Source organism: Denticeps clupeoides, chromosome 6 (assembly GCF_900700375.1).
Source record: "Denticeps clupeoides chromosome 6, fDenClu1.1, whole genome shotgun sequence".
NCBI lineage: Eukaryota > Metazoa > Chordata > Actinopteri > Clupeiformes > Denticipitidae > Denticeps > Denticeps clupeoides.
In genome coordinates this window covers 21,517,901-21,645,343 of record NC_041712.1, presented here as the reverse complement: position 1 = coordinate 21,645,343, position 127,443 = coordinate 21,517,901, and the positions used below count along the sequence as shown (strand labels likewise).

Genomic DNA, 127,443 nt, shown 5'->3' with positions numbered 1-127,443 from the left:
ATGCACCAGACTGAATCCTTCAAAAAGCTGGTGAATCATCTATTTACATTTACATTTACAGCATTTATCAGACGCCCTTATCCAAAGCGACTTACAATCAGTAGTTACAGGGACAGTCCCCCCCTGGAGACACTCAGGGTTAAGTGTCTTGCTCAGGGACACAATGGTAGTAAGTGGGATTTGAACCTGGGTCTTCTGGTTCATGGGCGAGTGTGTTACCCACTAGGCTACTACCACCCACCCACCCAAAAAGACAGGGTTCAAGGATGACACACATCGCCCAACATACTACACGTCCTCAGATCTACTTACATCAGAGCTCCTTATTCTGCTTGACACTAAAAGGCCTTTGATCCTGTAAGGTGGAATAAATTTTTTTTTTGTATGCCTAATCATTTGGTCTTGGCCCAGGGATACATTCCCACTCACAAATAGCCACTCATATGGTTATATACTCGTATGCTTACATGTTTACATTATGCTTAATTTTTTTTCCTTGTCTTTCTGCCTTATCTACATACATATAAAGTGTCCAGGAGCATCAAGACTGCTGTTTTTGCATTATGGGATGCTTTGAGGACTTATCTGACAATGATTTCTAGGATCGAACCCGCAGATGGGATTTCAGTTGGTGAATGCGTGAATCCGCCAGAACACAAATCCTCTTATGGTGCACACTTGTTTAATATCTGGGTCATTATCAAAAAAATTGCCATTGAGGTGGTTTGGCCTGTATAATGAAAATAGAACACGTCACATGGCCAGCTGAACAACAATGAATTTATCTTTAAATAACAACAGCAATTGTCAGTTTTGCAAAGGAATTCACCTGAAATAACCTTTTATTAGAACACATTTTATATCAATGTATTAGTGTCTAATTAGACAGCATTTTTAACCTAATAAACCATTTCAGGTCACAAAAAGAAACAACACGAATACATAAATACTGATTGAATATATTAAAAACTGCCGCTAAGAACCATCTCATTTGCATCACAGCTCAAACACTGAGAGAGGGATAAAAAGGACATTTTAAAGCCTCTTTGCAAAAAAGTCCATCTGTATTTGTTAGCCTTCAAGTAGAACTGTTAGGTAAAATAAGACGGTTGCTTTGAAGATCAAAGGATTGAGTCGTTTGATGATTTTTTTTCTTCTAGTAATGTCACAGTTTTGAATGAGAGAAAAAAAGTGTTATATTTTGGATAACAAACCATATCATATTGTTCCTACAATAGGTTTTTCTAGCCATGTTCTCCATGGCTATTTCAGTGATAACAACCTTCTGAAGCAGCATGTGAAGATCAATGTGAAGGCTCCACCATTTGCAGCCCAGGAAATTCTCTTCCTTCACCTCGTCCATGACGGATCGACCTGATCTCCCAATATTTTGCAGACCATTGCATCCCATGATGCAATGGAGTTGCTCATTTAAACAAGGCATTTTCCATAGGCTAGATCATTTCATTTAACAACACTCAGAGCCTGCAGCCTTTGAAGAATGTGGTCTTTGAAGGCCACCCCATTGTAGACCACATCTTCTTAAGATCTGGCATCTGACCTGAGAGACACAGCAGGTGTCCATTTCTTCTAATCAGCACCCTGTCCCTTCAGAGGCAGCAAATAAGAATTTCTCACAACGGAGAGTTTCAAGAAACGATACACGCTAACAAGCTATGCAAAAACCACCAGCAAAACATACAAAATATCTCAACCAGTACATTCTGACTCAACGCTGCAATCACGAGGAATAATATAAGAGATAAGAAATGCATTTCTCGCTGGAGCCACGCTTAAACAGAAAGTGAAATGAAATGCAGGGTGATTAAATATGAATTTGGGGCCCGTCTAGCTCTGCTGGATGTCTTCACAGCTGCAAACTAGCGTCTGAGAATGTGCGGCAAGGGAGGGGAAATAAGAGAGTAGAAAATCTCTCCAGAAAAATACAGCCTGCAGGCAAAAGGGGATCCAAATGAGGCATGATTAAGCTGGAGGAAATGCAGGGACATTAAGAGCACAAAGCCGGGCCTCAGAGCACGAGCAGGGAAATGAGGGGCGCTGGTAGGAGGCCTGGAGAAGAAGATGTACTTGCATTATAAAGACCACACCGCAGCGGCCATCCGACTGATTCCTGGGGTATGACATGGAGATGGCAGATGGATAAGTGTGCCTTAAAAGCACATCCCCTGACGCGGGGGAGTGGTGGGTGTAGCGGGGGGCTTACATTTCTCATAACGGCCTCTATTCACTGGAATACCCTGTGTTGGTCCCGTGGGGCTGAAAACAAATGAAATTTTTATTTCTCTGCTCATGAACTCCTACCTTTTTCTGTCCACTTTTCACTGCTGGAAATTTCATTCTCCTTCCTTATTTGACTTAATCCTGTGACTTGAGGGAAATAACAAGTGTGGAACCATCTGAAAGTATAATTTAATAGACTTACTTGCCTGCTTGCTTGATAATGAATGCATTTATGTATATGTGTGCAAGTGTGTGTATGTAACCATTAAAATAGCAAGTCAAATATAAAGAAGATGAACATATGCATAGTTTGACTTCATACATGTCTCCATTATACTAGAGCACGTCATTTTGCTGGTGCCTTGGATGTGTGTGTACCAAATTCAAAGCTTTGTTCACTTCTCATGTGTAACAAACATATATAAAGTTCACGTTCACTTCTCTGTTTGGAAGAAAATTTGAGAACATTTGCAATAATGAGGATGAATAACAATAGCAATTAACTAAATAAGTCTTTGCAATAAATAAGTAAATGCAATCAGACTTTTTACACATGTTGGTTCACAGTAGAGATCCAGAGGGAACGTTCACTTTGCTGTCAGAATTCCATTACAGTTGCATAAGAAAAGCTTTTTACATCCGCTAATTAACTGTAATAACAGATCCCTGGATGCTGCCATCATATCTTTCAAATGGAATGGCAAATATTCAATGAGAAGTCACTGAATCACGGGACCTTCCTGGAACACACACAAAAACGTTCTTCTCTCTGTTTCTCATTATATCTCCCCTGTTCCCCCTCCGCAGCCCCTCAGGCAGCACATATGAAAAGTACACAAGTTTCCTTTCAGCGCCTCTACCTCAGCTCTGTAAACTCGCCCACAGACATGAAACGACTGTGACAGTGGAAAAAAAGAGAAAACATCCCCCATCACTCTAGACAACCTTGACAGTAGACCTTTGACCATCAAGCATGTTTTGGTGAAAACGCTGATTCTGATTTCTTCTTTCTTAATAAAAGCACCATGATTCATTCAGTCAGACAGACAAACAGACAGACCGGCTTAGATGGAGGGCGAGCAACGGAAAGAGTGTTATTCGCTAGCTACTGTCTAATGAAGTGTTCCTATAGCAGCATGTGAACAATCATATGAGTCTTCGCACTGTGCTCCTATCGCTATGGCAACTGCGGCTGTGTCACTCCGTGGATCCTGTGCTGCATCCAATCAGAATGGGCCCTCTGCAGAGAAAATTCTCACGAGAACCACTTATTCAAGACACCCTAAAGAAAGGACCCTAGCATGCATAACACATGACACACACTGAATGAAAGCTGGAGCACGTCAGTGAAAATTAGAGTGCAGAGATTACAGCGCCACATGCCATCTACAAATCAGTAGACCGGCAGACAAAGGACTTTTAGCATTGAAGATGATTCAGTTTGACCGGAGTCTCTCTCTCTTGCTGTAATTCATCCATTTCAGTCAGACTGACAAGGACGTGGATTTGTTTTCGAAAGCCCTAAAACAGGAAGAGCTGGCACAGTTTCGGCTGTCCTGGCAAGCAATGGATTCGCTCGGCGCCTGTTCTTGTAATTCCAGCAAACACATGGAAGCGAGTCAAATGCTCGATACTTTCAACCTCCCATTCAATGACACACAATGCCATCAGGGACGCTCCAGAGTAAGAAAGTGTATTGTGTGTCTGTGTCTGATCGAGCGTGGGCAGCTTTTATTTTCCTCACATAAAAAAAAAAATACATCCATTAAAGTGCACTGTACTTACTCATAAGTAATAATGGGTGCAGCCTGCTAGAGTCTTTGCAACAATAAAGCATGCCGGGCAAGCCACATTGAAGCAGCCTGAGTACATCTTCAGATAAAAAAAAAAACTTAAATACAATAACAAGATATTAACAATAATAACATGCATATTAACAGTTTTGTAAGAATGTTAAAAATACCAACTCCTGATTGGCATGCTATCTTCTCAGTTTGTTTATGTCACAACGTGGAATGAACCAGAATTTCTAGTAGACTGACATATGTATGACATTCATATGTATATCATATCTTTGCAGACCATGAGGGTCATTTTGTATAGCAGGCGGCTCCATCCAAAGCGCCCTAGAATCAGTAGTTAAGTCCTCTTGGAGACACTCAGAATTAAGTGTCTTGATCAGGCACACAAGGGTAGTAAGTGGGGTAGTCTACTACCACCCATACCATCCTTATATGACACTGAATTACGAGGCCCCTTAGAAATTTGAGTTAGTTTTTGTCTGTGTATTTAGGCCTATTTATTTATATTAGCCTCAGCATTTGACGGCATGCTTCAAAATAAGTACAGCTTTGGTGTTATTCACTGATGCCACGGTTGCACATGATGAGTATAATCAGGAGGTTAGACATGATGCTGCCGGTGAGCATGGAGGCACAATAATGTCCATGCTAACAGTGAGCTGAGCTTGTGGAGGAACATTAGAGGCTGATGTCCAGGTGGCTGATGGACAGCTCGCTGTGGGGTAATGACAGCCCGGCAGAGACAAGCCATAATGCAGGCCGACCGCCCCGTCACTGAGTGTCACAAGCTGTTCCACACGCCTCAGTCCTGTCGCCTGAGACACATCGGCGACAGGAAGGGAAGGAATGTCCTCCAAGTCCACTGGAGGTGCTAATGACGTCTGAACCACATGCATACAGCCAATGAGGTTATCTGGTTAAAAATGCAATGCTCACCTAACCAAAATGTAAAAAAAAAAAATGACTTCCATGCATCGAGACGTATTCTAAAATGTGCGGTTGCCTCAATTTAAAAAAAAAAAAAAAGCTTGTCACAGACTGTATGCCTGGGGCAACAGATATGGGTTGCATGGCTGTAAAAGGATTGGCTGACAATGGGGGGTGGCATGTAGTCCTGCAAAGCCACACGGGGCAAGAGACGAGGGCCAATTTACGGCCACACAGTTATTTCTTGAAGATCACACCAAACCTGTCATTATTACCAGTAATACACCTTTATAACACCTCGCAATTCACCCAAACTCCGGCTGCAGAGTGCAGATGCCGCTACACCACGATAATGAGCCAATTATAGGTAACATGCTCCAGAGTCTGTCTCTCTACTAAGAAAGATTTGAAATTATGAGAGAGACAGGAAAAAAGAGCAACGGGAATAGAGAGTGAGCGAGAGAGAGACTCATAAGCGATAATTGATGCAAGCAATTATGACTTTCATGTCAAAGCAAATTGGTCGGCATATCTAGGCTTGTACAGGATGCTGACCTTATTACTAGAAGCGCGTCAAAAAATAATCCTATCTTGCAGATGGGAGTTTAGATGCACGACACGCTTCAAACGGCTCTTAGAAAAACAGGCAAATAGAAAAAAACATCAGTGACTGGAAGATCCAGTTTCAAAAACAACATGGGAGAAGGAGGGGGGGGAAAATCTAGAAAAAACATGAACCCATCAGACAAAGGTTGAGGCCTCTCTAAATGGCCTTGCAAATGAAATAATAACAGTAATCTTTAAAAACAACATCTATATTATATGACATAAATCTGTTTCAATAGCAGCAATTACACAGTCTGGATTGTTTTACCACATGCAAGAAGGATTTTAAAAGCACAAAGCCCTGCATTACTCTAAAAGCCACTGGGCTGGAAATGGCTGTTCTTGCTGGAGTCTGTCCTGAGAGTCAGGGAGAAAAAAGCTTAAGAAAGGCATGAGTGCGCTCCCCACAGAAACCACCAAACAAGAACACGGAGGGGGCCCCAGGGCGTAACTAAGGACTAAATTTACGTCATTCATCAAATGCACATATTTTAATGCTCATAGCACTGCATGCAATGACCTTTGTTTTAACATACTGTGGAATAATTGCTTTGGAGACCACAAGGGGGTGACACAAAAACTATAGGCATTGTTTGCATAGTTTTCTTAGCTAACAAATATGACAAATATGAGTTAGAGTTCATCAATTCATGAGCCCAAACCTGATTTTTCTGACAATGCAAGAATGCATTGATCCTAAACCTACTGATTTGTATAATAAACTGCCTACTTTTTTTAATGGGTGCTGGGGGTGGGCAGTTAAAGACGATTGCCAATGACTTTACCTGCTGAAGCTCCGCCTATGTAGAATCTTTGGTGTTAGTGGGGCAGGTGGAGCGTCGCCCTGACACATTCAATTCTGATGCTGCAGTCTGCCAATAGGCTATAAATATTTCAGCAAGTGGTGGCCGAATGCTGAACAGTAAACTGAGGAACCGGGAGGTCTCTCTGTCCTGGTCTCCATAGAGACCCAACCCAATAGTAACATGACTAGTGCTACCGACAAGGCACTAGTCAGGGAACACACAAACACACACAGAGATTGGAGATTAGTGGTCAAATTCGGTGCTCCAAACATATTTATTGTTTATTTGGGAATTTATATTGTCATATAGAAGGAGAATTAATTTTCACCCCCTCTGTCCACATTTGTCATTGGGCTTATACAGCGACAGTATCAGCTTTGATTGGCATTTGCAGTATGTGAACACACACACACACACACACACACACACACATACAGCTTTAAAGAGAGTGAGAGAGAGAGAGAGAGAGAGAGAGAGAGAGAGGGGCACCTAACGTGCTGTTTACTCGAATCCTGAGCCCCGTAATTGCCAATTTATTTGATAGGCAGCCGGGTAATGATGGCATTTCACCCCTGCCGCAGAGACTAAACACATGTGCGTGATTCATCCCCCTCTCTCCTTCGCCACCCACTCAGCCTCGCCTCCTCCCCTCCTGCCTCTGCCCTGAGCTCACACACACTGCCTGGGGAGGGATATGGCCCCGGCGGCTTCAAACGGTCCCGGAAGGGGACCCGAGGCTTCAGAACAAATGCCGAAATCCTGCCAATTTAGCCGGGTACTGGGGGGACAGGGCGTATCCGACTGGGGCTGATGCACGATTTGTCAGCCTAATGAGGTGGCAGGGAAGGCAAGGAGAGATGGGGAAGCTGGAGAGAGAGAGAGGGGGGGGTAGAAGAGAGGAAAGGAGGGGTGACCTTTGGTGACCCTTGCTCTTGAGCAGGCCCACAGAGGGCAGGGTGGATGTTTATCTGTTTCATCTGCAATGGGGTCAAAGGGCATGGGGTGAGGGGAAGCCTTCAACAAACATCATTAATGCAAGGTTAGTGTCTAACGAACGGTCCGGATCACTCAACACCACCCTGCTCCACATTTACTTTGATGATCATGTAAGACGTGTGTGTGTGTAGCTCTACAGGCTGGTTTTACCATTTTGTAAAGCCTTTGAAAAGATTATTTCTGAATGCAATGACTTTGTAGCAACAAGATAGAAAAGACACTCAAATTCAGCATGAAGAAGACTACACAGGACTGTAGTATGTAGAAGTGTGCATGTGCAAGAGAAAATAATTTAAGACGTTTTAAGGCCTAAAATTTGAATGAATGGATTTTTAAAACTTTCAGAAGTTCTGCACATCCTCAGCAAGCAAGGTCAATTTCCTGTGAGATACTCATTAGATGAAAATGATGGTCTGTGATCCTGAAAGTGAACTGAAAGTTTATTCATGCTCCACCCCCTCCAATCTCATCCCGCTTTCCATCTCCACTAAAAAAGGGAACGCTGGCTCTCACCTCCCATGATGTGTGAAGTGGGTTTTCACGGCGAGGCAAGGGCGGGACTCATTGTGTCGCCCCCGAGGACCTGCGATGGGCCCACTTAAAGTGTTACTCTAAAGAGGCATGTCAGGAAAAAAAAAACAGGCTCCCGAAACAGGCAGCCTTTCAGCAGCTCCCCTCAGAGCCCCGAGGGCTGCTTCTGGAAACTTCTGTGGCAGATAAACTCAGTGATCTGCTTTTGCTGCTTTTGGCCCATGGGAATAAACAGAAAAAAATGAGGCCTTGGTGCAAAGTCTGAATTCCCCTGAAACATATAAACATTGGCTGGTCTACACACTAGGACAAGGACGAAAAACAATACAATACACCCTGCAATGCATGAATTTATTTTATGAATAATTTATTTAGTTGTAGTTATTAACCAGTGCTGACCAGAGGAGGATTGAGTTGAGCTGAGTCTCAAGGTATTTTCCAAGCTTCTCTGGGATTTTCTGTGCTACTGTCACGTTCAGGTGGCTCACTAGAGGCTCTGAGTGCATATCTCATTCACATTAGGTGCTTTGTGCCAATGTACACTGTAAAAAGCGCTTTTCAACTAAATTCTGATTGTGGTTTCTGAGCTGCTTATTATGCTCCTGATGATTTCGATATTTTTCATGTGTAGGTCCTGATCTGCATTGGAACGTTCCAGAAAATGGAAACACAGGTATTGGGTCCGTGAATAAACAGGCCTTGAATTTCTTACTGGAACATAATTCAATGTATCAGGAACCAGGCGCTGAGCGACTCGGCCAGGGTTGACTTTCTCTTTACCCGGGCCTATCTGCAGTGGTACACCTGCTCTGTGGGAACACACTGTTTATCTTGGACGTTTCCCCCTGTCTCCCTCCCTCCATCACTTTCGGTCTCTACGCCTCACAGCAGCGTGACAAGCACCAGCAGGTATCATTTCAATTTTTGATGTCAACATCAAATTACTTATTTCATTTCATGCCTGGCCAAGCATCCCACAGTTACACGCAGGAACCGTTTCGCCCCACTCGTTCCGCCATGTCTCTCTCGACGGCTTGCCGCGCCCTCCGACTGACAGTTCTAATTACGGCCAATATCCGATAGCTCCACTGTAGATTCTGAGCAGAAAACCACAAAAACTTCAAGAGCAGACCCAGCCTCATATCAGAAACCAAAGGTCCATGGACATGTGGCATTCAATAATTGTGGGCCAGCATGGGAACACATTACACAATAAATATAGTTAGAATGTATTTCATTTATACATATTTGTTTAACAGTGCCAATAAACTGCAAGTTGTGTGTTCTATGGGCAAGAAGTTCTGAAGCAAAAGGCAACACTATAGGCACTTACCAAGTGAGATATAAACTTGATCTAGATAGTTAAAGAAGCAATAATTGATTTTTCAGGCCCTGTAACTTCTGATCGATTCAACAGTCATTTCCCACCAGCTGAGTCCTGCTTTTACTCATGCAGTGAACAGAATGGCGTTGCATTCTGCATGTAATCTTGCCACATGCCAATCCGGTGACAGGTTATTCTTTTCTCTCCATGACTGGTTGTGGGATGCTGTGTGGAAATGCTTCAGGTACGTAAGCAAGAAAGGCAAAAAGAAATAAGCATACATCCCTGAATAATGGCTCACCCAAGGTTTACTTTATTATATTTCTCTTTTAATGAGAAAAAAAACGTGTAAGTGGGAATGTTATCATGCAGACAGCTGATACACTGATACTTCAGAATGCGTTCACCCACATCAGTCCTTTAAATTGACAAATTACTGAGGACGCAACGAATAGCCAATGACAGTGTAAATAAATATTGTTGTTAAGGTTGTTCTTAAATTTAAACTTACCTAAACCTCCATAATCTGATTTCATGAAAGTGAGGAAAAGCAGAAAGTGAAGTGCCAGCTGCATAATTTATTGGAACAATAAAGAGTCAGAGCGAATCAGCAAAAACATTATTTATCCCATTTTCTTGACTAATGTGGTTCTGCACATCGCTTGGTAATCCTCGCTAAATTAACGTATGACAGTCGGCATGATTGAGTGAAACACTAAAAAGATTCCCACCGAACGCTTCAGAGGGAAGATGAAGGGCTAATGAGCCTGTGCAGGTTTAGGATTGTTCTATTCTACCATTTAAAACCATTTTAAAACAAAACAAAATGTTTCATTGCAGATACGACCGTGCTTCAGAATTGGAATCATATAATAGAATTGTTAATAAACGGATGTGCCCTTTTTCATGATAATGGAACTGGGTCAGGCTAGTATACTGATTTAAAACATAATAATTTTATGGGCATTCATATCATTTGAATATTATGAGTATGCTAATGTGGCCTAAAGACCTAAATGGTTCTAATTTTTACATAAATCTGTGTTAGTCTGTGGTTAGTGTTATTACAATATATGAATTTGGCCATCATAAGCTAAAAGTGAAATCTTCCTGCATTTATCCCATCAGTGGGCAGCCATGAAAGGTACCTGGTAGCAGTGGCTGGACAAAGGGCGTTTGGTGGATTCGAACCTGTGACCTTACGATCACAAGTCTCCTTAACCGCTAGGCCACCGCTGATACCACAGCTCAAAACCTCCTTTTCATATTAACTGTATTAAATATGTGAAAATATTGTGGTATCATTCATTACCTGGCATGAAATCAAGGATTATTTGCTATTTATGGTGGGAACATGGATACTGAAGCAGCTGTTCAATGCAACGGAGGATAAGGGACACTCAGCAGAGGCTGGTTGGGGTTGTGAAGCCAAATGTGTGTCCATTTGTCGATATGAGCCATGGCGTAACAGACGTTGGCATACATTGTGTTTTTTTGCATGTGCTGGCAGAAGAATGGCTGGCGTTCGGTTGTGTAACTTACGTCCGTGAGTCTGTCTCTGGAGCTGCTCCTGACGGACGGCTTGACTCGCCGCCGCTCACACTCTCGCTGTCGCTGGCCTTGCAGTTGTTCTGTCCCGACTTCAGCTAAAAAAGAGAGCACACACACACCTGTCATGAGGGGGGCGAAGCATCTCTCAAAGGTTGGAGAAGCACTGTCATCACTGAGGAGTGCAGTTCTCCACACACACTCCAATTCTGGCGACAGGCATTGGGACGGAGTGACTTTATTACACTCCGATGTGACGGGACGTGAAATTCATCATTCAGAGATGATCTCACAGGAAGCGTTTATTTCTCCAAAATAAAAAGTGCAGGAACAGAACATCAAAAGGGACCCATTCTTCTCCAGGAGAATCTGCCAAGCCAAGCCGAGGGGAGCACACTGGGGCTCAGCAGGTGTCCGCTTCCCAGACGGAGGGGCTATAAAAGAGGAGCGGAGAGAAAGGACAAGGAGGATGTGCGATCCAGAAAAACATCTGAGCCTACTAAAGCCTCCCCAACAACCGGCGGCTGACTCCCAGAACCCTGGCAGCTGTCGTAAGGATCGGCAATTTATGTTCTGGGAGGCTTCCTCTGACGGGCCCGTTCCAGGTCGGCCCCCGCTGCCAAAGCCTCACAGGCTCCATTTCAAAGCACATAAAAATGTGGCTTTATGGTGAGGAATGGAGCGCGGCCGTAAACGGCTGGAATGGCACCTAATAGAAAAAGCAGAGTCCGCTGCCTAGCACCAGGGGCTAGTTTACTGCACCGGGGCCGGAGCCGACCCTATTTCACTCCGTCCCATGCCTGCTTTTCCTTCCCCACTCCATCACTTTCCCTGCCACTCACTGTATTTTGTCTTTCTCTTCGGGGACATAATTTTCTTTTTTAGCCCTGGCCTAATAAAATCGAGGAGTAGGAGGATGGAGTGAGGCAGATGGGGGGAAAGAAAAAAGACAGCGTGACATCATGACAGCGAGAGAGAATCCTCCCATCGACTGGTTCAGGAGGTTTAGGGGTGGGGGGGTGGACAAGCAGGGCCCTCGAGGAAGCCACGTAATTAAAATGAAACCATTCCCCTTTTCTGCAGCTATTAGCCATGTGAAAGGAAGCAGTCTCGCCGGGATCCATTCAGCCAACAAGAGAGACCGCGAGTTCGGCCAACATCCCGCCATGATAAGGGCTCAGACGGAGAACAATAGATAGAGACGCAAGGCGATACGGCAGGGAGAATGAGGGTGAAAAATTACAAAGAAATAACGCTGGACGTTTTTTCAGATTTCAGATCAGACCAATTCCTCCTGGAGAATATCTATGTTCTGCACACTGACATAATCAACACCTGCAACATTTCAAGGAAAGTGAATGAATGTGATTCCTGGATACACAGCATTTATAATACACAGCACTCAATGAAATGTGTCCTCTGCATTTAACCCACTGAGTGGACAGTACCTTGGGCCACCATTGCCCAAGTAGTGGCCTAGTGCGCAAGGAAGCACTGTTGTGCTGTGTTGTTTATCACAATGACAATCATCCCATTTTCAATCAAGGATACCTTGGTGTATTCAAACCAGCAACTGTTTGATCTTCCTTAATTGATAGGCCCCCCACTTCCCTTTTGGAGTGAAGAGGAAAGCCAGGCAAATACTTGTTCATTCATCAGCAATTCTCCATGGAAGCTAAATCTCTCTACTCTCTACTCTACTATACTGTCACAATGCTATAAATGTATAATAATATTGTCAACAATGTTGCATTAAAATTTGAAATGAGTTATCTGAAATGCATCATGGTCGATGGATTAAGTGTGTGTGTATATATCACACACACACATACACTTAATGTGTGTGTATATACACATACATACATACATACACACATGCACACACACACCACATATAAATTGTATTTTGGAGAGCGTAATCGATCAATCATGTTGCATTTCAGATGACTCCATTTCAGATTTTAGTTATGCAATAACAGATGAGAGGGAGTGCAACAATATTTATATATTGTAATTATAATGTCATTATAATAATGTTGTAATTATTACTGTGTATTTGGTCAGACTTGTCTATATACATAATTATTATCATTATGGGATTAATGGGGATACACATGAGGTTCCAACGTACATTTGGAAATTGAAATGCCTGACTAGAAGTAATTCTAGTTCATCTAGTTTGAAATATTGTTTAATATTTCTTAAGCCAGTCAGAGTACTATCTTTAGGGATGTAGATGTAGAATGGAGTTATTTATTTAGATTTTTATCACTTTGATTAATGAATGTATTAAGCCAAGGGAAGCGATGCCAGCGGCCACAATAAATTACCATCATCAAGAAGTTCAGCTGAGAATAAATCACAAGAGCAAAGCAGTCGGGTAAAATCTCCAAGTCCCTCTCGCGCGGCCTATCATTCAATCAGATCGCCGATCTTTCGTTGCGATCGGAATGTCTCACGTCGCTCCCGAATTCCCGCCAAGCCCCCTCCAACTCCCTACTTCCCTGCAGCACACGACGTGCGGTGCAAATGCAATAATGTGTTTAAGCGTGTGCACCTGTGTGTATGTGCACACGTGTTTACACATAATCATAATTACACTAACCACAATTAACGCTTTACCAGGCTGCAAGTCGCAGCACAAGGATAAGCCGCTTTAACGACCCCGGCAAACAAAGATCTGCCCAGCAGAGATGGCAAACAGATGGTTTTAATATTCCAGCGGCTAATTTCTCCACAATTAAAAACACAGCACGACATTAGCATCTAATGAAACATTTAAACTACCAAAAAGTGCATCTGCCATCAATTTCCACACAGTAAGGTCTTGTTTTCCCTCAATCTGTTCTGCGTTAAGGGAGAGTCACCCCCCCACTCCAGCCCCCGCTCTCCCCTCAGTCTGAATTTATTGAAGTATAGAATTAACAACTGCTTTCAATCAGCAGTCAGCATGGCTCCTTGGCAGCGACGGGTCCAGAAACCTCCGTACCATTAAAGATTAATTTATGCTGCCATTTCTTTGATGTGAAGCTGTACCACAGAAGGCCATTCGGTTCCTATTTTTTCCTCCTTTCCCCCTTTTATTTTTTCGCGTAAAAAAAAAGGTCAAACAAACACGTTTACACCGAGCACTTCAGCTAGCCAACTTCAAGAAAGCGCTCTTTAAAGGATGTTTTAACGATTTTTTACAATGCTGCAATCACAGAACACTTTTACAAACACCAGAGAGAAGATGCAGGAACGGCTCTCCAATGACGAGGCCGCAATGTCGCTTGGTGTCGCTGAGCGGAGTGTAAACTGCGCCCTAATTCACTGCGGCTCGTATCTCTGCGCGCACTCAGATTTACTGTTACTCAGGTGTGCACTACGCAATTACGCCACACAAAAGGCACTTTTACTGCCACTGTACCTCAAATGCGCGCCGCGCCCCCAGCGCTTCGTTCCAGGTTAGTGGCTGCGGCTTCAGCAGGAGCGAGCGTGCCTGAAGCGCTCGTCAATCTCCGCAAGCGTCTGCGTCAGCTCTCTGAATCGGTAAAGGCTAAGGTGGATATAGGCGAGGTCGTTGCAGAGGCATCGACACTCGGCGTCATTTATAGCGAGCGCTAAACGCTGCGGTGAGGCACGGTTTCAGCTCGGTTACCAAACTGCGGTGGAGGGAAAAACGCTGTTGGGATGCCCAAGCGGCGGCGATAACATGAAAAGTGTATTATTTAAAGCCCCCTCAGCAGTTGGCTTGTTGCAGAAATGGCGGACAGGCAGTCTGGGGGGACGTTCTCTGAGCATGTCTGGAGAAGGGTGGTGGTGGTGGGGGGGGGTTAGTGCCCTTTGAAGGTTTTATGGGATTATCGTTAACACGTGTACTCAATTATTTTCTGCCCACTTACTCAGAAGTGCTCGCCGGGCGTTATGGAAGAATTTTACAAGTCTATTGACCTATTCCCAGGGGCTAGGCAGAGCAATCAAAGACAAAAGCAAGGCCGCTAACGTTTTTACGTCCCACGCTGGCCCCTTTCACCTAAACTGTACGCTAACAATCTGGCCCTTAAAAAAAAAAAAAAAAAAACCCTGCCTGCGGGACTCTGTTGCTACTGGCTCCTGGTTTCCCTTAGTTACGCACAACAGCAGCTGTGAAGCACAGCGGCAATAAAAACCTGGAACAATTTAGCGTCTTTATTGTTCTGCTGTGGTGTTTCGGGCGCAGTCAACCTGTCCTCCAAGGATCCAGGAGAGGAGGAGAAGAATCCCGCAAGGGCTGCAATGAAAAAGAATCTCATTTGCCTAAAATCGCTTATAAATTTTTAATTTGCTTTAACAAGTAAATTAACAAGTCCCTCTTTCAGCGAAGTTTTATGGCCGCTTGCCACCGAGGGACTACCATGAAAGTTTTATAGTTAATCCACTCGCTCGCTGGGCCGCTTATAATAAATTGTCTGCTTCCTGCCGCACTGTCAAATCCCAGCGTTTCCAGCGACTACTCTTTTAAATTTCTCCTCTCCGCCACCTTCACAGCTCGGCCGCTTTTTCTGCATAATGACTATTAAAATGCCGGAGCAAGGACCGGTTTAAAAAAGCCGGAATAATCCTGTTACCTGTGTGACCAAAGGAATCAGCGGCTTAATACAGTCGCCGTGCGGCTTTGGGATCTGCAGCGAGTGCGAGTTCTGGCTGTGGACGCTGTACGATCTGGAGCAATCAACCACAACATTAAAACCCACTAATGAGGATTAAAAATGGTCAGGCATATGAACCTGAGCAACTTTGACCTGATTTGTGATGCTAGTTGACTGGGTCAGAGAACCTCCAAAATGGCAAGTCGTTTGGGGTGTTAGTAGGGTGGTAGTAGCCTGGTGGGTAAAACACTCGCCTATGAACCAGCAGTTACTGCCCACTTACTACCATTGTGTCCCTGAGCATGACACATGACCCTAAGTTGCTCCGATAAGTCGCGCTGGATGCTGTAAATGTAAATGGGTGTTGGGGTGATAGGTTGACTGATGCTTGTGAAAGGTGATCATCATCATATCAGGCTGTGTAGATACAGACCAGTCCGAGCAGTCATTCTTGACATCCACTTTAAAATGGGAATTAGAAATGGAGTAATTAAAGAGGGTGGCCCGGACCGATGTCGGAAGGATGGGTGTGTGTGCATTATTTGCCCTGGCAGGTGATGGCAGCAAGACACATTATTGGTATGTGTGTTCGTGGGGGGCAGTGTGTTGCTCTGGGAAAAACACCTGAGGGCCACCCTTGGATCCAGACTTCATTTAGATGTTACAATGTCCCATACCACCTACTAATACACTATTGAAGGCAACCTACACCCCTTCATGGAAACTGTATTGCCTGATGACATCTGTGCCCCACTGCAATTTTTTTTTATAATTATGGTTATGATTAATTATGGTTACTGGTACTGGAGCCCAGTGGTCAGGACAGTATCGGCTGTAATGTGTATGGAGTGGTTAAAGTACGTCAGGCTCTTTGTAACATGAATGACGTGTGACAGGAGAGCGCAGGAGTCGTCACAAGAGCTACGCTGATGCAGAGAGTCCCCCGTCATCGTGTTGGACAGCCCCTGTGTCGCACGACCAACTCCTGCTGGCCCTGCCGTGACCCTGTATATGCCTGTGAGGGTCCTAACCACCACAGACAGGCAGCCAGTGTTATGCCCGATGGAAACTAACAGCCTGTCAGAAGGAATCAGACATGGGGTCGAGCGCGAGGGCTTGAATGTGTATTTTTATTGTTTAATGTAATGTCGGGCAGCGCTTAGCATTAAGATGCTGACAATGTTTATGCTTCAAGGATCTTTAGCCATAAAAGCTGAGAACTGAGGACCTCCCTTCCCCATTTCCTCTGTCTTGCTTCATGTGCACTCCTTTTGACAAGTGTACTCACCCCCCCAAAAAAAGTCCGCCAGTGACAGCGTCACTTAAATGTCACCCACGGTTTTGGCGGAAAAATATGGCAGCTTTCATCAGTGTCTCTTGCACACGTCCCCACCCCCCCTCGAGGTCCTGCCATCGCCATGGAAACACTCCATTTCACTCACCTCTCTGCAGCCATTAAGCTCAAGTGACAGCAAGACCTCTAATGACCTTGTCAGACAATGGCGTCGTGGTGGCGCGAAAAAAAAACAACAACAGTGGCCCGGCACACCCAACCCCCACCGACTCAAACCCGAGTCACAGATTAAAGGACATTATTATGTGGCAGAATCACAAAGCAACAGAGACACCGAGAGCTCTCAACACCACCCCCCCTGGGGCGAATGAACCCTGCACATTGGATGAATAGAGTAGAGGAATGGGTGGGACGTGGGGGGGTGGGGTTAAAAACACAGGCTGGCGTGCTGTCAGAAGCCTTTTCGCTCGCGCAGAGAGCATCGTTTACTCAACAGCCGCCACAAAGGCCCAGCCTGGGGCCACGGCTCCACTGAGATACAGCCCTCTGATATACGATGACATTACAGACAAATCAATATGCTTTTAACATCCATTCTCCCTCCCCTGCTCGGCCCCTGCTACCTACCCGCCGCCCCGCAGCCAGCCCAAGCCCCCCATGTGCTTTTTTACAAATGGCTCTGTAACAGTCCGCTCCAGGATCGTGACGTACGTGGACGATTCCCAGATTTAATAATGAAGTGCGCTGTTGGGCGGCGGGGGGTACGGGTGGCGGCGGCGGCGGGGTCTCAATGAGTGACTGGAGACCGTGGGCCTCTCTGATCACATCACAACACCTCGTTATGCTGCCCAGCATGGCAATAAAAGCCAATACGCACGTCCAGCCTGCAAAATAGCCAACACACACATGCACAAAACGAGCACATTAGCAGCGCTGGCAACGCAGCAGGGTTGTGGAGGCCGAGCGCCACTTTTCCGTCACGCGGCAGCTGGGCAGTGGGTTGGCCGCTGGAACGCAGAGCACGCAGGGTCCCCAGCGCTCATCGCCATATAACTATTCATCAAGAGAAATTTGTGTGCAATTAATTATATTATTCCCAGGACCCGGCCCCCTCCCCCCAAAAAAACCCCGTGGCAGCCACAGAGTCGGCTTTCAGAGCTCGCCATCTTACTAAACCCCCGACACTGTGCCAAGTCACATTTCGCCGCTCTCCAATCGGCCTGGAGAGAATAAGATAGAGCTAGATCGAGGGAGCGGGAATGAGAGGGAGAGAGAGACAACAGTAGAGGGGGAACAGGGAGGAGGGGGAGAAAAAAAAAAAAAAGCACTCCCATCTCGGTTTGCAGGGGCTATCATTTCTCTTTTTTATTGCCATTTATTTTCCTCTAGGAATTCACTGCCAGTATATTGGCAGGCCTTCCAGTAGATGGAGGCAATGAAATTTAGCGCGGACACTTAACACCGGGTCAAGCCTTGTGCGCGGCTTATGTGTGGCGGTAATATGATAAACAAACGCTTCCAGTTTGGAAAAGAGGCTTTTTATGTTACAGGAATGGAGTGTCGGGGCCGAACCGCTCAGAAAGAGAGGGTGTGGGGTGTCTGATATAGAGACACAGGGATACGTATATATATGTATATATGTGTATATTATTTCTCTTTGCTGGAAATGGCAGAGCTGAGGGCAAGTTAAATAGGTCACATCTCTACCATTACTGCAGGGCTCAGGACACAGAGAAACACAACTGTGTGTGTGACAGAACAGTTAATAGCAAGTTAATATAAAAAATTATTCATACTTTATTAATTGATATTGCAGTATTGTTGTAGCGTGTTTCAAATCACAACCTTGGTTTTCTGAAATTAACGTGGTTTCTTTGGTCACTGCCAAGGATGGAACAAGCCAAAAACAACTTTTCTATGGTTATTGTATTTCTGAACATTTATGATGGTCAACATCTGCCATTAACAAATATGCATGCATTTTAAACAGTTTGAAGTGTAAATAAAAAGATAAGTACCAAATCTAATGTACTAGGTTTTTTTGCAATTCAACATCATATAAAATTAAAAAAAAAAAAAAAAAACAAAATTAAGTATGGTAAAAATTAAGTATAAAAAAAAAAGAGTTTGTTGTACAGCAGATGGACGGCAGAGCAGGAAAAGATAGAAAAGATCTATTCATTGCACGCCTACGGGGCTGATATGTTGGCACTGGATTGAGGAAGCTCTGCTTCCAAGGAATGATGTTAAATTTGCATTGGAGTAGAGGAATGACATGACAACTGCTGGACCAGATCCAGCGGTGTCACATTCCGTGGCTCTTAATGGTTTTTCTTCCGTCCCTCCATACTGCAGGTAGGGGTGGGAGTGATATTGGATTTCACCAACATTTCCACATGAAACATATCAACTATTAATAATGTCTAATTAGGTGAGAACTGGAGTCAAATGGAATTCAATTATCACAGCACAGCAAAATTTGTGATTGATTTGTTTAATGTGCTTTTTTCAATTACATAAAGCTGTTGCAGTAACCTACTAATTACTATAGTTACCCCGTGCGCTCCAAATTGCAAGGATTATTTAAGTCAGTTGCACAACAAATGTACTCGTTTACTTGTAATGCCCTGTTCTGTAATGCTCAGAACTTCTCTCCAACCGGTTTAAACAGAGCCTCTAATCCTATTCACAAAATACCAGGTGCTTCTTTGGTAATGAGAAGCGTCTCTTCTTCTCAGATTGGCTTGATCCAGAGTGTCCTTCTGGGGCAGAATGACAGCGAGCCAGGGCCAGGGAATAATACTGTTGTCTGCATTAGTTAAATTAGCATTGAGCTCATTCGGTAAGTGTGCAGAGAGGTAAATGTGACCACGTAGTGCCAAGGCAGCAGGGAACTGGGCATGGCTCCCAGGGGCATTAAGAGCGAGGGAAAGGCCCCGAGGAACAGGATGTGTGTGTGTGTGCTGCATGACCTGTTTTGGCTGGCTCCCTATTCCATGTCCCCCACTGGCCCCCAGTGGTGGAGCAGATTAGACTGGCTGGAAGGCTCCAACTGCGAGGTCTAAGGTTGCCATTTGGCTGCCCAGCAGCTCACCTGTCTGGGGCTAATCTTACTTGTGAAACGTTCCTAATTTACCCGCCTCTTCGAAACCTCGCATCTTCAATTAGTCTGCCATGAGAATCACACGAGACAAAAGCTTTGCTGAGGCTTTGCTATGTGTGGGCTGTGCGCTGGAATAGGCTTAGTGCATTTTAAGAAGGATTATTTACCATACACATCACTCCGTGCTTTGCGAGCAGCCAGCCGCACATTAAAATGGCTGGTGGAGCCTAATGGCAAAAACAGGCGCCGTCCTTCAAAAGGCCTCGAGATTTTACTAGTGGGAATGCTGCTGACATCTGACCCCTCCCGACTCCTACCATTCCTGGCAATAACAGGCCTATCAGGGATCACCCACTTCGGGTCACGAAAACCACACGTACTTCAATGAACCCAAGCTATAACTCATTTATAACTAAATAAATGAGTTATATATATAACTCATTTATAACTAAACTTAACCCATTAAGTTTTAAAATAAATATTAATTCTATTTCTCCACAACACAAGTGTTCTAGCTGCTTTTAAAACAACGCATCATGAATTATCCTTTAAAAATTTTTGTCAATCCAGTATTACTGGCAACAAAATACAGGTCAATTTAACGAGTTCACACAATTGGAAATTTTGTCTACTGTCCCACTAGAGGTAGCCAGAGAACTACAGTTTGAGAACCAAAGCTTTAAGTGACATATGGTATCTCCAGATTACGAGCAATTTAAAAAAACGTTACGTGTTACATAGGAAGTACATAGTATACATAGAATATGGAACATCATTCTAAGGAACAAATTCCCAGCTCCTGTAAGGACATGTGATGGAGGACGCAAGCCATTTTCAGTACGTAAAGGCTTTCATGATTTACACACTGCCGAAAACGGCGCTCTGCACCTGCAGCACGGCGGCCCAGGGGAGCAACTCCTCACCTGTGACCACCGCAACATACAGCCCACAGGGGAGCGGTTACATTTCAGCTCAGCCACTCGGCGCCGCTTTAAAACGCGCTCGCAGCTCCCGTATATACATATGGTGTTGAAATCGAAGTTGTACGTAGCGGGCCTTTTTCTTCGCATTTGCCTCTGTCGGCAGGGGAGGTGCGTCGGCCCTCGGCCCTCGCCAGTATTTGTGTTGCACTCCGGGCTTCCCCTCGCCAGTAATAGACTTCCTTCAAACCATAAATCACTTCGGCTGGGGACTGATTTTTCTTTTTTTTGTGTTCTTTCCTTTTGTCTGCCTTGTTTTGATCAGCGTGCCGCATGTTGGCCGGTTCGCTCTCTTTTGTACGTGCTCATGAGCGTAAGTGCGCTAAATACATCAAGACAATTCTACCGGCCCTCTCCCTTCCCTCAGCCTTTTCCTGCATTTCTGCACTCTTTTCTCTCTTTTACAGGCTCTCGGGCCACAAATGTCAACCACAGGAAGGCAATTATGAGAGTAAAATTACTTCCTTGCTGTTATCAATCCACTCTCCGGGTCGAGGGAACGGTTAAAAGCCACCATGTAATGGGCCACAGTTAGAGTTTTCTCCTGGGCCCCGGCCAAGCCTGCTAACCTTGCTATTAAAGGGCCCGACAAGCTTTGTCAATGCAATCTGCTGAATGCCTTGAGTGACACGCGATCGATATTCTCCACTCTCCCGGGTCATCGGCAGTGACAGAGGCCTAAGTAATAATACAGCCCTGTCTGCCTGCTCTGACTTAAACGCTTCCCCTGCCACAATATTTCTTTTTTGTCTCAGGGCTCGGCAGCTAAATTTTCTCACTGATCGAAAGGGGAAAGATGGGCAGGGGAGGGGGGTGTGGGGGCGCGTCTGAGGAATTGCTGTGCGCCTCGATTGATGCTGCTGGGAGCAGGGGAGAGTCGGGGGGGGCGGCTGGGGTGGGCTTGGCGCGGGGAGGTGCTGGTAGGCAGTGGAACAGAGACTCAGATAAATGGAAAATGACTGGCTGCAGAGTTGTAATCTGCCAGCGTCGAGCCCCCTGTAGCAACAAGCCAAATGAAAAAGCGCGCTGACAGGCCACTGAAATGGAGGGCCTGCAGTAGATTGTGGGGAGGAAGGGAGGGTAGGAGACAGGCAGGGAGGGAGGAAGGGAGAGCCAGAGAGATTGGGAAGAGAAATGTATGTTTGTTCTCGTGCAAGAAGGTGTCAAGGAGTGGGGAGAAAAATGTGGCACGCAGTCACAAGCCGTAAATAACGCATGAGCATTAATGCACTATAAAGCACAGTTACATGCACGCTACTGTAAACACACACACAAATATTCTTGCTCACATACAAGATTGCACACACACACATGCAGAAATAAATGTGTGCGCGTAGACCACACAGGTTCACCTCACATGAAGTGACATTCTGCATTATTTCAATTATGCTAATTTCATTACAGAGGCTCAAAATAAACCAGAACATAACTGACATGAAAGTAACTGATCCAAATTGGCGTGGATATCTCCACACCCTGCAAGAGCGTCACAATTGTGCAAACACACATACACACACACATGCTGCAGCTGTCCTGTCTGCTACCAGCAGGTGGATCACATTCTGGCACCAAAATCCGACACAAGAGCTCCACCTACTGCAAGTGTCTCTCTCACGCCCCAAACCCACCCAGAGCCACACTCACGCACTCACGTATCAGGCCTCACACAGCCTCCACAGACCCCAAACAGTGGGGAGATTTCACACACCTTTTCTCCTCCATTCTGTTTTTGGGTTCAGTGTGTCTGGATCACACAGCATGTGAGAAGGATGAGTGTATTAACACAGCCGATATAAATAATAAAACCCCTTAAAAGGTTATTTATGGCTGTTGCACTAATAAAGACTTGTTGAAAATTTTGAATGATTATCCACTATGAAATAGATAATCTCTGTTCCTCAGCAAAGTAAACAATGTAATGAAATGGAATGAGATGTGAGACTCCTCTCAGCCAATCAAATTCATTTACCTACACACACACACACACACACAAATATTTTTTTAAAAGTGGAAAAGCAATAGGAAAATGATTCTGCTGGAGCAGAGCGAACTCCTCACACGTCACCATCAGCAGCTTCCCGCAGTAGTGGGGAGGGTCGTGTCTGAAAAACAATATAATTTCCCGCCACGCGGTGAACTCGCCGCTCTTTTAAATAAAGAACTCCAGTTCCTCTGCTTTGCTTCATCGACAATCTCATAATCCCTGGTGCAGGTCTGCTGCCTGGCTCCGCCGAAGACTAATGGTGAGCGTTTATTCACTTCATTTGCACGACATGTGATGTAAAGGGGGAATGTGTCCTGAGGAGAGCTTCAGATTTTCTCTACATTACCCCTACACATATAAAAACAATATACAGGAAATCAGTACATTTCAATAACAATTGAGACATTTACATGTATTATTATTTGTGATATATTATGTAATTGCATTTGAAAGTCCCTTTTGTTAGAGATGATTTATATTTAGGATCATCCTGTCACTCAGGTAGACTGCCATGACAATAAAATATTTATCTAGCTTTATCTAGCCCTGTTTCTTCCTTAGACATACACACACAGAAACACACACACACCTAATGAAACCATGTTGCCCGAAATTACTCAATCGGATAAAAGTTCTGATTCCTACAGCTCAGTAACCCCTCAGTGCTTGGCATTGTGGGAGCGCTGCAGCAAACGCATGGCAGCGAGGGCAAAGCCAATCTCTCGCCCCACGTTTTCCATCCATCTCTTATTTCTCGGCCCCGTGGTGCCCCATCCAACCATGTTGGAGAAAGCCATCTCCGTCCCAGCATGCCATCTACTCCCAACTTTCCCACCTGCAGCCCTCACTTCCTGCACCCCCCGCTGGGCTATTGAGGAAATCACGACTGATGGCCAATCATTTGTCTCCGTTGTGTGCCCTGCCCCTTCTCGTCAGAACAGACAGTGTGATGCAAGACGGGGGAGCAGTTCCCCCTGCAAACACAGCAAATGATTTCTGTTACCCTACATGCAGCAATTTGCTGAGAAGGAGAAAGAAAGAGAGAAGAGAGAGCGAGAGAGATGAATAAAGTATCAACTGAAAGACCTGCCTGTTACGGATGGCTGTCTGCTTGTGGCTGCCCTGTTTGCTCAAGTTGAACTGCGGGCATTTCCGCGGCCACCACCACCACCACCTCTACTTCTACTAATAGTACTACTACTGACCTAAGACATGAAGGTGAATATGCTGCATGAAGATATGTTATTGTAACAGCATATTAATACATTTCACGTGTTAATTTATTTATATTGTATTAATTGAATTCCCTGACAAGTATATTTACACAAGTAATGTGCGGTTTTTGTTTAAGTTACACAACATGCCAGTGCTGTAGCAGAAAGTATTGATACTGACCTGGCATTTGGTTGGTTGAGTGGAATCCTGGCACTGACAGTGACCTCTCACAATCATCATTAAGCTGTCACATGTCCAGCTGCAACTGAATGGCATTGCGTACGAACAGGTGGATCAGAGGTTAAATGTTTAATTGTGGATTATAAATCTAAAGATAAACGTATAGTCCTTATAGTCCCAACAGTCATAGATAAGTAACAAAGGGTACATTTTGGTTTAAGAACAAAACTGGATACTGGACGTGGGATATATAGGGGAATACAGGATTCTGGAACATGGGGGGGGATACTCCTATTGACAATAACAATGTTCTCTGTTTACAGGTTACTGAAATGAATAATTTTTTTGATGATTTGTACACAGCCATAATTGAAAATATTTTTCTGTTCACCACCTGTTCTCTTACGACCAACAGCAACACCTCTGAGAGTGCAAACCTGCTCATACTGGCATTCACACACACACACACACACACACACAGGAAGGCGTTTATGGCCTATCGAAGCTCAATCGCAGCTAATGGGAACTGGGCGTCGATTCTCCACATCTGCAGGCCTCTCTCAACATTGATAAGATTAGCGCTGCCTGTTTATACAAGCAAGGAAATGACAAACTTGTTTGGCTATGAGGCTACGTACACACACAGTCACCTCCATGTGTAGGATGTGTGTGTGTGCCTCTTAGTCACGTCAACACGTTGTAAGACGGCGACAGATAACGGCGTGATGTCGGGGGTCCGTCTGTGTCCACGGCGGCCGGGCTCATCTCGAAGATAACAAATGTGGGGGGGCAAATGTGACTGCGAACATCCACCCACTGGAGGAAAAACACACAGCCGCACGGGGTAAAGGATGTAGCTTTATATGGTTTGGGGGAAAAAAAAACGTTATTCCCCCCACTGATTGTGAACGCTGACTTCAAGCCCGCCGAACTCCGAGCCTTTTACCAAACTTGCGGATTACAGAGGGAGCCACACACTGGCACACCCGTACATGCAAACACACTCCTGCACGAACGTAATAAAAACAAGAGAGACAGACAGAAAGCAAAAAAAAAAAAAAAACATACGAGTCTGAAGCGAGGCTTTCACTCTGGGAACGCGAAAAGACAATTGTTTTTTATGAATTATGGAGGAGTGTGCAGAATGCAAATGAGACGAATGCACCGCTCTCTGCTTATTTTAAACCCATCGAACGAGCAAGACGGGAAAAAAAATAAATCAGAGGAAGGCAGAAGAAGAAACTTGAAAGGGGCCGAGGTGTGCTGAGGGACGACGCTTTTTACTGTCTCACATCCCAGGCCCTCGGGAGCAGATAGCGAGAAGTGCTACAAATGCTAACACAGGCGAGGACTTTTTAAAAGTGAAGGACACACACACACACACACACACACACACACAGAGGCTCTGAGCATGCCAAGGTAAATAATTCAACGTACCACATACACACACAAAGAGAGATGGAGGGAGAGAGCACACACACACACATGCTAACAGGCTAATATGCTAACATGAAACAAAAAAGAAACATAGAGAATTATTTTACTTTCTGGCCACACACACACACACAGACACACAAAGAGAGAGGGGAAAAGAGAAACACAGACACAGATAGAAGGACAACCAGAGAGGGGGAAGAAGAGACAGAGACACACACATGCTAATGTGCTAACGTGAAAAAAAAAAAAAAAGAATGTCTTTGCAGACAGAAAGATATTGACGCACCTTATTTTTACACACATACACACGTTAACCCACCCCACTTTCTCTGACAGCATTGAGGAGGAGGCTGTTACCTCCTGGCTGACCTGCAGGTGGTGCTACATGACTACACTTGAAGAGAAGTGGACTGGGACGTGGAGGACAATCCGGGTGGCACGGAGGACGGGAAAGGTGGCGTCAGTGCCCGTGTGGCAGTGTGTCTGACAGAGACTCGCTTTACTGGGATAGAGTATACTTACAACAAAACACACAGCAGAACCATAGGTGCTCTTTCTATGCACACAAAACAGGTTTATTTCCCTCCTCCTACTATCCCATTACTCCGATGGCAGAAACATACATATTTTTCTGAAGATCAGTATGCAGGTCCAACAAAATCTGAATATAAGTGTAAATGTGTGTCAACTCTGTAACTGTTATGTCAGTAATATATCTATGCATTTACAAGGAAAACAAAATGTATTATGTATCTGCTTACTACAAAATAATTGGAGCATTTGTGAATTATTCATTGGGTTTGTGTGCTAAAAAAAGATCATAAACGCAATGGCAGATAGCTTGCTGTTTCAGAAAAAAAAAGGCTTAACCGCACTGATCTTACTCCAAAAAGAAAACTTATGCAGCCATAATCACATCTAATAAAGCCTCACACAAACAAACTTAATACTATATCAATCCACCATCACCACAACAAGGCACTGGTGCACTTGTAAATCCAAAACCAAAAAAACTGTAAAATGGTTCTCCATCTTGCTCCTCAACTAACCGTTCTGGCCCCTGGTCAATTAGAGTACAACATATAACCTCTAGAACCAGTGGTTCTTTAACCTTTCACAGTACCACCACCTTTCCAAGTACAACTACTTGGACTGGCATTAACATGCAGTAGAGTAGGCTTATTTAGGCTACTTGTACTATTTACAAATATACAAATAACCTCTGGACTCCAGCATAACACTAGATTGAGTCCAAGTACCACAGTTTAAGAACCAAGTGCCAGTATTTCAGATTACAGTTTTAGTTAAGACAGCGAGAGGCGGTGTACAAAGTTGAAGATGAAAGATAGAAAAAAAAAAGATTTAAGATAGTGGTTATTAAGAACAAAAGCTGCGCAGTGGTCTGGAGGTAAAATAAAAACATGCACACTGAGAAAGGCTGTAACATAATGACAGCAGTTGAATCAACCAAGCGCCTTTGTTTTGCAGGAGAGCAATGCACATTACCAACATGTTGATGCTTAAGAATATGGGTGACTGCCAGCTCCAGCTATTCCACCTGACTACAATATGTCCATGTTTAACTTGAGGCTATTGAAGCTACTGGAGATTCCAATTTGGCTTACTAGTAAGAGAAATCGGTGTAATATTTATGGATTCATATTTATTCAGATGGCCATTTTATTCATCATGGAGCCACAAGGGGTTATAATCTATAGAGCACATGACCAGTCATCTGCATTTTATATAAAAAAATATATGAAATATATATATTTGGCCAAATTTCCTCCCATATTTGAAGATTGACTTCTTTCTAAAAACATATGGTGGATTATCACAGCAAACTGGTTTCACAGGAAACAAGGTAATACACCAGATAGTTATTTCAACATTGAGGCAGATACTACATCATCTTAAGCTTTAGTGAATCTGACATTAATTTGTTTTCTCGCATGAGCAAATTGACCAGACGGAAAGTCAATGAAAGATTCAGTGTGTTCAGTACACACGGTTTTCTGATCAATGTAAAAAATGTACATTAACTGATTTAATCCTGTAGTGATGACCTTGCTTTGAAATGCCAATATTCCTGATATGGCTATGGTGTTTTCAACCAGTATGTTAAATGCTCTACAAATTCAGAAAAAGGAAAAAAAATCAATAGGTCTATGTCTATGCCAATAGGTCTATGTGGTTGTTAAAAAAAGTGATATTTCATTTATCCTGCTCCATTCCCAATCACACAGATGCCTTGCTCTCTTTGCTCTCAGAAAAGTATCAGTGATTAAACCCATGTGATTAATTATGTTGTAATCGAATCAATCCTAATTACCAGCAGGGGGACCGTTGCCACTCACCAGAGGCCAGTGCAAGTGCAGGCACATTACGGCCACAGACAAATTACGACATTCAGCATCACCCACCAGCCCGATCGATACTGCTGCACAGAGAGGCAGACAAAAGCAGACAAACCAACCTGCCACACAGAGAGGTTCTTGCTAATATGTATTTAAAACATTGAAGACTTTGCAAACATTTGAAACACGCTTATCTCTCGCGATGTAAATTTTTTACAAATTTCAAAGAAATTCTAAAGTAAATTATTATCATAACCAGACATTCAAAGTTCAGTTTATATATGTTATACTGAATAGTGCATCAGGCTTAATTAGAATATTTATACAATGCACCACATTTTAACACTTACCACTGGCTATCATATGTTAAACTAACCAGCACTCTTAGTAGCTTTTAGACCAGTGACATTATTGTCCCGTGCATTACATCTCGTGCATCACACCCTCTTGGTCATTTTAGTTGCATATATTGGTAATGCATGAACATTATTTCATTGAAGTGTTGCACAGTTTTGACACCCATTATACATTGAAATATTTGGTGCAATAGTTTTGTCTCAATGCTTATAAAGTCTACAGTTACTGTGGAAGTTGGTTTTAGTTTTCTGTGTCCCGTGCATCACATGGCAAGTTTTCAAACTGCTTGTATGGTTTTTGTCATAACTTTATATTGAAATAAGTAGTAAGGCACGGCAGGTACTACATACATGTCACACTGCTCCCTGGGCGCCTGTCATGGCTGCCCGCTTCTCATTGATGGATTAGAAGCAGAGGACACATTTCGTTGTGTGCACCATGTGCTGTGCAATGTACACAATGACAATCACTTCACTTTCTTTTGTGTTATCAAAATGTCTTGTGCATCACGTAGAGAATCGTCCTATAGCATCTATTTAATTATTTCATTACAGCACGCAGAAATATCAGGAAAGGGTTCAAAAGTTACAACAGGAAGAATATGGAAGGTTAAATCAGCAGTTATTTTTTTGCATTTACATTCACAGCATTTGACAGACACTCTTAACCAGAACAACTTAGTTGGTGAGATTTGGTTGGTGTTTAAATTCAGCAAATAATGGACATGGAATTTCTGCCACTATCAACACATAAACAAAATGCTTTAAATGCAAGCCTTACTGATCGACAGTCAGACCCTGGCAATAAGCCTGCTTACATAATCACGGAATACAGTATACATTCCCTCAAACGCAATCTCAGTGAGACGCTGAGCATTCACTTCATTACACACACAGACACCAGGGTTGAGCCAGTGGGCAGAAGGTCCAGCTCCACCTCCCTGCTCATGTCTTATGCATGAGAACATGCAAACATGTTGGCATGCGCATACATTAATGATCAGTGGAGAACGGAGGTCCTGGTGCATCGCTCATTAATAAAACATGGAGCTCTGATAACGGCTGACAGAACCTTCCCACTGCGGTTTTTACGCACATATGCCCATCAGCATCCTTACTTTAAAGCATATAACGTGTCCAAGGGACACATTAACCTCCATGTTCTAATAATGTTGCTGAGGCTTTAAAAAGCCTGTTTATACCAGATGGGATTTTTACTCTAAATCCACTTTACTATGGTGTTAAATTAAGATAATGAACCGAGTACAGGAGAAATAAGAAACGATTAGGAGAAGATGAAAGAAAAAGGATGTAGATACATACAAGTGAAAGATAAAAAGACTAAAGAGGGCTGAATAGTGACAGCTCCGCCTTGTCACATCCCCTCTCCAAGGAGCTCGACTCGCCCCGGCGGCCTGTCATTCAACCCTCTGCCCACATGACAGCTTCTCCCATTTGCTGTCGTGTTGCCGCAGTGATGAGGTGACCTTTCATCGCCTCAGCAGCTGCCACCCTTCTTCCTCTCGTCAAGCAAGGAGACTGAATGCAAGGGGGGGAGCAAGAGTGGAAAAATTGGCTTTCCCCAAGGGATGGCTTCTCTGGTGGTTTGGCGGCGTTAATCAGATCTTATTAGCCGTTCTGGCCCCTGTCATGTTGGACAGAACCACTGACAAGACACAATGAAGTGACTGGACAATTAGCATCGTTATGGCTTTACACTGGTCACTGTCATAGAGATCATGCAGAACAAGAAAGAGAGAAAGAAAATCTGTATGTTTCAGCCATAGTGAGGCAGTGGTGGCCTAGCAGAAGCAAACTGAAGGGTTGCAGGTTCAAATCCCTTTCCACCAAGGTGTCACTGAGGTCCCCTTGAACAAGTTACTGTCCCCACACACTGCTCCCTGGGTGCCTTTCATGGCTGCCCACTGCTCACTATGGATGTTGAGTTAAATGCACCTTGCTCTGTGCAATGACAAAAACTATCAATTTTATTGAATGGCAAGTCCCAAACAGACTTGTAACGTAACCATCTCAGGCGGTGGAGTCAAGATTGTAGTGTGAGATTGTAGTGGAATATGAGAGACCCTTTATTTTATTTCCTCTTCTATTATTTACTATTCATGAATCATGATTTCAATTTCTATATGCGCAACAATTTCCAAGTAAAATTCATTGTGGACTTGAACTCCTGGTAAGGCCCGTTTTGGAGATTATTCACACTGGCTAAATGCTATCAAATCAATCTCAAACAGGAAAACTCCACAGACTGACTATTTTTCAACCCAAAGAAGGAGCATTTCTAAACCACTAAAACTGATGGAAGTGGTCCACCTTGACAAACACAAAAAAATAAGTAAACAAACCAAATCCAAACATCTCCACACTCCCTTGATAGGTTAGGAAGAGTTTTAGATGTACAAGATGCACATACACACACACACACACTCACACACACACAGAAATAAGAAATCTGGCAGCTGGAAGCCAGCAAGGCATCACAGCACATGGATGGACCACTTTCCTCGTTCCAAGAGAGAAAAAAAAGGAGAGGAAATCTGTTTCCTGTCATCTCCCATCTTGTCAGTCTCTGCTCAGACATCTTGCATCCTCTCCACCAGCTGTTTTAGCTCTGCGATGACAGATGGCACACTCACTTTGATATCAGCTCTCCCTCGCTCGCTCTGCCCAACACTCTGCCTTTCTCTCCCTCTCACAACTTAAAAAAAAAAAAAGTTTCATCATATCGCGAAGGTCCACTTGACCTTGGATTTGGACATGGAAGATGATGCAAGTAAAACCAAGGGCTAAAATAATCTAAAAAAAATATCCAGAGGTGAAATCTCCATCTTTTGCACAAACCAGTCCCAAAGGTCCCAAATGTGTTCATTGTCAAATCATTGCATATTATACTACATACAGTGTCTAGACATTCATATTTACAAGGACAGCACTTGGCGAAGCTGAAGAGCTGCAAGTACTGATCATCATTAAAATAAATAAGGCATGCTTGCAAAAATATTGTAGAACCCACAACACAAATAAATAAATAAAAACTCTAGATATAGATGGAAAAAGAATCACAAAAACACTTTTTTAAATTTAATTTGTAATATTTTTTTAATTGTTTCATTATTTTATTAATAAGGCCAAATACTCTGTTGTATCCTATAATATACTATAATGGTCTTGTTTTATATATATATGTAGATAATCATTTATAATTGATATATTCCATAATCCTTGTGTCAGGACTAGGTGATATAGCTGAAAAATGTATTTATGTATTTAGGTTTATATAATTAACTTTAACTTGAAAATACTCACTGTATTCAGCATTATACTAAGAATCAACACTATATGGTGCTTCCTTGAACATGCAAATGAGTGATCATTCGAGTAGAATAACTTGGACTATATGGATTTATACGTGGAATATCGACTATATCATTGGCCCTTGTGGATTCCAAATGTTATTCTTTCACAATGTATTAAACACAACTTAGAGCACAGATATCATGATAAAATGTGCATATTACAAACAAATGAAAAAAAACAATATAATGAAATGAATATTTTCCTTATTAAATACGTTCCTTTCCTATAACATTTTTGGCAATTCATGAAAAAAGTAGCACCACCACCCTTGTTGTCTAGACAGTTACAGAGTCTGACTAAAAGCCATTGTTCTCTCTGTCCTTCACTGTGATCTCAGAGGACATGTGACCCTCATACACACAGAGCCGTGACATTCCCACCACTCGCTGCCAGCCAGACGGCCAGGTGACTGGCATGCTGTACACACACATGTACAGACAAAACACACATTTCTTTCAAGGACCACGATTGGTACAATCACATGGTTGGTCAGAAGGTAGTGAATCTACAACATTTTGTACCCCAGCAACACACACACGCACAGAAGCAAGGAATTCTTGTTATCACTGTTCCCGTGTAATGAGTTCAGAGAGTTTTTCTTGTGAAAAGTCTTTTTCTGTCAATATCGCTCCATCTTGCTGCTCTCAGGCACTTTATTCTGACTGTAACTGCAGAAGCCACTTAAACGTTTAATATCAGATTTTCATGGGTTGAAAGTGTCTCGTTGCCGAGAAACCCCTGAATAAAGGCATTGTTCACACACACACACACACACACACACACACACACACACACACACACACACACACACACAAACAAATGCAGAGTGTAGCAGAGCAAAGATGAAGAATGAAAGCAATGGTAAAACGACTGTGAGTCTGGATTGTCAGCAGTCTGGAAAATGCTCACAGCACTACTGATCCTGCCACTTTTGTTCCACCCCAGTGTTCCTCATCTCAATTTTCACCATCCAAGTCCCTTCCTGAAACCTACACCTTCACGTTTTTCAGTAAAAACACAAGTTGAGACCAATCATTGTACAACCACCACATAGTAATCAACACCAGTTCGAAGGTAGAACAAACCAATTCAACCTCACGGGACATCATTGAGCAGAGGGCGAGCAACCTTTATAACCTACACAATCTGTAACCAGTCCTCTCTGGACCAGAGCAAGGTTCACAAACTCTATTGTACATTAGACATATTCATTACAAACATTTTTACAACTGTACACTTATACATATTACAATACGGCATTGTATCTAGTGCATCTATATATTAAAATAACATTATTAACATATATGCATGTAAAATTTTGCTGACAACTACAGTGATTTGGCCACAAATTGGCTGATGACGAATGACCTTTATGACCCTTAACCAGTGCCAATATCATGCTGACGATAAGCCATTTCAATATTCAGTAAATGAGAATGCAGGATAGAGGATCTAAGACTGGCACTAACTTTTGACTGTAAACCTGATGTATTGACCATGTAAGTGAACGCACAGTCAAAAATTGGCCTTTTCTGAGGCAGGTTACATCACCTTCTGTGCGGGCAGAGCATGACTGCATTTCCTCACTCTGGACGTTCTTTTAAACATCTGGAGCTCAGGGATTTGTCCGTAATCCCCTTTCTGTGCTGCTGAGTACAACGTAGGAGTTGCTCCACATGTCTGAATCATGACTCCCTCTCTCACTGAAAAGCACGGAGATTTATGTCGACAGTCAGGGTCAGGAGTTCTCTAAGCCTCTTAGCACTTCAGCATTTAAGGCATAAATAAATGAAACTGGTTTGGGTTGAGTGTCTCTTTGGTGAAAGGAGAAGACAGAGCCGCTCTTACTCCTTTCGCTTTCATCCGGCGAGGCTTTGTGCAAAGTGTACGTGCAAGTCTAACCCTTTTTCCTCCAAGTAAACGTCATTCTGGGATCAAAGAGGCACTTACAAACAGATAATCAGCTAAAATCACAGGTATTCTAAAAGCTCAGACGTTCAACACAGAGAGAGAATTGTGGCAGAAGTTGGTGAATGACGCATTGTAGTTCACTTTCATGGGGCAAATATTATCATGTAATCGATCGTGCACCGAAGGTGACACTGTACAGTCTTACAGAAGACTGATGTCACATCTTATCTCAATGTGCATTAACACAATTTCACCAAAGACAATTTACATGAAGTAAAATAATAAGAAAAAAGGGACAGAGGCAAATTCTATTATGGTGTCAGCATCAAGTATCACTAAACAAAGCCTATTTCACAACCATTGTGCTCTGCAAAAACTATTATTGCAGACTACATTGAATGGAAGGTCAATGAATTAATAGGAACATGCACATATTATAATATTATAATATTTTATGGCAGCCAGGCTATATGATGATACATTCGTTTGAATAACCAGCGAGTAAGAGTGTGAGATTATGGATTATGGACTGTGCCGCTCTACGTCACAGAACGGAGGTGTAGATACTGCACTTACATAAGAATATTTCCTAATGTCCTGAGTAACAGCCTAGAACAAGCAGGGAGGGCTTCCTCTGGCCCACCCACTGCATCCCAAAAACACACACACACTTACACTACGGCACTGTGCTCTAAGTACAGGGAACAAGTACGAAGTGTGTAATCACCCGCATTATAACTGAAGCATCAGCACGACGTCTCAGCTAATTTAGCGTGGCAGCGCTGAACACACCCACACACACTCAGCGGGGAGAAAAGGAGGCGAGAGGAGATCCCACAGCAGCGCGCAGATTAACTCTCATCTCCTCTGATTTCAGAGAACCAGGAGGACAAAGCCGAGGTATTTCAGAAACATAAAAGTAAAAGAGATAACGAGAAACATTTAGCGGTGGTCTTTCCTAGATAACACAACCGAGAGCGAAACATGCACTAACACACACACACACGTCTTTAATTACACTGAACCATATTCTTTAAAAGCATCATTTAAACATAACCTACACATAAAGCATACACAAACTGTACACATGGATTTGGAAATATGTCTATGCCATATAACCTACACAACACACACACACGTCTTTAATTAGACTGTACCATAGACATAACCTAGATTTGCTGTATTTGCTGTAATAAAATGAATTCAAGCATTCAAAACATTGTCATGCCCACTTAGAGCAAATACTAGATAAAAATGAACTAATATAACTAATATTAATCTCACAAAGCACCAGCCCTTCACATCTCTTTCCCTAAATGTGAATGCATTGGCCAATCAGTTGAGTTTGTGAGAGGTCTCAGAATAACTTCATAATGCAGAAATTATTAACAAAGTAACTACACATAATACCGATGGTACGCCAACATCAATTTTCACAGTCGTCGAGAATCCCCACAATGGAACTCCGTATATAAGCGTTTTTTTTAAGCCTCCTTCATCACATGGTACAATATCGCTGCCAGTAGCTCACAGCTCCATTTTGCAGAATGAGACATAATCAGAGTGAGACTGTGTGTGTGTGTGTGTGTGTGTGTGTGTGTGTGTGTGTGTGTGTAACCTAAGATCACTTGCCAGAAGCACGGCGTGTTATCTGTACATCCACCAGTACATCTACCCGAAACACACACCACAGACTGTGTGGCAGAGGCTGTGTCAGTCTACACTAAAACTTTAAACACACACACAGAGGGAGAAAGTAGGTCTTTGGTTTAATCACACACCTCAGTGGTCTAAGATGTCACTCGAGTGACGAGCCACAGACGACTGTGGTTTTATCAACGCCGCCCGCCTGTATCTAAAGTCATCAGAACACAACAAGGAGTACCGCCTGCAAACTAACACACACCTCCCAATCTAAGATATTCGAAAGATATCCAGATTTTTTAACTTCTTTGTCTATCCTGCTAAATGCAGATTATTCGAATCAGTGCCACCGGAACCGGATTAATGAAAATAATCAGAACTCATCTCACACTTTGTTCCAGCTTTTCATGTATTTATTGAGACCTTATCTCACTTGTGAGGCCTTTGATTCCTAAGAGGAGGATCAATAATATATGCAAAGCTTAAAATCGCTGGCGTGATGCATGTAACATTTATGAACTCTTTACACATGCACTGGCAATAAAAAAAAAATCCTCAATCTGTCAATACACGATTGTCAGCAGTATCATCAGATCAATGGCAATGGGTTCTTATTACGTTGCCAGCCTCTGAACTCAGAAGACCAGGAGGGGGGAAAAGCGCAGCGATTTATCGACTTACCTTCTCGTTATATTTGAACTTGACATAGAACCAGCTTGACTTGATCATCCTGCCGGCCTCCGTGGCCCTGGGTGACCGGCGCTGGGGCTGGGTGTCAGCGAGGGCCGTCGCTCACAGAGGCGTCAGGAGGCAGGAAGGGGAATAAATGTCTCCGGAGTCGAGCGGCTCGGCAGCCGCTCTGTTAAGCCTGGGGACCGCTAATGCTGCGCTGGCGCTCGACTCCTCCCCACGCTCCCTCCCTCGCTGTGCCGCCCTCTCTCTTCCTCTCCCTCTCAGTCACTCTGGCAGGATGTCAGCAATGCTCCAGAGGACCGCCAGCCTCCTCTCCCCCGGTCTCTCCATCATTCCCCATCTTCCCCCCCCCCTTTTTTTTTTTTACTTAAGCTACCCTCTCCTCTCTATCTTCCCATTTCGTTATCCATTTTCTCCCCGCGCCATAATCTCTCTGTCCATCTCGTCCTGTCTGGTGCTGCCGGTGCTCTAATGAATAATGAAAAACAGACTCATTTCCCGCCGGCCTGCATGTCCACCTGACCGAGCAGAACCCCGACGCACACACACAGCCCACAGCAGATCATCTTAAAAGCAGGGTTGTTTTTAACACAGTGCCCAAAATCCATGATAAACTGCAAACCTCTGACCTGAGTGATTATATACATAACCACAGTAACCTGCTGGCACAGCATTTCCTCACCATTAACAAACAAAAGATGTGATATGGACATTCAGATAAGTAGGACGCACTTTTCATAATGTTTTGTAAAGAAGTGACCTGACAATGAATATCCATTGAGCTCCAAATCCACACTTTACTGCAATCTATACTGCAAAACAACCGATGAAGTGTGATGACAACACACCTGGGATGCGCTTTACCCGCAAACCCCATGTAACCCATGAGTAGTTATGTACAAACATACAGCTACATCCCACGTTGTCACCTTAAGAAGCAAATGGACAGAGCGGTCAACCCACCCAGCCCTGAACTGTAGTGAACTATAGTGACACCACAGGGTGCCCATAACATAGCTGCTTGTTGAAATTTGAATGACAAAATGGCACAAATGTTCGACATTTTAACAATATCTGAGTAATGAACATCCTTTTGTGAGGATTTGAATCTCAGAGAGTAATAACTGGAAAACTGCATATATGGGCCACTGGGCTCACACAGCAGGTGCTGGTGCACGTGATTAGTGGGTCCTGATCACACTCAGCCGATGCTAATGAGGCACAAGTGATTACAACCTATTATAAGAGTACATGCAGCAAGCATTAATGTGGACATTGATGCTTCCTTAATGTACCTGACCTGCACCTACAGGCCTGTTTTTGTTCTACTTCTGTTTCCTTTTCTGTTTAAAATAAATGGCCTTTACGACAATGATGAGCTTCTGTGCCTCCTTCCCCATCACACCCGGAGTCCAGACAATATGACTCCAATTTACATATTACTGCCAATTTCAAGTATATTGACTCCCGCTAACAGTGACCATTAAGGTATTTATGCTGATATACTTCTATAATACTAATGTTGTTATACTTCTCTGTTTTATATGAGTGTGTGTGTGTGTGTGTAAATACTGTTGTTAGTGGCAAAAATTGGGTGCTCACTTGTTCCACACAGACACAAACATTAAAACTGTGTGTGTATATAATGATGTCATCTGTGTGTGGTGTGAACACATGCCAAATGCAACAAACCACATCATCCCCACAAAGGCTGTCCAAATTTGGCGAGGCCACAAGACCAGAGCGCCTTGTGCTTCCAGTGCACCGTTTATCACAGTGACAGCAAGACCAGCGACTGTAACGCTACCGTAACATCGTATTCACACACCTCGGCCTCCCTTCTCGCCGTCCGGCAATTCCCATTCTAACCTTCTGTGCTTCCAATCTGGCACACGCTTCATTAGGTTGTTAATGAGTGCCTGGATCAGTTGATAACGATCCCCCTAATTAAGCAAAGGCTGCATAGGCACATTGTGACGGGGGGAGTAGGGGGCAAACAGGCCGGAGAAAACCTGGAAGTTGAACAGCTGCTGAGGGTGAGATGGAGTTTCTTCTCGTCCTGTTCACTTCAGTCTGTAACATGTAGGCTTCACACGCGCTGAAAAGGTTGCAGGCCCTTAACGTAACGTGACGGAACGTAACAGAGCCGTAACAAGACCAGATACATATTATTTGATGTTAATAATGCAATTTATAACTATGTAACAACAGCAGCATGTTTCTGTCACTAAGCAGCATGTGCAGATGTAAAATGCTGAGGAGTTCTGCATACACCACTGCTTGGAGGAGGAGCATTAATGTGTCTTCAGCAGAGTGAGCGATGAATCCGTGCAAAGTTCCAAGGCGTGTCGCTCGTTCTCACAGCTCCGCCTTCTTCCACATCTCTGTTGGAACTCACCCCCCTGTGAGGACACGTTAAACCTTGTGTGGCGGGGTGAAAGGCGAGGACAGAAAAGTCCTGCTCTCTCCCTCCCACACACACACACACACACACACACACACACACACCCTGCTACAACTTTATTCCAATCACAGCAAACCAAAAAAGGAAGTAATGTTAAATAAATAGATATATAAATAGGCACACAGCCTCCATTAAAGAGCCTCACTACAGAATGGTGAAAAATGGCCACTGCAGGCAGCGGCCGGGAGAATTAGGGAGAAAAGTAGCCTTGTGGAAAACTGTCTCCACCCCCATCGCAGGTGAGCGATGGTCTGCTGCGGTAACCATCTCAAGCGTTTTACATCCCGCATCAGCCAATTAGGCCCAGCGTGGGCCGAGGCAACGGCGTTGGCGCAGAGTGAACGGAAGGTCGAGGGGCGGGGGTCTTTTCTTGACGGAGTGCTGCTGCCATCAGGGCGTCAGCTGGCCCGCTGTGGGCACGTTTGGGATAAAACGCCGCTGCAGGCGTCAGGCGACACGCGTGCACAAACACACACGCACCGTGTGAGTCTGAGGCTTAATCCCCAGAGCCAATGGAGCGAAGGCAATATGGTGAGGACACGCCTCCATCTCCGGCGCCGCGGGGCCTCCTGCAGATCTGGCCCGGGGGCATGGTGGATGTGTGGCTCGCTTGATGCTCCGCGGGGGTGGTGGTGGTGGTGCTGGGAGGGTTAACCGAGCGTGATTTCTTTTCACCTGAGGCCGACGCCCTGAGCACGCCAACAGGACGACAGGCCGGCTGCTGCACACACTCCAGATGTTCTAGAGCCCCGGAGCTACAGAAAGCAAGCTAGCGTCCAATTTTCCACTAAAGAAAAAACTTTCCTAAACGCTTTTAGTAGTTCCTTTAATCTTTTAAGCTCTTGTGGGAAGGGGGGAGTCAGGTCTTCACACAGCACAGAACTTATATAATCAAATGAATAGCAGAAGTGCAAAAGCACAAAAAAAAACTACCTCAAAGGAGGGAAAGATTTCAGAAACACACAGGTGACCTTGGTTTCCAACTCCCCCCTGTTATAGCAGCTCGTGAAGACAAGCTACATGACCGGAAGAAAGATCAGCATCTCCAGGTGCATGATGGGAAGATGGAATGCTTTGCCCTCCTTGGCAGACCTCTCTAATGCTCCAGCACGCACAGAGAGGGCAGCTGTTTCTCTCTCTCTCTCTCGTTTGCTTCCACGTCCTCATTCGGTCCCTGGCGGTGAAGTGGATGAACTTCCTGTGACATGGCCAGTAAATGGGTCAAGATTGGCAGATTCCCACGCAAAATGCTGCCATTAATGTAGCTCATTTTCAGCTCACTGATAAAATACAGCTAGAAAGCGCACACACACACACACACACAAACTCATTTACAAACTATACACACTTTACATACACTGATACCAGCTGCAATGAAATCAAATACAAATAAATGAAAGTTAATTCACCACCTCCCATAAACATAAGATCACAATCAGGCACACGCAGGTAGACCCGCACACTATTAAATGGAGTCAGCCTCCTAATATGGTAAGATTAGTGTAACTGACTGTGTTGGCAGTAGGGCTGCCACAAATGATGACTGTGATAGTCGACTGGTAGCCGGTTATTAGTCTACTAATCAGGTCATGCACCGACATGCACTGCTGCTCTTATACAACCATCATTATCTCACAACAATTCTTTAACTGTAGCATAAAGTGCAACATTCTGGTAACTGTTCAAATCTGCTGTTTATGATTTCGAGTAAATGTACAATATACTCCCATATACTCCTGCAATACTATTGTAGCTAAGTCTGTGCTGAAAATAGGTGACGTAATCGGAACTAGTCAACCACTGAACTAACCACTGAACTAATATTCATTCCATCAGATTCTTCACCACATCAGGATCTTGCTATTTACCTGGACAACTCGCAGCTCTCTCCTTCTGCAACAGCCCGCAACCTTGGAGTAACAATAGACAACCAACTCTCCTTCTCAACTCACATCAGCAATCTTTCCCGCTCATGTAGATTCCTTCTCTACAATATCAGACGAATCCGCCCTTATCTGTCAACCCAGGCCACCCAACTACTGGTTCAGTCCCTAGTAATCTCACGACTGGACTACTATAACTCCCTTCTAGCTGGTCTACCACTATGTACCACCCGACCTCTACAACTCATACAAAATGCAGCAGCACGACTGATCTTCAACCTTCCCAAATTCTCCCACACCACCCCTCTGCTACGTTCCCTCCACTGGCTCCCAGTAGCTGCACGCATCAGGTTCAAAATACTGATGCTGGCCTACAAAGCCAAACATGGACCAGCACCATCCTACCTCACAGCCCTCATTACACCTCGCACTGCACCTCGTATACTCCGAGCCTCCAGTACTGCTCGCCTGGTCCCTCCATCTCTGAAGGTAAAAGGAAAACATTCATCTAGACTCTTCTCCGTCTTGGCCCCTCGGTGGTTGAATGAACTTCCCCTCGAGGTCAGAACAGCTCAGTCACTGAGCACCTTCAAACGACAGCTCAAGACCTTCCTCTTTAAAGAATATTTAGATTAAATTGTAATTTTCTTGTTGTCAAACTTTGTGTACAGAATCTACAACAGAGTGAATTAAATAGATGTATTCATAGTTGGGGTCCTAGTGAACCGGAATTGATCTCTTCATCGATGGTAACTTGAAAGCACGTTGTAAGTCGCTCTGGATAAGGGCGTCTGCCAAATGCCATAAATGTAAATGTAACCAGTTGTGGTAGCCCTAGTTGGAAGTAAATGCTAACATGAGGCATTTCCCACAAACATGTGAAAGTGGAGTGATACACAGCAAGCACAGCACACGGTGACACAACATGTGTCCTCTGCATTTAACCATCACCCTTAGTGAGTAGTTGGCAGCCATGAAAGGTGCTCTGGGAACAGTGTGTGGGGACCTCAGTGGCATCTTTAGCTATAGATGATATATAAAATTGTCCCCTCCATGTGCACAAAAATCATGTCTCTTTGTGTTGGTATCCCTCCGTCTATGTGTGTGTCTTTCGGGGTGGTGGTCACATGTTCTACTACCATTGCGTCCCTAAGCAAGACACTAAACCCTGAATGTCTCCAGGGGGAACTGTCCCTGTTACTACTGATTGTAAGGTGCGCTGAATAAGGGCATCTGATAAATGCTGTAAAAGTAAATGTCTTTGTCTCTATGTACAAGTATAACAGTGGACAATGTTAGTGAGCCTAACTAAATACTGAAAATGTTTCATCAGATGGTGGATGGTAGTGTGTCGGTATGTGTGTGTGCACGTGTGAGCAGACAACAGTGTGTTACAGTCCCCTTGCATGTTCTCTCAACAGTTTCTCACTCACATCCACACACACAGACACACACACTTGTACACAACACTGCCCACGAGCCCCCATGACTCATACGTGAGCCAACTGAGTTGATCTCTGCAAATTAATTTCACTTTTTTTTTATATCATGCCACACAAATGATAGTGGCAGAATTGAAAAGAATATTTTCTGTCATCTTTATTGAGTTGGCTGAGCTGGCAGCAGATACAGTTAAGTGATGCGAAAAGACAGAACAATGCCTGCCTGTGCATTTCATCACCATTTAGTTGAGTTAAATCAGCATTTTCAACAGACAGAGACAAAGATATCTGTACAAATCTGTAAAAGTAAAAGGCAGTGCTAAATAGTAATTTAATTCACTTATCAATTCATTCACTCGTTTTTGACTTCATTGTTGTACATGTTACCTGAAGAGCACTAATTTAAACAATAACCATAATAATACAACAAAGCTATTACAAATATTACTATATATATATGTGTGTGTGTGTGTATATATATATGTTTTTTTTTTTTACAGCATTTATCAGATGCCCTTATCCAGAGCGACTTACAATCAATAGTTATAGGGACAGTCCCCCTGGAGACACTCAGGGTTAAGTGTCTTGCTCAGGGAAACAATGGTAGTAAGTGGGATTTGAACCTGGGTCTTCTGGTTCATAGGCGAGTGTGTTAACCATTAGGCTACTACCATCCTATTTACATAAATAAAGTGTCAATGAAGAGTATAGAAAAACTAAATGTCTATTGATAAAGTACTAAACAAATGAACTCTGATCAATTTTTTGGAAATCAGGAAATCAGTCTTTATGATTTGGACAGAGCAGAAACCACAAATATGCCCCAATGCCCCATACTAACACAGAGGAAAAATAGAGAGACTGGCCTAAATATGAAAAGTGACAGGCCCAGGGCCTGGTGTGCAACTCAGAAAGCAGCGGGAAAGGCTGGAGAAAAAAAGACGGAGGAAGAGGGAGAAGGAGAGGGAAAGGGAAAGAGAGGATAATTCCATGTTACAATGACTTTCAGATGCTGGGGATGAAGCCAGCCCTCCACCCCCTCCAGCCTCCAACACTCTGTCTCTCCTTCACCCTTGTGAGCTTCGCACGCACACCCCCTTAACCCCACACCAACCCAGCTGCATTGCCTTTACAAAGGGAGAGATCAAATGAAAGGGAGGAAAGAGAGATAAATGCAGCATAATTGCACCCAGATGAGGGGGCACAAGAATGAAGTGGGCTGGAGGGGGAGGCAAACCAAGCAACGCTGCTCTTCACAAAATAGTCTACCACCATCACAGCACTAAGGTAGTCGTCCAAACCATTAAACAACTTGTAAACCACCATCACAGCACTCTATACACTCATCTTAACCATTGCACAACTAATATACAACCGTTATAGCTTTATATACACACACACACACACACCAGAATTATGCAACAAGCATACGATCATGATGGCACTATAAACACTTATCCCCACATTACACAACTAGTAGACAATCATAATGACACTATAGACACTCATCTCCATATTACACAAATTGTACATGATCATGATGACGCTATAAACACTTATCCCCACATTACACAACTAGTAGACGGTCATAATGACACTATAGACACTCATCTCCATATTACACAAATTGTACACGATCATGATGACGCTATAAACACTTATCCCCACATTACACAACTAGGGTGGTAGTAGCCTAGAGGGTAACACACTCACCTATGAACCAGAAGACCAAGTTTCAAATCCCACTTATTACCATTGTGTCCCTGAGAAAGACACTTAACCCTGAGTGTCTCCAGGGGGGACTATCCCTGTAACTACTGATTGTAAGTCACTCTGGATAAGAGCGTCTTATAAATGCTGTAAATGTATACGGTCATAATGACACTATAGACACTCATCTCAATATTACACAACTGCAACATGATCATGATGACACTATAAACACTTATCACCACATTTGAATGGAATTAAATACACTCAACATTACATCACACAACTAATAATGGGCAGTGATGGCCTAGCGGGCAAATTGTGTGCTTCACAATGATAATCACTTCACTTTCACAAATATCCAACCATCACAATGCTCATCTTAGCACCATATACTGTTGCTCCCCAATAAAGGTCAATGTTCAGTGGGTCAGGGGGAACACTCCTGTTGATGAGAGTCAGGGGAGAATGCAGGTTTTTGATGTTGACCTCCTGGGCACTCATCTGATTACAAGCCGTTAAAGTGCTGACCACACATGAACAAGCATGGCTGTGATTTATTCACCCAGCAGCGCAACACAAGGGCTTCAACGTAAACAGCGGTCGAGCCTACATACTGTTACAGAAAAGAGCTCTCAGCAAAAACACGACCAAATGAGTGCACTTACACAAGATATAATAACAAAGCTGAACTTCACTGGCATTGGAGAAAGGGAAGAGAAATACATTTAAGAGCTGAAGTACAACGTGGCAATGGCTGACACATGAAAAAGAGGCATATACAAAACACACCAAGGGAAAATGTGTGTATATAAGAGATAAAAGGCAGAAAAGAGAGATATGGGAGGGTAAGCACCACAAAGAATAAAATCTGTCCTGATGAGAGCACAGTCGTGCATTTAATATCAGCACCAGCCCCCCACTACACCTCGAGACACAAACAAAGCACAACAAAATATTACCTTATTAAAATCAGACATTTAAATAAATCATTATGAATGACAATGAGCCAGTTTATGGCCAAATAAGGCTGATAATGGTTAGAGTGGCCAAAAGATAATACAGCTTCATATTCAGGATATGAATAGTTGTGTGGGGGTAGATGGGTACGTGTGTGTTTCAGTCTGGGTCTGCTCAATAAGGGCACATCTGTCATGTCTGCACCGGCTCTGCCCCCCAGGACATGCTCTCCCTCTCTTACATTTCCGGGTTGTGGGCTCCTCATCATGCTCTCTCCCCAGGTTCCATGGGCAAGGATAGTGATCCTTCCAGGTGTAACGAGCATAAGGTGCGGTCATTTTGTCTTATCCTCTACCTTATATAAGCTCTGTGTGATCCAGAGTCTACAGAGCAGATATCCAGCACGAATCCTGAGTGCGTCCTGTATGTGTGTATGTGTCCCCATCAACATACTGGTACATGCTGTGAAGGGCTGTTACTGATTCTGAGGCAGCAATGGGGGAGTTGTGACACATGCTGAAGGGAGTGGAGGTAATCGCCAACCACCAAAATCTTGAGTATATTCAACAGGCAAATATCTGAATCCAAATCAGGCGAGGTGGTCTTTGTTCTTCTCCCAGTTCCATTTTAAAATTACATACTGGCCCAGTAAGCTAAAAGTGAGCGAATGTGCTCTCTTGGCAGTGTTCTGCAAGCGAGTCTGTCAAAGAGCCTGAGTCCTTTTTGCCCCCCTCCATGATTGTGACTTCTGTCACATGGGACCTCGACGAGGAGATCGCTCCCACATCACGCCAGCTACCGGGCGCCCGGGAATTTGCAGGACGAGAAGAGTGGTGGCCAGAAAGTACTGGTGGCTTTCTTTACAGAAATATGTACAGACGAGTGTCTCCTCATGTACTGTCTGCACCACCTTGTTTATTCCCCTGTCCTTTGTACAAATAAACGTCCTTTTTGCTGCATCCGTGGCATCCTTCGTTTTCTCCTCCCTCTGGCTTCAGTGACAACATCACTTTACTTTCCTGGGAAATTTTTGCAATCTGCTGAGCAAAACTGTCGAATTGAAGAAGCCAATAAATTAACTCTCACACACATATATATGAATATGAAACACAAAAACAATACTAATAACATTGCCCTAAAAGCAGGAATGTGCCAAACGGGAGAGTCAGAGAGCCAGCGACAGCCCGCCTCCAACACCAGACTGCAGTGACCCAGTCCTCATCCGTTCTTCAGGCTGAGATTATGGAATACGAATGCGTCGGCTGACTGTGCGCCAATCCTACGCCGTCCAAGGCTCGCAGCAAAGAAAGAGGACATTTTGTTCAGACTCAGCTAAAGTGGTCAGGTATTCATAAGCCATGAAAAAAATTTATTGTAAGTTTTTACATCCAAAGCCTACAATTCTCCACGCAGCCTGGGCTAAAGCAAACCCAATAAACTGCCTTGCTTTTAATTATTCATGGGTTCTAAATGGCACTGAATTGGCACAGGAGGTGAGAGGAAAATGACTGTGATTTAAAACACACTCGACAGCCACGCTAGCATAATACCAATTCCCAAAGGTGCAGCAATTTCATTCATGGCTCCAGGTCTATTCAAATTCTGCTAAATGGCCATTCCAAACATTATATGTACCGTAAAAAAAAAACAAACAAACAAAAATATTCTTAATACCTAACAATGAACAAATATTTCATTTCTTATTTTTCAGTATAACGTGTGTATGATTAATAGGCCGAATGCAACACCCAAAAATGTCATACAAGAGTCAAAATTGGGTTGTGCTGGAACAATGGCATAACATTTAAGAGCAAACAAATCACAATTACAGTGCAGGAAGGACATAACTGGAACCTCTGCCAAACTGAATGACATGGATGATAAGGTAGCATGAAGCAGTTAGGCTGCAGTTTTAACTGAGAGTGAAATGAGTGCAATTATCCCATTTCCAGGCGGCTGGGGATAAAAAGCTGTTGTGGTGTCTGCCAGCAGTGATACACATCCCTCTGAACCTTTTCCCCACACAATAGGTGGGGGGTGAAGAATCCATGGGCAGGGTCAACAACAATTACATGAATCCACGGCAACCACAGTTAGCAGCAGAATGAAGAAGAACTGGGTCTCCATGCCATCAGAATTATTGATCGCAACCTGTGAACTACACGCGTTGCAGCGACAGGGTGAATGCATCAAGGAGGGTGGAAGCTACATAAGCCGTCAGGTTCACCTGAATCTGATGAGCCATGGTGATTTCACCAGACACAAAGTGGCCTTTCTACTGCACTTTATTTGATTTATAACACACCCAGCTTCAGCACAAAAACAACAGCTTTAGCTAATACACTTCCAGTCCAAAGATTTATTCTCATAGGTTCCATTTAACAGTGTAACTATACAAAGTATGCAGCAAAGAACAACACAGAACAAATAGAACAATTGTAGAGCTATTATGAACAATAGAAAGTAGCATTAATGAACAATATTTTGTTGTCCACATAACCCTTGCTATTTACTATTACTACACTTCTTGTTACTGCCCAGAACATACTACGTGTTTTACTGTCTATTATTTGAGTCTATCAGCACAAATATTATCTTCCCATTGTATGTTATTTATGGTTATGTGTATTATGGATCTCACCAATGACAAATGCAACTTTTTATTTATTTCAGTCTGATCCATTTGGATAATCAGGAAAATGTACTTTTTGTCGAAAATAGAATAGGTAAATTTCTCAGAAAATCATAACAATCACCTATAAACCTGGAAAACAGACATAAGATCCTTCCTAAATGCAACACACAGTAACAGTTTGAGATTTGCTGAGAATGTTTTCCTCCTCCAGCACATGTGGCCCTCGATCAGGCAGATGGTGTCAGACACAACAGCTCACCCTCTCTCCGTCTCTATCTTTCTCCTCCCTCTAAGCACAAGTGCACTCCCACAGTCAGAGAGTCTAGTGTGTGATAACAGGCACGGGGGGATTCCGCTCCTCTGTGAAGCCAGAAAAAATGGCCGATAACATGAGCGAACAAAGTTCGTTAAGCTCGTGAATCAGGCCTACGGTGCAGAGCATAGTGACGAGACAATGGACGAGAGCATATGAGAATAAAGGGAAAAAACCCACCATGATGAGGTGACTGCGATGTTTGAAAGACCTTGACAGGTTGGTCATGGACAGCAGACAAAACAGGACTCAACAAACAAAGAGGCCGGGGCATCTTGTGTTCAGTTGTCAGAGCTGCGCAACAAAACACTTGTTTAAAAAGGCACTCAGAAATGTCTTCCATTCCTTAATATGCAGCCTTCCAAACAAGTCATGGGCCCGCAGGTAGCCTTCGACAGATGAATGGCAGAAAAGCATGACAGACGGAGGCAGCCAGACGTGCTCAGCAGTGAAGGAGCGCCAGCAGCTCTCTTTGTTTGGTGCTCTTCACAGCATTCTTCCTGACAGGCACCAGGGGGTGCCAACACACCACCGAAGGTGCGAGCAACAATAAAATGGCAGGCGTCCCAGTAAAACCATGTGCCTACTTTACATCAGTTGTCGCCAAAATGGTTCTTCCAGGACATTGCCCTATATTTGAGAAAAATTCAACTATGAGGAATTTCCCAATCCACTTGTGTGTGTGTGTGTGTGTGTGTGTGTGTGTGTGTTTTAGCCAGGGGGTTAAAATTATACAGGAGAAAAGGTTTATTACGGGTAAGTAGCCTGGTTAAACAGGCCATAGGTTGTTAAAAAATGCCAAGCTTTTTTTTGTATATGACATCTGTAGGGACTGATAGGGTCAAAGGTAAAAACGTCCCAAGGAATCTTAGAATTTACCTTAGGTGCTGAATCTTAGAATTGATCCAGGTGAGACAACTTAGGAAATATGTATCATTCTATATAGTATATAATAAAGTAAAAAATCTTTAAACAATATAACAGGTGCATTTCTCTTTGGTAGAGCAACAGTATGTTTATTACCAATTTTAATATCGCTGTCACAGTATAGTAATATAGTAATAATATATAGAATTTCACCTGGGTTGATTTCATTAAAAGAAAGCTCATGTGACACTCCTTACACCATCTCTGAATTTACTGCCAGAGTCTGCTGGCTGTTTCATTCAAAAGAATGACCAGATCATGTCCCCGTTACTCCCTATCTGAGCCTCCTTCCCACCTTGTCCTCTGTTACATTTTTAAATATGCATTATGGCAAGCATTAGTCAAAAGAATTAATCGTGACAAATAGTACTTTTTTAGTACTTATTTATAAGCAAAAAGGGTGATCAATCTGTAACTGTTTGACAGCCCATCTGTCAATGTAAATGGTGGTACAGTCTTCATGATAAAGGAGCAGCTGCAGTGAACTCAGTTAGACCTTGGCCTTATTGATTATCTGTTATTTTGCTCTGCTTGCTTTATCACGCTTGACTCTTACGACTCACGGTAGATTCTCCTGCTACAGACGGTAGTTGCATATTGTACAACACGAGTCAACGGATCTATGAGATCTATGACAGAGAACAAGGCTTGAGAACAAACTGATGGACAGATCAGGGCCAGGGCTCCAGGTGGAGGAGACAGGGAGCAGCGAGCAGCTCCACCCCAACCTGAAGAGATCAGAACGTGGCACCAGCACCGACAGGGCAGATCTGTCACCTATTCACCCTGACAGCACCCTCCAGGGAGGGAAGGAAAAGGGGGTCAAGGGTGATCGAAAGAAAGACAGGAAGAGGAATAAACTGTCCTTCCAAAGGGCAACTGGAGCCCAGCATCCACCTGCCATCTGTGATGGCATTTGCTCGCAGTCGGTGTAGCGAGGAAATCGACAAACATGGCCAGCACTGTGTTTTAAAGAGAAAGAACAGGACCAAATTCATATTTCACAAGGCCAGGACGGAGCTCCATGCTCCGGGCCGATCTCCCACAGCCGCTCCTGTCCTCAGCGCAGGCTGGAAATTTATGGCTCCATGTAAGGACTGCAGAATGGTTATGAAATGTCCCCATCTGTTCCTGCCATAAAACACTCACTCCCCCGCTGCACTCCTCTGTGTATTACCACTTCTTTATTGCATCTCAAAATTTATTAGCAGCCGGGTTGTTTTAGGATTTTCAGCCACCTACCATCTTTTCTCCTCTTTTCTGGAATACTCGGAATATTTCATTCTATCACACATAACTCTCTCCCCAGCTCCTGAAAGAGAGTGGGGACGCATTTGATCAGTATTACGTTTGTAGGTGAGATATGGACCTTTAGCTCAATCTTACACCGCCACTCCCTTCAACACCAAACACAAGGCAGTCAGGGTTGGTTAAACACATGTGGGTACGCCACAGCGGGACACACACAAACACTGTAGGGATAATATATACACTACATTATACAGGCTATAAGTACACACTTTTGTAGCTACTCTGTGTAACAAGATATTATGTCTTTGTCCATACCCCTAAACCTAACTATACTACACCCCTTCCCAAGGCAAATGATTTGGATCTTCTTGATTTGTTAAAATACAAAAAGAGGACTAAAACGTTTTGTGTTGGTTCATGTAAGGACACCTCAGACGAAGGCGCACACAAAGAATGACATTTGGCAAAATAAAAGAACAGTCTATATTTCAGGTGGTCAAAAAGTGAATATGTGACTAACAAACAGTGTTAGAGAAATAGGGGGTGATGCTCCTGCTCTGGGAACTGTTTTTCTCATCTTGTCTCCACTGATTACCTGACTGTGTCCACCAGTTGTCCCCTGTGTAGAAGCCTGCCTCATGTGTCTCATCACAACTCCCAATGCTGAATGCCCTTTGTGCTCCCACGTGAGGGTATGTTTGAGTGTTTATGGTGAACTCAGCTCTCATTTCTAAATGAATGTGCCAGCCCAAGTCTTGTTTCACCATTACGCTGCATCTATGACCACAATGTTACTGAGAAGACCCTCCTTTGAAGAACTGAGCATGGCATTTAATGTACACCGGTTCTATAACAACGTTCTATGTAATCCTCCTGCTGCGGGCCAGACCACATACCAGCCAAAAATATGATGAGAGCGGCTGTTCGCCGCCAGCCTCTCTGCCACCTGATAATGACTGAGAAGAAGAATGGAAAAACCTGGCTGTGTCCAGATGTGCAAAGCTGGTGGGAGAGGGCACTCCCACTGCAATAACTCACATCTGTAATTACAGACAAGAGGAGCTAATGAATGGTGTGGCCATGGTTATTGGGCTTCTGATGCACATTATGATGCAGAGGTGATAATACAATGAGCATCATGACAATATAACACATACCAATGCAAAACAACAATCACAGGCAAAATATAAATCGACTGTGACCTTTTAAGTTCTTTTTATATTTTGAAATGTTACACATTTGCATATAACATTTAGAACATTAAAAATGAAAATACTCTAAGATTTCATGAAAATTCTGTTTTCACAAATTGTCTGTGTTCATGTTTTACCTTTCGCTCACAACAAAACTTTAATGTGCCGGACACATGAACCAGAACCCCCATGTTCAAATTCCACTAACATTGTGGGACTAATAAATGCCATAAATGTAAACGTAAAAATACAAAAAATACAAATACAAAAAATGGAATTAGCTCAAAAAAGAAACACACCAGTTAGCCATGGAATGACACGCCCGTCGCCACTGTCGCCCCCAGTGGCTACATCCGCCTATACTCCTCCCCACCAAGCCATTAAATTTACATTTACATTTAAATTTACAGCATTTATCAGACGCCCTTATCCAGAGCGACTTACAATCAGTAGTTACAGGGACAGTCCCCCCTGGAGCTATTTAGGGTTAAGTGTCTTGCTCAGGGACACAATGGTAGTAAGTGGGATTTGAACCTGGGTCTTCTGGTTCATAGGCGAGTGTCTTACCCACTAGGCTACTACCATTTAGTGGCGCTAATGCTCTCCACTCACCATTAAAGCTGGCCTAATCAGAATTCAGAGACAAATCAAAAAGACATGGAACAGTGCACCAGTTCAGTCCAGTCCACTGTTCACGCCCAGTACACTTTCTCCCAAGTGGCAAACTGGCACCTGCAACATTTCATTATGAGGCGTTCCAAAAGCAAGACTTTAAAACTGTGGAACTTGTGGAAAAAATCTAGGGCTGAAAATACGGCCACTTGCCACTGTACCAGCGTGGGACCAGAACGTGAGTGCGTGTTCGAAGAAATGAGAAACCCCAGTGCGATTGGACTGGTTTAATATGCGAACGAGAGCTGGCATGAGCCGCAACACCACACGGATGTTGTCGTTCACATTCTAGGTTGAATTGGGGAAAGAGATGAGAGGTGATAACATTTACATTTACATTTACAGTATTTATCAGACGCCCTTATCCAGAGCGACTTACAATCAGTAGTTACAGGGACAGTCCCCCCCAGAGCAATTTAGGGTTAAGTGTCTTGCTCAGGGACACAATGGTAGTAAGTGGGGTTTGAACCTGGGTCTTCTGGTTCATAGGCGAGTGTGTTACCCACTAGGCTACTACCACCCTAGACGAGCAGGGGTCGAGGTGGAGAAGGAGCCGAGTCGATTATGCCAAATGAGCCAAAATGAAGTAAATTAAAAGTAAATTAAAGAGAAATTAATTCATTGTTGAATGCCAATCAATGACTGAGTGGCTGGCAGTGGCCATCTTGCCAATTTATAGGAGTCACGTAACCTCATCTCCATGTTTCTCCCGGTCACATGGATGGAATCATGTGACAACAATGGACCAAAAACAGCGATTAAAATATAGAAAGAGAAATACAGAAATAGAATCGGCTCTATTGTTTAAAAAGAAATGTTGAATTTGGAATAATCAGGGTGTCTGTTCATGTGGGCATTTTACATTTAGAGTAATAAAGCTGCAGTAATTATTGTTGCTGTTGTTGTTATTTGGTCTAATAATGAAAATAAACCAATCTGTTTCTAGCTACAGGTCTTTCTGCATGCACAGAAATCATCCAAAGAAACAGAAACCCTCTCTCTGACAAAATGTGAAATCTTCAAAGATTATGCCAAATGAGCCAAAATGAAGTAAATAGAAAGGAAATTAATAAATACAAAGAAATTAATTCATTGTTCAATATTAAACAAAAACCCAGAAAACAACAATGCCCAATTTCACCTGAACAGCTTCGGCACATTAGTTTACCTGTACGGTGCTAATTAACACACACACCATGATCAATGTGCATGCTGTATCTCATGTGAATTATTACAATAATCATTCTTACACCCTGTTCTCTCAGGCCTTCAGACCAGAAACTATTGTCTGTTCCTCGGTCACAGTACAAGCACAGAGGCGGCATGGCGTTTGCAGTGGCCGCCCCATGTCAATCAGTGTCAGACATGCTCCGTCAATCACCGTGTTTAAATCTTTTTGAACCCAGTGTGACGTGGTTCTTATACGGTGTTCTTAGGGGCAGTGGTGGCCTAGCGGTTAAGGAAGCGGCCCTGTAATCAGAAGGTTGCCGGTTTGATTCCCGATCCGCCAAGGTGCCACTGAGGTGCCACTGAGCAAAACACCGTCCCCACACACTGCTCCCCGGGCGCCTTTCATGGCTGCCCACTGCTCACTCAAATTTCACTGTGTGCATCGTGTGCCGTGTATCACATGTGACAATCACTTCACTTTTTTTTTTTTTTTATTCTGTGTTTTATGTGGTTCCTTAGGCAGTCCTTTCTCTTAAATGGGCAGTTCCTTTCTCTTAAATGTTTTCTGTTTTATTCAACCCCTTGTTTAATTGAAATTGCTGTCCGTTTCTTCTTATTTTATTTTATTTCATTATATTATGTTTTCCTTGTTTTTAATGAACTTTTTCCATGTCTGTCCTGTTCCTGGTAATGTAACTTATTTTTTGTTTTAATGTACAGCACTTTGGTCAGCTCCACAGCTCCTGTTGTGTTAAAGTGCTTTATAAATAAATATGGTGTAGTATGGTATGGTATTTCCAAAGTGAAATATGGCCAGCACTGGGTTTATGAGAAAGAACATATTTCCCTTCATGGGACCCTCATTAATAAGATTTAATGAAAAGTGAAGCATCTGAAAATGCACGCGTGCGAACTACAAGACTCATAAATTACAGTTCATTAAGCACTTATCTGCGAGACAGTGTTTACAATGCAAGGTCCTAATTAAAAACTAAAGCGAGACATGCAGTTCTTCAGCCGCACTGTTCCCAATACAATTATGTCCACAGACAGAAGGTGTAATGGGGAATTCATAACCACCAGCAGCATCGAGAGAAACCACCAGTCTGTTGAAATCGCTGGTTCACATCTTCCAGGACTAATATTTAGAAGAGATGGTAAAGTAAAAAAAAGTCCAGATTTTCCTCTACCGCAGACTGTTTCTGCCACAACAATGAAGCACTTAAGCATGATGATAGCCTTGACGTCCCGGCTTCCGCGGCTGAGCTGGAGGAACGTCTCTCTTGCAGCCTCTGCATCAGTACTGAATGGCACCACAGGTTACTACGCTGCACCTGGTTTATTCAGCAGGGGGGAGGTGTCGTGTTTTATAAAAAACTATTAAAAACAATCTCATCCTAGTGCCCATTAGTGTGAGTTTGTCCCCACATACACTGAGATTCCATTAGAGGCTGTGAGGCCCCATGTGTAGCATGAAGATGAAGCGGAAGAGCAGAGAGCGCAGCAGGAGATCCAGATTCAGAGAGCGGCGTCTGCCAAATCCACATTCCACAACCGAGAACACAGGAGCGAAGCAGAGCAGAGTGCAGAGTAGACATGGGGGCTTCGCTGTCAGTCACTGGGGGGAAAAAAAAAAGGGAGGGGGTGGATTCCTCTCGGCCTGTAAAGACGGGAAGATTTGAGCAGACGCATGAGGAGCCCTGCCAAGGCATCTGAAGATCTCAAAAGACCTGTGGCCTGAGAACGTTCGCAGGCTCACCACAAACCTACAGCCTCCGCACACAGAGCGGAATCACATCGACCCAGAGTATCCCGACAACAGCCAAACACAAAGCCCACAAACACGGAGCAATGGCCAAATGGCACCACAGCGCTACTGATTTTACACCAGACTACAGCCACACATGCAGACCTAATAAGAGATTCATCAATTATTGATGTATTACCTGATTAGACCAGTTATCAATAATCTCCAATTAGGCCATGATGTGAGCCGAGAGTCTGCAGCAGCAGCAGCGCAGTCTCATGGGTGTTCCCGTCAGATAATATTGTGTGATATGCGACACGAAAATAAAATGAGTTCCTGTTACCCATAAAAAATTGAATTCAATGTTATTGATTGATAATTTGTCCCACACTAAAGCAGACTACATGTCAATATGAGCTATAGGCTATGGCTATTCTCCCAGGCGAGACCCTGAACAACTATTGATTCTGTTTGGCCACAAATTATACACATAGCAGATAAATATTTAAATACGCATTTCAAGTTTATGATCGCAAAAAAATTGTAGCTCCCAAAACATGACTCCCAAATGTAGAATTGATTTTGTCAAACATGTAACTTTAAGGTATCTTAAGTGAGTCTTAATTGTTTTAATTTTCCAATTCTTGTTGCAATTTTCCAATTCTTTATGAGTATGGATGGTTGATTTCAATTTTTGCCGAAACTGCTATGTAACATTGTATTGCTGTGGTATTAGGCTCAGGTCTAAGAAGATAATCTTCAAGCTGGATCTCTCACAAGCTTCCTTTCACACATTTCAACACTGCTCATGCCAAGAGATAATCATTCTAGCAAAATATGATGCTTTGTGACTATTTTCTCTTCACTATTTTAAACTTTTAGCATTACATCACTTTCTTGGGAATTTTTGTGTCTCTGTATCTTAGTTTTGATTTGGGTCTGCATGTGGCATTGGGCAGTATTGCGTTGAAATCGTAAATATGTCAGACTGATCTGTCTGATAGTTAAAGATGGGTAATTCCCAAGTTGATATATATGTGTGTGTGTGTGTGTGTGTGTGTGTGTGTGTGTATATATATATATATATATATATATATATATGGCTATAAATGTGAATAATATGTAATTACTCTGAAATTTAGACCTATTTCAGCTGATAAAGGCTGACAATAATTAGAGTTTTGGTTCAAATATGATCGGTATTGAACATATTATATTCACAAGACCATCTGTTGAGAAATAACAAAAAAAAAAAAAAACATATCAACTGTAATCCTAAAATCTGTGTTAACAGAAGGCAAGTAAGCCATGGTTTACAGATGACTTCAAAAGATCGCAAACGACATGAATTCGCAGTGGGGTTTTTCATGTAACAGGTTGTAATCATCAAATGTGTGTGTCTGGGCCCTGCGTGTGTATGTGCGTGTGTGTGGCTGCTAAAAGCTGAGATTAAAGGTAAGCACCTGTAGAAAAGTGCTGGTGACAGACAGGCTCTTTAGTGGTGAGTGAGGGACCATTAGTGTGGGCAGATTGAGTGTGTGGCGGCGATGCGTTGGCAGGGCGCAGTAAAGCTGGTGGCGAGACGGGCTGGGCGGGCGAGGCCGTAACTCTCGCATCCGGTGGTTAACGAGCTGCTCTGAGCGGCTGGAGCTGCCCGGTCTTGATAGGCCACGGCATGTAAATGCTGACAGAGTACAAATCGGCTGCCATTAAAGAGCCTCACTGCTGAGGAACCTTCGGCTCCCCTTACAGAAAAAAAAGGACACAAAAATGACATTTCAGAGAATCAGTCGGCACTGAAGGGACGTTGAGGGGAAAGGGAGTGGAATTAAGAGTGATTTAAGAAGACAATGTGGCCTAGACTTGTCACACAGCATCAGGGCTGTAGAGGGAGGCAGGATGGGATGGGAGCGAAAGAGACGCTACGGTTACTAGGAAGTCCATTTTTTTTTTCAAACAATAATGATGCATCCGTTCAACCCAGCAGCACCATAGACTGTATCTGTTGTACATAAAGTAGAACGGTTGGAATGGTTGATAGTGGCTGTATAATGTTAGGACCACCATAACAACATTCCACTCTGGATACACTCTGGAAAGATTCTCTCAACTCTTTGCCAAAACAGATGCATGCAAATGCATGACATCGTTAATTGAGTGTGAATAATAAGTGCCTGTGTTTGGGGGGGCACAATTATCACACATTTGCAGCATATTTAACACCATAGTCCTATATGGACTGTGCCATAAACATTGTATGCATAACTAACATCAAAGAGCTTTCTATGACTCGCCATGCAGTATCCCCACACACAGTTTATAACCAGCTACTTATTTATTTTACATGTTTGGTTATAAAAATCTATGTGTAAAGACAATGTGCCACTATTAGTGATTGCCTATTAGTGATGGGCATTAATGATGTCAAAGTGATACTATAATAACTCCCAATGTTGGGCAAACGCGTGAAGAAAAGAACACTTCTGCAAGGCAACGATGAAAAGTGGCGGCTCGCATTTGTCTCGATTATAAAGCCAGAGTTCAGCATGTGGAGTTTCTCGTCTGAAAGCATTCCTTATCACACTGCTTTTGTGCTGCGATACGCCTGCAGCTCTCTAAAAGCTCTGAGTCGGCTCTTCTCCCCTGAGTGGACAATACCTCTGCAGACCATGCACAGGTCAGATCCACTTTGCACAAAATCGAAGGCTTCTCAGTGCTTGAACGCAGAGCTGTGCAGTGCATCCAGAGGGAAACTGTGTAGATATACTGTCCACAGACAAATGAACAGGACAAGGTGAGGCAGACAGCACAGTGCTCTTTCAGAAAACACCATTAACTGATGAATGTAACCGCACATGGAGCACATTACATGTGCAAACTGCACAAAACAGGCTTCTTAGTTATTTTAAGGTGGGAAAATGTTGCACTGCTGGAAAATGTTGCACTTCAAGGTCAAACTGAGCCAGAAAAAAGGCAGACTGCTTTCTTCATAAGATATTAACGCTTCAATAAATAAGTAATTAGCATCATTCATATTAACGTTTGAAAATTATTTAAATGAGACTAAATGAAAATGAGTGCTTTCCTATTCATTCCCAGTATATACAACTTATTTGTATGTTCAGAATCATGTTCCAAGGCTCAATCTAGTGGTGCTTCCTTATATGACTGTGGATGTTCAGGGATTTTGTTCTTTTTACTTTTTTATTTATATCTGGAAAATGCTAATTCACCAAAATGCTAAGAATCATATGTGATTATTTTCTGATTAATTATATATTGCCCTTTCTGAGCAGTTTGTTTTTCCACAAATTTCAGATCTTTCTGTGTTTGTGAGAACATTTCACCTTCACTGTTAAATGATGGCTCCTCATCCATCTACATACTCACCCTGTGGCTCTTTCCTACAAATAAATCATGCACTGCTGTGGATATCCCCTCAGGCTAACGGAGGGTCCTCCAAGGGTCCTCAAGCTGTCTTAGGTAAACACCACTTAGTTTTTGACTGGTCAACAAGCTGCAGGAGGTCAGTGATGAGGTCTCACACACACACACCTGTCCTCACGTAGACTTCTCACCACCGACCTAGCAGCGCTACAGGCGCAACAGCACTCTGACATGACCACCTGGTCACCGTCTGCTCATGAAACACAAGATATAGGTCAGGGTCGGCAGCACACACTCATCATCGAAAAGCATGCTTTAACAGACAGACACGCAGTTTAAACTGAGTGCGGGTGGGGATTTTACTGATGACTATCGAATGCAGGCTAACCCAGGTCTCTGGCTGTTTGAGAAAAGCTTAGTGCTGTATGATGTAGCCGTCAATGGGGGTTTGCTTTTGGCATCGGCTAGGGCTGCAGGTCACACTAGACCCACATATACACACACACACTCACATTCACACACAACTAATGAAATTTTGTAATAAATAGGCATTATTAAGTCTGCGGTGTGGTACCATGAGGTGACACCTGACGTTTTTACTGAACTGATGTTTTCACCCACGCTGAAATCATAATGATTAGTGCCCAAACCTTTCACTAACAATGTCACACATTTTCACTAGTATTCCACCACCCACCGCCATTCAGGACAGAAAATACAAAGGAATCCGTAACAAGTGCAAGTAGGAATAATACCAACAGGTTAGGCCTTACAGTGAAGGGTTGTGCAATATTATTTGATTTTTCATGGTACTAGAGCATGAATAAATAATAAAGGTAAAACTGTATAATAACAATATTAATTGAGAGGGAGTACAATACAGCGAGTTGCTGTATACAAGGCCAACCACAGTAAGTGGCAAGTTCCCACAGTATAGCACACATAGTGACATTGCGACATTGCAGGAGTCTATAAGAAATCATGCTCAGTCATTTCCTGCTTGAATATTTTCTACTATTTGATTTTGTACGTGCAAGCATGGACACGTGTGTTTACGTACGTGCGTGTATGTGTGCTCATGCATATGACTGATAGCCAGAGTATTAGAAGTGACACCTCGGTGTCAATGTGCCATAAATACTCATTAGTAAATACTCATTACAGCAAGGCAAGAGTTCAACCCCCCCCACCAACCCAACTACTGCCACCCACCCTGCGTCAAGCCCTCGCAAGACAAGAGCAGCAGTAACAGCGGCGCACTCTAATCTAATTAGAGATAATAAAACAGCAGAGGAAAAGGCAACATGCGCGCCAGCATTCATCACTTCTAATGACACCATTAATCAGGAGTGATGCAGCTAATCCAAGAGGAAAGCATGTGTGCTCTCCAATGCAACAAGGACATTTATTACACACACACACACACACACACACACACACACACACACACACACACACGTTCAGAACCCCCCTGTCTTAAATATGCTGTAATTGTAAGAGGAACAGTAAGTTGCTAAAAACCTGTGTTAATTACCTGCTCAGATTAAATGGATGAGTGGATGTTACGCAGCCAAGTCTGAGGAACAACCATCATCAGCAATTAGGGAATTCAATTTACCATCTTTAAGTAGACTCTGATGGTTTAGTTTCCTTTAACGGGAGATTGTGTGGCAGATGAAAATGAAGAGGGGTGATTTGTGTCCATTTACCACAAACACAAATGCACACACATGGGTGCCAATTCACCATAAACGCTCAATAAACACAATCAAGGTCACACTCCTTCATTTCAACAGGGTGGGGTTGGTAATGGAAAGTTCATTATTGATTATTTCTACATAAACATCACCAATAAAGCTTTATTAACCGAGAACCATCTCAGCAAAATGTGATTTCCAATATGCTGCTCAGGCTGCTTTCAAATATGTATGGATTTGTTCCTGCTTTTATTTTCCCCATCAGATAACATTTTGTGACCTAATGAAGATACAATTAGTTATCAAGAAAAAAGAATTCATCATATTGATTATATGCCTAAACATTTTATGCAGTATACAGAAAATATTCCTGAAATTCATATCTACAAGCGTAGATTATTATTATCATTCAGTGGGTCTGAAACAACACCGTGTGCTGTGCTGCAGTGTATCACAATGACAATCACTTTACTTTCACTCTTGGGCAGATGAACACACAGGACACGAAAAGAATCCTCTTCTATAGGTTGATTTACCATTCAAGAGAATAACGCAGGTTTAAGATGGTTACCAAAGAGTAATGATTGTAAATATTGTAGCAAACATTGCTTATAATGAATATCTACATATCTACAACTTTAATGACAGAGTGTCAAAATTGTAGTCGCTCCGGATAAGGGCATCTGCCAAATGCCTTAAATGTAAATTTAATTTATGGGGTTCCATGATACGGTAAATTGTAGCAGAAGAACGACGCATTCTAATTGCTACGTGTGTGACGTAGATGAAAATACTGAATAGCGCATCTTGGACTGACGTCATCTGCATGTTCCTCCCACTCATTTGCATGAATCCCCTTCAGCACAAGCTCATTAACCTCCAACATGCCTCCTTGCAACCTTGCAGCACAACGTTTCACACGGCAACAGTATTTCATCACAACGATAGCATCTGAGGTGCACACTGAAGTGGCGAATGAGAACAGGCGGGCCTTACCGCTCTATGTTTCTTCTGCAGGTGCTTCTTCTTGTTGCTTTCCGTGTGGGCGAGGTGTGGCCGGTTCTCCTGGTCTGAGTGCTGCTGGTTGTTATGGTGATTGAAGCGCTCCTTCCGCGGATCCAGGCTGAAGCCATTCGGAACGCGGCCGGACTTCTTTTTCTTCAGCGGCCCGGCCTTGCCGTCCCTGCGCTCGTGGGGTTTCAGCGCCATATCCTTCTGCAGCAAGAACCAGAGAGAGAAAGTGTCGTTACCTTCTTATGCAGTGAACTAATTATTTCAGCAGGGTAGGTAAAATTCACCTAATGCACTCCAAAAGCACCTCAAACGACTTCAGGCAAAGGTCAGAGCTTGAGATAACTGAGTCATCTACAGTCAAAATCAAGCAGCCACACATTCTGAAGGTCAAGGAAAGGTAGCGACAATTTTCATATTATTCACCCAATTAGCCACCTCCAGTTCCTGCATGTCACCATTTAACTAAGACCAAGACATACAACTTCAATTTGACTGCCTTCGTGCTACTTAAAAATCTTCACACAACAAGTTTACTTAATCTTCACCACCATAGAGCAGCAATTCAACGTCATTTAAAGGCTGCTGCTGAATTTGCAATGATGAAATGTGTCATTTTAGCAATATACTACACCGAGAATTGGGAGGTGAAGGTAGGCCAATTAATGTTATTCTCAGATGTACATTTCAAAGGGTTTCAGGGAACAGCTATGAAAATTTTAATTACTTTCTACAAAGGACCAAGAACCCCCCCTCAACACTCACACAAAAATTAGGCAAGATTTCAGACATTTAATATAGATTTCAGCTATATAAGGAACAAAGATCAAAAAAGGCACTCATGCATAGAATTAACACAATTTCAATAGAATCCCAAATGACTGCTCTTTCAGATCAAGTTTTTCCAACAATGACTTTTTTCTATATGCTATATGTTAAGCAGACATATCAAGTCATTGATAGTTACTTTTTTAGCTGAAGTGATTGATCCTGATCGGTCGGAATTTTTGCCTAAATCAGTTCCTGCATCACAGGACTGTTCCACTAATTAAATTGGCTCCTAACATATGCAATCATATTTATTCACAATCATATTTATTGCTCCAAATTTGACAATGCTAAATTTTGCATAGTATGGTGGGCAAAAGAGGCATGGCATCCAATGATCCAGATGGAGAGAGAGAGCGAGAGAGAGAGAGAATGATTCTATTGTCCACTGCATACAAGGGGCTCTATGAACGCCATCTGATTTGTGCGGCTACGGCCACAGGCTTCTGCAGTGGAGAGATCTGACCTATTTTCTCCCCACGAAAGACCACTGTACACTCGTGCCAGCAGAGCAGAAATGATAACCCCCTTCATCCCCGTCTCCACCCACCTCTGGCATTTATTCCATTTTATTCTCTAATTTCTTTTTATAATAAGACTTCACATTATGCAAGAGATGTGGATATAAAATGACCAGTGCAGGTGCTATGATGGGTGAGAAAATGCATTGCTGCTGTTTCATGTCACAGTGAGGGGGCTTTGGCAAGTCACTCAAGTCACTGGTGGTCGCTTCATACCCATCCATTTGCTAAGAGTTTGCTTCTGCTTGTAGGAAAACAGACAGATGTTGTTTTCCACATTTGTTTTCCACTTTTGTCTCCTCCTCCAATTCAAAAACAAATACATTATACTAAAAAGTCCATTACAAGACACAGTCACCTGAAAATAAAAAAAGGTTACGACAGGCTGTGCACATTCTGCTGTTATTAGCCGGACATCAGTCACACTTGTGCACAAAGAAGGAGACAGTCAGATCCCATTCTCCTCGGGGAGGGAATATATCATGTTCTAATTACATCATAAATCAGATTACATGCTCGAGAGACATGACACACCAAAAATAGATTTTTTTATTAGATGTACTCAGCCTAGAGAGTCTTTAAAATTAGAATCAGTCCACAAGCAGGATTGGCAGATCAGTATGGATTATGGACAGTACTTTTAATAAAGTCCCACATGAGGAGGGAGTCTGTCTGCTTGTAGTACTGGGCTTGTGTGTGTGTGTGTATGTATGTGGTAGTGGGTAACACACTCGCCTATGAACCAGAAGACCCAGGTTCAAAACCCACTTACTGCCATTGTGTCCCTGTGCAAGACACTAAACCCTGAGTGTCTCCAAGGGGTGGACTGTCCCTGTAACTACTGATTGTAAGTTACTCTGGACAAGGGCATCTGATAAATGGCGTAAAATGTATGTAGGTTTGATTCAGATGATGCAGCAAAAAAATCCTGTGAACTTTCATGTCAAATGATGCTGGGGGCATTTAAATATTTCCATCTGGTCTGTGTGTCTGGATAGAATTCATACAGATGCAGGCAGTATGTCTCCTTTTGAAATTGATCCGAATCGGCCCTACAACTCCTTCACTGTCTGGATTGTAAAGATGGTCTCTGTCAGATCCACAAAGGAAGCAAACAAAACACAGCTGCGTTAAATGCATTCACATACATAATACATACTTTGAGGAAAGTTATTCGAAAGTGCCGATTTCATCAAATATTCTGCAAAATGGTCAGTATTTTCAAGAACACAAATGAAATTCAGTTTTTTTTTTTACCTTTTTTAAAGTTTTATATGCCTCGGTTGGATATAACAGTACATTTGAGGACTGTTCATTTAAACTCCTACAAGATCAAAGAGCGGGGACTTTTTCAAACTTAAAAAAGCGTTGACTTGAGATGAAACCAAGACGAGTGTGTGTTTCATTAGAGTAACCCTGCGTCTCAGTTCCCATTGGAACATCATCAAGACTATTTTTTGCTTCTTATTCATTCTTTTCGGGGTCTTTGTTCTCTCTTTGTTCATGTGTTCAGACGGGGTTTTTGTCTTCGGCGCGATCAGTCTGAGCTCGGCTTGGCAGACCACATCTGAAGACGCCGTTCTCGTTCTGTACGGCTGACTGAAGTCCCTCTCTCATTTCTCTGCTTTTACGCTCTAATGAGCAACACCTTTCCGCCGTCTCTTCCCACCTCCTGGCATCTCCAAAAGCTCCCAATCCCACCGCGTATTCCAGTATCCGATCAACTTCTCGCACCATTCTGAAAGAATTAATTACGCCACGCCAACGGAGACGGGGGTGGGTGTGAGCACAGAAACGCGCATGGCAAGGACCAATCTGTCAGAGGGGAGAAGGGAAAGAAACCAACACACTTGTCCAAAGTGAAAACAATTATGGTTTATTCTGCACCACAAGTCCTCCAATCACTAGAGAGTTCTGGCAGAGATCAGGGGCTGGGAACTCTGCCATGTAAAAGCGTCGTAAACACAGGATTACTGCAGTCATACCACATGCTGCCATCCTTCGTTCTCTCTTTTCTAGTCTAGAGCTATGCTCAATATGTCATTCTGAGGTGTGTGTGTGAGGGTGTATTTATGTATATAGTGACTGACTATAAACTGACCTATACTGACCTGCACTGACCTATTCTGTATTATATATAATACAGAATGTCGTTATAGTTCTGTGATGTTGTGGCTTGTCCAGACTGTCTGTCAAAAAGAAAAAGACATTCATGAATTATAAGCTGCATTTTGTTTACTTGCTGTGTGGGTGCATCGTCTGAATCATATTAAAATTAACTTACTAAGAAAATAAGTAACCTGCACTAAATATTATTGCTGCAGGTTGCTTTATTTAATGATGACAACATAATCTCCTTGTCTAAGACTTTTCCTCACACTATGCAGGCTTTTTGACAGCCTAAATAAACTAATTATACAAGCACTTTTGCACATGGAAACCAGGCACACAACAAAGAGCAAAATGACTTTAGTATTAATATTTATTTTATATGCTATATCTTTCACCACTATACTACAGATTTGTATGCCTGTCTGCTTTCAAAGAGCACAAGTCCACTTATGTGACCATAGTCCTCTAATGAAACTCTGGTTTCTCCAACTGGTTCTTGTGTGGCTGCACAGTCACTCTGAATATGAACTTCTCCCCGATGCAGTGTGGACTAGAAGAGGTTATAGCAGAGTTTAAAGGGCACCGCGGTAAAGTCAAAATGCATCTGCAGAGCTGGCAGTGATGTCACTGCCATGCTGTATGGAATATAAAAACTGGCAACATCTGGAGCCGCAGGGGGGCCTTGTTAAAAGCCGCTCCCCCAAGGTGCATTACAAGTGCTTACGAGAGCCTTCAGAAGACAAGATGAAGATCAAGATCCTAATTAAACTTTCATATGGCAATTTATTCATCTTTCATGTCTGCTGCATATCTACTACAAAGAGAGGAGAAAAATCTAACATGACTGGAAGGAAGGAGGACATACAGGTTTTATTTGTGCTTTTTTTTTGGGAGGTTGACAGGATTATACTATATGCTACAATACTATTATACTATATTATACTATTATGACAGATGTCATAATTATTTGTAATCTAAAATGTTACAACACATCATTTAAGTTTTAATTATAGCTCATTTTTTTCCCCAGTGAATACATATTTATACCTTCTTCCTCTCGTGAAACCTGTTTCACTAATTCTCATTCCCTCTCATGTCACCATAAAAGCTTATTGCATTTAATGGGACACAATGGAGCGCAAAAAAACAGATACGATGTATAATTAGCCAGTTCGTTAATGACAAATAAATCGTCTTCCATGCTCCACAATGCCTGATTCAGTTGAAGAACTTGGAGGATGTTTTAAATGAGGGGGAAATAAAAAAACTGTCAAGGACCGAGTTTGGAGACACCTGATCGACAGGATGGACTCAACTGCTAGACCTTCCCTTCTCACCCCCTCCTCAAATCCTGTACAGCAAGGGATGGTATCTGAAGTAGGAGCTGGTGGGGAGCTGACATGTTTAATAAGCTGCCTGCTACTGGATAGATCTGTTGAAGATCTATCCAGCATCGGGAAACAGGCACGGTTGTTCTTCTTATCAGCAATCCTGATGCTGATTCCATCAAATGTAAACCTCCTCCGTTTGGCCTGCCGTGTCATGTGGAGAAATGCACTTAAAGGGATACATGAGGCAAACAAAAAAAAAAAGCAAGAGCAAACAAATTCGCCCCCATTTAATTCATACTGTATTGACAAGCCGATGGTAAACAGCGGTGACGGGTCCGTAAGGGAGTCTCCAGCTCTCCGACTCGGAGCGTACTCAAGACGCCCTCATGAATAAAACATTCCAGAACACTTTGCAGTGATGGGTAGGGACAGGTCGTGGTGCATCAAGCTGCTTTTCTACTTTTTAAAGATGCTAATTATGTTGTAAGGGGAGAGAACAAAGCAAGAACAAGGTGGGAATTTATCTCACAGCCTTTCAGCTCTGCATCAAACAAGCAGCGCTGCCCTCCAACAGAAAAGTGCCAAGGCCACGGCCAGCCAACCTCAGGGACAATTACACATCTATTCATTAAAAACATAATAATGTTGCATTTACTCCATTTCAGCTTTTAAAAATCGTAGCAGTGGGAGGAGATATAGTGGGAATTCAAAATTTATGATCTTTGAAGTTTCTCAAAACTACTAACAAAGACAGTTTGTTTAGTTGCATGATAGTTCATTAAAGATATTAGCCTTGTTTGAAAATGGACCAAGGGTCACCGTTCATACAAATTTCATACAAACTCACTTCTGTTGTCAGTATCATGTCCATTCTGTGGACCATATTTGTTTTGAAAATTCATTTGAATAAACACCCATAATTCAAATCAAGCCACAGGCTACAAGCAACATTAATATAAAAAAATAAATATTTTTGCAATGAGATAAAGCTGCAAGTCAACAATACACGTCCCACCATCCTATTGCTGGGCATGTCACACCAACCTAATCAATCACTTCATGACCATTTTTTTATTTGATTTATACATGCAAATAGGCTTGTGGATGTGATTAATTGTCACATATGACACACCACAGCACAGCACCCATTGCACTTAAGCCTCTGCATTTAACCCATCCCCTGAGAGAGCAGTGGCCAGCCAGCAAAGACACGCAGGGAGCAGTGTGTGAGGACATTACCTTGATCAAGGGGACCTCGGTGTCATCTTGGCGTTCGAGATTTGAACCTGCAACCTTTCGATAACGGGTGAGCTTCCTTTTGCCCTAGATCGCAACTTAAACCAAAGAAATTGATTTGAACCCAGGATCTCTCACACCATAAGCAAGAATCATACCCCTAGATCAGGGGTCAGCAACCTTTAACACTCAAAGAGCAATTTGGACCCTGTTTCCACAAAAGAGAAAGTACCGGGAAATTCTTATTAACATGTAAAACGAAGATAACACGGCATATATTACTTTTACTTTTATGCTACATATAAAAAACAAGGTTAGTGTGTTGAGTGTAAAATTTTTAAGCAGTGAAAATATTTCACACAGATTGCAAGTGTGCAGATTGCGGATGGGTTGGGGGTGGTGAACGTTGCCTGAATGGCAGGAACATTTATTTTTAACCAGCTCAAATATGCGTGTAGAAGTTGATGTCGTGACGAATGTTTAATCACCCAGAAAAGGCTAAAAACCTGGCTGGACATGTTCAGGGAAAAGAGGAGATCTGGTCACCCTAACTTAGAGGCACTATGCTAACTTACTACACAACCTATTAACTTATTATGCAAATCATTAAACACTAAATATTGCAAACAACTGTTTACTCACCCCAAGCTGCATCCGATTTTGAAACACTGCTCTAGTTGAACAATCTAATCGATTAACAGAGCTGGTGGGGTGGTGGGTATATAGGCATATAGGGCATTTGTGACGCATATTTTTAGCAACAAAAAAGATCATAAAAATCTTCATATTTAGAAATACAAGTAAAAAAATTACATGGATAAAAATAAAATGATTCCACTTAAATTATTATTTATTTTCTAAAGCTGCAGGGAGCCACAGTGTGAAAGAGCCGCAGGGTGCTGACCCCTGCCCTAGACCAACGAGACCTGGACGAAAAAAAAATAAAAACCAAAGCTGGCATAATTTTCTCACCTCATTTATCAAATGCATACATCATTTCTGCATTTTTCATTATTATCTCATGATAGCGTTCTTAAAAGTTTTTAGTGATGGGGGGGGAAAAAAAGTCATTTTGAGTTGCTACATCCAAGTTAAAGGGATACATGTTGAATGCAGCATAATTCCAGGTCCCATGCAGAGTGGGAAGGTCAGATGTAAATGCAGGGACAGCCAAACATCTTGTCCTCGGATCAATCAAACTGACAGAAATAGAATGGACGGGGCCGCCTCTGCTCTCTAAGCCCCGCGCCTCCTTCCGCTTAAGTAATTGAGCTCAATTGATGGCAGATGGGCAAGAGAATGAGCCATTTGTAACTGCGGGCGAAAGTGGATCACACACTTAGGCCAAGGCTGCCGGGTCATGGTGACTCATTGTAAATCAGCTTTTTTTTCACCCCCCCGTGCACTACAAGCTGAAGGCTTCCTTTTAACTGCACTTTAATACACTTTACAGGATCAAACAAAAGCAGCGACTACTAACAGGTCCCTCCATAAAAGGGCTTTTGTAAAACACAAGGGCCAAGTGTTTTAATTACATTCACAGTGGAGAAAGAATTTAATTAGAATCCTGACAATTAACACAATTGTAATTGTCACATAATTTATTCAGATAAAGTGGCTTGGGTTGGGGAAAAATAGCCAATTATATATTTTTTCAGATAAGAAAAAACGTATACATGAAATGGCTCTTGAAAGCACTTGCTGCAGAAAATCGTTTCTGCTTCTTTAACAGGGAGAAGAGAAAAAAACAACTTGCCATGCTTTGCCACCGGAAGAGGCATTGCACAGCAATTAATACTAACGATTTGCTAACTGTGGACAGCGCAGACATGAACATCAAACTGTAGTCACACACAATCCAGAGGATTTATCTCATCCCAAGCAAACATAACAGAGTACAAGTGTGCAGAACACAGTCTGCAAATACACACAATGCACCCCAGATACAGAATCACGCAGAATCATGGATATTCATGGATATTTCTTTATAAAGGGATTAAGCTCAACTGCCCAGCCTTTTTTGTTATTATAATACTAAAATATATAAATATTTGTATAGTATTTAAAGTGCACAACTATAAAAAGCAATAAAAATGCATATCAGATGTCATGAACCATTCCATGCTGCGCTGCAGTCGTATGTCAGTTGGCTTTTAGGCTGACATCATCCGTCCCTGCTGGAACTCCTTCAGATTAAGGTTCGTTTTGAAAATTGAATGGATGCCTTCTCGGCGAGGTGCGACATTTCCAGCCTAAAACGGTCCGGAGGCTGTGTGGAGGAGGTTGGAGGTGTGTGCTCAGGCTCCATTAGCACTGTTACCTGAGCTCCCAGAGGAACGTGCCTGGCTACAGTCAGCCATCAGTCTTCTCAGCCGCCACATTCTTTCCCTCCATCTACATTTATGGCATTTATCAGACGCTTTTTTCCAGAGCGACTTACAATCAGTAGTTACAGGGACAGTCCCCCCCCTGGAGACACTCAGGGTTAAGTGTCTTGCTCAGGGACACAATGGTAGTAAGTTGGGTTTGAACCTGGGTCTTCTGGTTCATAGGAGAGAGTGTCACCCACTAGGCTACTACCACCACTACTAGGCTACTTCCACCATCTCTGCATGTCTGTTTCGTTTCCTCCTTTCCTGCATGGTTTTCTCATCCTCCCCAAAGAGAAATGGTGACACACGCTTCTCCTTAAAACACACCACACGCCTCTCAGTCATTTGTGCTCTTTTTGTGCGTATGTGTCTTTGAAAGGAAACCAAAGGGATAGAGACTCATTTTCTTTTTTCTCAGGACAGACGCAGAATTCGCTGGAAAATCAGGCTCCCCAGGGACCCAGGCAGAATAAGACGCATCACCGGGCTTCACTTTCTTCCTATTATTTCAGGAAGAAATATATTTCCAGAGCAAGGAAATATAAATCGAAGCCTTCCTATCCTGACAGGAAACACTTTGCTGAACCTGCTCTTTTGCACCGTCTGGCAGTTGCGGTGCGATTCTTCCCCCTCCTCCTCTTCTCGTCCTGCCTCTCTACACACTTAACTAGAGTGCCGGACCGCTGTAAGATGACCTCCGTGTGTTCAAACGGAGAGCTTTTACCCAGCCTCGCCAGTTCTTCGCCTGTCCCAACCAGCTGGACCTTCTCCACTGCAGGACCACCTTCAACACAGAACAAAACTAAAGTCATGTAGAAATGACATTCCTTCCCAGAAAAAGGTCTGAACTCAGCAGTTATCTATAGTGAGCGAGAGAGCGGGATATTTATTTTATTTGGATGCACTGGTGCCAAAAACACGCTAAAATATTCAGCATATTGATACCTCCTGAAAACGGTTCTTTTCCAGAGAAATGTACGCTGACCTGGTGTTACGGGTCGAAGAACAGGACAGTGACAGACCACAGAATGCAGCCTTTTCACACCACTAACACTGCATACGATGCAGCATAAAAGCCACGTCCATCACGTTGGAAAGTCGTGTAAAATGTAACACGTCTGGGATTCAGCGAAGAATCGAATGAAGTGAAGCAGTCGGGCGGCTGATGTTTCACGTCTGGCCGGGGCAGCGTGGGATTCGGAGGTGCCAATTTCAGTCTGCTGGAACAGCTCTGCCTATCCTGTCATCTGTTGAACATAAGTTCAGCGTTGACCCTTACATGAGTCAGAAAGATGAGAAATTAATGAGCTGTGAGAGAATAGAGGACCCTCTCTCCATGCCGGGTGTCTCCCCCCCGGACTCTGTGGCTTTGAGGAATGCTCAACAGAGCCGGTTGCCTAGCAACAGGGTGGAGAAACCTGATCATTAAGCATCGCTGATGAAGGCTAGCCATAATCCTGCCCCCAAAACCCCCAAAACTCCCACAAGCAAAATGTCAGTCAGTGCCGGTTACCGCAGACGGCACTGCGTTAAAATTGCGTCCTCGCATTAAAATTGCAACTGAACAAAAACCCTTACGCTGCTGCGGTTCCGGGGCAAGGGACACGAAGGTGGACTGAGTTCAATGCCTGAAAAACACCCACACATCCGACAAGAGTGTTTTAGGGTTGTTTTTTTTTCATCTTAGTGCTGGAGGTCTCCTGCTCATGTGACGCTTTAACCGAGGTGCATGTGACTTACAGATGGACGCACGTTTAGATCATCCGAAATGAGGGAGTTGCATGCGTCAGAGCTGTCAATCATCCGACTCCTCCTGTTTTAAACTCTGTTTATGGAAACACTGAAAAATCGAAAGCTCACGTTTTGTGTGACAAAAATAATCCCAGTTGTTCTTCCTTTTTTCATCTATTAATGCAAATCCTGAGGATGGATTTGACCTCACACCAGCGAGCAAGCGCTGTGCCGTCTGTGTGCCGTAAAAAGGGCGAGGTCACAGGAGAGCACTTACCGCAGTAATTACCAGAGATTACACAGCAGCTGCTGTTTCCATGACACAGCATGCCATTTGTGTTGTACCTGTAGATCAATCACACACACACACACACACACACACACAAAACAAAAAACACAAGCGCAGGATGCTGATCGGGCGACTCTGGCCCTCCTAGGAGCAGTGGTAGCCGAGCGGAGCTATTCTTAGCCAGCCGCACTCAGAAGCTACACGGAACCGCGAAGCCGGCGTCCCCCTGCGATGCTAATTAGAGAGCGAGAGCGATGGGACGATGGCACCTGAGCGCTAAAGGACACCACGCGTGATGCAAACGCTCAGCTATTAGATCAGGGTGTTAAAATTAATCTCACGATTGGTGCGTGCATCAATGCAGTGCAGAACATAATCGATCATATCATAATGACTTCTCGTGGAGTTTTAACAATTCTCGTTAAAAAGTAACACTGGTGGTGACTGCGATGGCCTGATCTGAGTACAGCGCCGCTCTGGGTAGGATTTCAGCCCCATTGACACGGACGTTTGAATTTAACGTCCTCTGAGCGGCATGCGCGTTTTCGCTGAGCTTTGTAGCTTTCAAACGTTCAATTAGCGTTTCACTGGCGCTTGCTGTTTAACACTCGTTGGGATTTTGGCAGAAACCGATGCCTGCAACATTATTTGATGCCATCCGAATGTTGGTGCTGAACGCTGTGTGGACGCTTTGATTTGCTCCAATAAGCAGAAAAACCGTTCAGTTCACCTCACACCACATTCACTCGCAAGACGTCCGTGTGAACGAGGCCGTACTGTCGACGTACTGTCATGTAATGGATGAGATGCATGGTGATGCATTGGTAATCGGTGCATTAATAATTGCAATCGAATTGGATCGGGAGACCAATGAAGGTTCACACCTCTAGCAGACTCCGGTTTAGCTCGACTGATGACGACGGGGCTTTTGCACAGCTGCTCAAGAGGACCTGAGGGAGAACGTGCAGGGGAGAAAACATGTCCGCCATCAAAAACGCGTGGTCGGCAATTACAAACATGTGCGAAATCTGCAGAAATGAGCACAGGTCAGTTTAAATCCCATAAAAACCCATAAGGCCATATGCCTGACCTATCTGTGCACACTGACAAATGGCTGGTGATGGTAAAAACCTTGGCTGAATTTCCCCAGCAGCTGCCGGGAGCCTGTGTGTTGTTTTTTTAAGCCATGCTATCGCTTCTAATTTGTCATTAGCCATGTTTGCTCTCCACACCATCGTCGTTGTATTTGTGTTGTGCGAAGGTTTGATTTATTTGCAGTGGCAGGTGTTTGTGTCAGTGTGTCGGAGAAATGTGACACGTTGCAGGCGGTGGTTCGCGGGCTGCAACGTGACAAGCGGATGCGGGCTGGAAGTGGCAATGATTTTAGCAGGACCAGCAGGGAGGACCATCATCAAATACGCAGCCGGTGACAAAAGAGACCTGCGGTTTCCAGCTCATGGTACAAAGAGACAACATGAAAGCATGTCCCTAAAACCCAGCCACGTGACAAACCGCAGCACATCATGTAATATGGGTGGTAGTAGCCTAGTGGGTAAGACACTTGCCTGTGAACCAGGAAACTCAGGTTCAAATCCCACTTACTACCATTGTGTCCCTGAGCAAGACACTTAACCTTAAGTTGCTTCAGGGAGACTGTGCCTGTAACTACTGATTGAAAGTCGCTCTGGATAAGGGTGTCTGATAAATGCTGTAAAAAATGTAAATAATATTAAAACATTTTATCATAACATGTCAGCCCATCCATTCATTTACACCAAATATAATGAACATAAAAAAAGTAATGAGGAATATTATGAATGGTAAAACATAAATGTAAATGATGATCCAGACCTCATCCCCAGTTCTGAATTTGGGCAGAGCGTCCTTTATAGCTTGATTAGAGTACGTAGAATGCAACAGTTCTTTATTATATAGTTGATTTTTATTTAACCTGACTTCTGTCCACCAAAAGTCTTACCATCTTTGAACATGGAAAACTCACTTCCTCCCTTCATGGAATTGAGACTCCCCCGTCACCGCACCAAACAAACAGTACACACACACATTCAGCATGCTGAGGATCTAATGAAACACTCGAATCCACCAACACGCAATCGATTCGGCTTTTTTCCCCACTTAGGGATCTCATACCATCACGCTGCTGCCTGCGGCGCCCCAACTACACACACCGGCACCGGGGAAGAGCAGACCGACATCAAACGCGCACTGACAGACCGGTAATGAACGATGAAGAGGTCAACATCCAAAGCCCGCTGTTCCACAGACCCAACCCAAACCCCCCCGTCAACTCCTCGCCTGCAGTACAGGCTGACGGCATCGTATCGGCGGGATCGCACCGGAGAAACAGCCCCCGGCTATAACACCTCAGAAACTGCACGTCTGTACAAAACTACGAATTTTCCCGAAGTTTCCGGTTAAACAAAAAAGCGATGCAGAGATTACGTATAACATTCAAAAACAACTAAACACACGAGACGTCTCTCTCGCCACTCACAGGACGTGCAACTTTTTTCCACGGAGGAGAAAAGTGAAAACAAGACAAAAACGAGTGAAGATGCGAGCCCCGTTCCGGCCAGAAATGAAAGGATGAGCCTCGACCCTTGGCAACGGATGTACACCGGCATTGTGTGTTGTGCAGATGACATTTTAATCCCGTGTTTCATACAATTTGTGTTATTAAAAGTCAGATAATAGCTGGTGTTCACTTCTTAAAGCTCTATACGGCTTAGCAAGCAGCATAATTACGATTAGGAGGAGTTGCTGAAGACATGTCACCACTGCACACTTTATACTGTAAATTGTTGTTTCTCATTGTTTTTTGTCCCTATCGGTGTTGGGAATAAGGAATTTTGCATGTAAAAGTGCATATTATTTCTTCTCATTGAAAGAATGAGCAGAGCGTCCACGCAGCCATTCAGCACCAGCGTTTGGACAGAGTAAAATCACCAAGCGACGTCATTAGAACATAACCGATTATGATCTGCACTAAATCGAGGCAGAATCGTCCATGTCTGCATTGCGATGCATCGATCATGAGATTCATTTCAACCCCAACAGGAGTCACATACCTGTGTTTTACCTGCATCTGTAGGACACAAGTAGTCCATCAACAGCAAACACAACCAACAAATACATTTATATGCACATGATAGTAAAATGTGAGGAATGGATGATGACCCCCGTGAAACAGATCATAAAACAACACGTAGGCAGAAAAAAAGAAACACACACACACACAACAGGGACATTTAATGCCGTAATTCTCTCAAAACCACCTGCTGTCCAGCAGGGGACAATTTTGGTCTGGACGTGCTAATTTGGAGACCTGAAATGAGTTAAAAGGATTCTCTTTATTCACTGCATGCGAACAAACACAATTCCAGTATTCAACCTGCTTCCTCCGCACTGTCGCAGTTAAGTGAAATTGACTATAATTAAAATTATTTTCATAGGAGTCATAATGTGCTATTATTTGGGGGGGTCTGTGAAATGTGTTAATTATCTTTGGGGTGGGGCATGAACCATCCCTCGCAGGGCGAGGGCACCAGCGGATTCTCTGTTATTACTGTCCATCTGGTGCCGAACGACGTGGACGCAAACAAGGAAGTGTGACTTATCTCCAATGATGGTGAGAAGGCGTACAGGAAGGAGGTCCAGAGACTGGTGGCATGGTGTGTGGAAAACAACTTGGTCCTTAACACCTCGAAAAACCAAGACGCTCATCCCGACAGCCCATCCACATAACGTAAAGCGTGTGGAGAGGGTGACCAGTTTTAAGTTCCTGGATGTGCATATCCAACACCTTGGCGGTAATAAAGAAGGCCCGACAGCTACTCCATTTTCTGAGGATCCTCAGGAGAGTTAACCCGAGGAAGGAGCTGCTCACAGTCTTCTACTGCTGCTCCACTGAGAGTGCTGACATATTGCATCTCTGTGTGGTACCCGAGCTACACGATGACAGGCAAGAAGTCACTACAGAAGGTCATCAACACCGCAGGGAAAATCATTGGTCACTCGCGTCCTTCCCTAAAGGACGTCTACAACACCCGCTGTCTCAAGAAGGCACGCAGCATCGCACAGAGACCGCACACACACAACAGAGGGTGTCTCAGATGCTGAACCCTGGTAGGACATTCAGGGCGCTGAGGTCAAGAACAATAGAATGAAGAACGGTTCCTACAACAAGGACAATAGCACTCATACACATAACCTGCAACATACACACTGCATCTACTCTGCTGCTTCTACACTACATTATACTACAATTCATACCAGTACAGTACCTCACTCAACTAACACATAACCTGCAACATACACACTGCATCTACTCTGCTGCTACTACACTACATTATACTACAATTCACACCAGTACGCCACCTCACTTAACTCACACATAACCTGCAACATACACACTGCATCTACTCTGCTGCTACTACATTATACTACAATTCATACCAGTACAGTACCTCACTCAACTAACACATAACCTGCAACATACACACTGCATCTACTCTGCTGCTACTACACTACATTATACTACAATTCACAATTCAGTACACTACCTGACTCAACTTTGACATTTTGCACACTTCTGTACAGATTTATACTTATTCTGTATTTATTTAGTGTTAAGTTTTAATCTTCTATGCGTTTGCACTGGGGGTGGTGGGCAGGACCTCAATTTCATTGTACTGTTGTACTGATAGTATGATTGTGCAATGACAATAAAGTCTTTCAACTTCAAACATTGTGTGTTTGTGTATCATGAGACAAACATAATGTGTGAGTGTGTGTGAGTGTGGTTGGCGGGGGGGTGAGGAGAGTTGTCGAGTCAAATGTTTTAATTCTTTATCTTCCACCAACCTCTGCAGGAGGTCAGTGTTTTTCTCAGACTGCATTTCCAATTAGGGCCAAGTCCGGTGTTATAGACCAGTGAATATAAAGAACGGTATTCTGGCCAACTTTTCTCATCTCCTCTGCATTACGCAGCGGGTCTCACCCTCTCCTGGGAGGAGAGGACTTAAGGGCATGTTGGAGTGATGGAGTGGGGTGGATTGCTGTTATTGAAGAGCCCCCATCCCTCTTCACAGATAAAGCCCACTACGTTTATGAGTTCAGGGGTTCTGAGCTTTTCTCAGGTAAGTCTCTTATCATCAGTATCATAAAATGCAAACAGTAATCCCTGCTTTTTACCAGCCGCTACGCAAATTCTCACCGATACGACAAAAATATTTCACTTTATGTGTAATGAAAATGTCTTAACTTTTAGAATTGAATAACAACAAATTTATGATATGAATTTATGATGTTGGTGTTTATATGATGTTTATATACTAAAACCTTTTTAATATCTTTCCACTATGATCACATTCCACTACGATGACATTCAAATGATTTATCCTGCCATAAAAAACAGAGTCGATCTGCACAACTCAATTCGTTTTTTCTCTTCAAAGAAATGAAATGAACAATTAGAGGCACGAGGCAGTAATCTGTCCAATCCCGAGGTAACAGAGGGCTGGGCAGGCAGCTGTAATCTGACCTGAGGGGATGAGGCATCGTCATGCTGAACTGAAAGCAGTTGATGTGTGCAAATGGTTCACAGAGACAGAGCATCCACACAAAATTCTAAATTCGGCCTGCTGCACATTCTGCTCCGGAACAGCCGAGATACCTGACAGCGCAAGTCACCTGTGTCAGGCGGCAGATAAATGATCTCAGACAACAAGAGCAGCACTTCTGAATCTGAGCAAATGAGCCCCTTTTCAATTAGCAGAACTAATGAAATAGTACAGACGAGGAAAATATCATTAAGCCTTGGCACGCGCTGCCCGCCCCCCTTTCTTTCCCTACATGGCAGACTTTTCCCTGCTCAGGCATGTTAATCAGCCAAATAAATTATTCTGATAGATTACACCGACTCAGACGTCTGTAATTCTCTATCTGTCCCATAAACACACACACATGCACTGGTTCGCTCCCAAGGCCCAGCCAAGCCAGGAGGAATTCCAGGAATCTCAAGAAATGCTTCATCCAGCTGCAGTCGGTCGGCAAAAAAACAAGGCAATAAAAAAGGCAGGCGAGAAAAAAGGCCGGGCAAAATACAGAAAGATAGAGAGACGGATAAGCAGTCCAACAAAGTGCGTACAATGTCTTGCGGCATGAGGCGATTTTTCATCACCTGCCCACAGGTCTGCTCTGAATTTAAAACCAAAAGTAATACAGAACACGATGCAGCGGCGAGAGTTATCACCTCGACTTCCATGCTCCTCCCTGCCAATAAACAGATTTATGTATGTACGTGAGTGTGTGTGCGTGTGTGTGTATGTGTGTGTATATATACAGTACAGGCCTTCTGATTCAATGTGTTTACTTTATTTTCATGACCATTTCCGTTGGTAGATTCTCACTGAAGGCATCAAAACTATGAATAAAACATGTGGAGTTATGTACTTAACAAACACACACACATACATACATACATAGAATGAATAGATAGAATGCTGGAATGTTTCAGAATAGCAGCAGAAGAGGAACACAGTGAGGCAGCTGGCGCCCATAAATCTGCCTACTTTTATTTCAGATTTAAAGGATCAAGCGCCTTTACCAAACAGCACATCATTTACTTGATTACTTCAAGCCCTGCGAAGAAACGCAAACAGGACGGAACCCCACACATGATACTTTCGCCATAAGGAATATTAATATTTATATTATACTCTCCATCCTGTGTGTACCGTGTACACTACAGGGCAGTGGTCAAGCCATTATTTGGGAATATTAATGCAATGTTTCTTTATCAATGAAAATGCAGCCATGACAAATCAAAATTTATACAATGTTAGGGGAAAAGGGGGAAAAACTAGGACAGTCAATCAATTGCAATTTTCAAAAAGAATTAACCGCACATTTAGCAAAGAACTCATCATAATTTAAAAAAAAAAAATTTTTAGAGTTTGGGAAAGAGAGAGTTTGAAAGAATCAATGGAGGCACTTCCCATCATTGTTACAGATCGTAACAGATTGTACTGCCATTCATGCCCGATATACATTTACATTTACATTTACAGCATTTACCAGACGCCCTTATCCAGAGCGACTTACAATCAGTAGTTACAGGGACAGTCTCCCTGGAACAACTTAGGGTTAAGTGTCTTGCTCAGGGACACAATGGTAGTAAGTTGGATTTGAACCTGGGTCTTCTGGTTCATAGGCGAGTGTGTTACCCACTAGGCTACTACCACCCTATATAATATAAAAAGTAAACTTTGTCATCTCAGCTGTACACATGTATTTAAAAGGCAGACATTCATAATACATCTATAAATAAGTACAACTACATATAAAGTACAAATACAAAAAAATCTAAACTAGAAATAGAGAATCATAACATTTAAAAATATTAGAGGTATTAAGCGGCCCCCTAATCAGAAGGTTGCCGGTTCAAATCCCGATCCGCCAAGGTGCCACTGAGGTGCCACTGCTTAATTTAATGCTTAATTTGCCGCTTAATTTAAAGGTATTAAAAGGGGCGGTGGTGGCTTAGCTGTTAACGAACCGGCAACCCGTAATCAGAAGGTTGCCGGTTCAAATCCCGATCCGCCATGGTGCCACTGAGCAAAGCACCGCCTCCACACACTGCTCCCCGGGCGCCTGTCATGGCTGCCCACTGCTCACCAAGGCTGCCCACTGCTCACCAAGGCCAAATACAGAGGACGCGTTTCATTGTGTGCACGTGTGCTGTGCTGCAGTGTTTCACAATGACAATCACTTCACTTTCACTTCACTTTCACTTTGAGGGGTAGGTGACAGCTAGATTGTAGTTGCTAATCTCAATGCACTTCCAGACATCATTTCAGCCAAAATACAAGTCACTTACAGAAGAGATATAAAAAAAAAGAGATGACAGACGTTTCATCAATTGGACCACGGTTCCATATGAGAGTGTGGCTGTCATTAGAGTGTCAGTCCAGTCCAGCGAGGTTTCTGTAAGGGTGTCAGGGTCGCTGACACGCACACATCCAGGCTGTGTGTGGAGTGTGAAAACGATTCATAACAGAGCGAGACACTCCAGGAAAATCCTCTGCTGGCACACCGCACTGTGACTAAAGTACGAGTGTGTCTCTCCTGAGACTCTGGTTTATTGAATAAATACGGTGATGTCTCACACACACACACACACACACACACACACACACGGTTGTGAATAAACAGAAGGCCTTCTGAAGTAGACAGGGCTCTCGGAGTCCCCTTTGACCTGAGCGGGTTCAGAGGTCAGCTCAATTCTGTGCACTTGCCAGACAAACCCAGTGATGCACAAAGGTGGGCCCTTCATCTGCCTTCGGTCTTAATTTAGTCGTTTGCGGAGGCAATTTTTGTCATTTTTGGAGCGCATTTCTCATGTTTAACACAAACCCACACAAACCAGATGTGTCAGCGCAATATTAATCCGAAACACCCACACCGGAGCAAAAAAAAAAATCAATACGATGGCAGGAGCCACGGTGTTTATGTCAGAGAGCCCTTCAGACCGCGTCCTCTGAGGCTGAATATAAATCACTAGACGGCAGGATGGCAGCGGCACCACGGTTTTTGGGCCTGTGTGTTCAAAACAAAGCCTCCAGTACTTTGTGCAAGAGTGTGCGAGAGTGTGTGTCTGTCTGTGTGTGTGTGTATATATAATAGACAGAGAGAGAGTCGGGTGGGGGAAATGTAAACACTGCAAAGAGCACTCAGGGTGACAGAGAGAGACAGAGAGAGAGAGAGAGAGAGAGAGAGAGAGAGAGAGAGTGACTTTGACTTATTCAATTTTCCACAGACAGTTCCGCTAGTAAAGAAAAGCCCCAGAAGACCTTCACGTCTGCCGGAGAAGCGGCGGTGGACAGAAGAGATAAACAGCGGACGAGGCGGCGAACAGCCACCAGCGTCACGGCCCGGACATTTAACACGGCAGGCGGAGACAACTAATCACCACAACTATACAGAGCTATTACACACAAAACAACCAGACACCCTGTCAATCAACTTCCAGACACAACAAACGGTACAATACACACACCCAGCAAAACCAGACACAACAAACCCCACAATACACACACCAGCAAAACCACACACAACAACCCCACGATACACACCCCAGCAAAACCAGACACACAAACCACACAATACACACACCCAGCAAAACCACACACAACAAACACCACGATACACACACCCAGCAAAACCAGACACAACAAACTACACAATACACACACCCAGCAAAACCACACACAACAAAACACACAATACACACACCCAGCAAAACCAGACACAACAAACTACATAATACACACACCCAGCAAAACCAGACACAACAAACCCCACGATACACACAACCAGCAAAACCAAACACAACAAACGGTACAACACACACACCCAGCAAAACCAGACACAACAACTACACAATACACACACCCAGCAAAACCACACACAACAAAACACACAATACACACACCCAGCAAAACCACACACAACAAAACACACAATACACACACCCAGCAAAACCAGACACAACAAACCCCACGATACACACAACCAGCAAAACCAGACACAACAAACGGTACAACACACACACCCAGCAAAACCAGACACAACAAACTACACAATACACACACCCAGCAAAACCACACACAACAAAACACACAATACACACACCCAGCAAAACCAGACACAACAAACTACATAATACACACACCCAGCAAAACCAGACACAACAAACCCCACAATACACACAACCAGCAAAACCAAACACAACAAACGGTACAACACACACACCCAGCAAAACCAGACACAACAAACTACACAATACACACACCCAGCAAAACCACACACAACAAAACACACAATACACACACCCAGCAAAACCACACACAACAAAACACACAATACACACACCCAGCAAAACCAGACACAACAAACTACATAATACACACACCCAGCAAAACCAGACACAACAAAACACACAATACCACACCAGCAAAACCAGACACAACAAACTACACAATACACACACCCAGCAAAACCAGACACAACAAACTACATAATACACACACCCAGCAAAACCAGACACAACAAACCCCACGATACACACAACCAGCAAAACCAAACACAACAAACGGTACAACACACACACCCAGCAAAACCAGACACAACAAACTACACAATACACACACCCAGCAAAACCACACACAACAAAACACACAATACACACACCCAGCAAAACCACACACAACAAAACACACAATACACACACCCAGCAAAACCAGACACAACAAACCCCACGATACACCAACAGCAAAACCACACACAACAAAGTAAACACCACACAACAAACCAGACACACAAACAACACCAATACACACACCCACGCAAAACCACACACAACAACACACAAAACAACCAGCAAAACCAGACAAACAAACACATAATACACACCACCCAGCAAAACCAGAACAACAAACCCACGATACACACAACCAGCAAAAACCAAACACAACAAACACAAAACCACACACCAGCAAAACCAGACACAAAAACTAAACACACAACACACCCAGCAAAACCACACACAACAAAAAACACACAATACACACACCCAGCAAAACCAACACAACAAAAACTACAATACACACCCAGCAAAACAGACACAACAACACATACACACACCAGCAAAACCAGCACACAACACTACCCAATACACACACCCAGCAAAACCACACACAACAAAATACCAACACACACCCAGCAAAACCACACACAACAAAACACACAATACACACACCCAGCAAAACCAGACACAACAAACTACATAATACACACACCCAGCAAAACCAGACACAACAAACCCCACGATACACACAACCAGCAAAACCAGACACAACAAACTACACAATACACACACCCAGCAAAACCAGACACAACAAACTACACAATACACACACCCAGCAAAACCACACACAACAAAACACACAATACACACACCCAGCAAAACCAGACACAACAAACCCCACGATACACACAACCAGCAAAACCACACACAACAAACTACATAATACACACACCCAGCAAAAACAGACACAACAAACTACATAATACACACAACCAGCAAAACCACACACAACAAAACACACCAATACACACACCAGCAAAACCAGACACAACAAACCCCACAATACACACAACCAGCAAAACCAGACACAACAAACTACACAATACACACACCCAGCAAAACCAGAGACAACAAACCCCAACGATACACACAACCAGCAAAACCAGACACAACAAACTACACGATACACACAACCAGCAAAACCAGACACAACAAACCCCACGATACACACAACCAGCAAAACCAGACACAACAAACTACACAATACACACACCCAGCAAAACCACACACAACAAACCACACAATACACACACCCAGCAAAACCAGAGACAACAAACTGCACAATATACACATCCAGCAAAACCAGACACAACAAACTACATAATACACACACCCAGCAAAACCAGACACAACAAACCGTGCAATACACACACCCAGCAAAACCAGAGACAACAAACTGTGCAATACACACACCCAGCAAAACCAGACACAACAAACTACACAATACACACACCCAGCAAAAACAGACACAACAAACTACATAATACACACAACCAGCAAAACCAGAGACAACAAACCGCACAATACACACAACCAGCAAAACCAGACACAACAAACCACACAATACACACACCTAGGAAAACAGAGCAGACACAACAAACTACACAATACACACACTCAGCAAAACCAGACACAATTCACACAACCGGCACAACCAGACACAACAAAATGTGCAATACACACACCCAGCAAAACCAGACACAACAAACTTCACAATACACACCCAGCTGTACAGCGCCATCTACAGGAGTGGAGTGTGTAGTCGGACGCTGATTCTCAGCTCTGCTGACCTCACTAAAGAAGACTTAATTTGTATACAAAAAATATTGATATTTTATGTCCCTGTATTGATACAATATAATCACGTAAAATATCGCGATATATTGCTGTATCGATATTTTCTAACACCCCTAATAATATGGCGGTAGTAGTAGCCTAGTTCTTAACACACCTGCCTATGAACCAGGGAAAGGACCAAAGGGAGGGACAGGCTGCTGGCCGTTTAGACAGCGCTTATACTGGACTCCCTGGACTCTGCTCAGCAGTTTCACTGGGTCAAATTTGTGTGTGTGTGTGTGTGTGTGTGTGTGTGTGTGTGTGTGTGTGTGTGTGTGTGTGTGTGTGTGTGTGTGTGTGCGTGTGTATGTGCGCGTGTGTGTATCTATTTCCACAGGTCAACAAACAGAAGCCTGTATCCTCTCAAGCAGCCAGTAAGTGCCAAACTTTTACTTGAGCCAAAAACTCAGTAAGACACACAAACACACTAATTTTCTACACATCTACACTAATTAAATTCTTAGCCAACATATTTACTCACTCACACACACACAGTATATTAAACACAGTAGATTAAAATCCTCAGGAGCTTGTTATTTCAGTACTTATAGCATTAATACTTAGAATGTGCTTAATTACATTTTAATACACTTTAACATATATGATGTATCATGTAATATACTGGCAGGAAAAGTGAATATGGAGGATAGGAGCATGAGAACTGTGGAGGCTCAGTGTAAATTCTTTGATGGAGGTGGCCATCAACTGATTGATGAGAGCCTGGGATTTCCCTGCAGTTACCCCCTTTCGATAAACCAGCATCCCAGAAGCCCTCACTCCAAACCCAAGCCCCCCGCCGGGGCACACAGACACCCAGGTTAAAGAGGGTCTTTGCCCTAAACTGATTACTACTTCAAGGGCATTTCCTGGAGGAGCTGAACTGCTCGACGTCCACCACGTATTCCTGCTGACTACAGCCTTTAGGTAAAGCAAAGGAATGGAAACAGATGAGAGGGTGGGAGGTATGGAGGCAGAAAGAACTGCACATAATTTAAGGGGGGGAAGGGGGGGAAGAAGAGAGATTACAAGAAAATATTTACGTGCAACATTCTGGATTCTGGATTTGTGTCACGACTGGGGGTCCTTAAGGGAAGGAAAGACTGACATTTGGGGTACTCGAGTCGACTTAAAATAAGGAATTGTTCTTATTTCACTGAAGGAGGTATTCATCAAACAGGCCCTGATTCTGGAGCAGACTCCTGTGTGTTGCAGGAACCACCTGCTCCCACCTTCTTACTGCGATCAGGGGGCAGTGGTGGCCTAGCAGTTAAAGAAGCGGCCCCTGTAATCAGAAGGTTGCCGGTTCGAATCCCGATCTGCCAAGGTGCCACTGAGCAAAGCACCGTCCCCACACACTGCTCCCCGGGCGCCTGTCATGGCTGCCCACTGCTCACTCAGGGTGATGGGTTAAATGCAGAGGACAAATTTCCCTGTGTGCACCGTGTGCTGTGCTGCTGTGTATCACATGTGACAATCACTTCACTTTAACTTTAATCAAACGCCCTGGTCATGTGACATTTTACAACGTAATTTGAGGAGCATGCATGCAGCTCTATATACTGCATCATCAGCAGGCCCCTGAGAAGGTTCCCAGGCTTTTCAAATGACACGCTTTATTGTCTGCCTGAGCATTGGGCCAAATATCCCTGCACTGTACAAAAAGCGGGTGGAAAAAGGCCCTAATCAGCTACTGTGCAGCGCGAATTTAACAAGTTTATGGATTGGAGACAGCCACGTTAAGCTTAGCTGACAGGCAAATAGAAAACTTAACAGAGGGAGAAATCAATCACCAGCTACAGCAGCCAAACAATACATCACTGATTTCACTCCGAGCAGACAGGGAGCGGAAAATAAATCACACAGAACAGAGCGGCCGAGCGAGAGACACCGAGAGAGAGAACAAACAGAGAGGGGCACACAAAAAGGAATAAAGAGTCGGGCAAAAGAAAGGAGAAAGGAGGGCTTGTCGTTATTTCATACCGATTATCTGCCATCGCTGCCACAGAGAGGGTGAAATATAGGTCGCCATATGGATGAGAAGTGTGTAGATGAAACGAGGACCTTAAAGGACGAGGAAGGGCAGCGAGCAAGGCAGCAAAGGCCCAGAAATCTCAAAAAATGTCTACAAAACCCAACACCCACTCTTTACTGGCTGAAATCAAGACATAATGATATTTACATATACTTGGGGAGGAGGGAGAATGGTGTGTAAGCATCAGGTATCCTCCTACTGCAATGCAATACAGAAAAAGACTGAAGAGCACAATTATGGCATTCTTTCACAATGAATGAAAATTAAAACAGCTAACAAATCAATGGTGAATGAAGAATACACAATGCCAATAACATTTTGTGGGCAAATTAGCTCTAAGGAGGAATTGATTATGTACAGAATAGATTGCATGAAGAGTTAGACAGCACAGTCCTCTAAGTCAGCGGATCTTTATCTTTTTTCCCTGAAACCTCGCCGCCTGCGTCCAAGACAAGTCAGGACCCCCCCAACCCCAGTTCCTTCCCCCATACACAAATCAAAAGAATAAAATTATTAATAACACATTTATATTTGCACAAAAATAAACAGCAGTTGTAAGTTTTTGTTCTTATTCTCCTTGTTTCATTCTACAGACTATATAGAGTCTAAAGTAGAGCTTGATAGAATTTAGCCCAACCCAAATTCAGAATTCACTTTTTGTTTACTGCACCATTTCCATAAAATCCATGACCCAGTGAGCCATTGCAACTGACCACTTTTTAAAAGCCTGGCTTTCTTTGCACACGTTAAGAGGGAAAGGCAATGTGGGGGTTTAAAACATAATCGGCAGAAGATTGACTCTGTTTCACCTCATCAGCATCCATTTTCGCATCTCTGCTGCGATAATTAAAAAAATGGTGGCCTTGAATTGCACCTCAAATTAACATTGCAAGGCATGCAAAACATCTTTACCAATAATCGAAGCAAATTTACAAACAGCGGTTCATACGTAAAGAATAGTTCAAATTTGCTCACCGATCATTTACCGCATGACTACCGACTATCAAGCTCGACCCAACCCACAATTTACAGCTCTTACAGTGGCTGAGCGCCTGAGGATAAAAACTGTTTTTGAGTCTGTTGGCCTTTGCCCTGAGGGCTCTGCAGAGTATTCTAGAGACCAGGGGGGAGAAAGGGGAGTCTCCAGGGTGTGAACAGTCTTTAATTATGCTAACTGTCTACTGCTGGAGTCTGTCTATGTAAATGTCTCTAAGTGGTGGTACTGTGGTCCCAATCACCCGCTTTGCTGCTCTCACCACCCGCTGCAGATTCTTCCGGACTTCACTGACTCTCAATGGTGGAGTTTCAGAAATCAGTCAGCAGAGTTTGGGGGAGGTGGGCCTGGGGTAATTTCCTGAGAAATTTTCTTGTGCCTTCCCCACCTGATGTAATATCTTGACCTCACCTGGTCTACCAACATAAGTAGACATATATCATTAAGTATTAATATGTTGATTATTGGTGTTATTAATATGTTTGTTCATATGTGACCATTAGGCACAGTTGATTTAGGCACAGTTGAATTGCTTTTGGAGACCATCAGTTGGCTTTGTAATTATACACTGTACTATACTATCGACAAAATTAATTGATTTCAGTCCAAAATTATTATAACCTACAAACTTATTATGTTACATGGCGAAGAAAAGGTCCAGACAGGCATAGGACAACAGAGAAAAAATTAAAGGCGTATATGGCCAGTGCTAAATCATTGTAATGGTAGTGTAAATATTTTAATTACTGTATGGATGTAATGTAAATTACTACATTTGTTTACCTTTTGATTGTATTTGTAAATTTTAATGTTAACCCTCACTGGTATATCAGCACCTGCGCTGCTGCCCGCATTATGAACTGGGTGTGGTTCAGGTTCATTTATTAGACAGGACTGTCACTCGACTTTTTTCTACCCACATTTCCTCTACATCATGCAGCTCAGTAGCTGTCAATTCATGTGTTGTATGTGAAACAGATAATAACAATAATTTAAAAAATGAAATTACGCAACGCCAATGAATGTAACTCGTTACACCTAAACACTGTATATGAGTGGATAGTTAAATGACAGATTCAGCATGCTGTTTAACAACACATCTGCTAATCTGAGCTACAACAGAATCACACAGAGCCCACCATGGCTCCTCTCCAACCCCTTGGAGACTAGAAGCATGCCAACGCCCGAGACAGGGCCCAAAGAAGATGGATGGGGCGATTGTCCGTTCCGCCCTCTTGCTGTTTGAAATGCGCCACTGGGGTTGGTGTGAGGGGGTGTGGACAGGCTGTCTCTCCTGACCGGTGCCTTGCTGGAGACCCCGAACTGCAGATTAATACAGGGATGTGTCATCGGTGCACCCCTCGCGCCCTGCTCTCCAAACACGGACCCAGGCTCATTAATCATATCTCTGCACTACTAATATTACAGAACTCAAAGGTTTGTGGGACAGGGGGGTGTGTTTGAAGGGTTAAGAGTGTCAAAATTGTTGGCCCGTCAACGTATGTTTTGTGATAAGTAATACCAATGTGAACAATTTGTTGAACTTGGTGATAAATCAGGATGCCTGTTTGAGGAGTAAACCCCTGTCTGCGGTTCCTGGCCAAATTTAAATCAAAGAGCTTATGCTCTCAGGATAAAAGCAACTGCTCTTCGCTCCCCTTTGTCAAAATGGCTGCACTCAATGCCGACGTAAACCCATGAATCTGGACAAAACAGAACATTTTTCTGGCCCAAAACCACAAACAGTGCCTTGGCCAAAGAAAACAAAAACATTTTCATGATGCGTGCCAAAGTAGCTAAGCGTAGCTAATACTACATCTCCGAACAGACTAAGTACCCATTTGGTGCAAACAATGAGAGCCAGAGTTCTGGAAGAAAGAGCACCGGGCCTGCAGACCACGCTTATACCATCAGACACAATCATCTAAAGCAGTGTGTGTGATAGGGAGAATTTTTTTCTGATGCACATTGTTACGTCCTTTAGGCCGTAGAATGGTTTGGGGTGCTCTGTGTTGTGCGTGTTCTCTTTTAGGCAGTCTGCTGGGGGAGGAGATTTGGACTACGGTTCCGCCCACCAAGTCCCTCGTCAACTGGCAGCCAATCAACGCACAGGACAGAGAACTACTTAAGGACCATTCCAGCCACCATTAGGGGCTCATTGTTGTGGAGCCGGAGGAGGAGGAAGCGAGAGGAGAGTTTTGGAGTTCGAGTTTTGGATTGTGGTAGAGTTGGAGAAGCGTTTGTTGTTGTGATAGAGTGATTAGTGTGGTTAGTTGTGGGGTTTTTTTTGTATTTGTATTGTCTCTCCTTTCATGGTGTGTTGTCCTCCTGTGGGTTGTTGTGATGTTGTTATATATATAGCACTTTTGGTTTGGTTTGTTCACCACTCACTGTAAATATAACACAGTATTTCACTTGGGCTTGGTGTCTGTGTCTTCCCACCGCACACATTCCCCTGACCCCTAGACAGGGACGTGACAACATGCAATCATTTTGACTTAAAAGTTGTTGTTTTTTTTCAACCAGCAAGGTTTTTTTTTTTACTGGGGAAAAAAAAGATAAGGTGTCATTAATCATACTCTTCTCAGTAATCAATAGAAAAGCCGATTTGATCCAAGTCAGGACTCTGGCTGGGTCACCAAAACGTTCACGTTTTGCTGATTTTGCTGTGCTTTGGGTCGTCCTGATGAAATGTCCCCTGGTGCCCTAGGCCAAGTTCCTCTGTAGACTGCATGATGTTGTTGAGAATCTTCATGTATTGCTCTTCTTTCATGGTTTCCTATGATTTAGGTTCCCTGGTCCACTGGCTGAAAAAACATCCACAGAGCATTAGGTTCCCACCACCATGTTTGACCGTGGGGATGTTGTTCTTAGGGTTGAAGGCTTCTCCTTTTTTGTGCCAAATGAAGGAAACATCATTGTGGCCAAACAATAAAATTTTTGTTTCATCTGATTTTAACACAGAAGACCAGAAGTGTTCTCGTTTGTAGAGTTTAGCATTTGCATATCTGAGGAAGTGGCGTCCTCCTTGGTCTGCGTCAGTGGAACCTAGCACTGTGCGGTGTCACCGCCAGTATGGCCTTGGTGGTGATCCTTGGATTCCTTTTCACCTCTCTCACTATCCTCCTGGCCAGCAGAGGTGTCACTTTTGGCTTCCAACCAGTGGCGCTGTAGCCACTGGAAATTGAAAACATTTAGATATGGCCTTGTAGCCCTTTCCTGATTTGTGAGCAGCCCAATGTGCAGCCGCACACTGAGCTCCTTAGCCCTGACTGTCCACAAACCAGCGGCAGAAAGCTGCTGTTTTTCACCTGTTAAGTTAATTGAGCTGTTCCCAATTAATCTGGGCAATTAGGATGCTTTAGAATTTGACTATTTGGAATGGTGTAGAACTTTGAATTTTCCCACAAACTGTCACAGTTTGTGAAGGATATGAATAGTTTTGGACTGACACTTTTTGCTCAAATGTAAATAAAAGCTGAGTTTTTTTTCCCCCCATTATGATGCCTCTTGTACGACGTCTTATTATCTTTTAGATGCCTGTGTAATTTCCGGTCAGAAAAAACTTGCTGGTTGAATAAAATATGCCAGGGGTATGAATAATTCTTGGCTTGACTGTATATATAAAGATATTAATCAATAGTAATAAATTGATATTCATTTGCTGCAGCTTCACACAGCTACTCCACCAACCAGCACCGGATAATTTTATTCACTACATATAAGGATGTTAAAATATTTACCATAGAAATGTACTGCAAAAGTTTTATTCATTTAAAACTGTATTTTTCTTTTCACAAATATTTTTTCCCCATGGTATCAAAATTGGTATGAGCCATGGAGTTTTTGATTCAAGATTCAAGATTGGTTTATTGTCAGTGCAACAGTATACACAGTATACCGAGTATTGAAATAATGTTTCTGTCACGATGGCTGGACATGGCGAGGAAGCAGGACGCATACGCACAACGTCACAGGACAGGATTTTAATACATAATAAACAGGACAGGGGGACCATCACCAAACAATGACCTGACGACGAACAGACACGAACAGGGCAGCTTCATACCATCATACACAGGTGATAACAATCAGGGAACATTACACAGGACGAACATGAAACTCCTGTCCCGGAGTAACCCCTGCCGGACCGGATCATGACAGGTTCACACAGACCCCCCATAGTGCAATCATGAAAGAAAGAAAAATATATACGCATATACACATATACACATTTGCCTGAGTTTCAAATTCTGTTGTCGTGACAACCCGACTCTCTAGATAGTTTGCTTTTGGTGTACATACTGCCTAAAGTCATATGATATATTTTAACTGAGGGTAAAGGAAAGTGTATTTTGGTGAAATTTGAGACACTGTATCACGAATGGCTTTGCTGCACCGGTGCTGTAATTCACAGAGCTCCTGAAAGCGACCCATTTTTTCACAAATGACTGAACAAGCAGTCTGATTTTTATATATGCCTTTGGCCATGGAAATGAAAAGCTGTCACAATACTTCTGGCAATATAGTGTATGACTCCTCCACTGATTCATTTCCCATTAGAAACAATGTTCGTTAAAGACGACTATCATAGAGGAATACAAAAAAACTGCATCAACTTCAGCTCAACATCAGCAAACCGTTCAAGGGGAACTGGTTTACAATACTGTAAACTAGGGCTGTGAGATCTTGAGATTTCATCATATACGTTTCCATATTAAAAAAGACTTTAAAAAAGTTTTTAGCTGATGTGAATGTTTAACTTGCAATATGCAAACTATGTCAGGTTTTAATGTCCAGAGAGCAATAGATGTAAAATGTAATTGAGAATTAGGTACCCTTGTCATCCAGTCAGTGGAACACTGATCACCGGCCACACCCCCTGGACTCATTGCTTCCAGAATCTTCCATTGTCACTCATGTCAGTTTGTGTTGAGCCTCCTCCCATAAACACAACTCAGTTTTAGTTATTAAATGCTCTATTCCAAAGGAAGTCAGACTTGCTTCAATATGTGATGTGGGAAATATTGATGAAAGATATATGCTGTAATTTTGGGGTGCATGTTAATGTTTGTGTTGTATCTGAAGAAAGTCCCTCAAAATGTTCTTGAGATATCAGGTTCACAAAAATCAGAAAGAAGTGAAAGTGAAGTGATTGCCATTGTGAAACACTGCAGCACAGCACACAGTGACACAACAAAATGTGTCCTCTGCTTTTAACCATCACCCTTGGTGAGCAGTGGGCATAAAAATGCTCTAAGAACATTAGAACTATGATGATAAATAATATAATATGGTATGTTCAAACCACTTCAGAGTTGGAAAAACTTGAAATCTACTAATAGCTTTAGTTGTTATGGAAACAAAATGATGCACTTTGCAAGTCAACGCGCCTGAAACAGATACTTTCTTGAATTGGTATGCAAAATGATTCCAACGAATGCAAGTAGACTGATGGTAAAATCTGCATGTAACTTGAGCCAGAGAGAGGGAGAAAGACCAATAGTGATGAACACTAGAGGGTCAGTGCTGATGATCTGATTGGCGGGCTGGCTCCGGAATCCCCGCTACTTGTGCAGGGCTTGTGAGGCTTGCAAGGGTGCAGGTATATCATTACCATCTCAGACAGATTACTGCCTTCAGCAGAACAAGGCACATGAGAGGCCGTCCCTCAGCCGATTGCGCGCGTCCAGTTTCTGCCCAAGATGCACTTCTTTATAATTAACAAACCCATCTGCTCAGAAACACCATTCATAAAAAAGGCACATTTTAAATAATATCTAAATAATAAATAATGTATAATAATATAATAATAATGTATAATAAAAAAAAACATATGTTCGGATTAGGTAGACTTGCCAAATAAATATTTGCGGGGATCATTGGCACAAATGGCAGTACAGCCCCACTGAAGGTCAGCACGCAGATGCCCATTTCGAGAGAAATAGTAACTTACCGTAAGATGACCCCTTCTACCCTTTAATGCAAACTTCCTTCCCGCTCCACCTTATGTGCTCCTCCATCCACTAAGGAGGTATTAATCCTATGTAATGGCAGCATGAAGTATCTACTGTAAATAGCCTGGATAAATCCTCGTATAACCGCCGTGACAGGGAGAGAGGAGCGCTATTTTATTCTCACCGGGTCCTCCTATCCAGCCTGGGCTGAGACAAATGTGGTAGAAGATACAATGCGAAGGGTTAAAGGATAAAGAATCTAGAGCACCTTCAAGTTTTTTTTTCACGGTGGTAGGGACAAGTAAAGCAGATGGCTCTGAAAACACTAGGGCTTTGACAGACTGACCGAAAAAGGACGGGCGTCCACCCGAATGGCCTGTCGTTTGACTCTCATACACCTACGACGATTTGCGGAACAAGAAAAAAGAGCATCAGCCCATATTTGCAATCAGAACATGTTTTTTGGCTCGTCTGAAGTCAGTTAAGTGCGCTGAGAACCCCTGACACACTGACCACAGAGTTCAAGTGAGCCACTTTCCTGCACAGTTCCATTAACTGCAGAGGGCTCTTACTAGCTCGCCCAAGAAGTGCTGACAACGACTGTTGTGTGCACTTAATCCGGACCACCCAGGCGAGAGCGCCGAAGCACACAGCGCTACGTGTGCACGCTGTTAGCAGTACGACGGAACAACCCTCCACTTGGCGCGCCACTCAGAAAACAATACAGATACATGAGCCCGGCTCTGGCTTACTTGGTGCAAAAGATAAGAAGTCACGGACATTAAAGGTTCCTAAACCTCAAGCAGTTGAACAGGCCAGGAACACACAAGTGCTACACACGTGGGATGTTAACGGCACTTGTGCTCACAATGGTTGACGTTTTAATCGACTCGAAACGTACGTTTTTCTTTTTGATTCTTTTTTCATTTCAGGTCTTCGGTTCCTCATTGCATCTGCGATACATTTACATTTACATTTACAGCATTTATCAGACGCCCTTATCCAGAGCGACTTACAATCAGTAGTTACAGGGGACAGTCTCCCTGGAGCAATTTAGGGTTAAGTGTCTTGCTCAGGGACACAATGGTAGTAAGTGGGATTTGAACCCGGGTCTTCTGGTTCATAGGCGAGTGTGTTACCCACTAGGCTACCACCACCACCACCACCCGCGATACTTCTAAGATAAAAAAAAAAGACACAGTTGGTACGGTAACGGTAATTCCACAGATAAAATTCCTTTTTATGCTTGTAAATGATTGGCACTTTAATGTATTTGATTGTCCAGGACACAGCTGAACACAAAGCACGTTGACCAGGGCGACAATTTGTTGTAAGTCACAAGGCCCATTCTGGATTTAATTTAGCCGATGGCATCAGTTTAAGAGGAATAATTTCTACTGAGAAAAGCTTTTCACAATCCACCAGCACGGGGAAATTTAATCACTGAGAGCAGTGCCGCATTTGTACACAAAACACACAACACACACAAGCACAATCTGCCAGAATGTTCGTACATCATAACGCCAACCGGTTCAAGATTATGAGCTGCTAACGATCACAGTAGCGATTAAATCTGTATTCCCCTACTGGCTCACAGTGGTGCAGTTTGGATGGGAGTTAATCGTTATTTAAGTGTTTTGAGGGTAATAGCACCATTAGTGGCAGCGCACGTGTAAACTCTGGTTATAAGCAGCATTCCCAATTCAAAATCCGCCGGCCTTCTTGGCCCCATCCGTTGCCACACCTACACACCAGGCAGCCAAACTCGGCAAACTTCCTGTCACTAGAAAGAGCCACCAAACACCACCAGAGCAGCTCCATCATGATCTATCTTCAAAAAAACTGAACCGTGAGTCTGCCAAAGTAACACAATGTCATGTAAAGGCTGAACTACGGCAGGAGCCAGTGTGGTAAGTAAATGCAGTGCAGTCAGCGTAGGCGTAATGCTGTTTTTTGGAGAGGTCCGGTGTTTGTCACGGTTACCACATGGCCGGTCCACAACTGTAATTTGACACTATAATGGAATAAAATGTCACTAAACCAAAACACCAAATGGGAGTCATTCCCATTTGAAAGCCAATGAATGAAATCGCTTAGGGAAAACCTATGTATAATTACCAACCATAATTAATGTTAGCTCCAAATTAAGAAAATGACCAATCAATTAAAATGCAGTCGTTTTTAAGTGGCACTGAACAATAATTAAGTGCCAAGAGAAAAAAGACATTTAATCACCATACAATGGATCAAAATCAGCGAAAGTTTGGAATCACCACACAGCAACGTGATAATATCTTACGACGACGTGGGAGGGCTGCACGATTTGGGGAAAAAGACATATTGCGATTATTGAGATCAATACCGCGATATGCGATTGCGATATGATAAAGGACACTTGCTTGTATATCAATGAAAAGTCACAAACTAATAGTGAAATGTTTAATTTCAAAGTGAAACATACAAACTACTTATAACAACCTGAAATGCCCAGTGCTTTCAAAATACAATATTCTACAAATATAAAATAATCACAAAAAAAATAAAATAATCACAAAAAACTCTTTACATTACTGTCGAACGACAAACCCTGGTAAGGCTAAACAACTGTTTTGATTATATTTGGCCATTATAAAATCCTGTATTATAGTTCTTATGTTTAACCAAAACGTTGTTTGGAGGCTGACTTGAACACAGGGATGCATAGCTTTGCTAGCTTAGCTAAGGTTAAGAGTTGTAAACTGAGGTGAATTTCTTTAGGAAACCTTCAAAGTTTGAAAAAAGTTAACTAAACAGCTAAGAACAGTCTAAATAGTTAATGCCTACGTTTAGCCAAAACGTTGTTTGGAGGCTGACTTGAACACAGGAATGCATAGCTTCGCTAGCTTAGCCTAGCTTAGCTAAGGTTAAGACTTATAAAACGGGATTTTATAATGGCCAAATATATTCAAAACAATTGTCCCGCTTTACCTATGAAATGTAATCCCCCGGGATCTGGTTTGGAGCGTACAGCGGTTTGTACAGCCCCAAGCAGCACAAGAGTGAGGCATTTTTTGCACTTCTCTCCATAGACATGTATATGCTTCACGTCACAACAGAGCCTATCGCAATATGGCGGCGACGTTGACGTACGATGCAGCTCGTCATGCGCCGTCTACCCATATGTCTCCGAATCGAAAGTCATGTGACCAAACATGTCACATCCGACTGAGATGTGAGACGTGAGACTTCAGTCAGCTCGCCAACTTTGAGAGAATGAGAATGGATCGGCAACATATCCGATCCAATCCATGTACTAATCATTTAAATCGCATCTTTTTGCGTTCATGTAATCGCACAGACTGACATCGCGATTATGATTGCGATTAGATTAATAGTGCAGCACTTGTCTGTACGATGGCACAGGTATCCCTTGGATTTTGAGCCACAGTTTGTGGGTTTTTGGTACATTTTTTGTGCATAAAGAGAACAATGCGTGGGTAATTTTCTTGTCTTTTATCTGAAGTGCCATGATAAGTCTGCTCCAAAACATTTCGCGATAGACGGTTGTCATTTTGTTTTCGCTGAAGTTTTGTTTCTCCACTCCTCCACTAGTGCGTGCCGAGCCTGTTTTTTTTTCTGCGTCTGAGTACGAGTTGCACTTCAGGCTCAGCTTCTGTTGCAACAGTGCGAGAATTGGGCTGGTGGGTGGAGGCACAACGGTGAGCGAACGTCCAATCACTTCCAGGCATTTCTACACCAACCTCAAAACCATTCGCAAAACCCAAATCCCGCGGACCAAACGGTTCAGTATTTTACTGATGTAAACCGCCACTCTGTACTATTCAACGTGTTGACTTTGCAACTTTTAACAAGAAATGCAAATGGGGAAAAAGCTCACAGTTACATCCACTGAAGGCTCAGCAGAGATAAGAAGAGCGAAGGAATGCAGGTCCCACATTAGACGGGCCTGGGAACCAGAACCGCCCGCCCGCCCGCCGCTCGGCTGCTCTGCATGGTAAGTGCCTTGTTCGCGAGCAGCAGCGATTCCTCTGAAGGGAGTTTCTGTCCTCTCTCCGGGTCCCCGTGCAATTTAGGCGACATGAACTCTGAGAGTGGCTCTTCCCCCTGATGAGAAGATTACCATTTCATCCACTCAGCGGCTGAATGGCTCGCTCGGGGACAACGGGGCGGGGAGAGGGGGGGGGGAGGGATGGCGAGCGTCGGGCGCAGGGGGATGAAACAAAAACACGCTTTATCACAATCTTAGCCCTGAGCGAGCGACAACAAAAATGCAATCAGGCTTCTGTGTCGCCCTCCTGAGCTGGGCCACACAGGAAATACGGTTTTGCGCTCCAGATTCCGGAGGCTTGTTTTGTGTCGTCTGGACGGTGTAATCCGAAGCCGGCTGAATTAATTACACAGCTCTCGAGGACGTACACAGTCCTTCCCCACCACACGGTGACCTGCCCCCTCCTGCCTGCAAACGCAACCCCGCAATTCATACAAATTTTTTTCCCATCCAGGAGCTGGCCATCGCTAAACGTATTCAACGCTGCGTATATTCCCTCCGACAGAACACAGGGTCACCTTGTCCCCAGGCCAATGTATTGCAGTGGTGGCCTAGTGGTTAAGGAAGTAATCAGAAGGTGGCCGGTTTGAATCCCGACCCGCTAAGGTGCCACTGAGCAAAGCACCGTTCCCCTGGCGCCTGTCATGGCTGCCCACTGCTCACCAAAGGTGATGGTTAAAAGCAGAGGACACATTTCGGTGTGTCACCGTGTGCTGTGCTGCAGTGTATCACAATGACAATCACTTCACTTTCACTTCAGATCCAGCATTCACAAGAAAGAGACACAAGCTACAAGTGACCTTGACCTTTTGCCCACCTAAATCCAACCTGTTACTTTGTGAATCTTGAGACAAAATATAAATCTTAAATCTTAAGTCACAAGTAAATACACACAACAAAATCATTTTAATGTTCCACATTTAGAAAATATCACATTTAATAGAAAAATACCACCCCACTGCAGACAAATGGCCGGCCGTACACAGGCACTCCATCTCTCTCCCCGGCTCGCGCACATTCTGTCTTCTGAGTTATCGGGGCCACTCTTTCATCGATGTCAGGATATCATTTATCTTCTGATAAACCAGCGCCACGCTCTGTTTATTGCTAGTATTTTCTCCCCTCGACTCGCAAAAGAGCGCCGTCCAATTTGGGACCAGAATGGCGGCTGGGACAGCAAAAGCATTAAAAAGGACAGCGGCTGCAAGTATACACACACACACACACAGGTAAAAACAGAAAGAAATCTATGTGGAGCGATAGCTCTTACTCAGAGAAAAGGTTGAATTTTAAACAGGTGTGGAGAGGCCTTCCAAGGCTACAGAGAAAGCCGAGAAGATGAATTTCACGGAGTCCTACTTCATATTCCTTAGTGTCCCGCTACTGTCTCTACGCGTCTGTCGGAAGACCCTGGAAGACAGCGGTGGGAATATGGGAGAAGTCATGCGGGGGTCATGCGACAACTCAGGTTTTCCGCCAAACCTCGCGCTGCGATCCTCGTCCGTGACAGGAAGGACAATCTCGCGCCGGCCCTGCATGCTACATCCCCCCCAGATATTTAGAACACCAGAGGGTGGTTTGTTCCTGGGAACCGGTCCATTTAACTCAACTCCTCCCATCAACGGACACGTCCAATCATTTAATTTGTCACAATTTGGGGGACGTGGTTGCACTTGCTATTTTGATCCAAGTCTGAAGATCCGTGTCCTACATCCTCTGCGGACGGGCCTGGGTCCCTCTTCAGCAGGTGAAACGGCCAGGGACGGCTAGAACAGAAGAATCTGTCCTTCTCGCGGCAGCCATCGTCCTAACGGTGTGATGTTGCTTTCAAAACAACATCTGTCCTACAGGAATTTCATGCATGTTTTAAACCGGACCGTTACGGATACATCAACCATAATGACTCCTAAGTGGCACTCGAACAAGCAAAGCAGAGCGCTCAAACGTTCCAGCACTTCTGTTTTCCAACAGAATAATCGTAAAAACCTGGGAAAAGCGAGGAAAACTCAGTGCCAAAGCAAGCACACAAAAAGCGATTGTGAATGTACCCACGTGGACAAAATGGCTGAGGCGTGTGCCGTGGTGGGATGAAATAAATAAGAAAAATAAGTAACAAATATTCCACCATTCGGCGGAATGTGACCCTGCGTTTCCTCCGGTCGAGCTGCGTGCTAAACGCAGGCCTCGCTTTCGCACCCGGTGCACCGTATACCTCCCACTCGCTTTCTGGCGCAGGGTTCATGCAGCTCTACTCAGTGACTGAGAAAGACATGTACATATGGATTTATGCATGATTTACAAATTGACAATGAAAATATTCTTATGGCGTATTTGTTTAAGTAAAACGTTTTTAAAAGAAATGAATGAAGTAGGTAATTGCCATATAAGGAAGCAGCACTAGATGGCGATGCCTGAATATAGAGCAAGTTAATCTATAGAGCAAGTAAATCTTTTAATGTGCCAAGTAAATATATATTAGGGCTGTCAACAAAAAAAAAATTCATAATGATTCATCTCGAGACCAGTCTGTGACATGTATGTGAAAGTGATTTATGAATATTTCTGACAGCCCTAATTAGTACACATTAATACACATTAATAAACATATACACATTAGTATTTACATTTAGGGACTACAGTTCCTGAAGTCAGGATATCACATTGCTTTTTCAGATTTACAGTCCAGTGTTCACTTTAAGTGGGTAGAGCATCTGTCCATCATTCAAGCAAAACAAGAACAACAAATCGGTATTAAACATGGCTGAAGATACTTCTGGATTCTTCAAGGGTTGTCTGGCTTACCAAAAATATACTCAGATATGTGGGTTGTGGCACTGCAGCATGAATTATTCTGGCTGCAGAAGGATATGTAATCATGCATTCTGCTAAACCTAGACTCAAGAGTAGCGCATTTCAGCTGAAAGCGTCTGGACCCTGAGGAAAGAACGCTTTCATGAAATATATTTTCATTATTACCTCACCCCCCCCCCCCCCCCCCCCTCTCTCTCTCTCTATATATATATATATATATATATACACACACACACACACACACACACACACACACACACACACACACGTATGCTTACGGAAACTAAAAGCCTTTGCTATGTTCCATTCTACATTCCCTAAGGGCTTGTCTGGTTGGACAAATAGTGTCAATAATGTGACACTGTAGCAATTTTTTTTTCTTTTCTATCATTTTGACAAAAAAAATGGCATCAAACATGCACGCAAAATCTGCATGCCCAAAAGTGCACACAAACTGACCACAAGCTAAATTAATAAAGCACTAAATAGATACCCCCCAGGAAGTCTATAGTTCAGTTAATTGGCAAAATCCAATCAGAATTATAGCAGTCTGGGGTATTCGGCCCTCCAGGGACAGGTTTTCTGCAGCTTTTATGGCAAGACTTTCAATTAAGTGCAAATTATCACCTGGAGGGGATTATAAGGTGATTCAATTAACCCAGAGCCATTACTGCTGAAAACGGCCTGGTTTGGACATGTGTTCAATATTTTACATATTAAACTTGTTTGTTAGATCATTTACTGTATGAAAATCATATAGGCCATATGCAAATGATTGTATGCTACATGCTGCAAATGTGTCCATAACATCACCTTCTTCTGCCATTTTAGCCCATCAGTGTGTCTTTAAAACCATCTAACATCACATTGTCTGTTGAGCTTTAATAAAGTAGGGCCCTATGATTTCCGCAACATGGACGGAATTGCGGAATCCAACAACAAAAAATGGAATCCGCTATAAAACGTGGAATTGAGTATATTACGCATTTCTGGCTGCTGCAGCCCACTACACGTGTTTCCGGTTGAGACAGGACTTTCCTACTGACCAAGGAAATGTAAACCCATGGTCAGTGATGGCAAAGAGGCTGTCAGTGTCAAATCCGGACCATGAGCATGCGCACCCAAACGCAACATTGGCTCGCTGGAACACCGATGTCCTCAGAAAATGACAGAATTCAACTCTTAGTGCTAAGTTTAGAGCGGAAAAATACCCAAACTATTTTTTATGAAATGAAAGAAGTCTTTTGCAAGAACATATGTGACGATCACTTAGTCAGTAACTCATATCAGAAACAGAAAAAAGAAGCAAACGAGTCATGGAACAAATCAGCTGATTCAAACAAGGTTTTATTATCATGGTTCATTATGCAAGTGGACACAGCTTTTTTTTTTTGTATTCCAGGTCTCCCCAGTGTTTATTTATTTGATAAATTATGTTGAGGTCAAACATGAAATTTACATTATTATTTACATGTAAATGGTTTACAAAAGCAAACAGTAAATGCCCAAGCACTTTGTTGAACAGCGATTAAATGTGATTTGTCATATTGCAGGTTATTTTTTACCCACCCACTCCATAATCACATCAAAAATATGTTTCCATTAAAATGGAAAAAAACTGAATTTAGGGAAAAAATTAAACTTATTTCATAAGGTCTTAATAAAGTACCCAGTTAGTGGCATCCTTAATAAACGTTTTTTTTAAAGCTGCTTTTTACAACAGGATTGTTAAAAAAGCTCATGCCTAAATATCCTGCCAACACAGATCATCTCTATATGTCTATCTGTGAGTTTCAATTTCTGCAAATGAAAGCAACTGATCAGCACAAAAAAATAATTAAGTCAAACCAGTGTATCTCATATGTAAGAAGCTATCTCATCTCTTCCAACATATATAAAAAGCAGCATAAATCAAAGCAAACTTTTACACAAGGTCTAACTACATCTAACTATTGTTAGATGTAGTTAGACCTTGTGGATGTGTGAGGGGGAACTGAAATAGAAGAGTGGCAGCATGCGGCGATTTCCCGCTGATTACATCCGTTGAACAATTACCCCGATCCCCACATTTCATCAGCACAATAGATGAGCAGCGTTTAGTTAGCGTCGGCTGAGCGACGGCCCCCACAGCACGTCCCAGACCCGAATTATCTCCTGCTAATGACGGGGCTGGAGACTGGAAATGAGTTGATACCGAAAGCAATGGAGCACACAAATTAATTTGCCTCTCCGCTCGTTTTATAGAGCAAATTTTGACAGGGCGAGGCTGTTGAACGAGGTCTTCAAGCAGACAAGATTAAAAGCCGTGCTTGCACTACCTCTTACACAGAAGGGTTGGGAGGAATTCCAGAGTAAATATTTAGAGGAATAAAAAATTAAAAAGAAGCATCTGGGCCAGGATTGAAATGTTGTTCTTGATCAAAGACATTAGCTGAATTGAACAGAACTATTAGTTATTTGATCATTTTTGCAGACCTCAGGCCTGTCTAATCTCAGATAGGAAACCAGAAAATTCTAAACTGATTGTTATTAAAATCAACTTAATTATGCCCAAAAGGATCATGTAGGCTTGTGCAATATGGCATATAATTCATTTATTGCGGTATATATTTTGCGGTGTATAATTGTATCTGTAAATTTATACTGTTTTTGAAAAATGTGTCCATAGCAAAGGCACTGCAGCAGGAAGTTGTATTCTGATTCTGTTGATTCAGTTGATTCTGAGTCTGATAAACTTTTTACAAATACATCAACATATCAGGGCCTTATCAGGGCTCTTAGTTTTGTAAACTCAAAATTCTATAGAAATCGAACGAGAATTGCTGGTGTCTTCCTCTTGTAAGTTGCTTTGGATAAAAGCGTCTGCTAAATAAAGTAAAGTAAAGTAAAGTAACATATAGCATAACCGTATATCAGATAAAACAATATCTGTGGACTTTCTGTCACAGCCATAAGGCCAGTGAAACACCAAGTATTTGTATGATGTGAGTGATTATATAAAATCTTTAGTTTTTTCTGTATTCAACTATAGAGTTTACATTAAAAATATTGTCAGAAAATATTTAAATAACACTATGCTTGTTCATATTTTATCATGCAGTCCCTCCAGGATTCCAAGATTGGATTTAAGGATTACTAGTCATTTTGGAAAGTGAACTGCCGTGTGCTCTGTGCTCTCTGCCATTTTCCCAAACTAATTGCTTGTGCTGCAAGTAGGCGTGGTATCGCAATTCTGTCATTTTCGCGAAGAGCGGATATTTCTGAGGTAGTCTGGTATAATCAAAATCTCCCCTTGCCCAAATTTATTTTGCACACCATTTATACCATTTATACCCCACAGTACTAGGATCAGATTCAGATTTTATCACATACACCAACATAAATGCTGTTTGCAATGCCGACGTTAAAGCAGTACAAGAAAGAAAACAGTATATACCAAGAAAGTAGAAACAGTATGGCAACATACATGAATGTATGTCATGGATCATGGAAGATTTGCATTTAATGAGGAGCTGGGATTTCCCTGTACCCCAGCTATTGATATATTTGAACAAATATTTGAATATTTATTCATATATTTTTTGATAGATAATATGTGCACCTTCTGAAATAATATAGTGTAAATTCTGTATGTTTACATCTAGATTTTTCTATAGGATTTTATTTTGATTGGACTTTTAGCATTAATTCCAAGACAAACTGTCTCTAACGGAACATTTTTCTACATGATCAACATTCATTTAAATACCACTGACCACAGCCAGACACAAATGGTGAAACACTGCAGATCGGTTCACCAGCTGACTGAAACATGGCCCTGTTTCCAATTAGCCATGCGCTGATTGAGAACATAAGCCGCGCTCGAACCCAGCTAAAAAGCCTGCCCGAGCCTGAGACGCTCCGAATGACGCGATCCATCACGTCTGTCAAAACAGCTGAGCAAAGAGCACATGGAAACAACACATCATTAGAGGCGACAGGTACTTATTCACACATAACTCAGCCCTGAGCACGGCTCGCACTCTCCTATCGCGCGATGATTTAAGGGCTGTTTCCACACCAGGCATCAATATCAATTGCTGTAACCAACAACTGTGTTGAAAAGAACAACGAAAAAAAACATGCTGTATATTTAGCACATCACACCGTCATAAGGCTTTAACAACCTTGGTGTTTCAGATCACAAAAGGGTGATATCAATCCGTGTCCTTGTGAAATCTGAAATCATCAGAGTGTGATTTTCTGGCCCGACCTGGCACAAAGTCACGCGGTGAGGGTCGGATGAAGGCACCTGATGTTGCGTCTTTGATGCTATGATTCATTATGCATTTAAAAAGAAGAAGAAAAAAAACAAGAAAACCACACGTGTTTGCCTGCCTCCACTGTGTTGGCGCTAATGGTGGGATGAAAGGGACCATAAACAGCAGGAGACCAGGTGTAAACAGCAAAGGTGCTCTTGGCAAGTGTGCTCAGGACTGGATGGTTTGAAGTTTTCTGTCTGTAACAAGTTTGCAGTAATTGTGTCCTGCTTCAGCCTTACTGTCGTGGCAACAGACACGACCAGCAGTGTGAGCGTACAGAAACGGGCCAAAAATCACACATCCTCACTGTGAAGTGATGTAAAGCAGACATCAAAAGTCGAAAAATTGCCAGCAGTTCCAAACCACAAACACACACACACACAGTTCCTCTATGTACCAGTCTAAATCAGAATTACTCTGATTCTCTATGTTGTGTAAGCCTGAGAACAATTTCATTTTTGTTTCAAGATTCAAGATTGGATTATTGTCAGTATACAACAGTATTACCCCATAGTGCAATCATAAAAGAAAAAAATATATGTATATACACACTATACTATACTAAACTATACTAACTAAAACTAAAGCTTAAATACTGTACAGTATCTCTACGAGAGAAAAGTAATTAATGCATGAATGCATTAATAATCTGAACAATCTCTCTCATGAGCATCAAGAAACATTTTTAAATGACTCCGGCACTCGTGAATGAGACCTGGATTCAGTGAGTCAGATGAAGTAGTGTAAGTAGTGTAATATAAGGAAACACCACTAGATGAAGGAATCAGATTAAGAATAAGAAAATCATCTAGGCAGTTTAGCACACAGTAAGCCTACAGTATTCATATCACCCATTTGTAGTGTCTGAAACTGAACTACGAAGTGAATATAGCCAGTTCCCCCTCGGATTTTGCAATATTTGGGGGTCATTTTTGCGATCAAAAATGACAGACTTTGTAGCATGTCCTCTCAAAATTTGTGATAAATTTGGCAATTTGGTCAAGCGAGATGAGGTCTGTAGTGTCATATAAGGATACACCACTAGATGGAGCAATCAGATTGAGATTGAAAAAACAAATAGTCTATGTGATTTAGAACGGCAAGCCCACAAAATTTATCTCTCTGAAAGCAGCTAATTCAGCACATGAACTAAACTGGGCTGGTAGTAGCCTAGCGGGTAAAACACTCGCCTATGAACCAGAAGACCCAGATTCAAATCCCACTTACTACCATCGTGTCCCTGAGCAAGACACTTAACCCTAAGTTGCTCCAGGGGGGGACTGTCCCTGTAACTACTGATTGTAAGTCGCTCTGGATAAGGGCGTCTGATAAACGCTGTAAATGTAAAAGCGCACATATGACACCCTCGTGTTGGTGCCACGCGTGTTGGTACACATAGTAAACATGTTCAATACTTCAAAATTGTGAATAAGTGAGTTCATTTTTAATCATCGTTCTCCAACAAAACATTTAAAGGTGGCGAATATGAGGATTTGACAGGAGTCACTGCATGTTCCGTAAGAGAAATAAAACAGAAGGCCATTCCTGGAAGCTGTAAAAGAAACACACTCGCTCCCTCGCTCCCTCTCAGACACGTTCAGTGTTGCGCTAAGGCCTCTCCTCAGCGCACCATAAATCAATCTGCGGTGAGTGACTCTAATTAGGCACTCCCAAGCTTTCAGAGCGCTGCCAAACTGGGCCCTGAGTAAAAATTATTCACCATGTCAGACAAGTGTTTCCATCAATCATTTAAACCCGATCGCTCCTCGGCCCCATACGCCCCCCAGAACATGTTAGCGAAACGCCTTTGGAAATATTTATGCCCTCGCCTATCATGCACTTACATGCCAACGCGGGCGTGCACGGGCCACACGTGTTAAGTGTCGGTGCCCGGCCGCGAGGTGACGTGCGCGGCGTGGCGCGGCGCGGCTGAGGGAATATTTACCAGCCTGACGGCTCAGTCTTCTAACTAGTTCCGGTGCCAGCCTCTCTGATTATACTTTACACATCGCGCTGCCAAGCCCACATGCATTTCCCTTGCAAAGCAGCTGTCAGTGCCCCAGATGAAAGGGCCCGGTGTGACAAGAAACAGATTCAACGCTTCTGCCTTTCAGCCCGGAGCTTCGGTAGACTTGACATTCACAATGATGCGTGCACACGCACACAAACACGCACACACACACACTAATGTTAACCAAGATGTGTGTACACAATTTATCTCAATGCCAGTACATCACACGGTGACACAAACATGCACGAACGCGCGTGCACATTAGGAGAGACGTACGCAGGAACAAAGCAAATTTCTCACAAATGTCTGCAGGCTAGACGAACTCGCAATTCATGTCCTACCTAAACAAACGTGTCCTGGAAGTACAGCCCTGCTGGGAATTAATACAAACGGGCCCCGAAGAGCAATTCCGCGAAAGTGGCATCCAGGCAACAAAAGCAGCACGGCCCGGTTTGGCGGCTGATTTAAAAAAAAATGTAAAAAAACACGCACCAGTATTCACCGACCGGACCCCATCCGACCTGAGCCCAACCCAACAAGTACATCCAATATGCGATTCATTAAAAACGAACGTTTAATAAAACAAATTTATAAGCAGCGAATCGTACAGAATGGATAGGTACTATAGACCAGAAGCTTGTGTTTGCTAAGCTCACCTAGATGAGCTGGACCCCACCCGACCAAACCCAAAACTCTACTACCTACTCCGTAACGAACCGCCAATGACCATTCCCTGCACAGGAGCACTGCATTACTTTGGTCGAGGAGGCCTTTCCCACACGCTGATGGTTCAGTTTTCTTCCCTTCCGCTGGATTTACTCTCATACAAGCAGCCAGTGTCCTTCATCTTATTCTCTGTGACCAGTAACCTCAGACGTGAATAAAGTGGGACAGTGGAACACGAGCTCCTGTCCATCAGCGTTTCGGATCGCAGAATACATACTCCACTGCGTTTCTGCAAAACCTCAAAAGCTTATTCCAGCGTCACTAATGCTCAGAAAATACACAGGCCGTCAGAGATTCATAGTCTCTCTTGGCTACGGCCAGACCTTATGAGCCCATTCCAAATACCATCTCTCAAAGACTCTATGAGGTGTAAAGTTCAAATATTGAAACTGGGCCATGGACTAGTACATCATATTTACACGAATAACTCTGCTATTTTATGCCAGTTTCTTTCATGTTTGTCCTCAAGTCATTTGCATGAATGTTTCATAATTCTGACAATGACCGACTGCTGTCCCTACACATAAATCATGATGAATTGTACAAAAACTATGACCATGCACTTCACCTCATACAAATTTGAAACAGTCACATTTGGAAGATAAAACTATGCATCAAAAAGCAATTTTTATTTTCATACTGTCAACTGTAAAAAGAAAAAAACATGACGCCCATATGATCTCTAAAGGTCTAGTGCACTAGTACACTTTTCACCTCCGCCCATCTCCACGACTTTCAATGAGAGAAAGGCAGTTGCCTTTCCATGCACAATGTTTCATTCGGACTGTTTGCCATTTCTGAAGATAATAATCCAATGGTGCATGTATTTTTTTTTTAAATGTCAGTGTTGCTTGCACTCTAGATGTTTGTCTGATGGACTGATCTGCGCCGAAGGACTGTGGATGGCTTAACAGTGTGCCGGTTACATTTAAAGAGCCTTGTTAAAAGTGTCAGCGCAGCCAAAATGCAAGGCGCTGACCTCATTACTCTGCGATGGCGCCCGCATCTGAGACGCCGTGCATGTGCGAGTAAATGAGACGTAGCAGCCAGCGACTGATCCTTTACGTTAAACTGTTAAACCCACAGATGCATCAATTATAGACAGGCGGCATATGGCAACGTTTTTATTTTTTTATTTTTATAAATATCTTCCTGAAGCAGCCCTCCCACTCCATCTCCGCAGGCTGCCTCTCACAAGCTCCTTATATGGTGATCCAAGCTTATCCTCAGCTACATCCCCAGGTGTCTGGCAGTGGCCGCGCGGCCCGCGTTTGACGACCAGCGGGGCAGGCAGCGATACCCCCACCCGCCCAGAAGACCGTCAGCACCCGGAAAAGCGGCCTTTCACTTCCCTGGAGTGAAAGTTCTGGCTCCCAACAGCTTAATATCAGTACTGTTTCCAAACACAATTATCTCTCTGCATGGTTACAACTGTAAGGATGCGCGGTTTGAATGTTACATATGCCGGCACACGCACAATTAAACAATTACTACGCTGATGCTTCACTCTGCACTCATGTGTGTGAAGGCCTTTTTTTTTTTTTTTTTCTCGCCAGGGCACAAATTCACTCTCTCGGCTGTGAGAAAAAGCGGAACGGAACGGGATTACACAGCCAATCAGGTCGCCTGAACTGAATCCCACCGCAACGGAGATAGCAAGCGGCCCCTGTGTTGTGTCACAGGTGAAGAATTCCCTCCCAGTTGCCTGGTAACAGGGCGACGCCACCAACGTTCATGCATGAGGCTTTATTAGTATTCACACATTTAAAACATGGCGACTGACGATGTTTCAGGGGCTTCAGCGTGATTGGCCACGTCTAACAGCAATTAATGTTACACCCATAACACACACACACACACACACCAGTCTGCAGACAGTCATAGCAAATTTGAACAACAAGCGATCCTAATGCAACAGAGATGCTCTGGTGATCAGCTGATTAATAGGTATCATGATTAATCGAGACTATTACCACAGTTCTCATCCGATCTGCATTTAATTTTCAACCCGTTTGATTCATTGTCCACATTTTTACCCCCTGTAGACATTCATTACTTAAAAAATATATATATTTATCTTCAATAACATTGGACAACTGTGGTAAAAGTGAATGAGACTTGAAGACCTAATAAATGAGAGACTGTGTTATACCATAAGATCTCACAGTGTATTCTTCTTCTTATTGCAGTTGTCGCAGGCGGCCGTGATCGACATGGCGGGGAAGGAACCCAGCCAAGACTCGAGACAATAGGTTCACTTAAATACAGACAGCAACAGGTAGAAACAATTAGGATGAGGGCAGACAACAGCAACCCCTGAAAACTCCGGCCTGGCACACCCCAAACTCACCTCCTTTATTCACGGCTTTCGTGGCAATAAAAGAAATTCACAGTTCCTAAGCAACACTGATCAGGCACGTGATACCGAAACCCTATACACTGTAATAAATTGATTCTCGCATTCAATTGTGTTAAATACATGAAATGTTTGTTACATTTGAGTAATTAAATTGCTTTATTTACCACCCCGCCCCCAAAAAATGGCATAATGAATGTCATAGTTGGTGTATTTATAGTGACACCAGATTTATTGTCATATGTATATATACACACACACACACACACACACATACACACACAAAATCACCTTTAGGATATTTCATATTCAAAAAATACCACGCCCGGGCCTGTCATTGTGTCAGTGCACTTTCCCCCCCTACACAAAAGAAACCCCCCTCGTAATTGAAAAGCCACCGAGCGGGCAAACTCAAAGCGACAGCGTTGCCTTGCGCGTTTGTAAGCTGCATTAATAAAGCCCCCCCCACCCCCAGCCCCCCTCCATTCAGAAACAACAAAGCGCCGCACCGACGCCGGCCTTTCGCGGGCCACCCCTTTCATCAAGGTTAAAATTACATCTGGAAGCGGAGATAGTAAATTATTCATTAGCGGCAGGAGCCGCTTTCTAATCAGCCACACTGTGACCGAACAGGCGAGGTGGGGCCGCCGCTGGCGCTCGCCCTGTCACTCCCTCTCCGCCCGCCCCGGCCACTCGCTCACCGGGGCGGGCGGAGAGGGAGTGAACCCATCGGAAGGATTTGGACAGGAGGCCGATGGCATGACGCACTGCGCCCCAGCCACGCCCCAGCCCGTGGGGGGAGAGGGAGCGCGGGCCCAGCCAGCGCCGGCGGCGGTGGCAGCTGCGGCCCCCGGGGGAACGCCGCATGGCTGACGAGGCTGCCGCAGCGGAGCTGTTGACAGGCGGCGGCTGTTCCCTCCTGCCTCACAGTCGGCAACAGAGGACCGTGTCACCGCGGAGCGGGGCGCGGCGCAGCGCGCTTAATTAACGGGTTCCCCGTTTCCTTGGAGTCAAGACCGGCGCTCCCAGGCAATGGCGTGTGACACCTAAGGACGACAACAAGTCACTGCGCCGTTCACAGGTGTGAGCATCCGAAATCCCAGATATGCTGTGGGATTTTAAACACACGAAACATTTCAATAAAAAACATGAACCGACTCACTCGCTACACGATCCGAGCAGATACGAGCTTTTAAAATCAAGTGAGATTTGTCATTGTGAAACACTGCAGCACGGCACACGGTGACACAGTGAAATGTGTCCCCTGCTTTTAACCCAGTGGGCAGCCATGACAGGCACCCGGGGAGCAGTGTGTGTGGGGACCTCAGCGGATCGGGATTCGAACCTGCAACCTTCCGATTATGGGGTTGCTTAATTACCCATAGGCCACCGCTTCCCCGGTAAAGCGTCAATTTAGGTGGGTGGAGAATACGAAAACCTAAATACACTTTTTTTATGTATTTAAAATGAACCTAAAAATGTGTAACATGTTAAAATAAATGAACACATTTTAACACAGCGACTTTTTGTCTGCTTCCTGTGTGGGTCTGACCTACGACACGGATGCATATCTCCCAGCCAAACGCAATCCCTACATAAAGATGCAGTCGGACAGTGAAGGGGTTCTAGGGGTCGATTAAGCATTTTCATTATTTTCAGATGGTGACAGAGGGGGTGACTGCGTCCAGCAAGAACTGCATTTTGTTGCACTTGTGCCATCTGCAAATGACAAGAGAAGTTGGACTGTAATGGAGCAGTTGCCAACTGGGAGGTATTAGCAGGGAATTCCTGTATTTTGGGCTAAATCCGTTCTCGTGCTCATGTATTTTAAATCTTTCTCTGACATCGCAGCCATGAACACCCTGCAATGAAAATCTCTAAAGAAACTGAGTGGAACTGGTGGTAGTAGCCTAGTGGGTAACACACTCGTCTATGAACCAGAAGACCCAGGTTCAAATCCCACTTACTACCATTGTGTCCCTGAGCAGGACACTTAGCTTGCTCCAGTCCCTGTAACTACCGATTGGATAAGGGCGTCTGGTAAATGCTGTAAATATATATGTAAACTATGTACCAAAGTTTCAGGCCATAAGTGCTTGGTGCTCATATTTTGGTGACAAAGTCTCCAAAGAGAAAGGTGAGATTGCATCGGTTTGGACATGTAAAGAGAAGAGACAGGGAGTATGTTGGGAGAAGGAGGCTGAGGATGGAGCTACCAGGTAGGAGGAACAGAGGAAGGCCTAGTAGGATATTTATGGACGTGGTGAGAAAAGACGTACAGTTGGTGGGGGTGGCAGAGGACGACGCAGAGGATCGCGCTCCCTTCCATCATCTCCACCTAAAACCACAGCAAATTCCCTTCACGATCCTGAGGAACATGAAGTCCCCGTCCCAAAATGGCTGATCGCAGTCACAGCATGCAAAGCTATGCAGCAGATCAGAGGCAGGCTTGCCCGCAGAGTCCCGTGAAAAACGATCCGATGGAGAAAGATCAAAGCGAAGGGGATCATCACACCAGCTGAACCCGGCAACTTATATACAATCATCGCATAATGAAACGGGAGGCTTTTGTTTGTTAATGCGAATGTGTTGAACTGGCGGCGTGGACCCTCGGCTCACCGCTGCGAGGACCGCAGGCGAGAGCGGAACGGGGTCGCGGGGTCAAGCGCACTCTTTTATGAGAAGTAGTTCTTTCTGCGGCAGGCGTACCACTCACATAAGCTGTGAGAGGGCCGCGCTTTGCAGGTCATTGGCAGGTCACGGACACTTAGGAACACACCAGCTATCTAAATATATTACATAACGCGGGAATTAAGATCCACAGATGAAAAGTCACCACATTGTGCGGTGCTTATTTTTCATATTGAAAGACCACTGCGCAATTTGTAAAATATTGAACTTAAACCCAATAAAGCAACCCAGCCAAAAATATTGTGCTTGACCATTTATTTCTTGAGGAGGGTGACGCATTGTGACACGTCTGTACGTGAACCTCCAGTGCAACAGAGGCAGCGCTTCAGTAACTTTTACACGCACCACTGTAAAAGCATAAGAGTGTGAAGTTGTCTCATCCGATCAGATCATTTTTATAATAGTTAAGGCAACAAACATCGCCAATATACACAGTAACAGAAGCGTTACAAATCGCAACAAGAAATGGGTTTAGAAGAAAAACTTTGTCATGAACAACACAAGGTTCCATTAATGAAACGTACGTGTTTCACGTTTCCGTAGTAAAAAAAATGAAAAAAGAAGTGTAGCTATGGACTATTTTTACCTGTACGCTGCACGTCGAACAAGTACGAATGGAATGAAGCTGTCACAGCGGAGGACGATGAAAACAGCCTGGAGTGGATAAAACAGCTACTCCCCCTGTTCCTGTACACGCGGATATAGATCTAGCGTCGTTTGCTGTTCGGTCATAAAACAAAGGCTTCAAATTTACACCGCACTTCAATCTTCTCTCGAATGTCCCACCACGACCACTTCCATTACCTGAAACACCGTGACAATGAAAGCCTCCATTGTCAGATGCACAATTACGTCAATGTACAACGCATGGTTGAAGTTTTATCACTTTTTGAAAAGACTTATGCGAAGTATAATGGCTGCATCCATTTTCAAACAGAGGTGTTACATTGTTTGATCTTATCTGTGCAGCCATGTTTGGTGAGATTACGGGGCTAGTCGCAGGGCCAGGAGCAGCACGCTGCCCTTCCTGAGTGCGTTTTAACTCTCGAACGAAACCTATTCAGCTACGCCGCTGGCTTCCCTCACAATAACTCGCCATCGTTCACGGGGGAATTACGCAAACACTTTTCGAAGCATTTTTCTCTGGAACAGAGGAGGGGGTGTGGGGTAGGCAGCCATGGCATGAGCCATTGTGTAACGCGCTACTCCATCACGAGGGCTGCGTGCTGAGTGATAACGGCGGTTAAAATGGCCTCCAGGCTGCCTCCCTGCGCCGGTGTTTGCTCGCTATTAGGCTATTAGCGCCCCAAAAAAAAAAAACAGAATCCATCTTTGATTCAGCTCCGGAAAAGATGCGGGGTGGGCTTTACATAAGTAAGCCGCTGTAAACCAATTACGGCATTAGTGTTCATGGCCCTGGAGCGAAATCATGGCACGATTAAAGGGTCTCTCAGGATCTGGCCGAAATCATCCCAATGCTGGATGGGGGGGAGAAAAAATCCACAATGTAATGGCAGGTTTGGTGATATATACATACATCTGCTGTTCCACAAAAGCTACATTTCTAGACAAAATGTCATTTTTCTTCTGATCAATTTTTGTTCAATTACAAAAGTTTCAGGACAACCCTGAAATTTGATTTTCACCATCACTCGACACTTCCCACTGCAAACATTTCACATTCACGAAGGTCAGCGCAGAGGTCGCGTGATTCATTTACAGCCTTGTTAAAAGCCCATCTGCAGGTGAATGACGATCCAGGTCAAAGGCACTCCCTTCGTCTGCCCTGACCTCAGCGTAGTCACATGACTACATTTCCCAGAAGGCAGTGGGGTCAAGCGCCCAAAGGAGGGTTAAGGAGGGCCTTGTAGAGATGCACATCACTTCTCTTACTTTGTTAGATCCCTCAGTTTGTAGAGAAAGCGCGACGGGGGCAAGAAATTGCAGGAGACGAGCGAGATTGGTGTCAGGATAATCCGCCTTCAAAGTGTGTGTGTGTGTGTGTGTCTGTAAATAATTGCACCCCATGGCGGCCCACGTTTGTATTTACAATTGACTCCTGTATTTGTAATCCTGCGCCGGGTGCTGCAGCGCGCTGCAGACCCTGGGAACTGCTGACAGACAGACAGCCCGCAGCGAGGGCCGCTTGTTGTGACACGGCAGCCAAAATCACTTAAGCGCACTGAGTCGCAGAAACAGCGGATAATGGAGCGGGGAATTGGAGAAAAGCAAAAACAACAATGAGAGAAAAGGAGAGGGAGGGAGAGAGAGAGAGAGAGAGACATGGAAACAGATAACAGCTGCTTAAAATGAACTGTGTGCCAAAAACACCCAATAAATACCAGATAAAACACCCGATACACCGTCGCTACACAAAAACACACATCTCGTAAAAACACCCAATACACACCAGACAAAACACCGATACACAACCATACACAAAAACACACATCTCGTAAAAACACCCAATCCACACCAGACAAAACACCGATACACAACCATACACAAAAACACACATCACGTAAAACACCCAATACACACCAGACAAAACATCCGATACACAACCATACACAAAAACACACATCACGTAAAAACACCCAATACACACCAGACAAAACACCGATACACAACCATACACAAAAACACACATCACGTAAAACACCCAATACACACCCATACACAAAAACACACATCACGTAAAAACATCCAATACACACCAGACAAAACACCGATACACAACCATACACAAACACTCACAAAACGTTAAATACATATCATTAAAATGCACCCAGTACATATCAGGCTACGTTGCAACTATGTCAGGCTATATCTGCTACATTGCAACAAACTAGCTGAGTGAGCAACAATAGAATCCGTCCACGCTCTGTTCTGTCCCCCGTTTAACATGATAAATTATTATGTTACATCATGAACAGCAAAAAAACCTCACACACACACACATATATATATATATATATATATACACACACACACACACACACACACATAAAAATAAATAAACACAAGACTGAAGTTAATGCAAATTAATAAATATCAAACGTCAGAAATCTGCACTTTACTGTGGAAACCCCCCAAAATCACACAAATCTTCCACATGAACCATCTGCTCCTCTGGAAGATCCCTGTATCTTTCTCACTCACACACACACACACACACACACACACTCACACACAAACAGTAAATGATGGTGAAACGGCAAAGCATCAAGTTTGTCATCCCTGCCCTGTCGCAGAGACCAGCATAGTCTCCGAACAGCAATTCAATTAGTGCACAAAACATCTTGCCAAGCAATCTCATCCCATTAGAAACAACACACTCCCATTAAGCTTTAACCGGGGGACTAACTAGGCTTCCAAAATGTACCTAATGCATAATTTAAGTGCCACGAACACGGCATTGCAGGGAGGGGCACAGGCTCTTAAGTGATGAAATAAATGGTAATGACCCAACAGGCAGGTTGCAGGAAAAAACAACAATGAAAGATAAAGCGGACATCAATTGTTATGGGACATTCCATAATGTCACATGGATCTTGGCTCCTCCCAGAATGATGCATACAATTGGGGCAGTGGTGGCCTAGCGGCCACCAAGGTGCCACTGAGGAGCCACTGAGCAAAGCACCGTCCCCACACACTGCTCCCCAGGTGCATGTCATGGTTGCCCACTGCTCACCACTGTTCAGGTTCACAGACATATGGCCCTAAGAAATCCATTTTATTAGTTCCTAAATTCCGAATTTTCCATTTTAATTCTGAATTCCATGTTTTCTGTTATAAACATGTTTATTCACCTTAAAACTGTAATTATGGAGTGGGTGGGGAAAAATACAATATTACTAATCACATTTAATCACTGTTCAAAGTGCTTGGGCATTCATGGTTTGCTTTTGTAAACCATTTACATGTAAGTAATATGTACATTTCATGCAAATAACTATTTCACAATATTACACACTCTTCCATTGTAAAGTAGGTGCTTCGCATTTGAAATAAAAAATATATCAAAGTAATAGATATTAGGGAGACCTGGAATACAAAAAGTTGTGTCCACTTGCATAATGAACCACGTTTAAATCAGCTGATTTGTGTCACGACTACGGACTTACGGGGGAAGGAAGCGCAGAGGTCTGACATACTGGGAAGGGGGTTTTATTATAACAAACAATAACGAAATACAAAGAAACAATGGCGCGGTGGCCGAAAACAGTTTAACGTAAATAATGAACTGAAACTAACCCGTAGGCGTGTGGCGATTGCCAGAACTCAAAACACATAAAACTAAATCAGGTCAAGTTCGTGCAGAGAGTTCACGAAAATGCCAGCGACCCCGAACGGGCGGAAACTTCCGGCATTTATGGGGCGTCAGGATTGGGTTCCGGTGTGGAGCCCAGCTGCAGGCAATCCTGACAATTTGTTTGTTGGCTCGCACTAGTTTGCTTTTTTCCTCTGCTTCTGATATGAGTTATTGACTGTATGTGTTGTCATAAAAGAATAAAAAAAATAGTTTGGTTATTGTTCCGCTCTAAACTTAACACTAAGAGTTGAATTCTGTCATTTTATGATGACATCAGTGTTCCAGTGAGCCAAGTCTAAACCGAGCGGGCAAGCGGTTTGGATTTGACACTGACAGCCTCTTTGTCATCACTGACCGTGAGTTTACATTTCCTTGGTGTGTGTGAAAGTCCCGTCTCAACCGGAAACACAACCGGCAAATTATGCACAATTACAACGTATTCCGTCTATCCGCGTTTTCCGTGTTGCGGAAATCACGGTGCCACAGATGCAGCCTTCCTGTTTTATTCCTCCACTTGGGCTAACCTGAGGTTACTGAGCAGGATATATATGATGGATTGCATCAAGTAAGATCTTGCTTGGTATCTGTATCTTGAAGAGGAGGCGCTAGCTAGGCATCCTGCCCTTTTTTTATTTGGTGTGTCTTATCGTTTCAGATTTTTGGGAATCCAAATGTAACTGCTGCTGCACCATCACAAGCTAAATTCTTGCACAGAATCGCAGTGGAACCGTCATTTTCTGGCTGAAAGCTACAGGATCGAGTGCTTAAAAAGACGAGACAGTTTATGAAAATGCACGTATTGAAAATAACGACAAAAGGAAAGGACTGACTAACCGGCTGAGGAGTTTCATAGGCGTACAGGGGGGTGGTGGAGCTATGAACCCGGAACAATCCACACCCCACTAAACACTTATTACACAACGGCAACCAGAAAACTAGAAACACACACTCCCCCCCAACCCCCTCACACACACACACACACACACACACATCCTTGATTTGTTTTAGTGGGACGTGCTGCAGGGCCCATCCTGGCTCATTTATCAAAGCTCGCAGTTATGACCTTATTTCCAGCTTCAACCCCTCCCCCCACCCCTACATTATCTCCCGCCGCACAGCGCGGTGACCATGACTCCAATCAAGCACTCCAGCCGATTAACACACACACACACGCGCACACACGCACACACACACTGAGGCCGACCCCCATTAATGCTCTCCAGTCTGACATATAGGCAGCAATTATTGAGACAACATTACAAAAAGTTGAATCTGTTAATAACACAGCGAAAATTCAGACGGTTCATGTAAAGCAGACGTGGAGAATCCGTCACGCAATAAGGCATCCATTTATTTCTGGACACTTTGCATAAATATTGATATCTATTCAAATATATATATGGCTGTTTCTGCATGTAATTAGCTCTGTAATGGCTGATTCTGATTGGTCACAAATCTAACAAGAAAAAGAATCCCCAAGGATCAACAAAACTCAGCACTTGAGTGTCATGCAGTACAGCGTAAGACATCCACATAACCATAAGCAAACAAACAAATAAATCTTTATTTTCACTTAATTAATTCATTATTGAGGGCTGTGATTCACTTAAAGCGTTAAAAGCGAATTAATGCAGCTGCGTTTTGTTTACTGTAAGTTTAATCAAGGTTATTTATTATTTTTAAGTGATTAAGTCCCATATTTTTCAAATTATAGCAAAACAATAAATAAGTACATAGCTTATTATTTAACTATAGTTATTACTATGTGGAGTCACATAAAATCCAGGAATGCATTTCTGCTTATGATTCAGACAGTGACTCTGCACAATTAGCTTTCATGCCAGATTATATTTGGACGTTTCGAGAAGAAACACAGTGAGAAGGAAGGTTAAAGCCACAGCTGGTACAACCTGGACACTCAAGACTCATTCAATGTGATGCCTGTCCAGAGCCAACCACCCACATACCAACAACAACAACATTTATTTCTTATATAGCCCAAAATCACATACAGTATGTCTCAATGGGCTTTGACAGGCCCTACAGTTGACACCCCCCACACTTGACCCTTCTGCACACAAGGAAAAACTCCACACAAAAAAAACTCTAGAGAGACTCTAGGAGAGAGAAAAAAAGAAAGGAAGAAACCTTGGGAAGGAGTGATACAGAGAGGGACCCCCTTCCAGGGTAGAGTGAGCCTGCAAATGGTGTCAGTGCAGGGTTGGATATGATATAATGATAAGTCCTACGGTTGTAGGGTTGGAGAAGTCCAGGATGTAGTCAGTGTCATGGTCTAGATTACGTGTCCGTAATGATGTTACTGGTCCATTTGAAGATCCCTGGAGCTGTAGTTGTAATGGTGGTGGTGGCTGTGGTGACCCTCTGGTTTGTTTCATGTTTTGTCCTTGTAAAGCAGTTGTCAGGAACCAGGATTTATTTGCTGGTCTGATCACTGGGGTCTGCCAGTAGTCTGGGCGCTTGATTCCGTGTCTCGGAGAAAAACAAACAGAAGCAGCGGCAGACGGTTGCACTGTACGACCGATACTGAAATCTGTGGTTATAATGGTATATTGGTGCTACAGTGGCCCGGTACCCTAACTAGGACAGCCTAACTGGTGAATTTAACTTTGTCTGTGTCTAACAGGGGGACTCTGTGATAAACTGGACTTTATAATTGACACTGCGTCAAAATCAAGTGAAATGAGGGTCTAGGACTTTAGCAAAAAGCCAGAGAAAACAGATAGGTTTTGAGATTGGATTTAAACACTGAGACTGTGTCTGAATCCCGGACACTGACAGGCAAGCTGTTCCACAACTGCGGAGCTCTATAGGAGAAGGATCTGCTCCCAGCTGTGACCTTCTGTACTTTTGGTATCAGTATTGACCCCGCACCCATTGATCGAAGGAAGCGTAGCGGTTCGTAAGGAACCAAAAGTTCACTCAGGTACTGTGGGGCGAGACCATTTAGAGCTTTATACGTTAAAAGTAGGATTTTGTAGTCAATCCTAAATTTGATGGGTAACCAGTGCAGTGATTGTAAGACTGGGGTGATGTGGTCAAATTTCCTGGTTCTGGTTAGAATTCTGGCTGCAGCATTCTGTACTAGCTGGAGTTTACTCATGCACCTACTAGAGCATCCAGACAGTAATGCGTTGCAGTAATCTAACCTTGATGTAATAAATGCATGGACCAACTTTTCTGCATCATGCATTGAAATGATATTTCTTATTTTCGCAATATTTCTAAGGTGAAAGAATGCTATTCTAGTGACATTATCTACGTGCAAACTGAATGAGAGACCTGCATCAATGATGACACCTAGATCCTTCACTTCAATACTCGGTGAGATAGAAAGGCTATCCAGGGTTATTGTGTAGTCAGCCAGTTTATGCATGGCTGCTTGAGGCCCGATTACAAGCGCTTCTGTCTTGTCAGGGGTTAACAGGTAGAGCACAAAACTGCACCTCTTTCCTCTCCATGTGCATTTTTGCATGTTAGTGAACATGGCTGGTTTGCATCCACCTTAACAAAAAAACGTCCTCAATGAAACCAAAATGAATACGCCTACTACAGCGAGCACCGCTGACGTCACATGAACTTGTAATTGGAGCCGCTTCACTCTGAATCCCGTTAGTGACAGACATGCTTCAAGTTTCTCCACCTGCTTTCAAACCTTCAAACCTCACGCAAGTCTGATTTATTGCTGGAGTGCTACAGACTTCAGAACCAAAATACGGCATTTTAACCGCATATAATCCTTCACTAACTTACTTTGCGTGTAATCTATAAGCCAAGGCAACAAATGGCAGCTCAGATCTGCAGAACGTTCTTATTTGAGCAGGCACCGAAACATCTCTGCTGTTCAATCATTCAACGCCGTTCGGAGGGGGAACATAATAAGGCCGCTGCCAGATTTCGCGCTCGCCCTTCAGATGCTATCAGATGCTGTAGCTGGAGGCGAGTAAACTCGGTGCAAAACGCATGCTGTCTTTCATGAATTATTTCTGGAGACAACAGAAGCCCGGAGACCGCAGACTTTTACCGAAAGGTCGCAACCTTCAAATTCACTTTTAACTGAAGCGCATACATGGATACAGGCTCAGACCAGGCTGTGCATTTTTCAAAAGGGGAATATCGTCATTTGCTTCAAAGGTGAACCAAGGTGGAGACACTTGGTTAATATTTTAATCGTTTACATGAGCTATCGAACATTATCATCAACGTCAAATAAAAGTCGCTTTATATACAATGAATACATTGAATATGAGTTTTTAAACAACTGAAATTTCCCGACGTATCCGGAAATATTTGGAGGGCTGGAATATTGTGTTTAACGTCACTGCGTATCTGCGAGCAGATGTCGGGAGAATTGTGCAATAATGGAGAGGCCTTATCCCAGCACCCACAAACCCCGTCTCCAGCACCCACAAACCCCGCCAAACCTCCTGCCCAATAATGAGCTCCGAGCCAGAGCATTAAAATAAGAGTGCATACATTTACTGTGCTGTGCGGCACGCTGGAAATCAGCACAGCTGCTGTTTATATAGTGTGTGTGTGTGTGTGTGTGTGTGTGTGTGTGTGTGTGTGTGTGTGTGTGTGTGTGTGTGTTGACGCCTCAGACAACCACCATGACAGTGGCACAAGCATTTTGAGGCGCCCGCAACCTCCTCTCTCGCGCGCTGACTAATTGTCCCGCAGCGCGTCTCCGCAACGCAACAAACCTCGCATCGGCGAGCGATAAATGCAGTGACACGAGCAGCGGCGGCCCGGAGGTCTCCCTCTGATGTCGGCAGAGCCGAGCGCCGCTACGACGCCGCCGATTACCGCACCTTCACCCTGAGTCAGGGCTCGGGAACTCGGCCAATCAAAACCCAGGGAGGGGCCAGAGTGACGTGACTGTAACAATTGCTGCCTGAACTCTGGCAGGCTGTCGGCACCTCGAGCGCCGCGTCAGGCCGGAGTGACGTCACTTTGTGGAAAAAGGCTGAGCGGGGGACGCGGCCTGTCCGGCTCCAGATGATCATTTCTCACAACTTCGCACAGCGGACAAGTCGCAGCAGGCCAACAGCGTCCCAAATCGGACTTTTTACTCTCAAATGCGACTAATACTCGCGAGCAATCCGATCTTTTCCATTCTAATTCGGGCCACGAACCACAGGTGGCCCTAAATCAAATACAGGTTCGACCCCCCACAGTCATATCACGTGCATGTGGGTCATTTTGGGACCGTGGCCATGTCACACCGCAATATGATATTGGCCACATTTCCAAAAGCAACACACAGAGCCAGTAAGTAAATATATTATCTGATAGGAGGCTTGCAGTGGGAATGTTGTCTATTATTAACATGAAAACACACACACACACCAAGCAAATAAGTTGCAACATCTGTCAAAATGTTCTCATTTTGTAGACCAGCTTAAATCATATGCAGTGGTTCTTAAGGTACTCTGAGTAATATGATTTTTTTTTTTTTATTTCAGACAAATGTATCATGCATATCTTTACAAATCCAGACAAAAAACCCAGACTAAACATAGTACAGTACTATTCAATTACATGTATTGTACATTTATGCGTATGTATTTATATATACTAGCTGAAGATTTGGCATAACTGACAGTGCTCACCCATCACTCACATCTAACTATCTGAGAAAATTAAGAGTGCTCAAATTTTGGTGCAAAAAATAAATAAATAAAAATCTTTTTGAATCATGTATTTATTTGTACCTATTGCATGTGGAAGGCTGTGCGGGCCGAGATTACGTCATGAAAGCTGAATGGCAGGTCTCTGTCTGTGGAGGGTGTCAAAGGGCGGCCGCACCGCCCTGCTCAGGTGAAGGCCCAGGTATTTTTTTAATAAGGCGCCACGAGGCGCTCAGCCCTGGATTATCTGACAGAGGCGTGAAACATATGCAGAAAAGACAGGCTGTCATATTTGATGTGTCAGTCACCGGGGCCTGCCGCGCCTTATTAATGCGTATCATATATCATTTTTCGAGACAGGTGAAAAATGTGGCTAAATGAATATCTGCCGTTACTGCCAAGAGCCTGTGCAGGGGGAAATTAATTGCACGTAGAAAAAAGGGGTATTTGTCAAATGAGGATGGAGTCCAAATAGGACAAAAAGTCCTTAAGGAGAAAACCTAAACCAGGAAACCAACCTATGGAGAATATTAAACTTGACACCGACGTATTCTGTTTTTTTTTTTTTTGTATTGACACTCTTTCTGTGATATTTACACAGCGTATCAAAAGACTGACCAACATGCTTACGGACATTTGACACGTCGCCTTTTTTTGCTCCGCGTTAATGTTCCATTAATGAAAATGAAATCCCTACACATACTCTTCCCCGCGACGGGCATCGTTCCGTGCTCCTCACTAATTCCGATCGTCGTATCTCCACTGGCCGGTCTGAGCCCGGAGTCTGGTGATCGTGCTCCGGCATTAAACTTTAATTCCACCGAAACACCTGGGGCTCGGTGCCAGGGCGCCTTCACAGGCCTGAGATCTAATTAAGGCTTTTGGGAGAGCCAAGTTTGTAGAATAAGCTAATGTGAGTTATGTCACTACAGGGTATTAAAGGTATAAATAGCTCCCAGGTCCACGTCCGGAAAACGGATGCAATAAGCATGACCATAAATCAATAATTACTTTGTAATTATGTCCATCTGCATACTAAAAAAGTTAAATGTCCATGATTACAGAACGACCTGGCAAATTAAAATATATGTAAAATAGTGTAAATTCTGACTGCATGGGTGAATGCACCACGCGTTGATAGCAGCAGGGTGCACGTCAAGCCGGCTTTTACCTGTGAGTGGCCTTTGAAGACACTGCAGTCAATCCAAATGAATCAAAAGGATGCAAACAACCTGGGAGAGGTGTAAATATGGTCTGGAGTAGGGTTTGAGGTCGGGGGGATCAAGGTCTTGGCAGTATTTTCTGCATTCCAAAGGCATCCAGTTGCTTCCAATAGCAGCAGTGCATTCGTTCTCTTAAGAAGCCAAAAGAAAGACTTGCAGAGACCTTGGCTGCCCGGTCGTTTGAACCGAGGTCACGGCGCTATCTGCCGGATCAATTTCGGTGAGGTATGAGAGTGCGCTGTACCGCCAGCCTCCAGCAAATAAAGCGTCAAGCTGCAATGAATGACCACCAGCCACATCACAAGTTCATGAAGAGCCAGCAGGCCTTTCGGGGGTTAAGGTCGCACTGAACTGTGAACAGAGGGGGCAAAAGAGGAAAAGACGGAAAGTCAGACAGATTACAGTCCCGGTTATTTGCCGGTAAAGGACCTCTGAGGAATCTGGAGGAACTCCACAGGAACGTTTTGATTTCAAAGCGCTCAGGGGGAGCCGTTCACCAAATGCGGAAGATCTGCTTGACAAATTGCCGATAAATTCTCCCCCTCCCTCGACCGGAACAGGAAAAAAACGATGAAAGAGAGGAAGGAAAACCCCAGCGTACCACATTAAACAGGAAGATGTGTGGACAGACAGGCTGGAAGATGGACGAGGTGTTAACCACAGTGATAAGACTTGTATACATCATAATCACACACACGAGGGTGCAAAGAACATAGGGAACACTGAACCTGGGTCTATAAAGCAAAGAGACTTGCTCTGCCCATTTACACCAATTGTGAACATTTTGCAAAATTTGTCTGCATTTGACAATTAAGTGAGGAGTAAAAATGCAAAGTAATATAGCGGATGTCCCGGGAAAATTTACATACGCTGTTCAAATTGAATAAGTCTCTACTCATAAATTGTAGGAATAATGAAATATCATATAATAATGCAGGGCACTGTGGTATTTCAGCTTAATTACAGATGATCTAGTGTGTTGCAGCATAAAATGTTACAGAGCATGTGAGAATAATAACAGTGTTATTAAAAAGCATTCAATACAGCATGGATTTAACTTCCTAATTTTTCTTGACAAAAATGAAATGAGTTTAAATAGGAAATCTTATAAAAGGAATGTGAAAGTCAAGATAAAATTAGAATTTTTTTATTTCAAATGACTTTAAATCGTCCATTTTTCAGCAATTACAGTTTGGCAGACCATGGCCATTCTGGGTGTCAATTTGTTAAGGTATTAAAATTTTTTACGTGACGAACTTGCATTAGGGAATACAGCATTCCAATGACGCTCAAGACTAATTGTTGCTTATAATGGGCCTCTCTACCCTTCTATTAATTAACAGACATTCATTAGCATATACAATGTCTGCACAGGATCGTTGATCAATTTCACATTATTTTAATGAACAAAGCAATTGTTTTCTATCAAAAATGTACATGAACCCTCACCTGTGTGCGAATGTAAATGTAAATGTAACCCCTCTCTCAGCTCCAAGACAGAGTGAGACACTTTAAAACAGCAATCACAATTAAGGCAGCAATCCCATGGTTGAGAGAGAGCGTCCAACACAAGCAGCACATGGCCAGATTGGGCCCTCCTGCACTATGAGCTCTCAAATGAGCCGTTGAGTGGCGGCTTTAGCCCGACACCTCCCAGCAACGCTACACGTGTCACCAGGATGGCGGGGCGCTTGAAGTGCTTGAAAAGAACGGACGCCGCGCCAGAGTATGAATGATGTGCCGGCACTGAGTTAACGTGGCATGAATATACCCCTTAGCGGCCGCGTTGCGCCTTCTCGATGGAAGCAGCAATTAGGAAAGGTACTGGCATGATAACGTGGCCAGTGGTTCACGTGCGCCGCCAACGGGGCAACGCCAAGCCGTTAAATCAGAACGCTGACCGCACTCTCACTTTCACCTCTCAATTGTCTCTCTCCCTTGAGCTGAACCATGAATGCCAGTCGTCCATTTAGACCGACTGCCTGTCGAGGGGATGATCTTCACGGCGTGTGGGGAATAAACCGACACGGGACCAACAGCGTCGCATCTCGGTGGGGAAAAGCACAGCCACTGCATAAGCGCGTGTGTTCCGGCCTCAACTTTCAACCCACTGACCTACAAACCCTTCAGGTACGTTCCAGTTCAGGAACCAGATATAGACGTACAGCGCGCCCTTGGAAGTTTGCACATCATTTCCTATTCGTGTCGCCGGGGACCATATTTTCCCAGCACCACGTGAGACGTGGTGGACGGGGCGTGTTCACAAACGTCACTTGACACAGCTGCTCGGCGGATGGACTCCCCGAACCCTGTTTGTGGCTTCTGGATTTTCCTGAGACAACCAGGTCCAGAAGAGGGGAGCAAACTACCCGCCCGGTGGTATAATCCCAATATCCCATCTACACCAGGTATGTCGGCACTTTAATTCAAGTATTCTGATGGTTGAGCGAGTTAATTAATGCCCCCAGCTGACACCTGCACACATTGAATCTTGGGATATATCGGCTGGATCCTTCACAGACTGCGACTCCGGTATTGATATGTAGTTACGGATTCACGACCATCTATTGGCGAATGTAACGTTCAGACGTCACTCACCGCCATTCCTTAAAGTTCCCACAAAGCTTGAAGCTCCGCACCAAAAGCTGAAATGGAGAGAAAGCACCTGGTAGCCACTTACCTCCAAAGCCTCAAGCGTAATGAAGCCGGAGATGCAGAAGCCGTCGATGATGTCCTCCTCGGCAGATGTTGACTCCTTCCTCTTTCTCCTGGGGGGGCGTGGGCGAGAGGAGGAGGGGACGGTGCTGTTCTCCCTCTCGGAGTCGGAGGAGAAGCGGAGAACCGAGCCCCTCACATGGCCGCTGCTTCGCATACCACAGCCCCTCCTCTCCCGGTCCCGCTCCGACCGGGACTTCCTCTTTTTACGAATTCCACTAGACCGAGGAACATCCATTTCCAGAGGAAACTTCCTTTACGTCCGAGTTTAGATTAGTGACAGCAACAGGAAATTCCACAATTCCCAGAGAAGATACTCCAACAGGAATCAACAACAGGAGTCGCTATCCAAGGTCGTGGATCTACAGGTTCACTGAACATCCACCAGACAGATCCACAAAGGGCTTCTCACACTGTCACGTACTGTCCTAACACAGCGGGACGAAAGAAAAACCAAGAATCCAGCAACGGGTTCAACTGGAACAAGCAGATTCATCACTCCCCCCGGCCATCCCCGGAGAACGTAGTGCAAGGAGCCGCCTCATGTCCGTCTTCAAGGACCCCGCTGCCTCCTCAAGTGGACCACATCGCCGCTCGCTCTCCTCCCTCGTCCTCCTGGAAGCCAAAGAGATAAAGAACACGCGTTTGCAACATGTCCACGCCCAGTGCGCAACAACTGGAGAATGCATTACAGGGAGACCCCTGGCCTCGCGCGGCACGCTGCGCTTTCAACAAAACCAACCACCCCATTCGTTTACACTCCACCAACTTTCCTAAGTGGGCGCAACTCTAACCAACGGGTGCATTACACCTGTCTTCACCGTCCAAGGTTGACCTACACCTACCCTCTTTCACCACCATTGGTCAGGAAACGAAAGACTCTCTTGGACCACTAACAACTACCTCACGCTTCTCCCTTCGTCTTCTACGTCAAGATGTCCGCTCATCACTTCAAAATGCCTGTCACACATCGGTTCCCAAAGGCCCTCGACCCCAACAAGTGCCTTGGGCCAAAAGGTCATCCTGTCACAACCGGACAGCAGCGAGGACACGTCCATGGTCTTCTGGAATCTGCATGGAAATTCCAGATCCTGGGGCCTTGCGAGGGGGCCGAGCCACGCGGGTCGCGTCCGCCACACCGGAGCTGCGGATGAAGCTTCTCCAGCCGGAGAACCACGCAGGCGCCATCTGTCAAGCCTCCTTCCACGGAGGAGCGCACGGTGCGTCCACGAGGTCCCCCGGGGACCGGGATTTCGGTGGGAACACACATTCCTGCCATCTGGGCACCACATTACATCATACTGCCAACTTCACGCACCGACTCGCGGGGAAAATAACCAAACATCATATGCATTTTTATGTAAAAATAAAAAAATATAATAATAATAATATTAATAAGCAGAAGGCGAAGACGCGCAACACGAGTGGGACTCCTGTCCGGGAAGCAGCATTCCCAATCCCAACCCCATTCCCACTGTCACCTCAGTCTACTTCCCTGCTCTCGTTCTGTCCTGCCTTTTATTCGTCTGCATCTCCCCCCGTCCGTCCGTCCGTCCGTCCGTCCGTCCGTGTGCTTGTCAGTAGATCTCACGCACCGTGGCCAGTCCACAGCAGCGCCTGGCACTGTTTCCTGCTCCGCGTTATCTCCACACACACACACACACACACACACACACACAAAGCCAGCCTTTCTCCTCCAAGACGCCTCATGCAAAACCAAGAAATGCAAACCCTGGGAAGTGGGAGACCATCCGGCCAAGTCGCAGGCATTCGGAAAGCGGCGCCCTTCCAAACGGAGGAAAAGAGAAAGAAAAGCAAAAAAAAAAAAACACCCGAAAACGCGGGGAATTGCCGGGAAGGGGTGTCGGGGCGGGGCGGGGCGGGGCGGGGTGTCGGGTCGGAAAAGAGAAATTCCGACAAACAAATAAATCCTGCGAGGCGGCTCGTCTCCCCGGTCCGTGCTTCAGGATCCCGGCGCGGGGGGGACCGGGCGCAGGGATACGCGAGTGCCGCAGTGCCGCTTCACAGGCGCAAGTGCGCTTCCTCGGCGCAAGTAGTGCCGCCGCTGGAATTCCCTCCACGGCCGCGTCCCGCCCGTCCAATGCGGCGAACGCATCGCGTCTGCGTGACGCTAAATAATAATAACATTTTTTAAAAAAAGTTGAATTCGCGCAAGGTCGCAGCTTTTCTCGGTACTTTTTTATTTAATGTGCAATCGGAATTCACTCTGTTAAATTAATACACTGAATAAATATTTAATCTGTCATTTTAACGTAATTGTCACTACTTTAGAACATTTTAGAATATACACTTGGAATAGTGGGAATTTTTGGTTACTGGACATGGATCAGTGCAGGAAATACAGGCATAGTTTATGTATTGTGGATTGTGCAAACTGCACGGATTTTGGATTGGAGGAATATTATAGGAATCGTGCACGAAAAAAACGCCCACAGGCGGCAGGGGGTTAAGGAGACCCTGTAAAGGGGGGGACTTTAAGCTCCTCAGGCTCCTACCAACTACTGAACGGCCCCCATGTTTTGCTAAGGTGTCCAGTTCTTCTTGTGCTTGGCCTGCAATGCTCAGCCAGCTGTTTCCAGTTAACATGATGGGTGAAGGGAGCCGACCAATCAGCATGCAGCAAAATGGTCTGAAGGGCCAGATGCCTGCAGATCAGTGTGTTTTTTTTTCTTAATTATATAGTTAATTATACAGCACACACCACTTCGGTGTAAACCAAGCATAAAAA

General features: G+C 43.7%; 1 protein-coding gene across 1 annotated transcript; it reads right to left on the bottom strand.

The window, feature by feature from the left end:
* Positions 1-5,887: 5,887 nt before the first annotated feature.
* LOC114792208 (autism susceptibility gene 2 protein-like) lies at positions 5,888-126,541 on the bottom strand. The gene is made up of 5 exons (XM_028983124.1): positions 126,426-126,541; positions 124,660-125,309; positions 60,368-60,586; positions 10,776-10,879; positions 5,888-5,933 (listed from the first exon to the last, which is right to left on the bottom strand). Exons 2-5 carry the CDS (start codon positions 124,930-124,932, stop codon positions 5,888-5,890), a joined length of 642 nt encoding a protein of 213 aa, XP_028838957.1. The 5' UTR covers positions 124,933-125,309; positions 126,426-126,541.
* Positions 126,542-127,443: the final 902 nt, after the last annotated feature.

Bases quoted from the DNA above. Each gene is read 5' to 3' on its own strand.
- LOC114792208 (XM_028983124.1), bottom strand. From the start codon at position 124,932: ATGGATGTTCCTCGGTCTAGTGGAATTCGTAAAAAGAGGAAGTCCCGG. The intron at 10,880-60,367 runs GTAAGGCCCGCC...TCTCTTTTTTAG, and splicing joins TGCAGAAGAAACATAGAGCG to CTGAAGTCGGGACAGAACAA. The intron at 5,934-10,775 runs GTAAGTTACACA...CCTGACTCTCAG, and splicing joins CCAGAGACAGACTCACGGAC to GACAGACTCCAGCAAGAACA.